This window comes from Sceloporus occidentalis, unplaced genomic scaffold (assembly GCF_023333645.1).
Source record: "Sceloporus occidentalis isolate IW3139 unplaced genomic scaffold, rSceOcc1.0.p SCAF_60, whole genome shotgun sequence".
Lineage (NCBI taxonomy): Eukaryota > Metazoa > Chordata > Lepidosauria > Squamata > Phrynosomatidae > Sceloporus > Sceloporus occidentalis.
The window spans coordinates 3,381,064-3,525,242 of NW_028317040.1; the positions used below are offsets into that span (position 1 = coordinate 3,381,064).

A 144,179-nucleotide genomic window follows, 5' to 3' on the forward strand; every position below is an offset into this window, starting at 1 on the left:
GCTGAACCAATAACCTATTTGCAGAGCAGGATTACCTCTTGGGCCACATAGCAAAGTGTGATGGGTGCCATGTGACAAATTAACATAAAATTATGCCCCTCAGTTTGAAGGAACTCGTTAAAGTCTCGGGACTCAGGATGTAGTCAACGAAACTTTACAGGTGTTATGGTGCTATATATTATAGAAGCTAGATGACACTGTGAACTCTAGGGTACTCTAGATACTGAAGAACATAGTCCTCCTACGTTAGCATATATTGTTGATTTACTGAAGACCAAAATGAGGTAATGTCCTTTTAAAGTGAGTAATAACCCCAATGGCTTTGAAAGAATCGAGTCTAGATATAAACATTTTATACTCTTGGGAGTGACCTGAAGAATCTTGTGGGTGGTAGTTTTGCCAATGACCAGGGAGAGAGATCTCTGCAGATGCTAATATGACATAAAACATAAAAATCATGATTTGTTTAAAGGGATACTCCCTCTAGATTGCAACCTTGGTTGAGCAGGTCCCTAATCTCCTGTTGTTTTGTAAGTCACTGTCAGAAGGTAGGGGAACGGAGCACAGCGCAGTGAGACGCTAAACACAGGTGATGCCAAAGTGGTGCAAGCAGGTATTTATGTCACAAAAGACAGGCATATACCGGAAGCGAAGTCTTAACACAAGCCGTAGTCAGGGAGTACAGAAATACACGAGAGTCCTTTTAAACGTAGCCGAGTTCCAGGGTAATAGATAAGCACAGAGTCCAGTAAACAAGCCGAGGTCAAAAATAGCCGGGAAACTTACGTAGTCCAGTAAACAAGCCGAGGTCAAATTAGCCAGGAAATCCACAAACAAGATAAGGGTAAGGAAGGGTAAGATTCAGGTAATCAGCATACAGGAATGGAGCACCGCTTAGTTAACAAGCCAGCACTGACTGAACAGTGCTGGGGGTTTATATAGCCCTGCCAGATCCTGACTCCTCCCCTCTAATTATCCACCATCAGTGTAGAGCTGTCAATCCTCCCTATTCCCCGCCCTCTGCTTACCTCCTGCACTAGCTTCAATGGAACTGGGAAGTTAGACACGCCCCCCCGCCATGGACAACGTGTTCGCGGCCATCTTCCGCGAGATGCCTCTCAATCGAGGCCGGTGATGCGGCCCACGCCGCAACCGCGTGGTTCTCGTACGGCGTCTTGGCTGTCCGGACATGGAGGCAGTTCGTGGTGGGACCCTGCACGGCCGCCGAGGTAGGTTGGATGCCTGACAGTCACTTTGTTATGTTATATACTACTTGTTATGTCCTGTCTACCCATTGTACAGTGCTACGGAATCTGATGGTGCTATATAAACCAGTAAATAATAATAAGGGAAGAGTTAACTCAAACTATTGCTGATAAGTAATGGAAGAACCACCTGTAGAAAAAAAAAGATATAAATAATGCATACTTTCATGTATGCGGAAGTTATAAAAAAAAGGTATGAAGGTCGTTTTTTTAGACTTCACATTTCAACACGCTACAAACATCTTGAAAATGTTATTTTTGGATTGTGGTCAATTATAAATTCCCAAGAAGTAAATCATAAAGGGAGAGAATTATACTATTCTGTCTACTGTAAAGAGAGAGCTTTGTAAAACAAGACACGGGAGCTACACCTGCAATAGTTATTGAACGGATGCCTAAAGACAAGTTTACATCAATCCACACAGCTTACAAAAATTCTGTCAAGATTTTGGCTTCATTTTCAAACTGTTCAAAAGATTTCATATTCTTCAGCTTTCCAACCTATATGTCTCAGAGCACATTTTGGAAGTGGAATTGGTATACCCTAAATGTCCTCTACTCTAAATGTCCCTTTAACCTGCTCCATATAGGTATAGGACAAGTTAGCATATTTTATGGATTAACTATTTAAACTAATTTTATCAACTTTTTTAGCCATAACATTATGACCAGTGACAGGTGAAGTGAATAACACTGATAATCTTGTTATCATGGCACCAGTCAGTGGGTGGGATATATTAGGCAGCGAGTGAACATTTCGTCCTCAAAGTTAATGTGTTAGAAGCAGGAAAAATGGGCAAAGGTAAGGATCTGATCGACTTTGACAAGAGCCAAATTGTGGCTAGAAGACTGGGTCGGAGCGGCTCCAGAACTGTAGCTCTTGTGGGATGTTCGCGGTCTGCAGTGGTCAGTACCTATGAAAAGTGGTCCAAGGAAGAAAAAGTGGTGAACCTGCGACAGAGTCATGAGCGGCCAAGGCTGATTGATGTATGTGGGGGGAGCAGGCTGGCCTGTGTGATCAAATCCAACAGACAAGCTACAGTAGTTCAAATTGCTGCAAAAGTTAATGCTGGTTCAGTTGGTTGTGTATGGGGCTGCGTAGCTGCAGACCAGTCAGGGTGCCCACGCTGACCCCCGTCCACTGCGAAAGAGCCTACAATGGTCATGTGAGCATAAGAACTGGACCAAGGAGCAATGGAAGAAGGTGGCCTGGTCTGATGAATCACGTTGTGGTGCCAGATACCACAGCACACCTTCAGAGGTCTAATGAACTTAATGCCTCAACTGGTCAGGCTGTTTTGGCTGCAAAAGGAGGACCTACACAATATTAGGCAGTTGATCCTAATTTTATGGCGGATTAGTGTATACAGAAGTAAAACAATGATGACAAAGTTAGTGCACCTTTTTGAGGCAACCTACACCTATAGAAGGTTTTTGTTCTTGTGACCAGGCAATGCATTAACTCATTAGGGTGACAATGTACATGATTGATGTGCAGGGTTTTTTTTATTCCTTGAGTTCCTTCCCGTTTGAGGTAATGATGAAAGTTTGTGGATCCAGAAAACATTTATATGGTTTACAGCTGTTGATGACAAAAACCTAGAGAGAGCACATACAGGCTGTCAGAAATTATACATGTGCTGACTATATATGAAAATGTGAAGCATGGGTTTTGTTTTATTTGTTGTTAACAACCTTTAGTTTTGCTTTTAATAAAAGAAAGTTGAGACTTAGATGAGGAAACCTAATTTACAATGTAATCATCCATTTTCTTGCTAAAAAAATAAACCTTAGTGTGATCTGCAGTGGCTTAATTAGACTGCAGCCTCTTGAAGGGTTAACATGATGTGATCTTCATCCTCAATGCAGCAATGACAGACATGTTGCCTGAGGGAACATCTGGCATCTGAGACAACTTCTTACGTGGACCAAAGCTTAAGCAAGGACCCCAAGTGTGCCAATGGAGCGTGCGACCCTGTGAAACACTAGTAGAAAAACACTGAATATACTTTACTTAGGTAGCCAATTTTAAAATTGGAGGAACTGCATGCACTCCAGTTTACACTTGGAAAACCTGTGTGTGTTTTTAATATATTGAACGTATGTTTATATTTGAAACATATTTCATCTAGATACATGATCTTAGTAAATAAGTCTGCCCTCCTCACCGTAAAGCAGCATACCTGGTCTAATCTCAGCCCTTGATTCTCTGTCTCCAGCATAAATTTCACTTGCAGAGATGCACAAACCTGCTTCCAATATCTAAATGATTAACGTCCAAGAACTGATTATGTATTCCCAGGGGAGAAGAAGAAGAATTCACCAAATGTTTTAGCCATGGTGTCATTCTCTGACGTGCTGGCTGGGAGCTCCAAAGAAATACTTGTTACTGAATAGGGCAAACCACGCTACAAACGCCTGGTTATAGATAATTTTACCCATTTTAATTCTCAAAGTGCCAGAGGGATAGACAGTGCATTGCAACAGTGATACAATCTTTGGCGCTAACAGATTTAACACATTGAAAGTGCATTTTTACCTACGTTTAAACAGTTTGTCCTGTTCTTATTACTATCACCATTTATGTAGAAGCATAGCCTTGTGTAACTAGCTGTGATAGCGTTCTATTTGTGAGTAGTTTGCTGAATTGACACAATTACATTGTGTTTTGTTTTCCTGCCATCAGTCTACAGCTATAAACAAAAATGTTTGTTAAATAAAAAAGTATGGTTGTTGGGAAAAGTTGCATAGACACGCATGTCTGTGTTTACATATTTTTATGTGCCTTTACATTGTTCAGGTCACAACTGTGTTTGAAAGTCCACATTGTACAGCACTGCAGAATATGACGGTGCTATCTAAATCAATAAATAATAATAATGACTGCAGAATATTGTCAAAAAACAAAAAGTCTCCAACCACAAAAAATGAGGTCAAAGATAAACTGAGGAGCCTGAGAAAGAGAACTGGCATATTGTGTGAAAAAGAATCCTCCTAGTCGCAGGACCGGGGTTCTGACACACCACGCTCTAAGACCATTTCCCCTTAAATAGGTGTCCAGCGGCGTCAGTGGAACGGTCCACCAACATCAGTGGGACCACCCGCTAATGTAAGTGGGACCACCCGCTGATATAAGTGGGACCACCCGCTGATGTAAGTGGGACCACCTGTGACGTCAGCGGGTAATCCTGGTTTTACTGTTCTAAATATATACTATGGATTTTGGTTCTAGTTTATTTCTGAATTTGCATTTTGCTTTACTGCATAGAATCTATAGTTCATGATACACAGTGTACTCTCACAACATTAGTACATCACTATGGCATATGATGGTGCTATATAAAACAATAAATGTAAAGGCTGTTTTCATCCTGTATTTGTGGAAGGGGTCTCAGGCAGTATTTATACTCCCTTCAGGACCCTCTCCTTCAGAGCATTTCATTATAACTGTCGGGGCATTTCGTTAGGACATTTTGTTGGCAGTTGCAGGGTATTACGTTTGTTGTTTGTGCATTTTGCTTCACCTCGTCTAGTATTGTCTAGTCTCTTACCTCCCTGGGCGTTCCTCTCTGTGCCACCATCTCCTTCTTAGGCCTGGGTAAGCACTTTCAATTCCTTTCATTTGCTCTTCTCGGCACACGGGCAGGGTAAAGGGGGGAACTTGTTAGGGGATTATATCAACTGCTGCTGCAGCTCTACTCGTTTCATGGGCAGGAAAGAGGGTCTCGATTAGGGGAGAAGGGGAAGGTATCCAGAGCTGCTCTGCTCGTTTCATGTGCAGGGAGAGGGGTGCTTGTTTAGGGAAATCTATCCAGGGCTGCTCAGCAGCTCTACTCATTTCATGAGCAGGTTGAGGAGGATGGGTGGTGGGTTTAAGAGCGCTTAAGAAAGAAAAAAAAAAGGTTCTCCCTAAATTTGGTTCTAACGTTTGACACCTTCTGCCACACTAATCTCAAACTTTCTCCCAACACATAGTGAGCATACAACATAAGGTTTCCCTACTACCCCCAGATAGGCCCTACATTTGTTCATATTTTACCTTTACCTCAAATGTAAGGGCTGTATTTGTGAGAGGGGTCTCAGGGAGAATTTTTACCCCTTCAGGACCCTCTCCTTCAGGGTGTTTTGTTAGCGATTTACACCCACCCCCCCATTTCACTCTTTCTGCCTCCCTTAGTCTCTATTCTCTATACTCTCTATCTCTTTCCTATCCCTCATCCTTCTCCTTCACATTTGTCTTTTTCTTATTTGTGAAATTGTATTTTTTATTATTACTCCAGTTCCTCAGGCTGTTGATGGGTATTATGCTGTACAGAAAGTATATCCTCCCTTCTTTAGCATGCAAGAAAACAATGTGAAATTATCTCTGCACCAAGATTCCCAAGAATAGCTGCAGGCTCAGTATCAGGGAGGAGTTGCTTTATCTTGGTGAGGAGCAAATGGTTTGTTTAAGACTAAGTGGCAAGAAAAAAAATCATTAAATGAAAAGTGCTCCTTAACCCTGTGTTTCCCAGAAGTATAATACACAGCAAAAATGTAACAAAACAACAACAACATGTTATCCAGCTGTTTAGAACAAAGCAGTACTAATGGATTACTGTTTAATTTTTACAAACAAAACAACCTGTTTCAAATAGGAATTATTCTTTACATACCTAATGATCTCATTGTAATGTTAGCTTTTTTGAGCTTTACATAATCAGTTTTCTAAGAAAATAGTCCAAAGAAAAAGTTGCAGCAGCATACAAACATAGAGTTAAATGGCATGTAACCCATTGGCCCTTCCAACATATACTACTTGCTATGAAGCCTAAAACCTTACCTGGTCTCGTGCTTTCTTTTGTTCAATGTATCTATGTATGTTGCATTTATCAGAGGCAGATTGCAATGACCAGACATCCCTGGCACTTTAAGGTGGCGGCCGTCTGATGACATCAATGCATCCGGCAGCTGGATATGCGCGGCTTCATGCTAGTTTTTCTTCTGCTCACATATTGTGTGGCCACGCATATCCAATCATTAGCCACACGCTGCAGCATCAAACATGCCGCTGGAGCTGCAGTATGTGGTATTATCGGCCAGCAGCCCACCGGACATTTGCCCAGTGTGCCAGATGGCCAGTCCAGGTCTGCCATGTATGTTTAAACTCCCTCGCTGTATTCAACTATATGGAAAGAGGTAATGCTAACATAATTATGTAAATCGATTTTTTATTGAAACATTCTCTTTCAATACAAAAATACTATATCAAATGAAAGATCATACATTACAAAGACAGCACAGGGAAATCCGAGTACAGTATAAATCCCAATTGTATAGTAATGACAGATAAAATAGAAATACTGAATTTGATGGCAGATAAGAACCATTCAGCCCCTCTAATGTGCCTGTTTTTTCCTGCTATAAAGACTCAAACTGTATCCAGTCTTTGGTCTCATCTTAAAGTCTGGATAACAATATGCCTGTCCCATGTATGTGTTTAACTTCCCTTATTAAATTAAACTCTACCATGTCTGATGGGAGGCTGTTCGAGTTATCGACCACCCTCTCAGTAAAATACATAACAGAATATAACAATGCCATTTTGGGGTATTGTCTTAGAGTGGGGTGGGGTAAACAAGACTGTTAAAAAATGTGAGTGGGTCAGAAGGGGAGTGGGACTAGTCCTCAACCTCTATACTGTCCGTAAGAGAGTAGTCCCTTAACAGGGTTTTGGTTTACTGGTCTGGCCTAGTGAACATAATGGTAAAGAATTTGGGTGACCATTTAACGGAAATTCTAAAGGTAACTTAATTAAAGAAATATTTTCGTTTGATACGTCACAAACAGCCAAATATATTCTTTTGGAACAAATCGTAAAAATTTATGTCTGACCAAAAAAAATGTAAATATAATTGTTTTCTATTGTGGCTAGCATTTAGCATAAGCAAATATTAATGTTTTTCTAAGTAAATATAAAAAGGAATTAGCATTTTAGCTGCTCAAGCAAAAACAGTATTATGATTATTCAACTCTGTGGGACTAAATACACAAAATGTCCAAGTGCTGAAATGATAATGTTTTGGCAAGAACCCATTTTAAATAAATACAATTATGTGAAAGGTGGCAAGAACTTTGCCAACAGAACTCAGGGTAAACGGTAAGCTTGAGGTATATGCAGCTTATTTTTAGTGCCAGGTATTAATCGGTCCAGTAAATATGTCATTCATAATAACATGATCATATACACGTTTAGGAAAAGATAATGTGTCTGTGTTAGAATCATTATTGGCAGTGAAATGGACATCATAAAAAAGTACAGTTTTTCTGTAGTCTGAGTCTGGAAGTACATTTTGTTTCATTTTTGATGATGCTGTTTCACTAACTTGGTAAAGCTTCCATCTCTAAATTGCTTTGTCTTCATGTTAAAAAGTATATTGTACCGCAGTTTGGATCGCATGGTAGGGAGCTCTTGGAATATCTCAAGTCAAACACTCAGAACCTGGGTCTTTACATGAGCCAAAGCTAAAGCTCATTAAGGTCAGATGTTTTACAGCAGGTAGGAAATGGGCAAAACACATTCTTATCAGCAATCAAATCAAATCATTTCTAGAAGTATACTTGCCAAAGGTCCCAAATGCTGGCGGTTATGGATGTCATGGTTCTCAATGAGCTTACTGTGTCATGACATCATGACACACGTGCATGTAGCATATATAAGGGGAAATAGTAAAAAAAGTCGCATATTGGCCTACCATTGAAATAGCATGCCATGGTCTGCTTTTCTAAGATTCCAATAGCTTTCTCTTTAATGCATAGAGCCTCAGCTGACGTGACCATTTATCAAACCCTATTCTCCATTCTTGAAGGTTACTTAGCTTTTCCTGTCAAGCTTATGAAGTATACTTGACAAAAGTGTTTATAAATTACCTGATTTCTTTTGGAGGCCTTTATTTCGGATTAGAATACTTAATTTGGCAAGAACTAAAAAGAGATCTTGTCACTGTATGGACCTCTTAAGCACTCAGGAACACCATGCAGGTTTCTCTCTTTCCCACAGGCTTCATTCTTTCAGATTTCAGTCCAGAAACACTGAGTCATTAAGGAAAAGCACAAATGCTCATGACAAACAGTTGACGTGCGTGCCCAGGGTGACAGAGAGCTGATAAAAGGGATCGCCAGTTCAAACAGTAATAGCCTTTATATGGCTGCATTTCCACTGCATGATTCCATCTTCATCAGTTCTTGCCTAATACCCGATATCAGATGGTTAAATGAATTGAAGGTGTTATTCCTAATTTTCAACTATGATGAGACCATATACTTCCAATGTATAAAGAATTGTATATTATGTAAACAGTGTGTGTCTATCTACAAGTTAGTAGTCTGAGGGAAATATTCTGATGAGACTGTTCCTATTTCTATGCTGGGTTCGATTACATATGAAAAGAATGTATCTCTCTTTAGATGTGTTTTTCTTATATGATATATTTTTTGTGTATGTTTTATTGACTAATTCTATTGAGTTGGAGGAAATACATGTGTATTTCTATATCTATATTTCCATCTATATTGAAATAGGGGCCTTAAGTATATAGCAATCATGTAGAAAATTACTAAAATCTTCTCACCGCACAAATATTTTTCTAAAATACAGGTTTTTAAGCCCTCTGATTTTGTTACACTTCGTTAGAAATACATTAAAGGAATATATTTTTCTTGGTAAAACTAAACCTGATTATTTTTTACAAATGTCTGTGTTGTGTCATTTTTTATAAGTCTTGTGTTTCTTCATCTTGAGGGGCATGCTCTTCTATATCTGTCCATTATATGCTGAGTGTTATAATTACAGGATTGATTGATTAATGGAGCCAACACAGTGCAGGATGGGGTCAGCGTGGTAGTGCATTAAATCTTTTGAAGATGACTGAGAAAGTCTTCTGGAACAGATCTTAAATGTAGATTTTAAAGAATGTATTTGCATTGTAATTTAGAATATTTGCTTTTAAAAACATTACTTTGAAATAATGCTCCTGGGATAGATAATTGGTTGTTTCCTCGCCTTCAATCTTCTGACTGACAACCCTAACATTGCTTTAATGTATATATAGGGGGGAAGTGGTTTTATTTTGCATCTGTACCTCTGATTATCGATTAGTTGTTACCTTATAAATCAGAGTTATCATAGAGCAAACACAATGTTTTCATCAATATTCTTCTCCGTGCGTTGATATTGTGCAGAAGAAAAATCCAGTTCACATGCGACTTGTCTTCGTTATATGTCGCTGTGTCTGTCTATGTTATAAACTGCTTCTTATGTGTTGCGTTATATACAGTGCCAGGATGTTTGTTGCCTTAAAGTAATTTTTTATAGTTTATTCTTGATGTCAACGGAATGGTCAAATAAAATGACAGTGGATATTGAACATGTGTTTTTAAATACATCTCAATAAAATGGAGGCTTGGTCGCACGTTTAAGGAGCCACCTATCGATATGACACCCCCTAAAATAAAATATATTTGTAATACAGAAGTTAATGGAATTATCAAAATAAATAAGAGACTATGTATACATCTTTACTTAACAATGGGTCTCCTTTTATATGCCACTCTGACCTTTTTTATATTCTAAAAAAAAATATTTCTATGTAAGAGGATGAGCCTCAGTCAGGGCTGGACTGGCGATCACATGGTGGCCCTGGCATTTTAAGTCCATTATTTGACGCCTATGGCATGTTGTACCTGCTGTTGCCAATGATTCAGTTGCTTATTGTTTTTCGATGGGTTGTAAACACTCCTGAATATTGTGATTCCATTCACGATAGTACTCTCCCAGAAGAGGGAGAGCTCCATGTAGCCTGCCCTGGGAAGTTCCTAGGTATGGATGAGTAAAGAAGCTGTCACTTAGTGCCTACGTAGAAGCTAAAATGAATGAGTGCAGCACATGTTGGAGAAAGCTCTGTACCAAGTGATAGATACAGAGTTAATGCGCATCAATGCTTATTACGTGGAAGAAGAAGGCTGGATGAATATTACATTTACACCCATCAGATGTGAAAAAAATGTCATATCAAGGCATTGACTGCTTACAATGTTGTAACTGGATAACTGTTTGATACTGGAGATCTTTGTATCTTGTAATGTAGCCATTTAAATCAGCATTGTCATGCCCGAAGTAGGGAAAGTGTGACTGACATGAATGCAGAAGTGATGGGTTTTGTTTCGCTGTAATAAGTGACTCATAAGTGACCTCAACAATTTCAAAAATAATTAAAAACGTTCCCCTCTCAATCAGTTCAACCCTGCTGCATCGAATGGATTTGTCAGCTGGCTTAGTTGATATAAAGTGTAGCAAAAGAACTGTTGTTTTTAAGTAATACAGCTAAGAGGATTAAAAATAAATTCTACTATGGTGGTCCTCAAACCTATTTATGTTGCATTGGCTCCCCATCTTGGCACCTACACACAACATTGCAAAACTGTTATGCCATACATTGTTATAAAATACACCACCTTATTCTAACGCAAGCAATGTTCACCGCCACCACAAAAAATAGAAATCCTCTAGGTCCAGCCATGGTGCCCCATCAATGCAATCTGTAAACTTGAGCTATCACATTGAGTATGTTTACATTTCTATGTTTTGTTGTATTCCACAGAAGGACCCCCACATAGCCAGGGACCATTCCTAGGAACTTGCTTGATTTTCCCCAGAGTCTCTGGGTGAAGTGCTGCTTTCCCGGGCCCTAGGCTGCCTTATAGATGATCCTCTGATGTTAGCCACAGCAACCACCACATACATTATATTAATGGACCAAGCTATGTTTTTAAATTCCTATATCTTTATAAAAGCATTATAGATTAAAACCACAACTATTAAAATAGGAGAGTGCATTTTTATAGCTCTCCAGTTGACAGGGTGTGTAAATCAATTTGGACTCCCATATTTAGAGATGGAACTGTGTAAATGTGGCGCAACCACGAAATTAACAGGTTGCCCATATGGCACTAAACATACTACATTTTCCGACATGCCTAATACATTCTTAGAGATTGATAGCCAAGTTGTTTTTAAAGAAATTTCTTCCTCCTAAGGCCAAGTATCATCCTTTTGCCTGTTCCAAATGGTGAAGCTTTACACATTTTTCAAGCCTGTTGAGCTTCTCCAAATCACTTAATACTCTCCAGCTGATAAACGATGTTATATGGTTTTACAAAAACATCAGCTGTTCATTTGTTTTATGTGTGTGGTACAGGAACATAAGTTATGATATGAGGAGCAGGAACTCCACAGCTCTTCATTAATCAGTAGGTTAACTGACATATCTTAGCTTTGATTTAACTGCTACTCTGCCACAAAATTAGACGAAGTAATGGTATATTTCTAAATTCCCTTAAATATGGACCATCCCTCAAAGGATCAAGTTATATTGATATTATATCACTATAATATATATATATACACATTTATATACATACATGCTGGAGCTCATGGTGTATAGTGAGTGGAAACACACATTCCCAAGCATCGGATTTATTGTTAACCATTTGTTGGGTTCAGTACTCAACCAACCATGCCATCACATTATGAGGGGAAATGCCAAGCAGCTCTAATACTGGGAGTAGGGGGCCAGGGCTTAAATGTATTTACATTGCTAACAGTCACAAAAAAACATCTTAATTGTTCCTTTAAACCATCTCTTCCCCGAGATACACTCTTCACTCAGCGAATGTTTCCATTCATCATCTGGCTATTCTCTTAACAATTTCTTTTGTTAAAGTTCCCCTGAAGCTATTAAAAAAATAACATATCAGTTACATTGTCCCTTAAAGCAGAAAGATTAAATGATTAAATGATCTGAAATCTCTTCAGATGACTACCATTCTAAATGAATGACAGTTCTCATGTAGCTGATACTTTAACTAGATTGCTTTGTCAATTGTTTAATGACGCTTTACTTGACCTGCCTTGTAGATGAGTTACACTTCTGCAGTATGTATAATTCAATTACATTTTCTTTTCATGGCTTACAAAGTAAATTACTTCCCATTATAAATAAGCTTGTAAAAAAAACAGTCTTTTTTGTAAATTTCCAAAGATGCCACTTATTCATTTTTACCCTATGAACTACAGTAAATATTATTGCTAGAAAAAAAATTGCTTTATTGGTAGTTAATTTTAAGCCACCAGCCATCAGCCTTCTCCTTCCTTGCCTAAGCCCCATCATTTATGGTTTTTGAATGATCAGAGGCACCTCTGCCTCTGGTCTTTTCTTACAATCAGGATAGTGATATCACAATCCTATGTAAATTTAAACACCCTTGCTATATTAACCCCTATAACTTTCCACTTATCCATTACCCTTTCGTTAGAGTGAAACACTATATCTAAGCTTCTGACTTTCTAGTTGTGGACTATGACCTCTTTTCCTCCCTCTTGTATAGAAATGTTCTCCAGACTGCGAAGAGTCAAACAAATTCAGTAGCTGCTGCCCCTGGGAACTACATTTTTTGACAATGCAGAGCTCCAAATGTGGGTTACTTTACTCTATTGTAACCCATACTCTTTCCTGTGCCTGCTACCTTAGAAAACAATTAGATCCCAGCTGGGGACTGAGAACAGCTCCTCTATAGCATCACTGGAGTGACATGAGCCAGGAGGGAATGGCTGTGCTGGAATGTTTATATCAGCCGCACAATAAAAGTTCTTTAATTGTATTTCCAGAATACATATTTACATTAGATTCAACCCAGTTTGTTGTCTTTTCCTCAGAACTGAGACTAATGTTTTCTCTGAGTGTGAACTGATATGAGCTGACATCAGTGTTGTACATTTTAGATACCATGTTCAAAGGTAAGGCTTATATGCAGACCCAAAAAGAATATACAAGAAGAACAGTGCTTGAGTGTATTTGATTGCTTTAACAGAGAGGAAAAAGTACAATGAGTTATTTATGCATATTTAATGTACACATAGGTTTTTTACTGTGTATGGGCCGTGTGTTTTGTATATAATGTATGAGTGGTTGGTGAATGCTATTTATGTGGGGTAGGAATAAGGTCCATGTTTTGTGGTAAGAGTCTGAGCCCAGCCATGTCCTTGGTATTTGCAGAAGGACCAATATGTCACTGTGCTGAGTTGAGAAAATATTCTACAGAATAATAATAAAACTGTAGATTTTTTGTAGAGCACTCCATTTGTGGCATTTTTTATTGTATTTATTTTTACTATGGTGTTATTCACCTCAAAAGCCTTTTGCTGTAGCTAGTATTTCTGTTTTCTTTTCATCAAACATCCTTCTTCTTGTTCTTGCACAAAAAATAATATAATAATAATTTATGACATTTTACAGTTGAGGGTCTTCTCCATACTGTTTGCTGCTGTTTATGTGGGCTATATGGTCAGGGAAGGTACAATCGCATAAGCATAACAAGCAGTTGCTAAGGACCCCAGTGGCCCAAGGGGCTCCTTACAGGTGAATTGGAAGTCATTCCTGCTATGCATTTTCAGTAGAAAGACTTTGTAGTCATGACTAGATTGTAATCTCCCAAGAGCAGAACCTGCTTCTCCTTTTGTACCACTTTTGTTATTGTGTGGCATTTTAAATCATTTTACCGACTCTTAACAGCACTACTGAATCTGCTGATGCTATAAATAAATGTAATATAATAGATACTAAGTTCCATAGTACTTGTGCGATTATGGTTTTTTTTTTAACCTGTGTTAAAGATGGGGCTCAGATAAATCATTTGGCTTAGCGCCCTTTAAAACTTTGTACTCGGTGTATCATTAACAAACTAGGTACAACTATTTACCAGGCCCAATAAATTCAAATGCCCCACATCAAACTGTAGACAATACAAATTCATGTACTAGGCCTCAAAAGTATCCTACTAAGTGTCCCCTATGGTTTACAGCACAATCTGTATGTGTAACGCATAAGGAATAAAAATATAAGTATAGTACACCACATTTTAAGTTTATAATTGAAGACTACACACTGAGGGGTTGCTCAGCCATGTAGTGATGAATTGTTTAAAATGTGTGCATATCTGTAGAATCCAACCATATGTATTATCATTGTAGACATGCACATGTGCATGCAATGAATAAGATAGAGAAAGACAATAGAAAAATGTCTTGGTAGCCAATCAAATACATATCATCAACAACTTTAGATTTCTGCAGGTCATGGCTATCACTGCTTTGTGCCAACCATAACTGTAGACAGAAAGATAGAAGTCAACGGCAAATAAGAATTCAGCCTGTCTAGTCTAGATTGAAGGCCAAATGATTTCACTGAATTCAATTCTTACTTCATTATTCATTGTGAATGGCTAACACTGGCAGGAACTCACCCTGCATAATTTAATCGATGAGGAGACTCCAGTAATCTCTCACATTTGACTCTACATTCTAGAGGACCAAATAAGCTATCCTTACAGCAGAAGCTCAATGGAGTTTGTTCTTCAAAAATTATAGTCTACAACCTAAACCATAGCCTAAAAACTTTCCTGTAAGCTTTATCTTTAGTGTTTGGTGCAGGATTCACTAAATCTGCCATTGTACTATAAAAATATTTCCTTATACAATGTATCAGCAGTCTGACCATCTGGCAAGCTTTCAGATCAGCAAACATATAGTCACCTGCATCACCGAATGTCAGGGAAAATGCTGGTGCCAAAAATCTTCAGAAGTCCCCTCCAACCGGACCAAACAACACCCAGAAAATCTCACACACAGAAATAGGATACGCAAAGGAGTTCTTTATTAAAGTGACAGAGAACATGTGGATAGTTGTAGAGTTGTACTCTAATGGTCACAGTAGAGTAGTAGCTACTATTTAAAAACAGTTTGTGAGTCTCTTTGTAAAAAAATTAACTAACATAAATTATTTGTAGAACACTTTCCTTGGGTGTGCGAGGGTGATCTTTGCACTTAATTTGGGCGTGTGAGTTAACATGTCAGGCACACCAAAGACTATTGGCGTACTAAACAAACATACCAAAGAAAAGGTTCTTCAACTGGAAAAACATATGTAAGAACTTGACAAATGTCTTTCTCTAGCCAGAACAATAGATCTTGCTTTATCAGGAAATGGCTGAATAGTGTTGCTGTATATGATATCCTAAGAACTGTGTAGGTACAGGGAATTTACAAAGACAAAAATTTTATTACTTCGTTAAATCTTTTCAAAACAAAAAGTATGTTTCTTAAGTTTACAAGGCTGAATAAAGGTGCTTATCTGAGACGAAAATTCAGAATACAACTAGTTCATTGGAATGGTATAACAGCACATAGTTGATGCCAACTGGATTGTAGAGTATCCAGAAGTAATGTATTTAATGTAGTCCTACAATATACACTTTTCATAAGCGTGCCACATTAAAGCACTCATTCGGTCAGTCTCCTCTAAGAACATTAGCATCGCAGGTCTTAAGAAGGGATATCACATTTATGGGAAGGTATTTCTATTATAACCTCTTGCTACTCTCTGTATATGTTACTGCTCTTATATCCCGAACACTTGAAACCTAAAATAAAGCAGAACCTTATGGAAAGATATTGTCTACTATACCCACTTTCATCCTCAAAACCCTTTTCAGACATTTATGCCATTGTAATTGTGGATGTGAACTGTTCACAGATTAGGAAAGTAGATATCATATATGAAGGTTAGAATTTGGGAAATTGGAAGAATAGACATTATTATTAACCAACTTTTTTTTTTTAATTTTCAGGTCATCGTAGGGATCGTGAGACTTTGCACAAACCTCAACTAAACCCACCAGGAAACCATTTTCAAATCAAAGCAGGGGATTCCTACACTATATCCTGCAAGTAAGTTCTTGGTTAAACTTTGGAGTTACTTAATTTACACCTAGTTAAATATAATTATTTAGACAATTGTAGGTATAATTGACGATTTCAGTAGAATGTCATTATAGTTCAATAATCAATCCTGGATATATCTAATAACACACCTAGGAGACTATTTGTTCCACGGAATATTGATATTGTGAAATATTAATTGCCAACTAGGGCATCGCAAGCGATAAGCAAAATGTAGGAGCACTTGTATCTTTGTGAAGCTATTTATTAACAGTTGTTGCGTAACATATTGCTCAAAATTAAAAGAAGAACTTGAAATTCAGTCATATTAAGTGTTCTTTGTTCTGTTAAACATGGAAAATATGGGCCAAAACTCATCTATAATATTTGGGGTAACCAAGGCAATGGCGTTGATTGGTTACTTCTATTTGTTGGTGTATGGACGGGTTGTATTGTTATACATTTTCTTGGAAAGGGCATGCTGATTGGCCTTTTATTTAGATTGAAATAACCATACTTCTTGTCAGGAAATCAATTTAATTAAACTCAGTATTTGGAGGAAAGAGATTTAAAAAGCGGAATTGGAAGCAGCTGAGCTTCACCTTGCACTTGGGGTTAGCTGGCTTTGTTGGACTGACTGGGTCATGGAAAATGTGTGAGTTGTTTCTGAATGTCAGAACTTAGCGCAGCCAGTGACTGCATCACTCAGTGGCTGGAAGTGTTTTAAGATGATCATCTCCGCAGTGGCATCAGCTTCAGGAAGGCGGCAGGCGGATAGTCTGTGTTAAGAGCCAAAAAATACCTTTTTGGGAAGGAACAGGGAGGGAACAAGACCTTCTGTTTATTGCACATAACCCTACAGACTTTAAACCATAATCCATTTATTTAATATGCCTAAGTAAAACAGTTTCCTGCATCACTATTGTCTCAGACCCCATGCTTTGGAATGTTCTACTTCCATATTTACTATATAATTTTTTATTTGATTTTAAGATTTACCTTGCATTGCCTAATGTGCCATTTAATTTAACTTAAGGTTGAAGTTGTCTTATTGGGCAATATTGTTAATATTAGCTATTATATAAACATTAATGATGATTATATTATATAATGATTCTATTATTTTTTTAACTTTAAAAGTTTTTATTTAAAGTTATTTCAAGTGTTGTTTTTTTTTTAAACAATAATAGTAATAAAAAAAGCACAAAAGTGACAGAATAATTGTTTGTGGTTAGGGCATGATATTATGATATGACATCATGGCAAAGTTAGGATGGCTTAAGGATACAGCATATGACATGTGAAATAAAGAAAGATTGTACAAGGTATCTCTTCACAAATATAAGTTGTATTTCATGCATATATACTTGACTACCAATTTCACTTGTAAAGCAGAAGTGAAGACAAAATCAAACACAGAAATATAACAGTAAGATCATATGCATTTATCCCAAATAAAATAAAGAAAAAATAAATGTAAAAAAAAATCCAGTATTTGCCATTCTCAATTTCAGGGTTATATCCTCAAAAATGACATAGTCATACATGAACATAGATACATACACACATATATTCATCCTATTATTTTTGTTTTACAGAGGATCTGCCCCACTCACTTGGCTATGGCAACAGAAACCCTTCTCATCCAACAGCAGGCTGCACGTGTGGGAGCAGCAGTGCCGAGGGCCTGATGAAGGGCATCTCACATGCAGTCAATTAACAATCACAGATGCCCAAGCTGTGGACACTGGCTTCATAACCTGTGCAAACAGCAAGCCCAACAGTAATATAAAATACAATGCCAAGATCTATATGTATGTCAAAGGTCGGTATCTACAGTCCACAGGTGCTATCATTGTGAGCCAAGAGAATCCAGAATACATAATATAATATGATTGATTTCTGATTTTTTACAGCACAGGTGCTTTTGCTGTATGTATTAGAGGTATACATTATTATTTACTGTTTTATTAAAACAAGGTTGCTTTCTCTTAGTAACAATGTATTCCTATGTTTTATTTACCATTTTTGGGACTCTTCTTACAAAGCAATATAATTGTGAGCAAAGCTGTTTGAGGTGGGGCCATATATATTTTTTCAAGGTGTTTGCATAAATATCTTACCATTTTAACAGTGCGGTCCAACACATTACTTCTTCGGCCCTTGACCAGGCGTGGGTGAAGTAGAATTTAACACTGAAGTTATATACAATTTCTATTCAGGCACTGGCATATTCTGGCTAGGCCAATAAGGCCTACGGTAGCAGGGTGTCGCTATGACTCAATACCAGGGGGTAAGTTGCCATGTTGCGTGGTTAGGTTCCCTGGCGTCCGATTAGAAATTGCTCTTATAACTGGCCCTTTACGCAATGGAAGACTGTTGCAAGCTTCCACAACAACTCTTGCCCTGAGCTTTTAAGATGTGATTATGTCATGTCCTGCTGCTCATCACATAGGTTACCAAATTACCAACAACGTGTTGTTGTTTTTTTTTGTTTTTGTTTTTAAAACAGTGTAATACACACGTAGATCATATGAAAAGAGACAGCAGTGTTATTGAAGGATAATCCTCCCGCATCTCCATTTCCAATGGCTGTTTGTGTTTCAGTGCAGTTGAATTTGTGCTAAGGAAAAACAGTTACTATTTTCCTAGTGATGTGTGACCTCTGCACACAGTTCATGCACCCACGTTTAAAAGAATGTCAGTGGTCTCAGATTCCGCGTCAGCCCATAAGCATCTTATAAAAGGAGTTCGCAATTCACTGTCAGGCCCCTGCAGTTGGGTACAGATGATGGTTGGAGTGTCCTTTTAAACAGATAACTAGCACCTCTTTCAGTGCCATTCTTATATTATGCCAAGATATTGTGCTGTATGCAAAAGAGTCTCTTTGCCCTTTAAATACACTGCTAAATAAGTGAAAGACACGTATTTAATGAACCACAAGAATAGAACTGTAGGCAATGTTGTTATTAAGCCTTAGTAGATCCACAAAATGAGAACAATTTACAGAGCATGTAAAGTACAAAATAACATATCAACAACATAATGTTCCTGCCACGTGGATCATGGTTATTATGTTGATAGAACCACCGAATTTTGCAACTGAATTACTTTTTATACATAAACAGAAAAGTTCCTATGTATCCTCTAACATCAGTCCTCGTGAATGCAGTGCCCTAGGAAGAAGCTGGCCTTTTGATGTTGCAGACATATCAAATGAGGAAGGACACAACACTCACATACTTCTTCTAAGTTGCTTGTTTTTTTCATCAAGTAGCAGCTGTCATACCTTCCCTACACTATAATATAATGATACACTGAGAATTAGGGCCTAGTCTAGGGAAACATCAGAGGGGGTAACATCAACATAGCGAAGAGCACTTGAATTCTGTTTATTTCCCTTCATGGTTTCCTTCCAAGTCGTTTGCACAATAGAACGCACGTATGATTTATATAACCCTTTCATGCTTCAGAAGGCTACTGTGATTAAGGAATTCAAAATAATGTATTCACTATTCAATTTTTGTTATAGTTAGTTACCAGATCTCACATCTCTGGGAAATTAATTCAGTTGCACTGAATGCAAAAGCAATTTGATTTCTGTAACAACTTCCAACAGTTGCTTGACAGCATGTCAGAAGGGAAATGGTACTCTGGATCTTTTACAGCTTTAATGCAATTAGTAGACTTCTTACAGGACTTGATATTGTTATGTTATCCATGAAATGCCCTACAAGAAATACTACAGTGTATTAATGAAAATTACTATTAGCCAAGGCAAGAAACAGCAATTCCACATGGACCACCAACCAGCAGGAGGTTAAAGTGGACCAGTCTGCTGTTAAATCTACTTCCAAATGATGAAATAATGATCTATGTTTTTTGCTGGTTAAATCTGATCATTATTGTGTATTTTAAAAGTAAACAGATCAACTCACACATTTCATTATACAATATGAAGAACCTTCCTTGCTTCACCAGTACAGAAAAAGTTAAAATCATGATGTCATAACCCAGATTTAACATGCAAATTTTTGGGAATTTAAATCACTAAGACTATATTTGTTCTGTAGATGACAAGCAGCCCTTTCTGGAAATGAATATACTCTATCCTGGTCAAGCACTGATAATTGAAGAGAAAGATGAGTTGGTCATCCCCTGTCGTGTCAGCTCTCCTGACTACAAGGTCGTCTTAAAGAAAGTAAGTAGAAGAACAAATAGAACATCAACAGGTCACTAACCTGCAAGTATATTCAGATGTTGGAGACGTAACCTTGTTTTAAATAAAAGTCATTTGGTGGGATGCATCAATGCTTGGTATTCATTGACAATACCACAATAGGAAGGATCCCTTTTATAGAAATATATCTAAAATAAAGGCTATTATAGAATGGAAGAATTGTAGGTCTAGCTTTTGGCTTCAGGACAAAGTCTAACATCTAAATGTATAGGACTAATATGCCCTGGACTTGCATACCAATTAAAATCTCAGAGCACCATGTAATGGCATCAAATCTCAGAGCAACATTAGGATTAGAGAACTGAGAATGAGGTCTGTAATTCACCTTTAATATCTGAAAAAGAGTATAGATCAAGAGTACATTATTTCTCAGAATGTATTACCCTTTCTTCTAGAAACAATAAATTATTTTCTCTAAAAACATCAGGAAATAGCACCAGATTTCCTCCCATTGCTTAAAAAATCTCAGAATTTTACCGCAGTTTTGTCAAACAATGAGCTCAATACAATCTGTTGTAATGTTGTTTTAAAAAAAAGTCAATTAACAATAATTTAACTGTAAAAAGTTTTCTTAACTTTCAAAAATATGTGTATAAGAAATAATTATATTTCTATTTTAATAGCTTAATAGTAATCATATTAAGGCAAACATGATGAAGGGCTTCCCGACTGTGTCCTTTACTGCCTAATCTGCATAGCCCAAATATGAAGCTAAATCAGGGAAGTGGAGGGGCAGCCCCCACTGGCAGAAAAGGGCACGGAGAGTGGGCAGAATTGATGTAGAACATGTTAAACAGCATCCCACATCCAGAGAGACAACCCTACAACATTCCCAGATGTTGTAGCATTCAATTAGTTCTTTTCCCAAGCGTTGATAGTTTTGTCTAATTTTCTAGAAATCCAGGAAGGCAGTGATGCTGAGGAATATACTCCAAAGACAATTGTAGGTCTTTGCAGAATAATAAATAGTATTTATTAATGTTAATATCTTAAATAAGTGTTGGCCAACTCACAGATCATGTAGGAGAAATCCAGGAACAATATTTATTTATTTATTTATTTAAATAAGAGGCTTTACAGAAGTAGCATGGTGAAGTGCTTTAACAGATGGTTTAATAGACAATGTCATATTACATTTTCCTCGGGCTGATGGATAAAATACTTATACACTCCTTCTACAATTTTAATGTCCTCTCTTACATAAAAAAATTGTCAGCATAAGAATAGTTTTTCATGAAGTAATTAAAGCCCTGATCAATTTTAATTCAGTGTGCTTTTTAGTATAAATTCAACAGTAGGTGGATCTGGAGATATTATAGCCTTGCCTTATAGATGAGTCAGAGACAACCTTTAACATGAGAGTTAATCCAAAGAGTCTGTTTAACTGAGAATGTGGTCTTTAATCAGGAATCGTTCTAAAATCAGCAGAGGATTTTTATGCACAAACTAAGGGTCACAATACATATGTTCATCTTTTCCAATACATCTCAGCTCTCTGTTCATAGCCTCCCCTCCTCTGCTTTACGATACGGTAGCCATGTCTTTGAACTTGACCAGATTGCTCCAGAGGTTACAGGTATGGCAGCTGGTTCCATGCCACTTTTCCCAACCATTCACCTACTCACGCCCACCTATCTCTCATGACCTGGCTCTGCTCGACATATTTGTCCCTATGACAGCTTCCAGTTTAGGGTCTATATTTATTTGAAGATTCATTTTTCAAACATTTTAAAAGACTGCCAAGGATACAGCTTGGAATGTGAGAATATTGAAATGGGCAACGAGTTAAAGCTTCCATAAAAATATATGTGTTTTATGAGTGTGAGAAAGTTGTGTTCCATACAGGTTAGTGATTACACAGAATGTTGTTTTAGTAATACATTTTTGTTTTTGTATTATCTGAAGTAATTTAAAAAAAAGTTACAATGTGTAAAAAATACAATAACTTTGTACTGGTATTTATGTATTTCTGATCATAGTTACTCTCTGAAAATTCGAAAGAATCTTTAATATCATCCAAAAGTAGAGACTGTGTAATGATAGTGGGCTAAAAGTGGATCTGTGTAATGATCACCCTGAAACCTTATATCAGATGGATCTATAGTAGACATTTCCCTCCTTGAGATCGCCTATATACTATAGGTGCTATATCTATTATAGTTTATCTTTTTTTTTTTTTTTTTTTACCTTGTTTTGACGGCATTTCCAGCCATAAATTGACTCTCATGTTTCATTACATTTTGGGCATGTTTCTATGTTTGTGCTTGTAAAATATGTTGAAATTGGCAGGACATTCCAAGAGGAATTTTCAGCTGAACGATTACAATTTTCATGTTCTGTTGTTTTGTTAGTAGTGAGAATTGACTTAGACACATTAACTTAACTACATGTTTAACGATGAAACAACTCTCTGTTTTGTGGAGGTTAGGCTATTTCTGCATTCCAGCTCCAATATTCTTCCGTTTGGTATGTGTTTCCCATTTCAGTGATATTAAATGCACAATGAAACATATACAGCCTTGTTTAATTTAATATACTGTTTTAACCTTTATTAAATTAAAACTTTTACTTGTTGACAATAGCCCAATAAAAGTTAGATATAGGTTATAATAATATTTATTTTCAGCAGATTTAATAATAATAATAATTTCACTTACCCCTAAGTTTTGTTAAAATGTGTTCATGTAATAGAGGTTAAACAGCCAGTCAAAATGTAGTGAGTTGTTGGAGGCACTTATTATGATCTAAGCATAGTGTAAACCTCAGTGGTTGAAGACCAGTTATTTTTAGTTACATAGTTACATAGTAAATAAGGTTGAAAAAGACCTAAGTCCATCACGTTCAACCCTTCTACCTAACCTTTCTACTCTTGAAGAAGAAGAAGGCCAAAAACCCTAATTAAGCTACTTCGAATTGTGCCATCAGGGGAAGAAAATTCCTTCTTGACTCCAAAAGGCAATCGGATTTCAAATTGGATCAAGAAGCTCTAAAATATTAATGTTATTCTATTTATAGCCCTGTATGTCATGCCTTTCTAAACAAATATCCAGACCCCTTTTGAAGGCAACTGTAAAGAATCCCTTCCTTTGTCGTCCATGAAATCTCCGCTCTTCCATTCTCGGAGGGTGACTTCTTGTTTTTTGTACATTTCCGTTGATGAACAGGTCACTGAAGAACTCTTTATATATATCTTATCATATCCCCTCTAAGTTGCCGTTTTTCTAGTTTATATAATTTTAACTTTTTTAGTCTCTCTTCATAACTAATATCTTCCAATCCCCTTGTTAATTTTGTAGCCCTCCTTTGCACTTTTTCTAGTTCCATAATGTCCTTTTTAAGGACCAGTGCCCAGAATTGTACCGCATATTCAAAGTGAGGTCTTACCATTGACCTTTAAAGAGGCAAAATGATATCCTCCCGTGAATCAATACCCTGTTTTATGCATGCCAAAACCTTATTGGCCCTTGCAGCTGCTTGCTGGCATTGTGCACTATTGCCAAGTCTGTTGTCTACCATTATTCCCAAGTCCTTCTTATTGGTAGTTTTCACCAGGGATATTCAATTCATAGTGTAGATTGCATTGTTATTATTTTTACCATAATGCATAACTTTGCATTTATCTATGTTGAACCTCATCTGCCCACTCAGTCCTCAACTATGTCTAAATCCTCCTACAAAGAAGAAACATCAAGATTAGTCTGAATTACCTTGCCTAATTTTGTGTCATCAGCAAAAACTGTGACATGGCTCTCAAGTTATCATTGCCTTTCCATTACGACAGAGCCTGTCCACTTTGCTCTTGAGATAACAGCTCATACAATGTTGTTTAACAACCTATTTTGACTTGGATTTTTTCTTGCACAAAATCAAAACTGGTAAATGATATTTCAAATATCTTAAACATTTACTGCAAAATAGCAATACACAATTACATGAACACGTTAAAACTTACTGGTAAAAAGGAGAAGACAGACGTGCTCAAGCAAGCTTACAACCCATTTGGAGTTTGAGGTGGAATTATATAAATGTTAACATTCAACAGTTGACAGTCACCTAATTTAGCAATCCTACATTAATAACAGAATGTAAACTGAGTAATTTACACATTTACACATTTGTAATAGTCAATCTACTAAAAAGATGTACATCCTTTTACTTACACAATAATAATAATTTTGTAATAAGCAAGTCAGACTCTATGGCTGATATTTGACATGGTCTGTTCTGGAAGTATAATGAGGTATAGTGTGCGGCCTTGTTTATCTTGGCAGTCGAAGTACATAGGGTGTGACATTGGGCATCGGACATGTTTGCACGGGGTGTCCTATGGCCAGTCTAGGCCTGACATAACATGCAAAAATATAATAACATAAATTAAAAGAAAGTAAATAAAAAGGCAATAGATAATGTACATTGTACACAAGTATGGATAATTAAATGTAAAGAAGGAGGTTAAACAAGAGTAATTAATATCAACATACGCAATGCAGTGTTGCCTTCTGTTACCTTATAGGATCTACTTGTTTGGTAAAAGGGTTTTATTATTTCTTAGCATATCTGCAGAAAAACACATTCAAGCGCCTTCATATTATATATTATATTATACTATATATATTCATAATATGATATATTTTAGAAAGTCTTACAATAACTTCCAAATCTTAAAATTTGTGATTAACTTAATAAGTAATGTAGTCCAAAAATCACGAAAACCTTCAGCCGTTGCTCTCTTGCACCTCTGTTTCCTCGTATGGATTTCCCTCCTTGACATTTCAGGTATAAAGGCCCATTGGAGATGTTTTTTCTTCTACCTCAGGAAGTGATACTGGGTCGTGTGGAGACATTCAGTCGGCTTCCTGTGTATAGAGGAAACTCAGGAAGGGGAGTAATCAGGGATGGGTAAATTTAGAACATCCGATTTCAAAAGTAATTTGACAAACATTACCAGACAAAAAAGGAATCGCATTATTGTACGTTTATATTGTAGTAAACAGGACAGAATACTACAAAGCACTACGTGTATGATAATAAATACAGTTTTAACTTTTAAACCATGGGTAGTCATTCATGGACGTGGCATTCCATTCTGTACTTCAGTTTCTAAAGGATCTGTCTCGTGATTGCACCAGAAGTAGAAAATTCCCATTTAACCGTTATAAATATCACCATATAAGCCATATTTATAAAGAGTACAGCCTTAGTGAAATAAGCAGTATATTTACATACATATTGGATGTAAATATTGGTTGATAATACAAGCTACACATTTTCGGTAACATGGCATAGATGTTTCAGGCCACCTTTTGATACAATTTTTCTAAGAATAATGTTGAAGGGTGCTTCAGGACTCACTGACACATGTTTTGTAGGTTTTTGCTCAATGCATGATGCCCTGTCCCTTAAATGGACTCACGCAGACAAGATAGCTTAATAAGCTTATAATGGAAAGAGTATGTAGATTTCCTAAATAGTTGAATATAACATTGCAATCACAACATGAACGAAATATTTTCCAGTTTTGAAGAGGCATGTTTTCAGAGAGGATGTTAAGAGACTCTGGACAATATGTTGGCACCTTAAGGTGGATTCCACGCATAGTGTATGACTCAGGAGAAATCTTACTGACGTTACTAATAGGAGGTTAAAGAGTGTTGGGGATCAGTTTTTAGAATTTTGTTTTTCATTTGTAAATTGTGAAATGTGTATATTTTTAGCCGTGTCAGATAGACCATAACGCAAGTACCGCACAAAAAGTAAATTCCCCAGTCATGCCTATTAGAGAATGGTAGATGTGTTGTGTCCAGACACTGGCTTCGGTTGTTGTAGCTGTATCACAAGTACCCTACAGCTCAGAATGAAATTGATGAGAACTGTCGTGCTGACAGCTTTTGCTGAGTGACAGCTCCTTAGGGAGGAACAGGGTATTAGTTTTGGACGAAAACCTGGATTAGTAGTGTAAGGCTGCAGAGAGCCTCCCTATTTTCCCAATACACTAGTGCAAGCATAAATAAGGGAGGAAGTATGGAATCAATTAAAGTGAGGGAGGTTAATGAGAGTGCTATGTGCTGTCACTTATAGACCTTTGCTTGTGTGTTTGGGATAGAAGTGGAGGGAATTTCTCTCTCTTTATTTTAATAATGATACTTTGATCAAAAATAATTTTTCACACATATCCTACATTATATACTAGAGATTGTTTTGATGTTATTTGATTAGGCATCAAATAACATCAAAACAATATCTAGTATATAATGTAGGTTATGTGTGAAATTTTTTTTTTGATCAAAGTATTATGCGGTGTCTTATCACCATAGCAACCCATGCAATAGCTAGACTACAAGAACACAACATTGGTTACTATGGTGATAATGTCACTTTTCAAACACCAGAATCACTTTTTACACATACTGGTAAATCCGATTAAATGAAAACACAGGCTGTTCATCTTTTTTTTTTGAACAGGACACAAGTTGTTCTGGCCTGTGCAATTCATAAGGGGTAATTTATGAAAAACAGTCAAAAGCCTTCTACAAGAAGAATTACTTTTTATATCAACTGTTAATATGACTTTATTATTGGGGGATGGCTTATGAAGGGGTAAGGTGGTTATTGCTTCTGAAGTCTTATCAATAAACTTCACAGCATACTGCATAATTATACTGTAAAGATATAAATATGTATAGTATGGTTCCTTGCTATAGGAAGTAGGAGAATGATGAAAGGGTGCCGGTGTAGGCTGCCTACTCTCCCAAACCTCTTCTTTTGACCTCACACAACATTCTAACTCCCCTACCCACAATGGTAGTCACACCCTGGGCCTTATTTTTTCTACCATGTGCTCTCTCACTAACTTCCCTTATTCCCCTTTCTGATCACTACTTCATATCCTGCTCTCTAACATTGCCCCTTACTTATTCCCTTTCCTCCCAACAACATTGCCTAACCAGAGACCTTAGCTAAAACACGCCATGTCCTAACCTTGCTACCTCTCTCTAAAACTTCACCTTCACCTCTGCTCTTGAGGATGGTAGCCTTAACTACTGTTCTCTCTTTACGTCTCTCATGTTTCCAACCCTGAGACACGTCACTAAACTGACACTTTCAACATTGTTCCCGCATTCCTGAATGTAGTTTGCAGAAGTCTCATTCTAAGTCTGATTTCTTGCAATATAAATTCATGCTATGTTCCTAATACGCTGGTCTCACCCTTGCTAAGGAAACCTACTACACCTCCCTTATCTCTTCCCTGTCTCATAACCCTAAACTTGTCTTTAGTATTTTAAATTTTTTGCCTAATCACAACTAACCCTTCCACTAACCATACTGCCTCTGACTTTGCCACTTTGCTGCTAGTATAATTAATAAAATTGAATTTATCAGATGTGAAATATCTTCACTCCCCCTGCTGCCCTTGCCCTCCCTCTGACTCTGTACTTTCCCATACACTGAACTCTTCTTCCTCTTGTACATTAAACCAATTCTCTCTTGTCACTGAAGACGAGGTTCATGCTATTCTTTCCTCTTGTCCAAGCACATGTCCCCTCGATCCAATCCCATCTTACCCAGTTTCTTTTTTCTATTCTTGTCTCTACATTATCTCATATCTTCGACCTCTCCATCTCTACTGGATCTGCCCCATCCTCCTCCCCTGTACCCAACTGCTCTGTCCAACGACTCTGTCGCATCTCTCTGCTTCTCTCTACTTCTTGTTTACCTGGGATTGAACCCTAGATCAGGCCTGAAAGCAAGTCAGAATGAAGGACTTGAGTCCTCAAAAAAGTATACTATTTGCTGCATAGATATGACACATTATCTGCATATATGACTTGTACTAGCACTTACCTTGTCAAGCAGAACCTACAATTATAACTGTCTTTTGTAATCTTGGTATAATGAGTTTTCTGTTTCCTTCTTGCACAGTTTAGTGGAGCAGAAGTACAAGAATCAGGAATGACATGGAACCCCAAAAGAGGCTTCATCATATCTCAACCCTCATATGGACTAAGTGAATTGCTAAAATGTGTTACAGTGGTGAATGAAAAGGATTTTTTCTCCATATACATGCGAAATTGGGGTAAGCAACAATAACTTTATTATTTATTTTGTAGACAAAGCATTGAATATGATTTTATTTCTTGCAGATTGCTAGATCCCATAACAAACAGAAAAAAACATATACCTATATACTTAGGGACTGTCTGGTGTTTTCCCCGCAATCTCCAGGTGAAGCGCCACTTCTCTTGGTCATGGTAGCAGCGTTAAGGCATGCCCACTCCATGCCCTTTCCTCTCCCACCCCCATACAAATTTAAGCTACCTTAGACAATGAGCCCCACCAATCTCTTGGTTAGCCCTGCCCATCACTGAGAGACTCCCGCTGAAAAGTGAGGACTCTTGGTAGCCTTTTTATTAAGTTAGTTAATTAAAGTATTATTAATATTAACATTTTAATTAAATGTTTCAAGTTGTAGATGGGACATGCGAGTTGTCGATCATTTCTCATGTCCATGATGCTATGTAATCGAATTCTATGTAATCGAAAACTTGTATATTAGTACATTTATTAATGTAAGGGTATGCAATCTTAGTCAAGTCTTAACTTGTTAGTGAATAGACCCATATGGAAAATTATCTAAACTAATTGGACATTTGCCACAGATTCCTGTGAATTATTCTGTAACATGATAACCAGAGATAATTATCGGGAAAAAAAGCTTATAATGTGCTTGATAATGTGGTGCATTAACTAATATGTATTTAATATTCTCCCTACAAGCAATTCGCATTCTTAAAACATTTTGCTTTCTTTGAAACTGGTAATTTCAAATGAGTTAATGGCATCTATTTATACAAAATATTTAAGAGACAGCAAGCAGTGAAATGGGACTAAAAAGTTTCTAGCCTGTTATTATACAAAATGTTATTGCCAAAAGCAATGATTGACATTCTGATTCCCAGCTGCTGTGTAGTACAACCCCTATCATTCTGAGTTAAATATAAATTTGAACACAATGTGAGTTGTGGTCCCCCATAACTGGTGTGTCCTTCTGACTTGAGAAACATGAGTTTAGGCAGAACAGTGATTATTCCATGAAGTGGTCTTATTATTATTATTATTATTATTTTTATTTTTTATGCGCCAACAATTTATGCAGCTCTTACATTTCTATAACTAGCACTAGCCAGAAAAGGTTGAACACTCAAACTGCTGAATTATCACATAATCTTAATTCACAGGATTTTAGTCCAGGACTACTGTCTATCCCTTTCATTAGGGAGGTCAGTGAAAGTGTCTTTAGGAAATACCCAAGTCGAATAATTAGAAATGACAGCATTAAGTCATCAATGTGAATTATGAATCAAGTAATCTCAACACAATTAGCTGTCCAGCCATGATATATAGCCTGTCTATTTCTAAAGCCTGATATTCATGTCACACATGTTGCTTCCTTAACATTGCAGTCCGAACGAATACAGTGATTGAGGATGTGACAGCAAGTAATGTTAAAGTGTTGGTTGGGGACCCATTGACACTGAACTGCTATGGAAAGAGCACCTTCAATAATAGGGTGAACTTGGAATGGGTACACAAAGGGAAGGTGAGTAAAGACACATTATAGAAAATCAAAACAAAAGTCCTTAACATGCAGAAAATGTGATACATGTGGAGGCATTGAGTTGGTTTTGAAAGTGTACATTAGATTCACAATTTTATTCTTCAAGCTTCTCTTTCGATTTTCTTGGTTCTCTAATTAGGACGCCTGAAAAACTGATTGATCTGCTTGCTATTTTCATACCTTGCAACTCTCTGTGTTTGTCCAGGATGCTCCAAGATTTAGTGGTTATTTTTAGGCCTCCAGAGAGCCCTTAAAGTCTGGTTGGGTCTGGCTGTGGCAACTTCCTTCCCAACTCCTACCTACCTTTCTAGTCCAGCCCCACCCCAGTTCATGGCTAGACTCACCTGTTATTCACAGGTCATTTTTTACATATATATTTGATCCTTTGGTTCCATACAACAGAAACTATTATTTGAAGCATATAATAAAAATAATAAAATTAGATTTTACACACAGTAAGAGACTTGGCTACTCCATAGACTTTACTGTCAAAGCCAGAAGCTGAGAACTTTGTTAACATTATGGATTTTTTAAGAGATTGACTAGAGCAGCAGGTCAACTGAGTGCAGATCACACACATATGGTGCAAGTTTGTTGTGGTCCTTCTGCTCAAGTAACTATACCTTTATTCCAGTTAAAATGTTTAGATGATAGTTTGAACCATTACTTCAGAGTTTATGAAACATGGTTTCTAGGTTTTCCCAATTATAGAATGAATGTTATGGAAATGGTGTATACTCACAAGGTGCGAATGAAGTACTGTGGTTACTGAAAAAATGAAAATCAGTTAAGCATTCTAGTTGAAAAAGATGAAAACCAGACACTTCCTGTATCTATTATTGCTTGGCTGCTCTACACTTTGTTATGATCTGTGTATCCAGAATATCAACTTATTTTTATATAACATTCTGAGATTCCTCTGTGATGTGGACATTATAAACTAATCTGCAGGGCAGAGACATCAAGCACCATATGAGATAATATTACGCAGTGGAAACAGACCTACTGAATAATACAATATATACTCGATATTAAATTTTATTTTGTCAACCCAGTGCTATATTTATGGGGGCCCTTGCCATTAGTTCTCATGGAAATTATAAAATGGAGGTGTGGACATACAGCATTTGTACAACTCCCCTGTTTTCAGGTGAGATCTGAGCCCACTGACAGCTCTGGTGGATCAGGACACAAATAGCAGATTAACATGTTCAAGTTTTTAGTATCAACCGTGTGCAGGTTTGTTTGACAATACAGCTGTATTGGCTATACCCCATGATGGCAGCCCTGAGTTTCATTATGCCACAATATATTCAATTTACTCTCATCTGACAAAACAGTGTTATTTGAATGTTTATTGGAACTTCCCTTTTAAACCTTCTACGTCAATAAAAATTAATGTATTTAAAAAGCTATCGAACATATCTAACTGTGCAGTCAGAGAAGCTCCATGGTGCTATTTGTAATAGGATGGGTTCTTTTTTTGTTTACGTTCCTTAGGGTGTACTTTCTAAACTAATACCGGATGAGACTGATCCTAAGTACAAGGCAAACCAAAAGCTTTATATTAAGCATGTTAAGATGGAAAACCAGGGTGTGTACACTTGCAGAGATTCTTTCGACCATACTGTGTCTAAGGATATTACCATAACAGTTTTTGGTGAGTACCTGAGTCCCTCAACATTTTGATCAATGCACTTTAGCCTTCAGAAAAGTTACAGTTCTTAACTCTATATATTTTAAATACTTTGGTACCACGGGTTTACTAAAGGCAGTGGTTTCAATCTATGTACACAGAGGAAAAAGACATTGACCAGAAGTCCCCATTTTCTTGGGACATTTCCCAGACAGCTGATGTTTGGACTGGCCATTAAACATGAGGCAAAAAGCCCAGGGCCCAGCTACACTAATGGTCAAATGCATGATGTCAAACATATTTGCACAGTTATGTCATATTGTCAATGCCCTGGCTGTTGGCTTAAACAATGATGAAAATGCTATCAGCTCAGATGGTTTGATGGGTATGAGTGCATTAAAATGTTTTATAACCCTAAGAGTCACAATAACATTGAGGTAAACAGCAAAGCAAATAAAAATGTAAAAACAATTTGCTATTTAAAATGATCTCCAAATAGTATTTTTGCTTACAATGTAATTTGGTGGCCATGTCTTGTCTAAGTCATTATCGTCTGTATCACATTTGTCAAATCAAATTAAAAAACCTTACAAATGTATCATCTTTACCAGATTTTTTTTATTTCCAAATCTTTCCAAATTTTACGGTAAGGCCTGTAAATGGGTTTGCACTAAATGTTGGCCTCCTACTAAAATAGCATTTTTGAACTTGCAGCATTTGTTGTGAAGGAAATGGGATAAACTAGATTTCAATGTCTCCTGTTAACAACTGAACGGCCTATTCCTGTTTTTCTTCATTTTTCCAGCGGCTCAAATAACCACCTAGACTACATGACATTCTATCAGAATGAATGGCGCCCTCCATTTTTACACATCCTAGAAAATAAAATAAATACGTTTGGAATTTTCTGTCTGGAAGATAAGAATCACATTAAAAGCATAAGAGTGGTTTCCTAACAGGTCACATCACCAAAATGTTTATTTTACAATGATGTAGGGAGACTGTAACTTTAAAAACAACAGTCCCTCAATTTTTTGTGGCAATTTGTTTCTATCCATTTTCTGATTTTATTTTATCACTTCCTTTCCCATTCCCTCCATATTTTACACAATTGTGGGTTGGCAGGAGAAAAGTATATAACCTTCATTAATGTCCGTAGGTAGCAGACCAGTAAGCACTGAAGAAATACAGCCTTCTCTTATGAAAACAGGAGTATTATCCAGCGGAAAGCAGATGAAAGCGATTGCCTGAGAAATCAGGTTCTAGTTTCACTGATTTATTTTAGCAAGCAACAGCATCTGCTCACATTATTATCAAAAATGAATGTGTGCTTTTGCCCTCTTCATGCTCAGCACCCTAGGCTGTCACCACACATGGCTTTAAAAAAACAGAACACTTATTTATTTTTGATTTTGTAATTAGAAAATGCAGAAATATAGATAAGTCATGTGTGATCATAATAATATTTAACTAATACCGTCTGGAAGTTCCAGACACTTGAATCTTTGTACGGTTAGGAGTTGCAGTATTTTCTATAGGGCTGTTGGTTCTGAACTTAATGTTTTGCTGCACTTGTGGCTTCCAATTACATATCTGCTCAAAGAGTTATTTAAAAAAAAATTAAATTAGATTTTTATGATTTTCTTAGAAAAGCCTTTCATAAACATTATACCTCCAAAGAGGCATGTGCATGACGTTACTGAAGGACGCAAAGAATTCAAACTGTCTGCTCGAGTCCACGCATTCCCACTGCCTACAGCTTCCTGGTAAGTCAGTTTTCTATACTGAAATTGTAAAATCAGTGATTTAAGAATGGGGGGGGAAGAAGGTATCATTGAATGTTACGAATACATCTTTTCCATGCCCCTCTTCTATCTTGAACAGGTTCAAAGATGAGGAGCTAATAGGAATGAACCATACATGTTACAAACCTGACCCAGATAGGTTCAGTCTCACCATTAAGAACCCAAGAGAAAAGGATTCTGGAATTTATACCATGGTCTTAACCAATGATCGACATGGAATAACAACTAGCTTTAACTTCACAGTGGTTGTGAATGGTAAATGGTGATTTTATATATATTTTTAAAAATTGTATTGCCACGTAATAGTAGTAGAAAAAAATAACAAAGAAAACTCCACACTTGCTTTTCTTCTGATATTTAATAAAGCAGAATCGTGCTTACAAGAACAATAAGGATACTAGTTGAAGAATGCTTAATGCATTTTGCGTCCGTGCTGGCACTTACTTATCAGCTCATGAGTGAGCGCCAGCACTGGTGTAAAATGCGTCAGCCAGTCTCCTTGTTCCTGTAAGCACGATTCTACTTCATGAACTATCTGACCAAAAGCTAGTGCAGAGTCTTCTGCTTTTTTAAGTTGACTTTCGGTTGGTGCTACCTTGGAGGATCAAAAAGGCTTCTGAATCCAATTGCATTTAATTGTCACCTTAATGTTTGTTAACCAGCAACGATCCAAGATGACACAGAACACAGAAACTTATTATATGTTGTAGCTATTTGCTCTATATGTATTTAATATCGCTAAAAAGCAGGTAGATTGTGATCAGAGTACATTAGCCATTAGAACAGTGTATTCACTACACATAACACTACACTCAGAGCAGATGATTCTACATAATGAAAGGATGTTTCAAAATAAGGGGCTAGAGTGTTCCTTTAACTATACAAAACATAACCTATTGGCATAGCTCTACCCACTAACAATGTCAATATTTAAAAAGATCTCTGCAGGGTTAAAAGAATATAGGTTTACGTCCAAATTACTACTCTGAATGTTTTTATTCAGGCTTGACCTCTTGCTGCCTTTGAGGATATTCTTCTTTGAAGTTAGCCCTAGACATACTCTTTGCATATTCTTCCTGTCTATCTTTAGCGTACCCTCAGTACTAACTCTTAAAATGCAACATATGGTTATATTAAGTCACTGGAACATAAAATAACAAACACTAAATGTGTATGTATACGATAAGTTAAAATATTTATGAGGAGTGCAGTACTCCTGAATTTCTGTGCAGGGAATTGTGTATTCAGAAAACAATCATCTTTTTTTTCCTAAGTGGGTGATCCAGTGCTGATCGCTATATATACGGTATATATTGGTGACGTTACAGATAAGTCTGAGAATCTACAGTACCTGTTCTCTTTTAACTGCCACAGATGGGAAAGAGGGGAAAACAGGCTGTGGCTTAAACTGCCAAGTTCCTGACTCCCAAAAGCATTATAAAAACCTGCAAATTAACCTGTTTTGTATTATGCCTGGACCTCATCATGCTTTTCAGTTCCAGCAAATGTCTTCAGCATTTTACCCTTTGAGTGCCTGAGCTGGATGTTTTCTAACACAAAGCAAGTTCAAACATATGAGTCAAAAATGGCTCTCAATATGTTGTTACTCAATTTCCTCCCTCAATGGCCCCATGGCTTCATGGAAATCATGAAATAAGATGAGGTCAAGTAAGAAAGGAAGGAAAACATTCTTAACCTTTTTTGAAAGTGTTTTGAATAGATTATGTGAAATCTTAGAGGGATATAGTGTCGTAAATACAGTGGGTGCAGCCAGTTCCACCCTCTCTGCGTGTCCCGTGACCCTTGTATGTGGTGATGTGCTAAGGAGCAAAGAATTCTGTGCCTTCAGCATAGGTCTCTCTCCTTCTCATAGTCTTTGTGCTTGTATAGGAATGTCATTACCCAGTAGGGGTTGTTCAGCCCCCCATTCAGCATTGGTATCTTTATGGAGTGCATATCTGTGAAGATACAAATTAATTTCATATTTTACATCTATGTAAATTAAATAGCTGTGTTTTAGAGGACACCCTAAAAGCTTGTACTGTTTAGGAGTAGTTGTCAGGGAATACTTATCAGGTTCTCGTGAAAGCTTTTTTTTTGTATTTAGCTAAACTGGGTGTTATTATGTATTTATATTTTAGAAAGGTTGTACGACCTAGGATACATTTTCCAGAAAGATTCCAGAAAATTTAGAGGAACAGCCATGTTAGCCAGGAAATATAAAGCATGATGTAGTACGTGGTATTGTTTCTTTTTGGTACAAAAAATTTGTAATGTGATCATGAAAATATATTCACCTTAAACACAGGGGCTCCACCTAAAACTGTATAACCTTCCACCCTGAAAGGATGTTTCATTATTACAGGAGGATGTTTGTAAAGGAATCATTTTGTGATGATAAGAAAGTTTGCCAGCTTAGTCTGTTTGTGCGAACAAGACAGGACTATCTGCCTCTTCTATTTACTTCACATCTCCCTACGGGAGTCAAACCCTAGCTGTACTTGGAAAAGGAAACTGTTTACTTTCCACTTTGGAATATCTGTTTTTAGAAACAGACAAGTGGATGCATTTTATCAGTGAGGGATCATTGCAAAGGTTTCATTCACTTGACTGATGTGTCAGTTCAACTTGTCTACCTGCTGTTCCAGTATAATTTGGGATATTGTTCTCGTTTTGGCTCTCCAGCCAGTCATTCCTTGGATGGGTGGATTTGTTCCATGTGTTTGTCCATTTTCAAATATAACCAAAAGAACAAGTGGGTCTAAAAAATATGTTCAGATATATAAAAAGTAAAATATATAAAAAGATGAATGATAATTTAGATGATTAAAGGAATAAGATAAATAGAGGAGCAGAAGATATAACCTCACAACTAGTATGTCTTTGCTCATCTTCCTCTAACAATAGCAAAGACATGTAATTAACTTAATTGTTATGGGAGGTATAGTAAATAGAGTATGCTCTAGCAAGATTGGACAGTTTGTTAGCCCAAAAGAGAATTCATGGCTAAGTAATCAATTTAAACCTTGATTAATGAATCCAGTTGTGTGGCGATAAGAGCATAAGATATCTCCTGGTACCGTTGCACCATGACCTTAAACTTTGAATATAATTTTGATTAATAATTGGTGGGGCTGTATACAATCTTGATAGTGATAATATATTGTCAACTGTAAAACAGAACATTAGTTTTTTTAATTGTTTTTTCACTCCGATGAAAGGCTGGGATGGAAAAACTAGCACACGTTTTGCTGTTTTCTTGGTGGTGGAGTGCCAAAGAACAGGCGGTGAGCCTGAAGACACATAGCAATACTTTATGCCTGGTAATGGATACTCCCAATCCAAGTTTAAGGACAAATAATTGCAATCCATCTAGCTTCAATGGGTCTCAGATTCACAGTGCATACCCCATGCCTTGGAAAATATTAAATACATGATTTTAAAATCATCCAAAGCCTGCTGCTGCAGAGCTCCAATTAGCACTAAGGAATGCATAAGTTGTACTAACCAAAAGCAGAAGAGTCAAAATATGTGTGGTAACGCTTAACTGTTACCATGTTGATAAAACTAAGCACTTTGCAAAATGATAATCCTTTAATAATTCATTACAAAGATCCTATGGAATAATTATCCTCTTGGAAACAAATTAATTAAGCCCAATGTTTTATAATGAAATCCCTTACCAAGCAGTGGGCTGTTCTATAGAGGACTATGGAAGAAATCACCAGTCCACGAAGACTCTAACCTGTTATTGCTATTTGCTAAGGGTTTCGTTAGTTATATTAACATTACAAAACTAATATTGTTATTATTGTCTCAGTGATTTTACAGTAAATATTAGAAGATTGGAGAGTTTGGTTTTTCTGTCAGTATACCCATCCATTGGCCACGTCTGTAATTTTTTAAATAATATTTCAGTAGCTAAGAGTATACAGAAAACTTAGAGTAAAATTTTTCACCGTAGAGTGTGGGATTTTTGTTCTTGTCAATGAACAGGCACCATACAAGTGTGTAGGGATCAGATCTCAAAACCAGTAGCTCTATAATTTACCTAAAAACCTCTTGGGACTAGGAAGATGTCTCTTATTGCGTCAAACATGACACAGCGTGCAATCTCATAAATGTTTATGCTTGAAGTGGAGTCAAATGGTCTTGTCCAAGCCACAAAATGCCGCAAAAATAGCAAAACGCAGCTTGATTTGTGACACAGCATTTTGGACATATCCAAGTTCTGTGAAACACAAGTTATCACTGAATGTACCGCATGGAAATGACACATGGAAAAATAAAAACTAAGGGACAATCAAGCAGAACTTTATGTAAGATTTTCTTCTGGTTTTTGTCAAGTAACAAAAACCTACTTCATATACATTGCTAGGTATCCTTGTCTCAATATAATTATACCACAGAGAAGAATGGTGACAGTCGTCTTTTAAATTAGTTAGTAGCGTTGCAGCATCCAGACCTGTATTTTACACTTTGACGCCGAGAGCTTTCTGCAGACAGAGCTCTCAGCATTGAAAGGCAGATGTTCAAAATTCCTGGTGACACGCCTGTCCCGGCTGGCTTGTAACAACTTCAGCTTTTAACACATCTCACAAAGGGAACAAAAAAAATCAAAGAAACGTGCCATGTGCAGACACCTTCCAAAGTCCTAATTAACAAATAAATGGCAGCAATTTTCACTCTGGCCTCTCAAAACATGGGATGCCTAAAGGCAGATCTCTGAGCCCTGACCTCTCTCTGTCTCTCCCTTTGATGTACAGAGAGTTTGTATGGAAGAGAAAAAAAACATTATGGTTTCATTATTACAAACATATCTGTTCTTAAATTAAAACTATTCTTCACACAATACACACACAAAAATCCAAAGAATGCGACTGAGTTTATTTTTAAATTTCCTCCCTTTGGGATAATTGTCTGCCATAAGATAGAAAGCCACTAACTGACTATTATGCGACTACGTCTATTAGAGGGTCGTAAATGGTTATAACTTGATTGAATACAAAGTTGCACACTAGCAGAGGTTCAAAAATATGGTGGCAAAGTTATTAACCATAAGAGATTAGTTTTTAATCATAGACAGGGGGGATACTAAATTTGGACCAGAGCATAAACACAGATTTAGAATGTTTTCTAGTAATTATATATATATATATATATATATATATATATATATATATATATAATTACTAGTAGTAGGGAAAACATTCTAAATCTGTGTTGATGCTCTGGTCAATGATGTTGAGTTCCGGTGCGGGGAACTCTGATCTCTGACAGCCGGGGAAGGTATCCGCGACGGACGCAGACAAACCCCCGCTGCCAACTCCACCTCCTTCCGGCTGCAGCGGAAGGGGACGTCAACCCGCTGCCCCGGCAATACAGCAGGAAATTGGAAGCACCGGTAAGTGTGTGTGTGTGTGTGTGTGTGTTAAATGGGGACATAGGGCATTTCTGGAATGCCTTATACCCCTATATGCCACTCTGGCACTTAGGGAGTTAAAAGGCATATTATGGGGCAGAGTGGCATATAGGGAAGTATAAGGCATTTCAGGAGGCAGAGTGGCGTTAAGGGGGCATTTAATAGAGCACTCTGCCTCCTGAAATGCCTTATACCTCCCTATATGCCACTCTGCCCCATAATATGCATTTTAACCCCCTAAATGCCAGAATGGGATATAGGGGTATAAGGCATTTCTGGAGGCAGAGTGGCACATAGGGGGTCAAAAGGCATACCATGGGGCACAGTGGCATAGAGAGGGTTAAAATGCATATCATGGGCCACAGTGCCATATTGGTGTGGCAAGCCTGGGGGCAGATGTGCGTAACTGGGGGACAGGTTGGAAAATACAAGGAAATAAAAACAAAAAAAATATTTTTCTCAATCATAGCTTTTATTTAAAAAAATAGTTTACATGAATTAACATTTACTGGTAAAACTTTTTTCCTTTAGGGTCGTCTTATATTCAGGCTTTTCCTTTTTTTCCTAAGTTAATATTCAGATTTTGGGTGGTCGTCTTATAATCAGGGTTGTCTTATAATCGAGCAAATACGGTATATACATACATATATATACATACACTGTATATATACTTAAGCTATAAAAGCAGTATTTGATCTATGTGCGCACAGTCTGGTAGGTCATATACGTGTATCTGTCAGGTATATCTACAATCTCTCTACTTCTCAGTACGCTGACACAAAAGGGTTTATCTGACTTACAGATGCATTGCTTGGCCATCACTATTGAGTGGATAAACCATGCCGCAGGGCTGGTTTGAACTGTTGAACCTTTAATTGAAAGGTATTCTCCCTAAGGAAAACATGTAGTTATTAGGTTTTCAGCTGCATTTTGCTTTCAGTTGTCAGTAAGTTCTTATAGGGATAACTGAGGATCTTTTGGCTTAAGAACAGCTAATTTTGCTGATAATTTAAATAACATGTCTTGCATGGGATCTGTGGATTTAAAGTGATCATAGAGATATACTTTTTTGCTAAAATGGGCATTTCTGAAGGGCAATAGTTAAAATGTAGTTTATATATTCAGTGTAAGACAACTTTTGATAATTGTAGTGATAGCAAAGTTTCAAACCCATTGCTGAGGACTTTTCATCCCAGGAACACTTTAAGGCTGCCCATAAACATTGAAACTTGTTATTTTAGTAATGCAACTTTTTGTCTATTTACAAGAGTAAGTGGGTGTTTTTTGTCTCTTCCTTTTTCTCATGTTCTCTTGGTCTCCCAACTATTTGTTAGGTTTCTCCCATACAACGTGAGCAACTTTTTACCATAATTATTTGGAAAGAGAAGTAGCTTGCCCCCACGTTAAGACATCTAAAAAATATATTTTTCAGTTGAATAACATATTACATCCTGATTTTTGGCATATTTTGCTGAACTGGTTCCTTTTTCTTGTTTAGATGTTTTTTACTTACAATACCAAGGCTGACACTTTCTAATTCCAATCAAGATGTATATAATCTAGTATACAGGCTTTTTAACCCTTTCTAGCACCTTTTATACAATCCCTGTGACAGCATTAATCATTTGTGCCAGGGGACAAGATCATATCTCCTAAGTGCCCCCCTTTGCAGGGTAAGCCTGTCTTTGATGCCTAAATTCATGTCACACCTCGTGGCCATTTGAGTGCAAGAAAACTGTATGTATGTATGCATGTGTATGGTTGTTTTTATACCTATGCATCTACCTATATACAGGTATATTTTTATATAGATCTGTTTACTCTGTTATGGTGTATAGCCTAGAGAAACTAAAATAATAACAGTAATGCTACAGGATCCAAGTATGTATATAGGAGAGAAGGTCCCTACCCTGTAGAGCTTACAATCTATGTAGAAAATGGAAGGCTTCTCTACAAACAGATGGAGGACAAGAAAGACCAATCAATAACAATTTTGACAAGTTAAATCTGCAAAGTGTTCTCATCTTTAGTGTGTTTTAAATGCACTTTTTTTTTTAGAATGAAGCAACCAGTTTACCTTGGTGAATCACTTGATATGCCTCCAAAAGCATATTTTTAGTCCCATTAGAAATGTCTAGGCTATTGTACTCAGGGAGTTAATCAATTGCTGTCCAATCCTGATAGGGTTAAATGACAGTACAGGCGTGAGAGTGGAATGAAAACTGACGTAACGCAAACAAGCCATGTTTATTAAAGCATTCCACTGCAATACCATCTTCTATCCGCAGAATGGAATGAGGGATAAGAACAGCTTTCTCACTTTGCTTCTGCTTTTAGTTTCCAACTATTTGGAACAATCTCTAAAAAATGCTGGGGTCAAAATCAAGAGTCTCATTCCACCTAATATGCAATCCCAGATTTGGTCTTGTTTGCATCTCAGGGTCATTCTAGGGTCTGGGAAGAGGCACACTTTAGATTTTCGGTCATCTGCATGAGAAAGTGATTTTGGATTTAAAAGGCCCAGGTTTCTGTTGCTCAGTCCAAAATAAACTAGTTTCTCTGCTTCTTAGCCTACATATTTTTACATTGAGATCCAGAAATGCTTTTCTATTTTGGGTAAAGATAAAAAAAGAAGGAAATGAAAAACAAAAAAAATGCTATGAATGATTTCATATGTTTCTTTACCCGGAATACTGATTTTCAGCTCTAAAGTATTGCATTATAAATAGCAGATAATTTGCATGTTAAATCACATTGTCATCTTTCCCTACAATCCAGCTGGAGATTGATGGCATATGTCTTAGACTTTAGTAAGCATGAAACAGTGAGCAAAAAAGGGACCCAAACCTTATCATTGCTCTGTTATGGCCCAAAATAATGTGGTCTGTTGTTTTAAAAACTCAGCCCTGAATTAGGGGTTCAATGAGAAAAATTAAAACATTGTTTTAAAAAATGTAGTTGTTGGGAACTGCATAACCTATTATCCAGACAACCAGGATGCTGAAAGAGAATCATGACAAATATAGCAAGATTTTGTCAGCTGATGTATATATTTTAACATTTTTAAATATATGTATAAGCATAAAGCTATCCTGAATCTAAGACAATACCAAGGCATCCGAAGGGGGGGCAAGAGGGGTTAACACCTAGAAGTCAAGGAGGTGCAGCAGAAAAGCTTTTATTAAATTCTGCACAGCCCTGCTGTCAGGGTGATTTGGTCTGCTCCCTCTCTCCCTAGCTGGTTTCTCCCCTTCACTCTGGCAGCTGCTCCTTCACATGCACAGAGTACCTGCCTGGGCACAGACACAGTTTGTATGCTCCAGACGCAAGGTAGTTTCATTCAAACATGTATTGTGGCTAGAGTTAGTTAATATTCCTATTGTTGAGATTACATTTCCCATGACTCTCAGCTAGGATGACCCCACTATGTGTCACATACACATTTTTTTATAAAATGCATTTTATATTAATTATTAAGAAGCCTTGGGAACCATGTTGATTTCAGATTTAATAAAATATGTATATTATAATATACATACTATAATTACCAGATATGAGAAGTTTCAGATAGTTAATCTCTCTATTATCAGACATAGGTAGATTCAAAGAATTAACCCCTCTATTACAAGACATTACACACACAAACAAACAGAGCAACATATACACACACAGTCACACACACATACCTGGTGCTAGCTGCAGTTTACACTGAGCTCAGCGTGAAGAAGGGACTCAGGCTTCTGCAGAACATCTGATACTTTAGTAACTAGTTAAATATTGCAAACTGTATATTTAAATTTTAAGTCCCTCGTTTATACAATGTGCTGAAGGGGTATAATCTAGTCCTTGGATCACAACAATTAATTTTAATACAAATATGAAAAATAAATTGCATAGGCAAAAAGCTTTTGCTAGGTGAACTGGCTTTGCAAAATGAACAAGGCAGATTTAAGAGCTTTTTTTAAAATGATGTGTTTGTGCGATTGAGAAGACGTCTTGTTCACTCATTTGTTATGTAATCAGATCTATAGTGACTCATTATAGGAAGGGAATTTCTAAAGCCAAAAAGATTAAGAAAACAACATAGTATATAGGTCTGTATTTTTTTTGCCCAGATTATCTGTTTCCCTATTGAATTATTACTATGCGTCCATTCTTTCTAGACAATGAGTGAAATGGTAGCACTTCCTCTACATGGGTCTTCATTGAAGTGTGTTGTTTTTTTAATTACTGCAAGTAAGATGTTCATAGGAAACTGTTTCTCCCTTGACAACCATCAGATGGCTTGATATAACATTGCCAAAACGGCTGCTTATTCCTTGATGCCAAATGATTAATCCCAAATCTCCTGCTTCCTTCTCGGATCCCCATGTATGGTGCTAACTTTGATTATGATATATTATTACAGGATTTTCCATAAAAGCAATGGTCGGAAATTTCCTTCTTTACTAGAAGAGTCAGGAATAGATCTCTATCAAGAAAAGTGGATTACCTTGAGAGTGTTGAATTTGGATTGAATATTGAATTGTGTGGATAATATCATTCTGTTGGTTCAATTTCATGTTTCCATCTGTCCATATAGGATATAGTATATTTAGCATATGCCCTATAAGGTTTATTTCTCCATTTTTTACACTTGAGGATGTTGTTGTGATCTGTTTAAATTATGCAGGCAATATAGGCAAGAACAGACAGAATGAACAAATGTACAGTTTGGGCATTTTAATTGTGTAGAAGACAAGGAACAAAAATATCAGGACCAATTTCCAAACAAAATGAATATGATAATGACAACATTTAATACTTATGTGGTGAAAATATAAGACACCATTTGGTGAGGGTCCAAGCTACACGCTACGCCTCCACACCTGGAGATCAAAGAATATCCCTTGTGTCCAGCTCTCTTATGCAAAGCTTTGAGGGAGAACCTTGCAGAATTCCCAAGAATCATTATAATCCCTAATGCAAGCACCTGTTATACAATAAGATGCCCGTAACATGAAATTAACATCACCAAAATTCCCTCTGCTGTTTATTTACTAAAGAGGGCCACATCATTTTATCATATATTTTAATAATTTTTCTATGAAATGAGGTCTGCGTGTGAAAATAAATCCCAGTGCACAGGTATAATCATGGACCAATCTGAAAGAACATTCCACCACTTTTATCGCTTTGCACCATTATTGTTCTTTATACGCATGTGTAACTCGTGTGTTCCTTATGTCTTAATTTGTATTGTTTAGATAAACTAATCCAATAGCTTGATAGCATTCGCCATACCATTCTTCTCATTTCCTGTTTGAGCCTCTTTATTTTCTGCTGAAGACACCTGCTCGTCTAATAAACAGAGAGGATGAGTTCAAACATAGGAATGCTCTGAGATCATATTCTTTAGGGATGATCATTGAGAAACCCCAATGCTTATACTTTTTATGCAGAGGCTATAAGTTTGATGAGTTATCTTATAGTGACAGCCTAAGAAAATCATTGCCACATGTGTTGTGTTATTTTTCTGTTTTTCAAAAAGGTCAGATTACTGAATTGGATTATATGGTTGATAATGTAAATCCATGGTATTCTCCACTAATCTATATCACTTGTGTTATAACTAATTGGAAATGTTTTCTGTTAGAAACGGGCAGCCTATGGTACTAATTGCTTTACGCAGTATGAGGTATGACAAGCTTGGATCAATCTGACTGATAAAAAAAAAAGGGTCCTGATCTCAGTTCTACAGTTAATGTGTTTTAACACTGACTTCAGTGGATGCCTTCATTTTCTAGGACTAAGGTATCCTTAACTGATCCATGTTGAAGCAGGGTCTTCAACTGTAGCATGACATTGCTAACTGGAAGGATAGAGTATCATCAGATCAATGTAGAATGTTACTACTTTTTTTTCTTAAGCCCTAGAAGCAGGTGCTTCACTGGAAAGAATGTGTAGGGGTGCTCCATGTGCTCAAATGGAGACTAGAACCCAATATCTTCTGAGGAGGCACTCCCCATAGGAATATGCCTCTCCTTCCTTTCCTCCCAGATATTAGCCTGAAGGAGGACAGGATCTTCTTTGTCCTCCTCATAGTGCCACTATAACCTCCAGGAAGAGGCAGGAGCCACAAGGCATGTCTTCTTAGCAAAAATAACTGTGATTTCTCTTAATTTTATTCTAGTTAAGCCCAGCATTTTGGAGAAGGAAACTGACTTTAAATGGGTCGAACCTGTGGTTATGGGACAGAAGCAGAGCTTCCACTGTACGGCCTTTGGAAATCCTCATCCAACAATCCACTGGGAGTGGCAGCCATGTCTACATGTAAATACAACGTAAGTGAAAGACCCACTATACATTTCATAGCTTCCCGAATATACAGGAGGACCTTCAGAGAAAAAACAGACACTAAAATCAAGTTATAGTTTCTTTGTGTAAACATTTCCCTCATTTCCTTCTTCCTGCACCATGCAATCAAAAGGTCTATTGGGAAGAACATTCCCCTTTAACTCCAATTATTCTGAAAAAGCTTAAAACAACATCTATTAAACCAATAAGTATGTCATTATGACGACTATCATTAGCGTTTGTAAAACTGTGGATGGCTACACTCTATACAGTTCATGTAACATTATAACCAACATCTTTGTTATTTTTTGCTAATATGATATGAACTTAACTTTTATGCATTGACAGCAGCTGTGTATTAATCTATTTTTCTTACATATGAATAAGAGAACTTTGAGATTGTAACTCTAATATATATATATATATTTTTTTTTTCTTTCTCTATTTCTTTCCGAGTATGCCACAAAATATGATCCACTAAAAGTATGAAAACACATATTCAAAATCAGTCCATATTTTGTAGGCAAACATGTAGGCTGGGAATCATCTGAGTTGCTGTGTCATGCCTTAAGTTGTGTAGCACTTTGTACAAAAAGAACACTGTGATATCCTTGTACACACTGCCTTATGTTGGTACCAAAAGCTTAGAAACTTGCTAATATCTTAGGTGTCCTGATGTTTGGTAATGGCTCTGGACCGGCAGTATAGATGAGGACAAAACCCAGGAAGCCTCCAAGCATCTCACTGCATCTACCAAAACAGTCGTCTTCCACTGTGTTAAAATAGGATTAAAGGATTTTAGCTTCCTTGTACCCACTTGGAGTCCTGTTTTATAACCCATTAACCAAAAATAAATCACTACTATCATAATAAACATTCTAGGCTGTTTATGCTGGAATAACAAGTGTAAGCACTTTTTTCATTTATGTACTTCCATGTTGAAAAAAATAATCACCCATGTAATGAAATATAAAAGCAGAGATGAACTACTGACTGGTAGTTAGTAGTATTATTTACATATACAGACTGTTACATTGAGCAAAGAGTGGGCAGTAAAAGCTCACAGGGACAGATTCAGCTAACAGAAAACATATGAACAGTTTGGGAAGAAGCTGACTCGAATTTGACCGACCTACTTATACTTACTTCGGACTCTTTCTAAAAATCACAAAATACTGTTTAACCACTGGAACTCTCTCACCCTTTTCATTAAAGTCAGAAATACTGTTACACCAAAAACTACTCAAATGCCACTTGTTCTTATGGCTCTATTAGTAACAACTTCTTCTAGTGAGGTGGTAAAGGTAATGCAATATGCCCACCAAATTCTATGATTATACTAATGCTGTCTGTACAGTAGACTCAGTCTGCCAGCGTGTGGCTTGTGAGGACACCTCTGTTTTGTTTTATCCCACATCATCCCTTAGTCTCCAATCCCCCTTGCTGTCATCTGCAAAATAGTGTGGACTTCATGCATGCTGAGGTTAAAGATGGTGCCCAGGGAAAGGCAGCGATGTCCTCCCCTACCTGCCAACCTGACCATGAAACAAACTTGGTAGTTAACCTGGTTTGGCTTCGTAGAAAATCACCAGATCATAGCTCCTGAAGCAGAGCAGTGTCCCCGAAGGAGTTGCCATCACAAACCCTGTCTAGTTACTTCCTACACTGTTCCATATGACTGCAATCAAACCTCAATCAAAGACATTTGTCTTCTACCTTTCCTCCCATCCTGCTATTATCATAACTTATGTTTGACAGTCAATGAATTCACTAAACAGGGAGTCTGCAGGCTGCTGAGGTGTCTTGACTATTTAACTATGCATCAAGCATAATTCTACAAGTCTATACCATTTCCAAAGTTGGATATATGTGGAAAAACTAGGCAACAAAACTGCCATAAATGTAGTATTATAAATAATGAGATGTGTGTAGATAGAAGGTGGATCTTGGTTCTCGTAGGCTTGATTTGGAGGTTATACTCTTATCTTTTTCTCACAGAAGCTGCTCAAGGATTCCTGTGTGATATGACGCATGGCTTTATTTCCTGCCCTTGTCTGGTTTCCTCTCCTTCGTTCTGCCTCTTTTAAAAACCCAAAAGGAGATTTAGATTGTGCCTATTGTTCTCTGTCAACTTAACAGCAGTGTGCTTTGCTTCCTCTCAAATCCCTGACTTGCACTTAAACTCCTAAATATCAGAGCAGATCTTGCACTTTTTCCCCAAACCCTGAAGTACCGGGAAGTCATAGTAATCAAACCCTATATCCCCACATGAAATAATTAAATGCCCCTGATGAGAAACTATTTTTCTCCTATGTTGTTTTGAACTCCGGAAAGTGCAATCAAAGACAAGACATGATATACGTCTAGCTAAAGAAGTTTAAAAGTGGACGTGATGTCCAGTGATCATAAACCTACACACTGCACCAAGTGGGCCATTTCCTTTATTTAAACAATCAACTGGTCCTTGATGATTGTTGAAAGCATAGACATAGAATTGCTCCGAGACCTGAACATATTCTATTCTGAGCAGTGAATGAAAGACAAGTACTATTCAACTTGTGTATGGCAGCCCACTTGAGTTTAACCTTTTAACTTCCAAAAATACAGTTTTTTTTCCTCCCCACCTTTTGCAATTCACATAAGGTTTTATGGAAAACACTTTGGATAAGAAACATTTTCTTGTTATCTGTATATATACAGAGAGATTAGTAATGCTTAACCGACTTGCTCTTCAATAACCATACTTAATGTGTAGGTGAAGATTTTTCATGCATTTCTTTTTTCTGTTGTATCAGGTGCGAGGTGGATGACATGGCAGAAAGGATTCCTGTTTTGCCCAAAAACAAAACAGATGCGAACATTGATGAGATTAGTGACAACGCTAATACTGTTGTCGTGGATGGAAGGATTATACATGATGAAAAAAGTGTGAAGGTATGGGTTTACCTGTGAGTTGTGAATTTTTGGGACAAAAAAGGGACAAAGATAGTATTAAATAATTATCAACTTTAGCTATTAACCCAAATAACACATGAAAATGCCAAAATCAGATATTTTTTTTTCTGATGAATGATAACTCCATAGTGTACCCTACACACTGCAATGTTTATTAAAGTCCTGAAGATCGCCACTGGTGGCCAAGTTAATTACACACAATTACTGTAGCAAAGTTTATTTTGAGATAGCCTAGTGTTATTTTTCCCCTGAAATACAGATGAAAAGAATAATTTCTGCCCTGTCAACAAGATCATTTATTCATAATAATAAGCACTAGACAAGAGGTCTATTCTTTTCCCAAATTTAGAGTAGAAGGCAGGGAAGCCAAGACTGGATTTAATTTTCAGTGACTACAATATATTATATATAATTAAGTTGCTGAGTCTCTCTACTCATTGAATTAAGCATTATACAGGGCCAGCTTAGCCCTTCAATGGGAGCGTGCATATAATAAAGAATATGTGTGAATTAACTCTGATAGTAAAGTCACACTATAAAAGGTGAATTGAATGAAGCAACATACACAACAAATACTATGTACTATATACAAAAATAAAATACTTAAACATAAAATAAGTGTATACACCTAAGTACAGTCAGAGCCAAATAAATGTAAATAGATGCATGTAGGATGTCCTAGCAGTGCAAGCTGGAAGTAAGAGAATTTAAAAAACACGTCATTAGTTGTCATAAAAATAATCTATAGGTTTGGCTAGTAGAACGTATGGACCAAGTATGATAGTGTTTTTTGAAGGAGCTGCTGCTGCTTTTAGTTCAATAATAAAGACAAATACAGATAAATACACCAGCCTGGGGCAGCCGTGTCCAGGCAAGCAGCCCACCATGAATGAATGAGAAGAAAACACTGAATTATACATGTTATTTACTGTGTAAACATGCATTAAGTTTGAGGGTGCCCCCCATGAGTTGTGCCCTGTGAATAGGTCCAGGGCCAACCTGTTCTCAGTTGGTAGTTGTACATGGTGGGTGGCTGAACCATATAAAACCAATATAAAAGTAATATAACAAAGCTTATGAGGTTTCAGTAAAGCTGGATTCCATAAAACGTGCTCATAGCCACATTGATGCAACCAGGACTATAGACATCTGTCAGAATGTTAGATACAAAAAGTACTCTAGTGAATATGTAACACGATCTTTAATCAAGGGTAATGATGCTGTTACAAAATGTTGGTCAACAAAAGCACTTAATAAGAGATAAAACACAATAAATATAAAAATTATACAAGTTAAAGTCAGCTTTCACTTTTGCTGCCATGGGTTAACTCATAAAGTATAAAGCAGGCCTTTAAGATATCAAGTTGGCATGATAGATTTCAGAATGTATTTTTCCCAGAGCTCTACAAACTATAGCATCATCTATTGCACTTCATGCATCAGAAAACCTGCTCCAGATGATAACATATCTATTTCCATTTTTTCTTCATGTCATGCGAGCTAGAAAAAGAGAAAATATGATATAAGTATAATTCTACAAACCTTCTTAACAAAACAATCGCCTTTTCACCTTGCCATATTTTTATCATGTCAAATAAATTGATACAAGTCAATATATGTAAGCCTGAAAGTTTACAATGGTAAAAATGAAAGGTCAAAAACAATAGACGTTGCATGAAAATATCCATATTGGAATTTGTTTTGAAAATAATTTAAACATAATAGAAAATAAAAGAAAAGTTGCTTTCTAAATGCTAAATATTAAGAGAGCAAAGGAGGTGATCAATGCACATTCCCTTTGGCACTAAAAGTCCTTTATGCACAAGTCACATCTGACTAACATCTGGATAGACATCTGCATGTTTTATTGGCAAAAAATTTTTGGTTCTGGAATGCAAAGGGCATCCATGGTTCTGCCTTTGCAATTGATCCAGCAACTGAACGTAGCAGTCCTTGGTCTTATACTTGCCCTCTGTATGCACATTAGATTTGGAGGACTTACCCTGGAGATGATAGAGATCTGTGCATTTGAGGAATCTGCCCATTGTCTGTGTGGTTCTGGCTACCCATGGCTCCCACAGCCAGGTGTTCTCCCAACTGGCTTCCATATGGAGAAGGAGGAACATCACCTTGATAGCATTCCTAACCAGTTATCACATATGGACAGAGGAACTTTGTAGAAACCATGACTGGGTACATATAGTGCCAAAGTTAAAAACAAAAATCAGATGATCTTTCAAGATACCTTAAACCTATGTTTAGCTTCGACACAACATTATATCACACACAAAGATAGACATTTTCACAAAGTCCATTGCAAAGTGAAGACTAATAAGGACGAATGGTACCAGTTAAGCTAGGAATATTAATTATCGGTTCTTAGAATAAAACATTGCACTACTGGGTGACATAAAAAGAGAAAAGGCTGTGAAATTAGGTCATTTTGCAAAATCCTTGACACTTTTTATGTCATTATACTTACATTGGAATTACTGCAACAAATTAACCTAATTCAGGATTTACTACCTGAAAAAAAAAATGTAAAGAATTTACTTCCTCGGAGCAGGGTATTCACAAGATTTAATGCTTCTTATAAAGACTTTCACTGAACATAAAATATAAAACTCTATGAATATGCAGACAACCTATTGTTTATTTAGGATATTATAAATAAAACAGTAAACACATTTTATACTCATAATAATTATTACAGCTGCTATATTTTCATATTTAAGGTTCTGGTTCAGGCAACAATTCTTAAACTGCCAATGCTTCTGCTCATAGTCTTTAGTAGTGTTACATATAGTTAGTATGTGAATGAATGCAATTATTGAAATCTTAGCTTGATCTTGCGAGCTATATAGTTTTTTAACCATTCAACTATGTAACTATGTAATAATATTCCCTTAAAAAAACACACAAGAAGTGTGTGGGGATTGTAACCACTACAAAATAACGCAAAATTTAAAAAGTTAATAAATTACTAGACATGCACATAGTATTGTTCATTAGCTAATAAAGTAAGCCTAAATACATCGTGCCTTTGTAGCTCAGGATTGCACAGAACAGTTCTGCTCCTCTGGGGTATTGGCTTTTTCTCTAGAGAGGTCTATTCACTAATGAGGGAGTTATCAATAAAGGTGTGAAGCCAGACCCAGACAGTAGTACAGCATTACTCTTATTACTATATACTCAGCGCGACATTGACAGTGGGACAGCATAACTCCCATCACTATATACTGAGCCTGGCATGGACGGTGGTACAGCATAACTCCTATCACTTTAAAAGGGCCAGATACAGACAATGGTACGGCATAACTCTCTCACACTTTCTCACAATGTCTCCCTACCTTTCTTGTGTCCCTTTTCTTTTCCTGCAGCTCGTCTTCTTTCTCTTCTTCTTCTGTCTTCAACTTTTGAATAAAGGCGGTGGACGTGGCTTCAGTGCTGAGCACCGGGATAAGACATATCCCAGAGCTCAGCATCAGAAGCCGTTGTGCATCACAAAGGAGCACGATACAGAAGTCTGTATGAACAAATCTCCCAATCCCTTGATTTTGGGCCAGCTAAAGGGAGATCCATGACATCCTTGTCCTTCTTTGGTGGGTGCACATTCTGGGCCTCCTCTGGTGGCACCGCGGGGCAACCAATGATGGAAGGCAACTGAGTTGGGCCAATAATAACTCAGTGTTCTCAGATATGATTAAATTACTCATTACTCATTTATTTACTTGCTGTCATACTGAACCATGCTTAATCAGATATATTTTTTCTTTAGGTCGTAAGCACCTTGACTAGTTCTCCAAACAGCAATCAATCTGGTATTTTCTTCTGTGTGGCAACAAACAAGGCTGGTAAAGAAGAAAGAGCCATGCATTTCATACTTTCAGGTATTATTGTCAGTTCATGTTTAATGTATAGATTCTGTTATAAGGTATTATATAAGGACACTGTCTTGCTGGCATTACAGGGTCTCTTTATAAAGTGAACAGGTTATTGCATACTTTTATTGCCCTATATCCTGCCGTGTGACATTGTGAAGGCCATCACAAAATCACACATAAATCCTAGTTTTAGGATATTAGTAAAATAATTTAACATGGGTTCATATAATAGTAAGCAATGCACAACCCGAACCTGTCTTCAATGAACAACTCCTGTTGTGCTCCAACTTAATCCCTGTTTGAACCCTTGCTAAATTGCAAAATCATTGTATCCCAGCAAATGATTGTAGTTAAAAAAAATATTTTCTAAATTTCATAAACAGCTTTTCCAGCTGTGATTTACAATTCCTACACTGCAGATGGTTTTTTTTGGTTTTTTTCTAATAGTAAAGATTTTGAAATAATGTTTCTATTCAGAGATATGACACGCTGATATTTTGTTCTGCGCAAGAATGTGCTGTAATATGTATATTTTTATGCTGATTCTACAATACTGGCCTTAGTACATGCAGTGCAACCTTAAACAGCTGGGACGAATGATTCCTTTAAGTATTTTCAGTTCCAGCTAACCAATTATTTTACCGCAATGCATCTGTTATAATCTGAGGTCTGTGTTGTTTCAAAATGGCAGCTATACCATCTTTCATCATCAGGCCTGTCAGTGATCTGCAGAACCTTATAGAGAGACCATAAGAGACGTTTTACAGTGAACATGCGTTCTAAATTATAAATGTAATTTTTGCATCGCTTAGTAAACTGAGGATAACTAATTCCTTCTCACTCTTTCTATATATATATATGAGTTAACACAGATTCCTCTTTGACTTATCCTGACCTCTTTATTTCATGTGGTTAAGGAGGAATACTGGCTTATTTTATTAACTTTAACAGACATTCTGTGTATGTATTTGTAGTAATAGTATTGTTCTTTCGTGTCTTTACATGTGTGGTAGACATCTTTTTCCCCAACCACTTCCATCTTTCCTTCTTTGAAAGGTCTAAGATAGATGGGGTGAGCAAGTGTAACCAAATTGTGTAGTTAATTGAAATAAACCTCTCGTTCCTGTAGGGAATTATTCCTGTCTGCTTCCATAATCTATCCTGCACACGTTTTCTTTAAAGATAAATACATTTATTGTCACACTATGTGGATCATCTAAAGGACCACCTTATAGGCCCTGCATATCATGGATTATATTTTGAGGATAAATGCTAACAACGAGAATTACATGGCAGCTTGTGGATTCTACAGGAGATGGAGTGTTCACAAAATACACAGCTTGTCTGCTGCAGAATGTATATTGCACATCTCTTCGGGTTTACTGACTATCAATCTTACCCATCATCAAGTATTGAATGGGTTGTTGTCCTTAAAATTGTGTAGGGGCTTTTTACTTGCTAGGTATTCTCTCTTTGGTCAGACCTAGAACCGCATCCCCATTCAATACATCACTGGCACTACCTCTACCTGCTCTGGAACACATGGGTACTTTTGTTTAAGGGGGAGTAATTTTAGGCATGTGGGGATTTGTCAAGGGGGTGAAGCTTTACCAAGGCCTTTTATTTGACCATAATGCCATCAAGGTTGCTCAGATAGCTGACATACAAGTGTAGAATGCGGTGGCATGTATCCAAGAGGTGAATACACACCTGTGATTGGTGGGCTTCTGGTCTGAAACACTCACATCAAGCAATGAGTTCCTAAAAAGAGGGGAAAGAGGTATAGAGGATTTGGGTCCCAAGGAGGGTATATTATATTACATTACACAAGGCTAGTGCATAACAGATATAATGGGAAAATAGGAGCATATGAAAAATGTATAATAATTGTTTAACCCAAAGGGCAGCCCACAAATTCCTCAACTCTTCCTGTGCACATCTGGCCAGTTGTAGAGATGACTCTAACATAGTTTAACGAAGAGCCTAAGGGTTATGACTCAAGCTGACACTTCAATAACCATGAACAGTGTCATTGAAAATTGGTTCCAGCTTTCAGTATTTGCATGAATATAAAATAATAGGTGTAGACACTGGGCGGAGGTTTTAAAATGGCAAGACAGACACAATATCAGTATGTTGCATTCTAGGCATGTACATCAGCCCACTTGTACAAGGATCAAAGATCATGAAAAGGTTTGACGTAACACCCAGAATAAGCACATTAGCTGACTTATCAACATATACATGATGCACAAAAACACTTGTCCAATATGATATTTCTTGGTTTTGGTGCCTGTTTCCTTTTGAGGACAGTAAAATTACTACCTTCTGTGTGAGGATATCGTTATCATAGTAATAGGTTCCAGGCTACAGTAGCTCTGCCTGAGCTTCCTCCATATGGCTGAAGCATACAGAGGTATGTGATTTCCACGCATGCATCACAAACACATGCAGGGGGTGGTATTATACAATCAACATACAGCTGCAGACAGAATTGCTTAGTATGCCCCTGGCGTAGCTGGTGTTTTTATCCACTGTGTGTGGGTTACTGCTATACATAGAGTGCTGATAGATACAGGCATTCAATATATTGGGTATGGTTCTCAGAAAAGGTATTGTAAGATAAAATGATGTTGTCTCATTCTTAAATAAATTAACCTATATTCCTGAACTATGATCAGATACCAGTTTTCATATATAACACGCATACAATGACTCATATTATATATTACCAGCATAAACGATATGCAGTCCACTAAACACTGCAGTATACAGTCATCAAAGTTCAAAAACATACCGTTTTATAGTTACATTTTTTTGTTCCTTCAGTTCTTAGAAACATTGAAAGTATCACAAGAGACTAATAATTCCCACGTGCCAATAGAAGACCTTCTTTGACACTTGTAGCTTAAATTACTCTGTTTTTAGGAATATTCTATAGAGATAATTCTAAATGTAATAATAAAATACATTCTTCTTCTTCTAAACATCTAAATAGCTATTAAAGGGTCATAAAGTCAGATAATAAATCTTGTTAAAGCTCTTCCCTTGCCGGACTACCTTAAAAAAGTTTTTCCTTTGGCCATTTGAAATTAGATGTTGCCCAAACATGAGTTTATGCTATGCTCCTTCTTTGAAGTATGATCTTACAGTATGATTACAAGATGACTCCTACATTTTACCGTATCCATGACAACTGTACTCTATTAGTATTTTTTCGTTTGCGATGTCTTGAGTAAGATAATACTACTATTTGATTGAGAGGAACCTTTTAACATTTTGTTGGGTAGTTCCACTTATTTCCATAATTTATGACATCTTTCTAGTATATTACTGAATCCATATTGGAATCGATATGAAACAGCAAGTATATTTTTTCTGAGAATTTTACCATTTGAAATTTCCTTTTCACTTTTGGATAACACACATTTCCCGATTGCTTCTCTAAATGCCCTTTTTGGGCATGGAAACTACTGAAAAGATTTTCTGTTTTGCTTATTTGGAAAAAGTTGCGACAAGAAAAGTTTTTGTTTGAAAAAATAAGCCCAAATGATACTTATATAATGTGTATATATATATACTGCATGTAGTAGAAGGATTAATAGGCTTAAATGTACCTGCTCTGTTTCAGAGGTCAAAACTGGGGTATTTACAGAAGCTGAGACACCTGTTTTGGATGGTGGTGATGTAAACCTGCTCTGCAGGGCAGATAAATACATCTACACCAACCTAACTTGGACCTACCCTTCCGGAGAACAAGTCCCAGAATTTCTTACAGAGATCCTGTATGAGACACACATAGTCTATCTATCATTGACTTTGAAGAATGTCACACAGGAGCAGGCTGGAATATTCAACTGCTTGGCATGGAATCACTACAACAAGGAGGTGGTGCGACGCTTCAATCATCTTGTGGTTCTAGGTGAGTTGAGTGCATATGCATTATAAAGTATAAAGCAGGGTTCTCCTCAGGTAGTTCACAAGCTATTTAGTAGTTCCCTGGCTGTCACTGAATAGCTCCACACTCCACACTCCATGACTGGAGGAGGCTGTCCGTTGTATATGTATGTATATTTATATATATATACCGTATTGGCTCGGATATAGGCCGCACCCTAGAAGTTTGGTGCTTTTTTAAAGAAAAAGTTTTTTTCTTTAAAAAAGCACCAAAAAAACATGCTGTCACTCTGCCCCCCCCCGAGATATGCTGTCACTGTCCTCCCTCCCCGAGATATGCTGCCACTGTCCTCCTCTGCCCCCCGACTTACCGGAGCTGACTCCCAGGTGTCTTGCGAGGCCGGCGGGGGACATCTACGCAATACGCGTATACAACTTCCGGTGCCGGATGTGCCGTAGATGTCCCCCGCCGGCCCCGCAAGACACCCGGGAGTCTGCTCCGGTAAGTCAGGCGGGGGGCAGAGGAGGACAGTGGCAGCATATCTCGGGGAGGGAAGTGCTGGCAGGGGAGGCTGTCTGAGCGTATCGGGGAGTAGGATGCAGGTCCCCTGCACCGCTGCGGGGGATCTGTATCCTAACCCCGCTGCCTGCCCGGCGCCCGGGACTGCATGTCCCGGGTGTCGGGCGCTAGACCCCGAATATAGGCCGCACCCCCACTTTAAAGACTTAAAGTGGGGGGAAAAAGTGCGGCCTATATCCGAGCCAATACGGTATATATATATGTTCTGGCAACATTGAACCTGAGAAATAAGTACAGTTAAAATGAAACACAAGCTATAAAAATCATGTAAAAAAAACATTAATCAGATATATACAATGTATGCATAATCGTGGTCTAAATAACCAAAGTATCAAGATCGATAATATTGTAATATACCGCAGGGATGTATACCAACACATCTATTATTTCACACAAAAAGAAATAGCCAATTCAGAGCACATCCAATATGGGTCAGGTTTCTACATGTGACAGAAATATGCTCTTTGATCTCTGTTGTAAACATTTTTCAGCTGCACAACCCTGAAATATTTTCCTGTTTACTGGAAATAATAACATCCTAATTAATTTTTGTTTGAAAATAATATAGAAGCATTTCTATTTAGTTAAGACAAAAATTATAAAAATCAGATCTCTTCATGTTTCATTGATTCCCACCAGTCCTCATGTGTTACTCACCTGTTACTCGCCATTAGGACCATCTAGCCTACCTATCTCTGACCCTCTAGATTTAGACTATGACCTCTTGTTCTAACATTTCTCCTCATAATTATATAAAAAAGCCATATAGTCCATCGAGTTCATCCAAAGGCAAATGAAAAAAAAAATTGAGAAAGTAATGTCATCTCAAGGGGTCTTCCTTGACTCCAAGGCAACCGGACTCACCCTGGATAAAGATAATCTTATCTAGAAAAACATCCAAACATTTTTTTTATATATTGATCCTCCTTTGACATAAACTTCCCTTCTCTACTTTGTTTATTTAAATGTTTAATTTAAAATCCATTTGTGTATTTAAATGTTTTTATCACATCTCCCCTCTTCTTTCTTCCAAGCTATACATATTAAGGTCCCTTACTCTTTTCTGATCATTTGTATCCTTCTCCGAACTCTCTCCAAAATATATCCAAAATCTCAACATCCTTCTAATCCCATGTAATATTCCATCATTGATCTCTAAAATATCTAAGTTTGATTTGTAGCTGATAGCTGAGGCATTGAGAGGACTAAAATAACCATGCCAGAAAATGAGTCAATGCTTTCTGGAAAAATAGCGGTCAGAACGACGCATGCATGCAATATGCAACACATAGTTAATCGTCACAGACCTTCTCACAGCGAATGAATGAGCTGTTAGAGGAAAAACACATTGTAACTGCCATATCAGCCTATAAACATATCTAGCACACTGTACCAATAGTGACAGAGCAAAGCCAACATTTCAGGAAAATGCGTACTTAACCTCAAACCAAATAAAGCTACATATGCAGCATCAGAAATTATTTATATATTAAATTTATATTATATATCAATGTATATATATATTTTATATTATATATTAATTTATATATATTCTATATTATATATTAATGTATTATTTTTTATTTAATAATGGTGTTTACTTTTTTACTCACCATAGCATAGGCATGATATCAACAAGGTTCTTTCCACCTTGGGGAAATTTTGATGATAATCGGGATTAGACCTCTGTTGAGAAGCACTCAGCTTTAATTTGGCTGAATTTGTTAAATAAACGTGTTTGTGTTTTTTTTGTGAATTAGAATACCTTGTGGCCTTTTATGCACAAGTGGATTTATGACTACCTATGTTAATTTTACACACTGAGCCACATTTAGTTGGGGTTCAGAATATAAATGAGTAGATGGATGGGATAAAATGAGATGGCATATTGTGTCAATCGATTTTAATTAGGTTTAATTTCCAAACATAATTCAACATTGATCTCAAACTATAACAAGCAATATATAAATGAAAGCTAATGGTTTTTATAATTGTAGAATGGAGTGCCCTGCTTGCCTTTCTTTCTGTGGGACATGCATTTTATGTCTGCATTCTTAATTGGAGGTTATAATAGATTTAAAAAATATTTTGTGTTTTTAAAGTATAGAATTGTGTGGTTGCAGTTTGATTATTACCCAAACTGGATGGGTTCTGTAAAATGGGATTATAACTCCAGAAGTACAAGAATGTAAGATTTAAACATTTAAGAAAGTAATTTAATAGCTTTCGTCACAACTGAACTGAAATGCATAAAAAAATAATTTTGTTCGAAAAACTTAGTTTATCTGAAGATTTACATGTCCTCGTCTGAAAACAGTATAATATGCAAAATAGGAAAACCGCACAATACATTGAAAGTTTAATCAGTTGCTAGTATCTCTATCTCCTGGCTAATCACATACATTAACCGTACAGTATATGACAATTTCCTGGAATACTTCTCTTACTCTAAGGGCGCAGTGACAAGAAAGGTTCAGCGTGCCCTTTTTCAGTGATTATGTGACAATAAAACAGTCTAAGCCATCCATGCTCTTATCACGCTGTAGCAGAGGCAGTGATCAAGCACCACTCTTCAAAACCCACAAAGTTTTCTGGATAAAACATAACATGTTGCTTAACGATGCACTCTGTTAATTGTTTATTATATGATCATTTAAAAAAAAAACAAATTGCAGTAAACCAAACATAACCTAGAAGAACCCTTCAACCTTTCTAGTCTGTCCATTTTCCTGATGTAAACAATCAGACCTTAATCAGTTCTTGGTATTATATTTATGATGCATGTTTTAAAAATTCCACTGTTTTAACTGCTCAGAGGTTGTTCTATTTATCTGTTCCCCTTTAGGTAAAGTAAAACTTCCTTACATTGCATCAATGAGTGAGGAAGAATGCAAACACTAGATCAATGGATTTGTGCAGGTCAAAGGTTTTTGTCTACATGACACTTTTCTGTGAATTCTTACAGAGAAGAAGGCTCCACAGGTAGTACAAGAGCTCGAGGAACTTGTGGTGAACAGTAGTAGCACTTTGTTTCTTGAGTGTCATGTGAATGGAACTCCCACACCAAACGTCACCTGGTTAAGGAATGGCTATGCAATTAAACCTGCTTCAGGTAATGTCAGTTGAGTGCAACAGTCCCTCCCAGGAGGTACTCCACTAACAACCAATACTTTCCCATTAACAATTAACATAATTTTGTGTTCCCTCCAACTCAGTAATATACCACAATTGTAATTTGTGGTATATTTGTAACATGTTGACTTCACAACGATTGTCTGTTTAAACAGTTTAGTTTGTAAACACTATAGAACACTGTGACCCACTCATACCCAAAGAATGATCACAAGTGAGGAAAGAGGTACATGGATATGAGTCCCAATAGGACAATCTAGCCATAGTAAAGCAGCTCAGGTCTACCTCCACGTCTGACCTAGAGAGAAAACGGCACTGCCTAGTGCCCTCGGTGATTCAGGGGCCCCAGACAGTTACACTTACATATCGACAAGGAACTGCACAGGTTGTCCATTTAATCTGCATCATTCTATTTATCTTGTGATCAACTGAATCACTTAATCTGAATGAAAATCTAAACAGTAAAGTATTTATTTACCCGTTACACAGATGGCCTTGATTTGACTTTAAGGGTACTCAGATGCCTGGTTTAGAACATTGTCCTGTCTTACTAAAGCGCTGGATGCAACATATTTGTATAGATATTTTCTGTTAAAACCTTCCCACTATACAATGTAGGAGATGATAGAAGAGACATCAAAGACATAGCAGGTGGTTAAAGGCTGAGTATATAAAACAGCTCTGTGGAGTCTAATAATAATAATCTTTCCTGTCATAAAGCCATCGTCACTCTGAAAAGTGATTTTTTTTTTTTTACATAAATATGACATTTTCCAACTGCAGGAATTACTCTTCTTAACAATAACACCTTGATTATTGAGAGAATGAAGAAAGATGATGAGGGTTTGTATGAGTGTCAAGCGACCAATGAGATGGGGCAAGTTACAACATCTGCAGTCATCACTATTCATGGTAAGATTCTAGAGAATAACTGATATGGCATGCTTCTTCACATATGAGAAGTTCCTGTACCCAAAACTTAGTGTAACCATGTCACAGAGCAACACAATTAGGGATTAAACAAAGTGTTTTATACCTGTTAACTCTCGGGCTGTACTTCATCATCCTACGCAGGTGCTGAGGAGAAGTCTAACATAGAAGTCATCATTCTTGTCTGCACTGGCGTGGCAGCCACTTTGTTCTGGCTCCTTTTAACTTTATTCATACGAAAAATGAAAAAGGTGAGTTATTCCACAGCAGCTGCAACCTTAAGTTCTAAGTGTCCTGTCTAGTATATTAAGCATTAATAGAACACAGCTGGCTGTGGATAAATGTCATGCTTTGTTTTAAATGCTGGTGTGTGTGTGATGCTACATGGAATCCTTCCTTCTCTAGCACTAAATACTTTCATATATTTACATACATACATGGCCCCCTGGGATCCCTGCTTGTATTTCATTTTTAGATGTATTTGTAGATGTTCTAAAATAATCAAAAGTTTTAGTATCATATGTAGGATCTTACAATAAGATTGTTCTGTTATATTTGAGGGGCTGGTGATCTTGCTGCTGTCACTCATATACATTGACAATACTTTATCTTGTTTATAGCCACATGCATCAGAGCTCAAGACAGGTTATCTGTCTATAATCATGGACCCAGATGAGGTGCCCCTAGATGAGCAATGTGAAAGACTACCTTATGACAGCAGCAAGTGGGAATTTCCTCGAGATCGACTCAGTTTGGGTATGTGCAATTATTTTCTTGCAAAAATAGGAACTGGTCACACTGCGGTCCACTACTACTTCATCATTTGTCAAAGACCATAACTGTGCTGGAGACCAATTGCAATACTGCTGAAGCAACTGTAGCTTTACCACAAATGGGATAAACTGTTATAGTGATAATAAGCAAGAGAACAGTTTTGCCTAATCCTGCAGTTCGCAGACTCAGTTGATCTAGACACAAACTCTATAAGAGATTTATTTACTATGTATACTTGCATGATATTGTGGATTGTGACCCACAGTCTTAGTGCAAGACTAGAATTTTATACTATATATGTATTATTATTATTATTATAATTGTTTATTGATAGCCCCATCATATTCTCCAGTGCTGTACAAAACATAGATTTGTAACAGTTAAAATCACTTTGCATTTCACTTATTAGAGCTCGACCTCTCATATAAAGAAGAAATAAAGAAGAAGGGATCTACGCCCTTGAACTAGGGTTGTCTATCCCTGACCTGGAATCTTTAGCAGCACTTTAGTTTACATGAGACATGAAGTCCCCATACCATAACTGTTCTTCATTATACTTTCTAAGGATGAGATATTATACGTTTCCGAGATTGCTGTTTTTTTCCGTATAACATGTGTGTTAAATGTTTCCCTGTCTCTTACCGCATATTTGTCTTATATTCCAATCTCGTGGTGCATGTGAATCTCTGTGGGAGCTCTCCGCACACAATGAATGTCCTTATCTTTGTGTTTCCAAAACTTTCTGTCAGAAGGGAGTTTTTTTCCTTAGTGAACCCATCGCTGTGAATTCCATAAGGAACCCTACACATTCTTTTACTTCCAAGTAACTGAAAATGGTCCTTTTCATCTATATAACAAGACATAAATATTGCACTGATGCATCGATGATAGAAACGCCCGACCAAAATTCTTGTGGCAGGTTTATCTATGTTCCCAAGATAAGAAAGAATCCACGGACTTACAATCAAGCAATCTATACTGCCTGTTCAATGTCAAACTAGCCTTTATATTTCTTGATAAACTCAAGGAAAAAACATACTTTTAATTTTGTGGTTTATAAGGATGAATACATTATCCCGAGGGCTAGCATGTTAACATTGTTCATTACATTGGTCTGCATTGTAATGCAATTCTTTTTCAAATCCCCATATATATTTTGAACATTTCCCTTTAAGCTCATGCTTTCACAGTGTGGTTTTACTAAAAGAAAGTCTGACTGTTTCTCTGGTGTTCCTCTTAACCCTTGCATGATTTCTTTACTGTTTTACCTCCAGGTAAAACGCTGGGTCACGGTGCTTTCGGGAAGGTGGTGGAAGCCTCTGCTTTTGGCATTGATAAATATTCAACATGCAAAACAGTTGCTGTTAAGATGCTTAAAGGTATTATCTTCAACTGGATCTCCATTGTTGATGTACGCCTACAAGAAAAAGCCGCAGGCGTCTTAATAAATAGGCGATGGTTTTCTAGAGAAATCCACAAGTTTTTGTAGTCACTGCCAGAAGTCTACAAGCAGAGTAACCGATTACAATGAATTTATAACACTAATATTTATTTGTTTTAGTGTACTGGAAATATATCCATTAATTATGCTGGCATAGATATTTCTTACCCAGAATCCCTTATACTCATTGGGTCATAGACCTACCTTACAGCTTGACACTAGGTTAATTTGGTCTTCTTTGTCTTCTGATGAGGACGCATGCTCAAGTGTTCTCTCGGTAACTTAGACACCAGAATTACATTTTTATTTAATTTGCCCTTTTGGAACAGGCTATAAATGTATATCAATGTAAAACATAAAGCTCCCCTTTGCTCTTGCTTTAAAAATGTAACGTATTATGTTATCATTGTTGTTGACAGATAAGGTAAAGCCTGTTACATGACAAGATAAAAAGACACATGCCTTAAATATTTATTTCACTTTGATGGATCCAAGATGTTTGCTATATTGTAATGAAAATTATTAAAACCGGGTTAGAGCCTGGTTTCCATCTTAGTGGTAGTTTTTAGAAATTCTTACAACTGTGTTCTTAAGCGCTCATTAATCTTTTGGTGACAGTTACCATTTGTATCGTCCCATTCTTCTCAATAAGTCTGTGTGGGGTCCTACCTTGCCTTAGACTAGTGGACAGGTATCACTTACAAGCTTCAGTTTCTTCCGAGCACCGTTTCTCTTTTCAGGTATCACAGTAACAAGTTTTCCAAACAAAAAAGTTCAAAAATAGTTGGCGTGGAATGCCAAATATAATTGTCTAAAGATTTCCAAGCCCTTAATTCAGTAAAAAAGTAAACGCAAGCTATTTTTTTTACATTACAGCTTTGTATGCTACGTTAACATAAATGGAAATTGAAATTGCTTTCAAGGTGCTAACATTCTGTTTTCCATGGAGTCAGGACTTTAAGTGATTAAATAATAATTTAAAATAAATGCAAATTCCTAAGGTTCAACCAGTACTTTCAACATTATCAATGGTAGCGCTTAAAGCTCTAGCAGCTGTTAAATAAAACCAATACTAAACATATCACTACATCTGGTACAGCTCTCTCTAGTCTAGGGGAAATAATTTATTCTTCAACCAAAAATGTCCTTAATTCTGATAAACAAAGCAAAATATTCCAAATTCCGCAATTGGATATCTAATGTGTGTTTGTTAAGTGGAAAACGATTATCTAAAGTCACAAACGATCCATCTTGTCTCTTCCGTTAGCATAAGGCAAATTTCGGCTTGTGTAGGGTTTTTTTTGTATACTGTCACCAAATAAATTTCGTTGGTGGGGTCAGGAAGGAGAGGCTGACTGCAGAATGCATCTTGTGTTTGAGATTCCTTACAGGGGCCTTGGTTGTTTTCCTTTGTCTCTTGATGTTTCTTCACTAACCTAAACAGGATTTTGTGTGCCCTGTAAAAATATCCCATTGTGCCGAAATGACTATGTCCTGTTTATGTAATGCAGAGTGTGCAACAAACAACGAGTGCAAGGCTTTAATGTCCGAGCTGAAGATTCTTATCCACATTGGACATCATTTGAATGTGGTTAATTTACTGGGAGCTTGCACCAAGCCAGGAGGTGAGTCAGAAAGTGTCCAGTATTAACCGCTTGCACGCTGCAGAAACACCACCCCGTTAAGGCGACTGGGAGCAGTCGTGCGCGGAAGAGCATTTAGTGCTCAAGGAGCCGAAGATTAAAATTCCAAACAAATAACTTAAATAAAGGTCTGCATTAATTGTAGCCAATTACTGGATTCTTCAGTAAATGGTCTAAGGTCAACTGGAAAACAAACATTAGCTCATCAAAGTGCGTTCCTGTGTATGGCACGCACAACAGTATGTGGTGATCAATTTTGGACACTCCTGAAAGGTGAATTCTGACTTAAATAGAGAGTCCAGTTTTTTAAAGCCCAAGATGTGTGTGTGATCTACCCGCAGCACCTGCTTTGCTCTGCTCTGTTAATCTTTAATAGTAGAAATATGAAAAACAGACACATAAAACCAAAAGAACAAGGTGCGCTTTGCTCTTGATTGATAAAGGTCACATCACGCTGATTCATTTTCTCATTACTGATTTGACCAATAGGTGAAGCATGCGTAATCTTCTGTCCTAATCAACACGAGTGTGTGTTACAGTCAAAATTGGTGAGACAGACAGGGCCGGCCCAAGGCAAAATGCCGCCTGGGGCGAATTTTAAAATGCCACCCCCCCCTTATCTACCCTTCCTCTCCCTCCGTCCCTGCCGCCCCCCCCCATTATCTACCCTTCCTCTCCCTTTGTGCCCCCCCCCTTGTACTTACCTTTCAGCAGTCCTGCGGCGAGTCTCCCTGTTCGGTCTCGGTGCCGGCTTGTAATGCTGAGCACCGGAAATCTTCCGGCACTCAGCATTACAAGCCGGCACCGAGACCGAACAGGGAGACTCGCCGCAGAGGAGAGAGAGAGGGGCGCCGAGCGGGTACGGACAGCTTGGTAAGCGAAAACCACTCGGCGCCCCCTTTCTCTCTCTTTCGCTTTTTAAAAAAAAAAAAGGGCTTGGGGCGGCAAAGTGCCGCCCCTTCAAAAGTGCCGCCTGGAGCGGTTGCCCCACTTGGCTCCATTGTCGGGCCGGCCCTGGAGACAGAGAAGCCATAGATATTCAGAACTACTCAAAAAGTTATGTTGACCTATTGATGTGTGACCATTTAGTATATTGACCACAATGGATTTAGCAAAGTACAGGAGGGAGGTATAGTTCAGAGGAGAAATGCTAGGAACAGAGTCATAGTCTAATACTATGGGTCTGAGAGGGTTGCAGATAAGTGGAACAGACTGCCTGCAGAAGTGGTAGAGATTAAAACGGAGTAGGGATTTAAACATGCATAGGATAGTCATAAAGCTATCCTGAATCAAAGTCAAGACCGATTAAGGTTTGAGTCTTTTAAGCAGGAATAATAGGCAGACTAGATGGGTTAAATGGTTCTTATCTGCCATCAAGTTCTATGTTTCTAATGCACTCGTAGATGTTTCCTTGACATTCTGTAGCAGGAGATACATAATCGCTGAAATGTAATTTAGAGATACCTTTTCTAGCTTCAAGGACCTGCTGTTGTATAGACCAGTAGTACATAAGTAGAGCCTAATCCTCAAGACCCCACAGCCAAAGTTTGGAGATTAAGCATGACTTTGTGAATAATGCATTACGCCCAGTGACAGGTCCATTGCTATAAACCTGACGGACACGTGAAATGTCTTACTGAGCATTAATCAGCAGCTGGCATAGACCAGTGGCTGTTACACGCTACCAATCATGTAACCATTTAAGTTTTTGTTTGGCAAGAGACTTTATATCTATATTTAAGCTTTTCAGGGTAATCACAGCTGTGCTTTATGGCATTCAGAAAGTTATCGGTGTATCTCTGCAACACGTAGAGGTTAATGTTTCTAGGGGCCATTCTGAGTTGCTACATAGCTTGAAGGCTTATAAAAATGTTGTTGCCCATTGATAACCGCAGCAGTGACATTGCAACCCTACCAGCTATGCCTATGTCTCTTTATCTGTAGACATTATTGTTATGTATATCCGGGCTTTACTGCTCAAACCCTCTGTTGATTTATTAAGTTAATACGATAACAAGGAATTTAAGAGCCTGCGTCAGAACAGCAAGAGACGGATGAGGTGAAAACAAGATAAGACATAGTGTGGCAGCCAATTTGTGTGAACAGTTAAGTTGTATCTGCAGCACGCTTTCTGTCATCGTTGGAAAACATGAAGGGAGGGCTAAACTAGAGCACTGTATGCACTACGAGGATCAGGGGATAACAGAGGAATTACTAGGAAACCATTAACATCCTTCAAAGAATACATACAATTATTAGGGACATATGAGCTTTCCTTACCGCTCCCAAACAAGATTAGACAGACCTAAAGACAGAATATAAAGACCTGTAGATAGATAGATAGATCCTATTATTGTATAAACGGTGACCTATTTCGTACTGCACTCCTCCTACTTTGAGGGGTTTCAGATGGTTAATGCTATTGTTCCTTTAAATTCCCCATCCTATTCATCTGTTTTACTTCCTATTCTACAAAGACATACCAAACTGTTGATACAAGAGAATAAAGCATCGGTCAATAACTCCAGTAATCCTCTTGGATACAGCAAAGATGACTGTGAAGTTTGGGGTTAAAGGCTGCCAAATCCTTGGTATGGAGGAAATAATGCAATGGTCCAGCCACCATTAAATAAAGAAAAAACAGGATTATTCATATTTTAAAGTTAAAGTAATTAGTGATCAATCGTATCAACACTGTTAAATTAGTTTAGGATTATTCATATTTTAAAATGAAAGGCAATTTGCAGTGAATTCCTTATTAAATTATTATATTATTATTGCAAAAACTCCAAATCAATGTTGCTATAACATTTCACGTAGAGCCGCGAAGACCTTATCTCTCCAGATGGCACAAGTTTCGGCAAAATGACAATTCTGCAGCATTCAAAGCAGAAATCAGTGGAAAGTTTTGACTGGTTGTAGTAATTGTAGCATCTTGCCTTAGAACTGTCCCACTCACAAAGACAAATCATGCCTACTTGCGTAGAGGCGTGAAACTAGAAATATTAATTTTAGGTCAAGGCATCTTGTTATCATCTCATTCTACTCCCAGTATGGATTGCATTCATTAAACTCGCCTGGGCACTGTTGATGTTGTACTCATCTGTACTCATCATTTTCTCACCTATAGGTCCTTTGATGATCATCGTTGAATACTGCAAGTACGGAAACCTGTCCAATTACTTAAGAAGCAAACGAGGGGATTTTATATCACATAAGGTAAAGGATCCCACAATATAAGGTTATTCTTTTCAACATAGTACTTCTAAAAATGTTACTGCACTAGTATTCAAAAGCTGTGCCAACTGCATCTGATGACAGATAAGAAGCTTTTGCTTTTTTTAGAATGCAAAATGCTGGATGTTGTTTGGCTAAAACCACTGAACCAGCACATACTGTACAGTCATTAAATCAACTGCTTCCAAATCACTTCCATATCTCCCACATCAAATACAGCAGATCTCAAGAAACCTGACAGAAAAGCATATCAAATTATATAGCCTTTGATCTTCTATTAAAGGACTGTCTTTCTTGGGAATGGATTAAGAACTGAAATACCACAAGACACAATTAGGGAAAGATTTATGACCCAGGCCCCCCTGGAGCCAAAGGGTATTCTGTAGGCATATACTGACATATATCATTGCTAAAGGTGAAATGATCTCCCCCATTACCGATGTGACATTGGAGTCATTTGCTGTAAACGTATATAGCACCTGAATGTTTTGATTGTATACTAGGTGATCCTGAAAAGCTGAATGGTAACAGTTATGGTGGCATTTCTGAATTGAATTGTCTAATTTCCCTTTTATTGTATTAAAGCCCCATAAAGCATGTCAATCTAATGGCACACATTGACATTTATCCACGAAGGTAGCCAAGTTTTCCATAGAAAGTATTGGTTTTCCTCCAAACTCCTGCTGGGGCTCGCTGAGAATTTCCAGATGGCTGTGGATAAGATAGCTAAGGCTGCTATGACTTTGATTGGTACAACAATGTACAATTTGACAGCCTGCATTTAGAAATCAGGAAAACATTGTCTAATTTATGGAACACCCAGTCAGACAAGAGAAATCCCCACTGTTATATCATCAAAGCTCTGCTGCCCTCTATAGTAATTCAGGGATGGAGGCTAACATTCCAGAAATGGATGCTGCCATCTGAATCAGATTTAATGGTTATGTTGTCATTGATGACTATTGGTGGGAGTTGACCTCACTTCCTGTTTCTTGGAACCAGAGCAACAGAATATAATACACTGAATTGGAGAGCTTTGACACTATATTTCAACTCAGTAAGCAAGTGCTTATCAAATCTCCCCAGTCCAAGTAATCTTTCTTTTACACATTAAAACATTGAAACTGCATACATTGATAATCATGTTCATGGAACTTGTTTTGGAACCTTTCATTCTAACACCAGTCCCTACACACAGATTTCTTGTGGACAACCAAACCGTGATACATTGATCATTTCAATGTATTGGATTGGGAGTGTGACCCTGTTAAAATGGCTAGCCTGCAGAAATCTGTTTTAAATTTGGTTTTATTGGCCCATACGGTCCATTTTTACAGCTGTAAAAGCTCCAGAAATAAACACTAATTTCCAAATGTTTGGGGAACTCTCAAACAAAAGAAGCAACAATATTTTAATGAGATCAAAGATTCATACTCTTCACTGGAGCATGTCTGGTTTTATGTGGAAGGACATATTCTTCTTTCATCGGGTACTGTGGCATTAACCCTTTTAACTCCAAGATACAGATAATGACACTATGGAATTAACTTCCCCTGTGTGAGTGAAACGGATAAGCGCAAGGGAGCCTCATTCTGTCCAAACAACAACCCTAAATGTTATCTTTTGCATAATAGAAAGGCTTGTTTTTACATGTCACTTAATTTGCTTGTTTTTGAATGTGTTGCATGAAAGAAGGGGTCATTTAGGAGTAGGCAATACTTTTCTATATTTGTGTCTGCTGACTTAAAAAGCCTCTTCTAGTTCAGAAGTTGATGCACTAAAAAGCAGTGGTTGTCCTTTTTACGAAGTATTTTCAAAAAAAGAATTAACCCCTTGAGGACCTGTGGTATGTGATATGTGTTGATAAGCAGTGAAACGTGTTGATAAGCAGTGAAACATGTTGGGTTAAATATAAACAGCACTTTAAAAACTGGTAGCAATTAGTCTTGCTATCACTTTGAGAAAGGTATATTTTGCCAAAACATTGAGTAGAAGCAGCACATCGGAATAGGTATCTTACATTTAGTATCATCTTTTGGTAATATGTATTGAGATTGTGGCTCTTGTAAATTTCTGTGTAGCCTAAGATGACATTTATCATGTGTTCAGTCCCAGGAATCAGAAAAATCAGTAGACAGCACAAACAGTGACCTCTCCGAGCTGATCAAAAGACGACTGGAAAGCGTGGCCAGCACTGGCAGCTCAGCTAGCTCTGGATTCATAGAAGACAAAAGCTATAGTGACTCAGAAGAGGAGGAAGAAGGTAAACAACTCAACTGGTTACACATGTTTCATATAGCCATTGCGGGAAAACCTTTAAAAGTATTCTGGTGTTATTAGACTGAATCGGCAAAGCTCTGATGTGATAAAATATTACAACACATGGGTAATTCGCTCTGTTACCAACCACTGAAGGCTTGATAAAAGCTATGCAAAATAACAATTTCTGTTCGGTCAATGGGCATACAATCCTATATGGGCCTATGGCCGGTGTCAGGCACAAGACACAGATTTATTACATTGCTTATAGGCCTTCTTAGAGATTTGAAACTTCTGGTTGGTGGTGAAATGTGACATGGAAACCTACACACCTTGGTCCTTCCAGAGACATAATAAATGCTACTTTAGGTAGTGGAAGGGCTACGATAATAGTCTTGATCTTGACACTAAAATTAAATTAAGAAGACTCTTTGGCATATCAGCATTGTGGCTTTGTTATCAAATACTCCAACTTTATATTCATCAAAATGTAATTGCAGGAAGTAATTATTATTAAGAAAATATAAATCTCAGGACCTAGAAGTGGGAATACTATGGGGCTGGTTGAAAACTTTAAATGTGACCATGTACCCAGAATAGTTCTCAATTGTACAGTCCTAGAACAGTTGGGCGTTTTTAAGTTTTCAGTCTAATTTCTTATTGTTTTAGATCCTGAAGATGTGAGCAAGCGACAGTTAACAATGGAAGACCTGATTTGCTACAGTTTCCAGGTAGCAAAAGGCATGGAGTTCCTGGCCTCAAGAAAAGTAAGCCTTTCACAAATCTCAGTCAATGCTTTCTTTAAATTTGATAGGGCAGAGGTACTTACAATGTAAATCAAGAGGAATGTAGGAATTAGAAACTTGCTTTAGATATGTACTGGAGAAACATTAACTACTTATAATTAGCATGATAATTTCTGCAGATTTACACAGAAAAGAAAATGAAAAAGAGAACACAACGATTATTAGTAGACTGTATTCGTATTCAGGCGAACATGAAAACGAACATGAAGGATGCGTTTTCGTTGTTCAGCCCAAATACGGAACTGTCAGGCTCATTCTATCTCAGCCCTTAACTGGATGTTGGAGTCCAGAGCGCTGGAGTGTAAGAGCGCATACAGTGATAGGAACACTCTTCACAAATGACACAAGCGGAATGTTTGGTTATGGGTATATTAAACAAAGCAAAGCAGACGTCTCACCATAAGCAGCAGAGTAGGAGGCATATAATGTATACAGACTGCTGGGGAGTATGAAGGTAGAAAGGTCCAGGTAAGTAACCAAAAGGGTCTGGGACAGGTAGAAAGCAAAAAGGGGATATCCAGTAGGCAGTCCAGGTCAAACAGGTAACAGGCTGGCAAAAGGGTAAATCCAAAAGGCAGTCCAGGTCAAAAAGGTAACAGGCAGGCACGTAAATCCAATAGACAGATCCAGAGTCTGGCATGAACTGTGGCTCCAAGAACTCACTTTAATAAAGTCAGTAGCATATGTTCTAGGTTTGAGAACAAAAAGTAAATCACATGATGTGATGAAGGCTCTATACTTAGAGCGGTCTCCGGAGAAGCTTTCAGGTAAAGGTACTTGGGGTTCAGGAGCTTGTACGGCCATGGCTTCTACTACTGGAGGTGCGACGGCTGGTAAGGGTGCAGGTACTTCTGCTGGTGGTGCTGCTTGTAAGGCTTGCACTAGAGCCCTTAATGTCTGTTGGTTCTCTTGCATCCCTTGCACAGTATGAGCCAAGGCAGCTATCTGTTGTGTGAGGGCTAGTATAGTGTCAGCGACTCCTGCAGGCTCCATATTGACTTGATTGTTTTGTAGGGTATGTAGGGTTGGAGCGCATCGCAGTGAGACACCAGACGTGCAATAGAGGCAAAAGGCAATATAAGGAATATCAGCAAGGTTTTATTCCACTGAGTAGTAAAAGGCATAAACGGTACCGTACAGCAATCCCAGGTCTTAGGTAGGAGAAAAACATCAAAGTCCATAAACAAGCCGAGGTCAAAAGTCCAGTAAATCCAAAAGGGTATCAGCAAACAGGTATCAGCAAACAAATGTAGTGGGGGCGAGTACATTTGTGCATATGCCAGGTACTACTATTATCCATGGTAATTTAAAAGAAAACATTGATACTCTGTAAGACTGAATTAGAACTGGCCTAAAATGATGCAAATATTTATGGTATGGTTTAGCAGTCCCACACTTCAAGTGTTACAGGAAGCTGAGTTATTGATGTGAAAGGAGGCTATTCTCCAAAGGTTTATGGAATGAGACATTATTGTTTATACAGTATATTCTATAAATTCACAGTATTTTGTGTTTTGTCTTACAGTGTATTCATCGTGACTTGGCCGCCCGGAATATCCTTTTGTCTGAAAATAACGTTGTAAAGATCTGTGACTTTGGCCTGGCACGCGATATATACAAAGATCCAGACTATGTGCGCAAAGGAGATGTGAGTTTTATCAATCCGAAAATACTCTGATTTGAAGAGGTGTATACAGCTGTTGAATGGACTAGCCTTGGTTAGACTGTTCAGGATGCACCCTTTGAATGAGTTACAGTACCTCTTGGGTAAACTCTCGCAAATGCAGTTGCATCCTATATATTTAATGATCAAAAAGGGACATTTGGCTACTCTGCAACGGACAGATGTTACATTTATCATCAATTCATTATGAAGTCAGCAGAATAGGAAAACATATGTCATCTAGTGCTATGGTGTTAATACCATGGCATTTATATATATATTTGAAGCTAAAAACTAAAACAGGAGGATTTATAAACCTGGCTTGTAATGGGCAATATCCTTTATACTAAAACCCAACGTGTTAGCTGAGGCTCATGATTACTACAAACTCCTTTTGGCACAACTTCCAAGCTTTTAGAGAAATATGAAATAGTTTGCTAATATGAAAGTAATTTGGCTCCAAAAATAATCTATATGTGATAAATATTTTTTCATATTCTATCCTACTCATGAACTGCAACTTCTTCGGTGGCAAGAAGACATGAGAAGCTTGACAGCCTGAATTCAATTCATGCATGGATTACGGATATAAAATAATACCCTGTTTGCTAATCATAATAAAGAGTCAGTAGGGATCAAACTGTTTCTTCACTTACTGGCTGCCCTTACAGAAAACCCATGTGTGACAGGCGTGCCAAGGTTAATGAGAGGTGCTGGTGTTCTTAGCACAAACCACAAAATGGGCAACATTAGTCAGCATCAGGAAAGAGTATTTAAACACTGATAGAATCTGAAACCTCACAGCCAAGTGAAACTAAGCAAAAGTTGCCTCCTACAGAGATGTATTTCGGGTGTATCTGTGGAACATTATGATAATGATGATGTCACTGTGCTCCTAGTTTCACTTGAGTTTTTAACCACTTTCTGCATTGTGTATGTATCGATTTTTATTTATTGGAACAAATGTATTATTCATTTTAATGAACAGAACAATTATTTGAATTATAGCATATAAAACGTTTGCTTGCTTGTCATTTATACTGCAGTATCATTCCTTGGTCTTAACTGACAACTTTTTGTCGGTGTCATACCATCATGATTCTTCACCAGACAATGGGTCCCAAGAACTTAGTGAACTACAACATCGCCAGTAGCCTTACAATCCTACAATTATATGTATGTTGCTAAACTGTTTCTCCCATATTTCTGATATAACTCCCATGGCCATAGAATATAAGATTCCCAGATGGTGCTTTTCCTCTCAATATGTTATGGGTGATATTCCTGCTTGAAATGCAGGTGCATCAGTTACGTGTATCATTAAATAATGACAAGTGAAAGTTTCCATAAGGACTGTTATTAGAGCCATTTGAATAGCACATTTGGTAAGTCACTACATAAAAACACAATGGGCTTTTAAAGGGTTAATATTTCAAAGGTCTCAGGGTCACCTCATTTAGAGTATGCACATGGACTTTTTCATTGAGAGGTGCTCATGTTTTTTCAGTCATAGGTTACAAGGAGGTCTTTATTAGCTGAGGAACCCTAGATAGAATGCCTGTCTTCTAGGAAAGCAGTAATGAGAGTGCAAAATCAACCAACAATATGTATTTAGAAATTGTCTGGAACCCACAGATGAGAGCGGTCAGCTCTGAAATTTGTTCCTGATAGCGTAGCATGTTGTAAAGAAGACTTTTCTCTTGGCAAATCAAATAACGTTGAGTTCCAGGTGTGTCAGCAGATTGATCATATGTGTTTACTCTACTTACAGGCTCGGTTACCTCTTAAGTGGATGGCGCCTGAAGCTATTTTTGATAAAATCTACACAACGCAGAGTGATGTGTGGTCTTTCGGAGTTCTGCTGTGGGAGATATTTTCATTAGGTAAGTTACAGATCATAATTTACCATCCTCAGTATACTTTTTGAAATTGCAGAAACAATTTTCAATTAAATGTTCTGTTAACACAGCTGATGGGCTGATGGTTCTTTTGCTGACCATAAAACCGCTGTACTCAAAACTTCAGATACCTACAAGTGTATCTATCTGTGTCATGGCAACAAAAAAAGAACAACCTTTTACAATACTAGTAAACTAGCTGACATGGCCACCCATCACCATTTATTAAAACAACTTAAAATGAACTGATGTAATCATTAGTTGTGGATCATTGCCACGCGATGCACTCCGAGTAGTACTCTTTGGCCCCAATCATTTAGATCTTTCTCAAAGAGATATCAAACAAGAACACTATAAATAATGTGATAATATAACAATCATTTAAAGGGCATTCCAAAATCAAATACAAAAAAGAAATGCAACAACACATATTTATAAAGAGCTGTTCTGCAATTATCAGCAGGAACATTCACTTAATTTCCATAGTGATTGCTTCACTTGGCCTCAGAACTACTTCTTAATAATATGGCTTAATGTGTAAGTTATCACTACTCTCAAAAAGCAATAAAGTAAAATAAGCATTGCACATAACAGAAAATGGTTACACATGTATTTGAATGTATTATGAGCTGGTTATTAATGTGAAATCATCATGCCCACCATTTGGGGTTATATTGGTTGTGTTCATCTTTTATCATCTGTGTTTATCCAATTAGCCATAAAACTGATGGTCCATTATTCAAACTTTGCTTGTCAGGCTGTCCCTAACAATGACATAAATAAATAAAAAATCCTGTAAATTCACCCTCCAATTCTCTAGAACACCCTCAGGTCCATCAGGTATACCTGGTCTTCTTAGAGCTTTAATGCAAAAACACCTTCTTTACATTATGACAATAAATATAGCTGCGTCATTAACAGCATATAATAATATTTTATGTCGTAGTTATGTTTATATGCAATTTGTAGCCAACAGGGGTCTAAAATATTTTTTATGCAACATTTGAATGATGATTGGACGCTATCAGCTTTCTTTTTATGGAGTCCCTGTGGATTCCCCTCGGGTATATCTGATTGGACAGGGATGGATAGTGTACACGTTACTAGAAATAATTCGTACTACATTATTACCTGGTCTGATGTTGTCTTCTGTGGAGGAGTTCTGAATGTTCACATCGAACTCTCTGTTCACACATTGGCATTACTTGTTTTCAGAAATCATCTACAGCAAACAATAGTTCCTCTTTTATTTTTATTATGTTATATTTGCAATCCTGACACCCAAGACCCACGAAAGGCACTTACCACTGAATTCTCAATCTGTCGGTTAGGTATGTGCCGCACAATTATTCTAACCTAGCTACTTATTGGCATAACATGAAATGATGTGGTTGACGAGAGAATTTCCTTTTGGATACCACTAGCCAACTGTGGATTTACATTAGTTGTTCCAGCCCTGGTTGTATTGATTACATAGAAAAGGGCTTACTAAGTGCATGTAAATACCCACAATAAAATGTGTGGTCAGTTGGCCAGCCCATGATTTACCATTGAAGCCAAAAAAGGCCTATACAGATTATATAAAACATTATTGCAGTGGCCAAGCCATAGGTATGAAGAGACCATAGTGTCTGCGAGAAGAATAAAAAAGAGAGTCCAGGCCAACGGAAAGTTTTGATAATATTACATTATTGAGTTCTATTTCATAAACATCACGTGTATCACTGTGGTTTCTAGTGTATTGCTGTATACTTGGCTTTTTCTATACCAAACTCTGCCAAAGAGTGTTGGCAGGGTTTTGGTGTGTTATTTTGGTATTTGATCTTCTTAGAAATATAAAAAAGTTTATTAACCATTCATTGCTGTCACTTAGGTCTTCTTGTTAGAGTTGTTGATAAGCTTTGCTGTATATATATATATATATATATATATATATATATATATATATATATATATATATATATATAATATTAGATGTCCAGTACATAAGCTAAACACTGAAATTCCATACAGTATTGCTATATTTAATATGGGGTCAGGGCCAGCTCATTTAGAAGATGTATCAGTTGTGATGATGACCCCTGTGACAGGTGAGTTCTCTGTTCTCTATTCTGACAACCATTGTCTGTCAATTGCAAATGCTGTACTAGATGGTGATGTAATTAACAGTCAGATATCTAATTTAGGCTGAAGTCAAGCTGAAAAGAACACAAGACAACAGTTAATGAAACACATTCCATCCAATTTATTTTTCACAAATAAAAATATCTCCCCAAAATAAAATCTGATCGTTTGTTATGATCTATAAATTCCCAAAAATATAATTTACAGGACCCAAGTAGAAATAAATAACGTTTCAGAAAATTGTGATTAGGACTGAAACTATTCACTCCCGCTGATATATTTAGTTATAATATTCAGGACAGCAGATCTGAAATTTCATCTTGGTTGAGCTCTCGGTTCTAAGAAACGTTTGCCTGAAAGTATATAAAATTTACATATAAATGGAGTTTTGATAGGTTGACCAAAATAGTGTTTGCACTTATTCCTGTGAAGGTCAGAAACCACTGATGAAACTTTTTATATGCTAATGTGAGGCATAGGTTAAACCTGTGGCTTGAGATATAGTTTATCCACAGCATCATAAAGGTCTGTAATACAGGTAAATCCTGAAACGGTTGATACCGTGACCCATGCATTTACAGATTACGGAAATCTCTGTTTAGTAAAAGCTTTATAGTTTTTGTATTAATCTATGAATTCTATGCGAAGATCTTTGCAAAAAAGCAGGTTCACAGAAATTCATAGGGAATTGGAGGGCTTCTTCTCACTGAAGAAGAATGTCTCATTTTGGTGCAACTGAGTTTATATGTTCATGGTCTACAAAAGCAGGTTTTTGTGATAACACAGAACTCCATGGATTCTGATGCACAATAAAACTGCTGGATTTCAGGATAATTAGTGCTGTTATGAAAAGCATTGAGAAAAATCTTATTATTTTCTTGTTCAGATAATATAACTTGGTTTGTGAAATAATGAATAATGTGGCATTTCAAACTGGGTTTTTTTTGTTGTCGCATAATATAAGACTATGGGTTCGCCCCTGGATCAAATTATGATGAAACATATTAATAGCTTTCTTTTTTCTCCTTTAGGTGCTTCTCCTTATCCAGGGGTACAGATCGATGAGGACTTCTGCTGCCGACTTAAGGAAGGGACCAGAATGCGGCCTCCAGAATACTGCACGCCTGAAATGTAAGAGCTGCATTTTAATGAATTTAATGGTTAGGAACTTACTACAAGGGAAAAAAACGTATTGTTATATATGTTTTCATGAATGTTCTGACCTAATAAGATCACCTTAACTGCACCGCATTTGTTCTCTCCTAGTTACCAAACCATGCTGGACTGCTGGCAGGGTAACTCTACAGACAGACCTACTTTCACAGACCTAGTGGAGCGTTTGGGAGATCTTCTTCAGGCTAACGTTCAACAGGTTGGACATTAACATTATTTTACAGAGTTGGCATCTTAGCATCTGTTATAGGCATTGTTACACATTATTACCATTCATCCATGTTTTCTTTGTGTTATACTATTAGGAAGGGAAGGACTATATTCCACTAAACACAGCGTTGTGCCTTGATGGAGAAGCAAACATGAACCCTGGAAATGAAGAACAAAACTTACGAAATTCTGTCATACGATGGAGCACTTTGGAAGCTGGGTGAGAAATATGAGATACAGACGAACATAAATAAAAAAATTGGTTGTAAAAGCCATGGTCAAATCATTGACTGATCGATAATCATATGTTAAAGTGAAATTTATAAATGCCCACAGTCACATATGTATTGTAACAGAGAAGGAATAGCTGCTACTCCATGAGAAAAATCAACCCCAGAAATCATGTACACTATATGACCAAAAGTATGTGCACACCTGACCATCACACCTTTATGACCTTGTTGGACATTCCAAAACCATGGGCATTAATGTGGAGTTGCTACCCTCTTTGCAGCTATAACAGCCTCTACTCCCATGGGAAGGCTTCCCAAAAGAGAGTGGAGTGAGTCTGGGAGAAAAAAAGAGCATTTGTGAGGTCTGGCAATGATGTTGGATGAGAAGGCTGCCTTCCAATCCAATACATACAAAAGGTGTTGAGTGGGGTTAAGGTCAGGGCTTTGTGCAGGCCACTCGAGTGCTTGTGCCGATGTTTCTTCCAGAGGCAGTTTGGAACTTCGTAGTGAGTGATGCTACAGAGAACAGGCAATTTTTACGCACTACGCTCTTCAGCACTCTGTGAGTGGTCTATCACTTTGTTGCCAATCCGTTGTTATTCCTAGACGCTTCCACTTCACAATAATAGAACTTACAGTGGACTGGGGCAGATCTAGCAGGGCAGAAATTTAACAGGCTTGTGGAAAAGGGGGGGATCAAATGACTGTGAAACTTTAAAAGTCACTGAGCTCTTCATACAACCCATTCTACTGCTAATGTTTGTTTATGGAAATATCTGCCTATGTGCTTGATTTTATACATCTGTTAGCAATGGGTGTGATTGAAACACTTAATAGTTAGGAGGGCTACATACCTTGGGTCATATAATGTACGTCCATTTATGGATACATCTAATCCTCTTTAACCTAAGCAAAAATAAAATGAAATGAGGAAGAGACCAGCAACTTTCTTTAAATTAAACATGGAAAAGAAGCTTTCAATTGCATCAAAAATTAAATGCACTTGATAGAATCTAAATGTGACCAAGTAGTGTGAAAAGGCCAGAAGGATATCAACACAGACAGGATGAGATGTACAAATGCCAGTTTATAGATTTATCAAGAGATTAGAACAGTAAATCCAGCTGTGGAGGCCATGTATTCCATAAATAATCTAAAGAAAGAACTAACATAGTGATGGGCTCAAACAATGAAAGGAAAGACAGACCTTAATATTTAGACCTTGGAAGAGGGACAAGACATGTTATGGGATTAAATAAAGTTCAAGATGGAATATTTTTTAAAGGAACGGGACTACTACCTCCTGGCCAACATACAACCTACAGACAAGGAAAAAAATAATCTGGATCCATTTAGTGTCACCAGTCACCTTTCTTGTTTGTTTTGTTTTTAATAGTTGTTGACCATAAACTTGGGAAGGAGTAGAAAATATGCAAAAGTTGTACATTACACCAGGCATAGCAGGTATCTGGAAATGCCTTTCTGAAGATTTACTAAAGACTGGGACATAACTCTAGAATCCAGGGACAGCCATTGCGTTTCTTGTGCTAACACATCATATAGATGTTGGGCTATTGGTTTCACTGCGGTTGAAAAATAACTATGCAGAAAAAAAAGAAATAATAAATATTCAGTTGCAGATTCTATACTGCAACCTCTGTATAAGAAGCCAATAGAAAACACATTTTACTAAGCTATTCATTCCGGCGTTCAGTGTGTATGTTTGACTTTAAAAGGACACAGGCCATAAACTTTCTCTAGAATCAACAAGACATATCTAAAGAAGCATAATTCACCCCATAAATCGGAAATAAACACCTTGTACATGCCTACATATGCACTGTAGCATGTTATGCTACCCTATGTAATTTTTAAGTGTCCGAAAACATGGAGGGACCCCAACAAGAAACAGACCTCCAATATTGACACATAAATTTAATATTAATGCATATCTCTACCAGTTGGTAAATATTATTGAATATATAATATATATATATTGTGACAGAAAGGCTGGTTCAGTAGCCTACACATAAAATTGAAGCCACAGGGAAAGATAAGCACAATGAAAAATTTATAAGTGTGAGACTTATAAATAGTGTTATGGGTCCCTGGGGTGGGCTGGTGCTCCAACAGCCTTATAAAATCCAGACCAGGATTTACAGGTGACTAACTACAGCTCACCTGGTCTAATTAGGAGGGTTTAGAAAAGCCCAGCTTGGTGCAATTCACTCTCCTTCTTATCCAGGCCAAGAAAGCTGCTGGGCAAAAACCTTACTGGCTTTATTTTGTTTTGTTGGAAAGTGGGGAAGCCACCCCAACCTAGAGAGAAAAGGCCCTGTGTTTAGTTAGTGCTCAGCAAGGATTGATTTTGTTTATATTGTATTTTGGTTCTGCTGCTGATTTACAAAAAATAAATACTTCAGTCAACGAGGAATGCATATTAAAGTATTTTGTAAGCATATATAAGTAGTTTAATATGCAGTCATTACCTATAAATAAATAAGACTTACCCGGTGAAAATTCTCCAGCTCCAGAGCTCATGAATATCTATGCATTTGCATTTATGGAACCAAAGCAAACAAACATTAAAGGTGACACTCATTTCATGGCTGCTGCCGTGTCTCCTAAATTTAAGCAGACTTAAAAAAATAGCATACTACTATTCCACCGCTGGGTGCATCACAGTGCCTGTAATGAGCTTCAGCTGTGGCAATGATCTGCCCTAACATCAATAACAAGTTTTCCTTTGATGTTTTCCAGTGCACAGTGATTTAGACATGAAAACAATACACACTGAGATTATCAGATAGTACTCAAACTGTGTACGTGCATTTGATGATCTTTTTGGATTTGTGCCCTTAGAGTTCAGTTTCTGAATAATGATTTTAGTGAGCAATGTTCGTTTGCAATGACTAGACCCCCTTATGTTGCATATTAAGGTGTTTGGAAGGATATTATACTCATCTCTAAGGTTTTTTTTTACATATAGGTCAGGCCATTCTGACTATACAGCACCCATTGTGTTATTATACTCCAAATAATAGTGGTTATGAACTTAATTGAAAGAAGTTTGTCTATTAAAACCATGCTTTACAAAATTGTGCAATGTACTAGTCATTTAAATTGTATTAAATGCATTGAGCTATACAATTGTCTTTGATGGTCACAATATCAGCCAAATTTTTTCATGCTTTGTACATACATTGTAAATTGTACATTGTAAGTGGCTAGCATCTTAATTTATTACTTGATGTAAAGCACCCATGCTACCTTTCATGTATTCTGTAAGAGAAGCATCTGGTTTCTCTGGACTACCTTATGTTCAGAAAATTGCAACATCGCACATTATTATGGCTTGTTTCAAGACATGCAGCATTTCATAAAGATATTGCGAATATAGATTAAAGGGTAAAACGACCCATAGGTCTGTATAATTTTAGGGACCCGTATGCATTCCATATAAAACCGCTAATTACTGGTGTAGGCACCTGTAAGTATGATTGGGTACAACACCAATTTATGCAGAAATTCAACCCTCACGGCAATTGTAAAGGAGTTGTACAAGTAATAAAAAGCACAAACAATTCATTACGGGGGTTCATATGCATGGCAAAATTTGGAAGAGATTCAAGGCATTCTGGGTGTCAGGCTCACTCTGTGGACTTTCTTGTTTTCAGAAACAACAACAAGAACAGACCGCTGAGTGTGAAGACATTTGACGAGGTGCCAGTGGGAAAGGACAATGTGCTCAATGAGGTAAACAGGTTTTTTTCAAAAGAAAGGGCTAGAGTGAGCACATTCTCACTGTCCAGAGGGATTTAGGACATGTCAACACGCCACTCAGTGCAAAGGGATCTCCTTGAACTGATATAATTATGAGTAAGAGTTATGTTACAGTGGAAATCCCAAGGCCTTCTTAAAGAGACAGTATTTGTTGGGCTGCCACCTAGAAGGTATTCCATTTTTTTTGTTCTAGAAAATGTGGCAACCCTATTGGAACCTGAGAGATTACTCTGTAACAATGATGCCCAATGTGCTGACCACTATTCACGGGGCCATGAGCAGGGTCCTATTATATTAATTTATGTCTCGTAACTATTTACTATATCTCAACAGGTTAAATGTTTCTATTTAAAGGTGCTGTTCCCCTAAGACAAAACATGACTGTAAAGTTGCATTTAATTAAGGTGTTCATTGTTTCACAATGGGTAAAGGCAACAATTCACTGCTTCCAGGGTCTTTGATGTTTACCAAGGGAATACCCAATAAACAGCCATCCACCCATTACATATACAAATAAAGGGTTTTTTTCTAAAGAGGCAATTGCTAGCTTTTACCGTATGGCTGGGCCAAATATTATTTCAATGCACTCCATGAGACCCCAATTTTATTTTTGTGTGAGCAGCCATAATAGGTTGAACTTCATGTCTAAGTGTTTTCAAGTTTTGTTTCTATATTAAAATACTAAAAGGGGGTGATAATGCCAATTATTAAATATTGTTCTTTGTGAAAAATAGTGTTGATTAAAAAATCTAACCAATTAATGGTTGGCTAGCCAACAATACGGCATTTCATCCAGGAAACTGTGCTTCATTATTACAAGGGCTGGGAAAAATATCACTGATGTGCAGCATTCAGTGGCAAACCCACTATGGTGAAGAGAAAACATAATATAGACCACCCGTTGTTATCAAGTATTTTTATTTAATTTTTTTTTCTGCTGGGAGTTTTTTTAGGCACAGAATACTGGAATTTTGGAGTCTTGGTAGTAGCCTTCCAAGTACTCAGATTAAACCGCTATGTGGCTATTTGGTGTTATTTTCTTAATGCATACTGCAGATCTTGAGTATATTTCAAAGCAGTATTTTACTTAATAAACTTACCCTTCAAACATCAGGGAACGTGAAAAACACTCTTAAACACCCATAAACATTTCTTTGCCTTTTCCTATCACAGGAGAGTGAATCAGTGGACAGTGGGATGGTCCTGTCCTCTGTAGAGATGAAAAGCATCAAGCGACAAGAGACTCGATCATGGCCATTTGGAATGATTGCCCATGTTGCTCATGCGTAAGTCAGAGGCCAAAAGCATGCTTTACTAAAAAGATACCAAAGAGATACTTCCAAACAGTTGAGACTTTACTCTAGTACACTTTCAAACTCTTACTCTATGAAATAACCCAACTAAAATCCAATATCAACCTGTGCTCAATATCACGGTATTATACAGTGTGTGCGCTGGAGTCCGTTCATAAAAACACCAAAGTACCCTTCGAGTGTGGCAAGAGAATGCTGAAACAGCATAAAGCTATGTAAGGGACTCTGTTTTAACACTAAACGTCATATTGCAGCACTGTGGCATGTACCACAAGATGATGAAAGTGAAACCGCCTAGGGCCCTTGGTAATGCATAGACCCGGGCATACCTACTTCTCACATTAATTATCCTCTAATGGCTCTGCTCCCATACATGTAGTTGAAAGTTAGCATGTTTTTTCCCCTGCAACCAAGCCATAGTTAATCGTGTGCTCCTCAGCATGCCTTACTGGACATAGGTTACCAGTGATCAAGCAGGGAACTTAAACTCAGACAGCTCTGCGTCATGGCCCAAAGTTGGGTGAGCTGCAACCTGTTTTTTTTTAATGCCATAAAATCACTACATTGAGAACAATTATGTTGCTAACTGAAAAAAAAAATATTTCCCTTGAGGACAGGAGAACGTATTCTTAAATATATATTTGGTTTGCTGATTTGGTTTTCCTGGTATTCTGTATTTGAAAAAATAATAATAAAACAGTGGTTAAAATGGATAACAATAGCTATCACGTGTTGACTTTAATAACAGCCGTGAACTAATATAATTTTATTCACACTGTGTCCAAAATCTACAATTGAGAAGAGGGCGAGTTAAATTGGAGAGACAAAATAGCCCTCTGGAGTTTTGTGTGTTATAGGACGATCTGAAACATTTACACTGGATGCATTTCAGACATAATCTCTCTTTGACATAAAGGCATCTTGTGGTTCATTACATTGTGTTTTCAAATGTGGACTGTTGTGTTTGTCATTTCCAGCCAAATCCCACTGTTCCTTTGAATTTATTGGGGGGGTATTCACTTTCTAGGCCTGGCAATCTTATTAAACATCAAGTCACAAGGTCTTGGCCAAGAAAAAAAAGATCCCATAGCGCTAAACTGCATGTTAACCTTTTCTGTTTCAGAAAAACAGTAAATACTTAGTTGTATATTGCCCGGGTCTCAACACTGAAAGGCTTAACCACTGCATTCATGTGCAGCATGGATGATATTGGGGAGGTCAATGTGGTACCTATGAAAAGTTCACACATTCCTACTAAAAATAAAGACACAGTGTTATGCAGCACATTGACACCAGTTCTATATGTTCCTTTTCACTTTGCCATAGTTGATCACATGTATTTCTCTGTGAAATGCAGGGAGTAGTAGAAGTATTATTAAAACCTCATCTACAGACACCAGACAAGCCAGAAGGCTTGTTTTTCCCTCAGAATCTCATGGTGCTGCCACAACAATTCTGGGTAGGCGCATGCAAATAAGGTCAACAATAATCACCTTTTGTCTCTATATCCACTTTATACATGGAACCCTTGAAAGTAATTGCCCGCTGTACAAGACAGCCTTTAGACAAAACTCGGGACAAGGTGCGGTAGCCAGATCTCCACTCATGGACAGCTATTTCGTCCTTAATGGGTCTCGTCAGCATGAGGTTGTGATGCTGGCTTAATACTTGAGGCTTGGGGTAGCACAAGAAATACCATTACATAAGTTATGGTGGGTAAAGGTGATGGAAAACCCTTCAAGGGATCCATGTATAAAGTGGATATAGAGGCAAAAGGTGATTATTGTTGACCTTATTTGCATGCGCATACCCAGAATCCCTTGTGGTTGTGGCAGCCCCATGAGATTTCAGAGGGAAAAACAAGCCTTCTGGCTTGTCTGGTGCCAGTAGATGAGTGTTTAATAATGCTTCTACTACCCCATTTTAATTGATTAATTAATTTTAAGTGGAAGGGTTTTTCATCACCTTTACCCACCATAACTTATGTAATGGTATTTCTGTGAAATGCAGAAATCCAGCACTGCACTCCTATGGGGTCTGTTCACTAAATAATGAATGCAGCCAAGTTGAATATGCATAGCAAACTCATGCATGTTTGACTCAAATGTCCAACTTGTATATAAAGTGATGCCTACCTAACTTAATTACAGGTGTTAGTTCCTGTAATGTTTTTATGCGGGGCCCTGGGCAAGGAGGGTATGCTTAGGCTGAAACGAGCAGGATTCCCACTCTCCCTCAAGCTTGTGGTTTCTGTAGGCCTGAGAGAACCAAAGGCCGGTACATGGCATCATATTTCAGCCCCAGATCACTCAGCAATGCAGAGACCAGAAGCATGGTAGAAAGAGCAGTAAGCAGCGGCAATGTGGGGGACTGGCATGGGAGCCCCACATGTTCTTGCTTAAGGGCAGCCCTGTATCTATCTTATATGTATGCACATTTAAGTGATATGAAAGATTTTTCAGTGAATTCGCAGTGAATTCGCAATGAGTGATTGATTAGACCCGTGCAGTTGAGTGGAAGTTCTAACTATTTAGTTTAACTCTGCCAAACTGAGTTGAACCTTGCCAGGATTTACAGGTGCGGGTTGGGCATCTTCCTAGAAATTCTCTAAGCTATATTTCAGATGAAAGATCCAGTGGCATTCCAGAGTCAGCTCATGTGTATTGTGCCTCCCTGGCACTGAAAAGGTTAAAGCAAGACTTAGGGGCCGTGTCCTTATTTCTGAACTGTAATTTGACCTGATACTTAATTTGCTCCACACACCACATCTGGAAACCAGTAAATATGGCCTGTGTGTAATCTTTTACCTGGTGTATTGTGTGTAATACTGATCACATAAAGTAGATTTTACTTCCCACAGAATGAAAGCTGTCAGCAAGAGCAAGGAGTCTGTCTTAACAGAAACTGAAAAAAATCATGTGAAATACCAGCCAGCTGCCCAAATTGAAGAAGATCCCGTGGACTCTATGCTCGACGAGATTGTCCACATGAACAGTGTTCTGAACCTAGAATGCCACAGCCCACCACCACATTACAACTCTGTCTTCAACTATTCAACTCCACCAGTGTAACAAGTCCAGCGCTGCCTTACCTTTTTGCTGCTGCTCCAGCTAGCAGCCCCTGGTCGTCTAATACAGCTACATTAAAAAAATAATGACTGGTCAACCAAACCTTATGAAGAATGAATACCTGTTAGTGTCGTCTCTTGACCTGACCTTAAGAAGGATAGACTGTTGCGCAGGGTTTCCAGAAGACGGAGCCAGTTCCAGACTGACACGTGATCTTTTATCAAAGCACAATGCCAATGCAACATTTTAGAAGATTGCATTTACATTCATGTATGCCTTATATGTTGTTTGAATTAATCATTCTGTAAACTAATTTGATTTATTTTTAACATTTTATTTTGTCAGAATGCACTGCAAGGTTGGGGTAGTTTGTTTAGAATGTAGCAAAGGATGGTTACTGTGCAATGTACCAGTCCCACCACAGATTTAATGACAACGGCAAAATGTTCTTTGGGTGCCCCCCCCACACCATAACAATGCGTATGCGGCGCAGAAACTGGACAGAGCAGGAGAAAATATATGGGGTTTTGCTCAAAGTTGGGTTGAGCTAACATAGTCCTACCTATTTGCCTCCTATTTGCACCCCTAAAATGTGGTGCTCAGACCTTTCACCAGCTTGGAATTGAAGCTGGAATAATGTTTGACAGCTTTCACACTACAACGTTTTACCTCATAGATTTTGCTATATGAAAATATGAGCTTGGACACAAATGAAACTTTTGATGCATATGTATATATATATATATATATATATATATATATATATATATATATATATATATATAAAAATAACATAGTGATTCTGGTGGATTCAAAGTTTGAGACATGGTCCTATCACCATTGCTAGTGTAATGTCCCTGCTGACTAGACCATTCCACATATTGCTATAGTGATGGGACCCGTTTTTACTTTTTACACATAGCTCCATTGACAATTTGATGTAAGAAACATAAAAAATGCAGTAATGGTAAATGGCGATGAGACTTTCAGTGTTTTTGTATCAATGTCTGATATATCCTACAGTGTTATTCTGTTAATTCAGATATGCTACTACAGGGACATGCCTCTGTCCAGCTTTGCATTATGAGAGTTGTTGCCCAAAGCAAGTCAACAGCCAAAGAAAGTCTATTCCTCCCTTAATTTATTTAAGTCTTGATGAGCAGAGCAGCAGCAGTTCCGTAAAACACTTCTTCAGCCAGTAAAGGGTATGTTAAGACTAGTTTGTTCTTATGTTAATGTGATTATTTTAAAGGTCAGGAATAGGTTCATGGAAGGGGCTGCCATGTTTCCATTGTTCCTCTGAGTCTGAGCCAAACATACTTTTGTGGAAATTGCTGTGACGCAGGGAATGTTGAATGGTTTCTGTATATTCGTTTAAGGTTTAAAACAAAATTGTAAGATGATGGTAACCTAATACCAACAGTGCTTTACATCTGTAACACTTAAAGAACAGTTTCCTTATTGAATTGGTGCCTTAATTTATCAGAACTAAGTGCTAGCATGAAGACCACTGTAAGGCGCTAATGCATTCAGGGGTCTGCATCAGGAGCAACTGGAGCCAGATGTCTCTCTGATTAATTATACCGCCTACACAAATATACAAAGTGGTCTTGTTTTTACATTTGCAGCCAGTTTGCTTTTGTACCACAGTAATTCAATCAAAGTCTGTATGATAGTAAAATGGAGGTGTTTTTTTTCGGGAATAGTTGGTCAATTCTTGTCTTCTCTCTTCTTCTTGGACTAGTATCATATAATCACAAACATTCTCACCAATTATCCCCAAGTACCCATACCCATGGCCGTGAAGCTTCATTACAAGTGTCTCTAAAATTAGCAAACATTTTAAAGTCAGAGACCGATTGATCCACCTGACCTCAACCGAGCGAATCCTGAACCCTGCACTGTTGGGTGAGCTGTAAGGGCCGACACTGAGTAACTTCATATTAGCTTCCTCCTAGAACCATACACAATAGTTACGCATGATTTATTAGTGAGTATAAAGGCTGTCTGAAGAGTACATTTTATGAATGATGTTATTTTCTGTCACTGTTATTTAAAATGTGTGCATATCATTACTTTCTCCTACAAATGGGTCTACTCTGCTTTATAGGTATTTGCTGGGAACCCTGGCTGTGTGACTCCGTAGTACACCTGTAATCATTAGAAATGGGTGTTCCTGCCAGGGAAAGTAGATATTTCCTGTTGGTTATTGTGTGTTTGCCAGAATTTGGGAACAGCGGGGTGTTCTCACAATGCTGTCAGTTTTCCTGTAATTGGCTGCCAGCAGCAGCATTATCTGGGGAAAAGTAGTTTCTCTTTTTCTGTATGAAAACCGTATGCTTGGGTAACTATTTTTAGCACTGTATGGTGGCAAACTGCCAGTATTTGTAACCTGTGGTTCTTGGCTTTTATTTTGTAAGCCATTGTGTGGGGAGTTTAAAAAGAGAAATGCCTTGATAATGGATCCAAATTACATGCAAACGAGCATCTGTGTTCACGTTGCACCATTAATTATGCCAGATAAAGAACTCGATAGAATGGATAGGAAAAATTTACAATTCCAAAGAAGATGAGTAGGCAATAAGGTTGTTCCTTACAAATAGGCAGCTGTCGGGTTTGTTTTGCATATGTCCTTCACCTTTAGAACTCATATTGCCTGGCACGTGGACTGTAGTAGGAAATACACCCGAGATATCAGAGCTGCAACTTGGTGCACGGGGCAAGGTCAGAGGCAATGCCACTGGGTGATTCAAGCATGCCCCTTACCCTCTTCACCCATGGAAGTTACCACCCTGCCTGACATCCCGGTCAACCTAGGCTACCTATGAACTGTAACCAGTGGCCTATGTGGACTATTTATCTGACCGCCATTCCAGACCTGGTTGTCCCACATTTTCCTAGCAAATTGCACTTTAGTACTGGCCTGGAATTGTACATAGGGCATATACCACTAATTGTACTTCACTGTATACTAGCAGATGCAGTCTAGTCAGGAACTTTAGGATTTGAGTTAGCATCAAATTATCTATGCAAAGGAAAGTTTTAGCAGGATTTGTCTCAGTGCTGTATTGAGAAAGGATTTGTATACTCCAGTTCGGACACATTCCAGATTGCTTTGTTTTGGATGTATCTTATTTTCAGACCACCTTGGCAAGTTAGGTTTATCTGTTCTTCTCTGCTGTTAAAGATAATTAGACTTTTTTCTGTTTTATACAAAACAAAGAACAAAGAACTTTAAAGTGCCTCAAAGTATTATATGCATATTGATATATGTAGTTTTGTATTTTTACAAATGTGTTTGCTGTTTATTCTAATTTAATTATTGACTTCTCAATAGATGTATAAAGTTTATATGACAAATATATTTTACGTTATATATGGTATTTTGTTTATTTTGTGTTACATTTTAAATATCAGAATTTGTTACTCCCTTGTTTCTATAGTTTTTGTTTTAAATTATTTACATTACATTTCTTAGACATGATCAAACTAACTCAGAGCCAGTAAGCATTGAACAAAAGGTCTCCAGGTTTTTTTTCCCGGAAATTCTGCATTATCATTCTTAACCATTATGTGATGTCAACAAGCAGAACATTGCTAACAAAATCTTTGCATCAACATAGTAGTTTAACGAGTATTTTATCGAGTTTCAAAACTGGCAATTAGCCTAGTATTTTATGATTGATCTTACAGCTGATACTAAAAAAACTGTTCATTTTCTGCTCTATGCAAATGATCATGGTAGTTGTTAGGTCAAAGAGACAGTAAACCTATAAAAAGAAATGTGTTGAAGTGCTGCTATCCTCTTCTTACGGAGGAGTATTCCGTTCTTCTAATCACATAAGGTGGTTGCTGAAGCATAAGGTGGATAGGGCTGTCTCTATGTTAACAGGCTCGGAACGCACATACTGGTATAATCATCGTTATCACATCCTACTCTGAATCATCAGTGAGGTATAATCATTGATGTTATATCAGTTCTATCTGTATTATAGAGATAGAAGAAGTTGGTCTTATGTCCTGTGCAACCATAGTTTGGAGTATGCAACCACATACTCCATCCCGTTAATGACTTTAGAACAAACCAAGTTTTCCTGCGGCCTTTTAGCTGTTTTATGCTGTTTGGTGGATATCTTCAAAGTATAGCCTTATTCATCTTTTTTTTTTACCAGAACCTTCTCAGCCTTCAGTTAATTCTTTTTCTTCTAAGTGGACATGTATTTCTTACATTTCACTCTCTATTCTGTATTTAGCGGGGGTCCTGTATGGATAAGAACATTTAAGTTTTGGATAAGAAAAGTACAGACGGTTGATACTACTAAGTACAAATCATAGCATTGTGAATGACTGAGATTTAAGGACTTGATATTGCTCCTTTTGGTTTAAACCATTGTCGTTAAGCAATGCTTTAAGAGTCCATACCATATGCTATATGGCTTTGTAATATTGTATTGGGTCACTGCATTGCACTGTTGTTCATGGTGCACACATGTTTAAGGGGTCATTTGAATGTTTGATCTTGTGGCTTTTAGACAAACACACAGATGTTATCTGGTTTGAAAAGATGTTTCTGATATGTGTAATTTCTCAGGGATTCCTAGTTTATATGTGCTAAACATCATTAGCATTTAAGGAGAATGGGGGATCCAGTGACAAAGCTGACAACTCAAAAACACTATTAAAAGGGTATTCAGCCTCTTGAGTTGAATCCCAACATTTGTGTTTGGATGGAAAAAGGCTGGTATTTCTGAAAATAAAGATCTCCACAATAATCTAACCTTAAAGGTATACTGCATTTCATGGGATTAAGAAGCTCATAGGTTTCTCATTTATTTTGACAATATGCCAGTGAATAACTATCAATCTCCATCTACAGTTGTAGTATGATTAATTTATTTTAATGGGCTCTAATTGCTAACTGTTGCTTTAGTACCTAATTTTTTACACAAAATGATTACATTTTGTATCAATATTAAGATGCTGTAACGTGATTATACTTTCATTTTGTATATATATATGCTAATACAGAGCATTTTATTAAACAAAGATTATTTTATCAACAGGAAAAAAATCATCACATTATTATATTTGTCACTACCTATGTATTATTTTTTATTATTAGTAAATGATAACTAGGTTAACTAGGATATGCTAAACCTACAACTTTCATAATCTAAGCACAATACAATATTTTATTTCTATATTATTCATGCATTTTATTTCTGAATAGCTAGCCTGTGAGTTTGGTTCTAGACAAGCGAGAGAGTGACTTGTATGCTCACACATTTCTCCACTTGTCTTGTGTGTTTTTACACAGACCCCGTTAGGACATGAAGTATCATTCAGTAAGGCTATTGTAGTAAACCTCACCATTTTTATAATAATCTCTATGATGGCTACAATTCCTAAAACATTCTATAGCAGTTGCAATTGTGTCTGGCCTATGGGACCTATTTTTCCATTATTGCTATTCAATAAAAGTGTGACTTCTATTTATGTAGTAAAATATGAGATACTTTTATCTGCAGATCCACTGTTTTCCATTGATTTAGAGGCTAGCAGTCAGCCATTTTGTTGATGAACATGTTATATACCTTTTACACAGAGATTGAGGTTATAACTGTACAATAGTAGCTAAAGGGTTCATAGGATTTGCTTAGACATGGCTATTCATGGCTAAAAATTCAAGTGTTTCATAATGTCCCTACAGAGGCTTAAAAGAAAGGAGTAAAGGTCAAGAAATGAAACGTGTAAAATTGGAGATGCACCAGGGAAGGGGAGGTATTATATGAAAGAGAGAATGGAAGAACTTAGTGCAGAAGAAGGGAATGGGTCACTTTGATTTTATTTCCACCCCTACCTCTTCTAGACATCTCACATTTGAATGTATGCCCTCTAATATTCCGTTAAAAGATTGAACCTGCAATGCTACATTGGCTTACTTTGTGTATCTGGATCAAAATGTATGCACTGAAATTCAATGTTTTCAAATATATATATATATATTATTAACAGTGTACTTTTATAACCAAGAACTCAAAAAATAAAGATTATTTATTCAGTGTGGTTGTTCATTAACTTTGTCATTTTAGAATTTTTTTTATAAGTTGCCCACCGCTGATGAGTGAGAAGAAGGGTACAGTTTTATAGGTAGTTAAGGATTATGGCTTTACTGTGACTTGATAGGTGATACCCATTCAAGTGAATGTTGAAGCCTTATCTATTGGCGTTTTTCTTGACACCATTTTACCTGGTTAACAATAGTCATTGTGTCATGCTCAGTGCAAATTGAGTTGAAATTCTCCCCACGTTCATTAACTCACAACACAGTGAATATTTAGGCCAAATACCAACTTCGGCCACTTGGCAAGTAATTCTTCTGCAGAGGATTCCTATTAATATGTGACAGGTGGTTTCATTTAAGTTTGGTAGCTTTTAGACAAAGGACACCAATAACATATTTTGGGCTGATTTGCTCCCTTTATACATACATACATAATAACTCCATCCCTTGGGACCATCAGTATTGATAATTAATGCTCTTTGAAAGCTTGGGTCAATTTAGCAAACCTTTATACTCAGTTCATGGTTAGATGTATTTGTATTGTATCAGCAAGCAATGTACCGTATTGGCTCGAATATAGGCCGTACTTTTTCCCCCCACTTTAAGTCTTTAAAGTGGGGGTGCGGCCTATATTCGGGGTCTAGCGCCCGACGCCCAGGACATGCAGTCCCGGGCGCCGGGCAGGCAGCGGGGTTAGGATACAGATCCCCCGCAGCGGTGCAGGGGACCTGCATCCTACTCCCCGATACGCTCAGACAGCCTCCCCTGCCACGGGAGGTTGTCTAAGCGCATCGTGCGGATGGTCACCGGCTGCGGAAGTTGTTTACCCGCATCGCCGCAGCCGGTGACCGCCCGCACGATGCGTTTTACCTCTGCCTCCAAGACTTACCAGAGGAGTCTCCCGGGTGTCTTGCGGGGCCGGCGGGGGACATCTACGCAATACGCGTACACAACTTCCGGTGCTGGCACATCAGCTGAGTGCCGGCACCGGAAGTTGTGTACGCGTATTGCGTAGATGTCCCCCGCCAGCCCCGCAAGACACCCGGGAGTCTCCTCTGGTAAGTCGGGGGGGGGGCAGAGTGGCAGCATATCTCGGGGGGGGGAGGACAGTGGCAGCATATCTCGAGGGGGAGGAGGACAGTGGCAGCATATCTCGGGGGGGAGGAGGACAGTGGCAGCATATCTCGGGGGGGAGGACAGTGGCAGCATATCTCGGGGGGGGGGAGACAGAGTGGCAGCGTGTTTTTTTGGTGCTTTTTTAAAGAAAGCACCAAACTTTTAGGGTGCGGCCTATATACGGGGGCGGCCTATATCCGAGCCAATACGGTATGTGTTTACTTTTGCCATGTGGCACTTTGCAGAACCATTCATCAACATCTATGATTAATAAGTCCAGCTCTCAGCAGAGAAACAGTAGTACGCTCTATGCCAGGATAATACCCCGGCACATATCCATGTCAGCCTACAGACATCGCACACAGGATTTGAACCAAACATCATCTAATCTGTAGAGGTGCACCCTGATGGACTGGCAACATCACTTGATCACTTGATCTGTGATTTCCAATCACCTATGTGCTGTTATAACAATTAGTATTACCCGGCGAGCTCACCTCTGACTGCCCTCCAGTGCTCTGACATTGGATTTTGCCATGCTGTGGACATAATTTGTATGAAATATGATTGACCACCTGTTCTTACTCCCTGGCTTGTACTTTGTCCTGTATGGCTACCTTCTCCTGTGGATTCCCTGCTGTTGTCTTGTACTACAGATTATTGCTATATAAACTTGTATACAGGCATACTAGGTAGGGGTGACATCAGCCATGTTTTCCAGGACACACATCATTTTTGCTGACCATCTCAGATAAAATGCTGCCCTTTAGTATTTGTGATGTATAGACTCACGGAAGGGAACCAATTAGTCAATTATACATCCCAGTTATAAATTCGCCTGCAGGGCAGGATTTTATCTGGTCTGGTCAGCAATATGTAAAAATCATATGTGTCCTGGAAAACATGGCTGATGTGGTCACTGTAAGACTAGGCATAGCAAACTGTTTGCCCCATACCTGCAAAACATACATTCCTCTAGCTTTCGCTCTCTGCATGCTATACATCTTTCTCTGACAGTTACATGAAATAATATCCCTCATCACAAGGAGGCTCAGGGGTCATTTAAAATCTCAGAGATTCTACATTTCACCAGCGTAATTTTTGCCATATGCTGCTTATTTAAGGTAGCATAAATGTTTTTAAGAGTAGGCTAAAGAGCTGACTTTGCTTGTGATTTTTCAGTCGATCAATACCTACAATGCTGTGTTTCCATATGGTGCTAATTTGATCTATACATGAGCTACATGGGAGGGAGAGGTGTAGAACAGTGAATGAAAGGACAAAGGGTGTTAGATCAACGCAGGGATTGCAGGGAGGGCAGGTCATGTGTATGATGTGCTTGAGGCCAGGGATCAAAGGGGGCCAGGGCGCAAGGGTTGGAGCAATGGGCACGGCAAAACAAGGTTAGCCTAAGGTGGCAAAATTCCTTGCACCAGTCTTGCCCCCACTCTTCATCTGAGTAATTTCTGTGGGAAGCGCTGCTCAGTAATGTTCATGGGCGGTGCTGACGCTGGTGCTTCAAAGCCTGGAACTTGCCGTCACGTGGAGACCCCGAAGCACAGACTGTCTCACGTAGTTAGTGGGAACAAATGAGGAAGGGGTGGTGTTTACATAGATAATTGTGGATCATAAACAGGAAAAGGTGTGGCCTGAAGAGGACAGAGTGTGGCAGAGATTTGGGTCCGCGTGTTGAGTCAGGCCTAGACTAGCACTGGGAATAAAGTAATGCTGCCTTTGGTTACAAAAGTGTTTACCAGCAAAGTAGGTGTAACAGCATCTTTAAACCAGATAACCATTTAAGTGTTTTCGGTTTAGAGGCTGTGGACGATATAAGTACATGTAAATAACATAATCACATATGCTCTGCTGATCTAGGCTTTATTGCCTACAGTAAAGTGTTTTATAATCATTATTATAAAGGCTGGGTGAGAAAACAGAGAGCTCTATTTGGGGACAATATAAACAGCCACATTTTTCCATAGGGCTGACTACTTTTTTTTAACATCCATAACTGATTACAGAAAACAGATATACAAAACTGAGTAATATGTTAAAAATATACAATTTATTATTCTTTTATCTTATTTTCATTTACCTACCCCTTCATACTAAACTTTTGAAGCTATTTCACTGGTGAAGGTTTGCACAATAGTTTGCAGAGAAAAAATGCCAGCAATATTCTTCTCTGTCCTTGCTGTATTGATTCAGTGAAATTGACTTGCTGTGAAATGCAGCCATTCACTGAAAAGCCAATCATAAGTACAAGCAAAGAGAGGTCGACTGCAGGAAGAGTAATAATAAGAAATTGACAGCAGGGGCGCAGAGTTTGGAAACTGAAATATGATTAGGTCACGTGTTTTATGAAGTTAGGACACACAGACTTGCTGCTACAAAGAAAGAAAAATAGAAGAAAGAAATATTGATCAAAGGTTATGTTTTAAATTGTGACTCGAAACCTGAGCAGCCTTCCCCCAAGTTAACAGGCAAGGAGTGCAGGGCAACCATTAGGGTAAGGGGCAAGGAACTGCTGTAACAAACAATTGAACACCTTGCAAAAGATGCCAAGTACTTAAATACTCTAGGATACTACAAGGTCATTTGGTGCAGAGCCATTTAAAAATAACTTCCTTTCCTGTATTACTGGTGGTTATCTCTAGAGGCGCTGTTCCACAAAACCTGTTGCTAAAACATTCCACATGCCGGCAAATATGAATATTGCTGAGAATACACCACCAGATTGTATGATGCCCTACCTTTCATAATGAGCTGACTGTTCATTAACTCTTTAATAGGACATCACAGATATTATATTGTAGCGACCCACTGAGAGTTCTCATTACATTACATATTAGAAGGTGTCGCTATTTGAAATAGGTCACCTGTATTCAAGATGGGATCGGACCAGAAATACACCAATAATGAAACCACTAATTGGAATGCTCAGATACATTAAATAAGTGATATACATTACTTTGATTACCCATTTGTGGTCACACTGCTTTTTTGTACCTTTCTTGACAATGTTTTAGCATTTCGGCGGTGTTTGAATTCATTAGATATGACCAAATACATTCATTGGAAGTAATTCAGTTGTATCTAAAAAGTGTTGTTATTTCTTAAATTGATCATTCATTTAGGGTTTTCTGTGCATACTATCAAGGAACTAATAAATTATAACTATTTGATACAACGCCCTGGAATGCTTTTTGATGTTCGCACTTTGACACGCTTTTCTCTTTACCCACTACTTTAAAGTTATAATACTGAGGGACCATAGCACCTCCTTGTTAGAAGAAATGTATTTTAATAAGGAATGTGAGTATCACCAATTGGTAGGGAGCTCATGTCATTATTCTAATTTGTAGTCATTTCACACCCTTAATTTATTAAAGGTTAAACATTTTACTGTTAAAATGTTTTGCTAAATTTGCTGTATGTAGCTAACCACAGAAACTTGATAAAATGTCAGTATCCTGTTTCTATAACAAAAATGGGAAGTACCAAAATCATATGTCTAGCGACATATATCTTGTGATGTTTTACACTATAATGTTCAAGATTGTCCTGTACACACTTTTTGTGCTAAATAACCCTGCCTCAAATATACTATAAAAAAGGCTCGCTTACGCATAATAAACAAAGTAAGGTTTATTCACACACTGTGTCTGAGTCTTGCTTCCCGATTCATCAGAGCAGAAGGGTGTGGTCCCCAGATTGGTCAATTCTCCCCGGGTCAAGCATATAAGGAAATAAGCAGAACACTTAATTTATCATCTTCTGCCTATAGAAAATACAAAAAATAAAACATTAAAGATCTGTGATAAAAGATAAAGTCTATTAGTCCTGGTCAAGCAAAGTAAGGGTGCCAGTTGGGGCCACTGTTAAACAGTATATTTACATGGAGCCTATAGAAACATCAGCTGTTTTAGACTCCACTGCCTTTTGGAATAGTGAGAATAACACATTTTTGACATATTTTTGTTCAAGATTTTAATTTGTTTTTTGCACGGCCCTTTTCCTTAAACCAAAGATTCAAATACATCACTGATTGTTGAAGGATTGATCTCCCCTTTTAATGTAAAAATTCTTAATTCCAAGAGGTTGCTTCCTTTCAGTGCTAAGGGTACTTGGATGGGCCTACATGCCTTACATTAGGGAATTAGAGGTATGAGGTAAGTAGGGAATTTATTTGTAATCATGTAACCCCCTCCTTACTACAAGATATGGATGAAAGTAAGCTTCCGATACCTTACTAAACCTCCTTTACTATGGATTTACTATATCATAGTTTTGCAAAATTAATTATCGAAGCAGAAACATTGGTATTTTTTACAGAATCATATAGTTTATCTTACCCCCCAATGTATTGTATAACGGAAGTCTCCAGGCTAAAGACCTCCTTTCTTTGTATGTTGTTGCTAACTGCTTGTCCCTTAGAACGTTACCTAAGGGGCCGCAGAGGAGGATTTCAGCAACGATGGCCAGGGAACACTCTGTGTCTTTGGTTCCTGTTACACATAGCATGGAACTATTTATTCATTAAAGTTAAGACATTTTTGTTTCATTTTAAGTGTTATATAATTATTTTTATATTATATGTATTATGCATGTTTTTGACTTTTTAATAGTTTATTTTATTTTTTCTACACAATATAGGGCCTACCATATATACATGCCCCAACTGTCCCGATTTGGCCGGGACAGTCCCGATTTTGGGACTCTGTCCCTCTGTCCCGCATATCCCTACCTCTGTCCCGCTTTGCAGGGGCAGAGGAAGGGTGAGGCGAGAGAGTGTTACTCACTTCGGGCGCAGCTGCGAGGGGGTGCACAGCAGCCCGATCAGCAGCTGCAGGACTAGTTGGGAGATCACAAACCCCCTCTAACCGTCCCGACATTAGGGAGCGCAAAGTCTGTCACTTCAGACCTCACTTTACTGCTCCCTAATCACTACGCGACGGCAAATTATGCCTCACGGAGGGATACAATGTTTTACCCCTGCGCTCTGCATCAATAGCCGCCGTGTAGTGATGAGGGAGCAGTAATTACAGACCTCGCGCTCCCACAACAGTATGGAGGATGAAGAAAGAAGGATGGAGGATGAAGGAAGAAGGAAGAGGTAAGAGATGGGGAGAAAGGGGTGTTAGGGCAGTGTATGTGTATATATGTGTGTGTGTTTGTAAGCTTGTGTGTGTATGGGCAGGTGTGTGTAAGAGCAATATAGGTATTTGTAAGCTGGTGTATAAAGGCAGATGTGTGTAAGGGCAGTGTATGTGTACATGTGTGTGTGAGGGCAGTGTATGTGTATATGTGTGTGTTAGGGCAGTGTATGTGTATATGTATGTGTGTAAGGGCAGTGTATGTGTATATGTGTGTGTAAGGGCAGTGTATGTTTATATGTATGTGTGTAAGGGCAGTGTATGTGTATATGTGTGTGTAAGGGCAGTATATGTTTATATGTATGTGTGTAAGGGCAGTGTATGTGTACATGTGTGTGTAAGGACAGTGTATGTGTATATGTATGTGTGTAAGGGCAGTGTATGTGTACATGTGTGTGTAAGGACAGTGTATGTGTATATGTATGTGTGTAAGGGCAGTGTATGTGTATATGTGTGGGCCCTGTAGGCGACCAATAGAGTCGGTTTCATGGCCCATGCGGAACTTGGTCAGGGGAGACCATTCCAAGAGTTAAAGGTCAGTACGAGCGACTCTATTGGTCGCCGGCAGGGAGCTCCTCTTCCATTGGTTGATGGCAGACGAGCCCCCTACCAGCAATCAATAGAGTCGCTCCTACAGACTTTTAAAATCCTGGTGCCGCAACTTGGCCTGGTCTCCCCGCTCCAAGAGTTGAAGGTCTGTACGAATGACCAATAGAATCGCACGTACGGACCTTCAACTCTTGGAGCGGGTAGACCATGGTCTCCCCAGGCCAAGTTTCGCCGTCAGGAATTAAAGGGCTGTGCGAGTGAGTCTATTGGTCACCTGCAGGGGCCTCCTCTGGCATCAACCAACTGGTTGATGTAAGAGGAGGCCCCTGCAGGCAACCAATAAAGTCGCTTGCACGGCCTTTTCACTCCTGACAGGGAACTTGGCCTGTCTCTCCGCTCTAAGAGTTAAATGTCTTTAACTCCTGATAGCGAACCTACGGATTTCCGCTCCCGTTATCTACGAAGCATTGCAGGGGTTAACGGGAGTGGAAATCCGTAGGTTCACTGTCAGGAGTTAAAGGGCCATAAAAACGACATTATTGGTCGCCAGAAGGGGCCTACTCTAGCGTTAACCAATTGGTTGATGCCAGAGGAAGCCCCTGCAGTTGAGTCGTTTGCACAACTGCGTAGATAAGTTAGGCTAGATGGTGAATGGACCAGGGAGATTAGTAAACAAAGTGAGAGTGCCGGCACGGGAGGTTGTCTAAGCGCATCGCGCAGACGTTCTCCAGCAGCGGCGATGCGCGTAAACAACCTCCGCTGTCGGCACGTCTGCTCGGTGTCCTTTAACAATCTCCCTTGCCGGGAATTCCCACGGGGGGAGTTCCGGCAAGGGAGATTGTTAAAGCACATCGTGCAGACGTGCCGGCAGCGGAGGTTGTTTACGCTCACCGGTGAACATCTGTGCAGTAGCTTTAACAATCCTCCTTACCAGTGCAGACTCCCGGAGTCCCCGGTGTCTTGCGGGGCCGGCGGGGAACATCTATTCTACGCAGAACGGTATACAACTTCCGTTGCCGGCACTTCCAGCACCGGAAGTTGTATACCGTTCTGCGTCGAATAGATGTCCCCCGCAGGCCCCGCAAGACACCGGGGACTCCGGGAGTCTGCACTGGTAAGCCTAGGGGAGGGGGGGCATATCTCGGGGGGGGACACAGAGTGGCAGCATATCTCGAGGGGGACACACACAGAGTGGCAGCATGTCTCGTTGGGACACACAGAGTGGCAGCATGTCTCGGGGTGGGGGCAGAGTGGCAGCATATCTATTACACTTTAAAATACATACCACTTAGCAGGGGATTGGATAGTGAGGGTGTTATATTTATATTTAAATACTTTTATATATGTATTTACCCCCTCCCCATGCCACTTCTAATAATTAAATTAGTTATTAGTTCTTGTCATTAAGTATTTTGCTAAAGCAGATATGCTTCTTAAAATCATGAGTAAACAGGGTGAGCTTTGAGCTTAATAGTTACTTATTTCCAGTGAATATGCCTCTTGCACAAACATGTCAAAGCAACCTTGGCTTACAAATAAGTACTGCAGGTTGTTAAGTGAATAGTTCTATAAAGGCTTGCCTATCAACATCAAGCAAATGTGGAGTAAAAAAAGGTTGTATTCATTTGTAACATGATGCCACAATCCTGCAATAAATGTATTTGTGGTAAATGTCTCTGGTATTAAATATTTCAATGATCCAAAAAGTAAGGCATGGAGCCAAACGGTTTGTTAAGGAGATCTTGCAGGTAAGACAGGGAGTTAAAAATAAACCTGGTACCTTATGTATTAGGGAAAAGAAAAAAGCTAGTCACAGGCTCAAATAATACAAATGTATAATACGAGGCCTACCAAACAGGTGTAAGCATGCTGCAAAAACAGTGTATTGGCTGTACAATGTATACAAAAAACAAAAACTGTCTGCGCTTCTTACCCTAATAAAGTTGGCAACAAATATATAAACATAATATAAATGAGAGGCTTTGGTTATATGAATTGGCCAAAGCATAATTAAGCTCACCCGCCACGTCAAGGCACATTATGTATTAGAAAAGATCTGAAATGACATACTTAATTCTGGATATAGTGGAATAATAGTGATTTGCTGGCATTCCACACTGTATTTTTCTGAGGGGAGTCCAGTTTGAGATGGTTGAAACTTTATGACAAAAAGTATGGTGGCACCTATACCATGTTAGGAAAGGTTGCACCAGACTTTTTTGGTATTTTGGGGTATTTTAAAGAGTTCAGAGACATCAGCCTTGGACTCTTGGTAAGACACAAAGAGGTATAAAAATACAGGAACTGAAATTGACTGATTTGAGGTGATCATGTTGGAATGTTGACTACCTTTTAAAATGCTTTTGTTTATTTTGTTCTAGAGAACCAGTGCTATATCCAAGAACCTGTTTATCAACTAGCTAATTATATTACTTACTTAGCTTGAAATCAGTCAGCTATATCAGTCTGATATGGAAATTAAATTCAACAAAGGATCATCACAATATTTCAAAGGAGCAGAATCAATAATAAAAGTTGCGAAGACTGCAAAGAGATGTTTTATATAACATTATAATGGATGGCAAAAATAAACATATGGAATGTCAGTTTAATTATTATGACTTGTAGAGTCAGAGTGTTACGCTACTTTTACTTTTAGAAAGTGTGCCTCAGTAAATTACTTACTTTATTCACCAGGCATAAAAAAACACAGTAGTATATCAACAAAGTGGCTTTGATGTCTCGGATATGCAGAGACAGAGATTTCTAGCTTACTTAATAAGCCCATAGGTTTCCGGGTGGAGATGCTCCCTGGTCGGATGGAGAAGTGTTGAAGACACCGGCAGAATCACCTTTTTTAAAGTATTTTTTTTCCCAAGGGGTAAACAGCCCGAGGTTATTTTATTATGAGGTCACCAGTTCAAAATGTGATTAGAAATTGTTAAAAAATGAGAAGATTATTTTAATACAAACAAAATCGCACACAAAGCAAGGAGTCCCTTTTTGTAGTATAACCCTATGCCCGATTCCAGCGATATTTGCCCCAAGTGTGTCCTGGTTCTACAAATAGGGCCTGCAGTGTGTTGTAAATGTCTTTACATGCCCCTAGGCCAGAAGGTGCCTTACACACAAAGATTCTTGTGGGTTCCTTATTTTGACTGTTTAAATGTATGCTGAAGTTAGTTCAGAGTCAAATATCCTTAAAATAAACCCCTAATTTGAATTTCTTAAATTCCTCATTTTGTGTTCTGTTCTTTGGTAAAGGCTGAATTTGATGGAGGTATGTCTTTTTAAAGAAAAAAAAATCATATTTTCTCAGCTCAGTTAGGCGGTACTAGTATGTCATCTATGTGGTTTTATTTTCACAGCTAATATAATATACATAATTCACATGGGATAGTATTCAATTGTAATTGGTCTTGACATGTTTTTAAGCTTGTGTCATATCACGTTAAATGTGTTGCTCTGCCCCTATTCAGTTGGAGATCATTTATTTTGGCTTGTCAGAACAAGATTACACTAAAAAATTATCTTTTAACAATTTTGGAACTTTATTTAGTCTTAGAAAAACATAGATTGTAAATGTAATGTCATAAAGGACAGAATTCTAGATAAGTCTGCCACAGAAAAGAATACAGTGACACAGATAAAAGTACTTTGGCCATGGTTCTTACTTTTTATTCCAAGTGTTTGCCATGGCTGGGCCCTGAGTGGTAGAAGGATAAACAGCAATTCTGCCCAAGGAGCATATCTGGGAACTTACCAGGCTAGACTACCCAGAGATCTCTTTTTTGTGAGGCAGTGATTTCATTACGGGAGGAGCTAGCCCTGTATGTGGGAGGGACAGCGAGCTCTGTGGGCCGGGCTAGTGCCTGTCTTACGTAGAGGGGCATAAAAAAATAATACTCCACTGCGCAGAGATGGCAGAAAGTGACCAGGAGAATCGGGGAAGCAGAACTTAACCAAGAGAGCCTGGGTCATACCTGGAGGGTTTCTAGGTATACCAACAAGGTGTCAACTGGCAAATTATATTGTTTTGAAACAAACTTTTTCACTGTTAGAAATCTGTATGGGATAGTATATGTATACGAACAGGAGACATAAAGGTTTAAAGGGAGGTGTAGGGAAAAAAGGGAGAAATAAAGAGAAAAAGGAGAGATGACATAAAGAAAAAGAGGAGAGATAATGCAAAGGGGGAACCAATACATAAAAGTCTCTGTTGGTGTAATGGTCAAGTGCCCTAATACTTTTGTCCATATAGTGTGATATATTAATGAATGGATACTTACCAAAATCATAATAATTAGGATTATTCATTTGGTTTAATAGTTTACCAATTTATGAAAGTGACTACCCTACAGAATGGTACATATCCTACATTATACAGTCTACTTAATGTTTACTCATTGAAGGTATGTAACAGAGAAGATAGACTAGTTACCTATTTAAAACAAGATATATGAAGTGACGTTCAATAATAAATGTAAAGAAATATATATAGTATATAGTTGTATGAGAAAATAGGGCTGTGCCCTTTGCAGACAACCTGAAATCAGGATAAAAAAAAATATGTATAAAGAAATATATATTTAACTGAATAAAATACTATATAAATGGTTATTATTTATTATTATTTGACAATAACGCCAGGTTCTTTAACATTGGCCTTCACAAGTGGACCTACTGGCTCAGGAGCATGGAGGGCAAGTCTGGGGATGCAGTGGTAAATCTGGGGAGGGGGGCACAGTGGCATATAGGGGGGTATAAAACATATCTGGGGGGGCAGAGTGGCAAGCCTGGAGGCAGATGTGCATAACTGGGGGGCAGGTTGGCAAATCAAAGGAAATAAAAACAAGAAATGCATTTTTCTCAATCATAGTTTTTATTAAATCTGAAAAAAATAGTTTACATGTGAATTAATATACCGTATTTGCTCGATTATAAGACGACCCTGATTATAAGACGACCCCCCAAAATCTGAATATTAACTTAGGAAAAAAAGAAAAAGCCTGAATATAAGACGACCCTAAAGGAAAAAAGTTTTACCAGTAAATGTTAATTCATGTAAACTATTTTTTTTAATAAAAGCTATGATTGAGAAAAATATTTTTTTTGTTTTTATTTCTTGTATTTTCCAACCTGTCCCCCAGTTACGCACATCTGCCCCCAGGCTTGCCACTCCAATATGGCACTGTGGCCCATGATATGCCTTTTTGGCATATAGGGAGGTATAAGGCATTTCAGGAGGCAGAGTGGCATTAAGGGAGTTAAAAGGCATTGTATAGAGCACTCTGCCTCCAGAAATGCCTTATACCCCTATATGCCACTCTGGCATTTAGGGGGTTAAAATGCATATTATGGGGCAGAGTGGCATATAGGTGTATAAGGCATTTCAGGAGGCAGAGTGCTCTATTAAATGCCCCCTTAACGCCACTCCAGAAATGCCCTATGCCCCCATTTAACACACACACACACACACACACACCCTATACCCCCATTTAACTAACACACACACACACACACTCTCCCCTCCCCTCCCCTCTCAGCCCTCTCTTACCGGTGCTTCCAGCCGGGGCAGCGGGTTGACGTCGCCTTCTGCTGCAGCCGGAAGGAGGTGGAGTTGGCAGCGGGGGTTTGTATCCGTCCGTCGCGTATACTTTCCCCGGCTGTCAGAGATCAGAGTTCCCCGCACCGGTGCGGGGAACTCTGATCTCTGACAGTCGGGGAAGGTTTGCGCGACGGACGCAGACAACCCCCGCTGCTAGCCACACCTCCTTCCGGCTGCAGCGGACGTTGTCTACGTGGATCGCGTAGACGTCAACCCGCTGCCCCGGCAATACAGCAGGAAGCACCGGTAAGTGTGTGTATGATGGGGGGGGGTGAGACAGGAGGATCCAGGTCCCCTGCAGCGGTGCGGGGGATCTGGATCTTAGTCTCCTAATCAGACTCTATTTGAGGTCTGATTAGAAGACGACCCCGATTAGAAGACGAGGGGTATTTTTCAGAGCATTTGCTCTGAAAAAAACCTCGTCTTATAATCGAGCAAATACGGTATATTGGTAAAAGTTTTTTCCTATAGGGTAGTCTTATATTCAGGCTTTTTTCCTAAATTAATATTCAAATATTGGGGGGTTGTCTTATAATCAGGGTTTTCTTATAATCGAGCAGATATGGTATGTCCTCTCAACAGCCAAGGATTTTAGCAAAGTGTGCCCCTATATTATAGTATATTATAGAGCTAAACCTGAACTTATTAATGTTATTATACCAATCTCAGCTTGATTAACAGGCTTATAAATTGCTCCACTACGTAAAATAACTTATTTTGTTTTGTTCTTAATGTACAAGTTTCAAGTTGGTTTGTCCATTAAGGTTGTGTTAACTGAAAAAACTTAAATTTCCCTTTAAGTAACTCTATAACCATAAAGTAAATGTGGGTGCCTCTAGTGGTGATGACTGTAATGACACAAACACCTGCTGTCTTAACTTTGCTGTAGGTGACATCACGCAGTGAGACGTGCAAAACGGCAGGGAGCTCTTCTTTTGCCAACCAGGAAGTAAAAACTTAATCCATGTAATTTATACACTCCTACAGACAGAATACGCCACACTTACAGTAAACCTCTGGCACTAAAACTCATACCAACCCGGTTCACTAGAACTATTAACATTACAGGTATATTTACTGTTGTGAATCATCATAGATTTATGAGAAAGAATAGAAGCTACATTTTGCAGGCTCATGTAGCACAATAAACAACCAGGGGCAGTTACTTTGACAGGACAAAAAAAGACTATAAAGTTGTACTGGTCATGAACAGAAGCACATGAAGCACAGGTACATGGCGAAATGGACAGCTCAACAAGCCTGGAAGAAGGAAGAGGATAAATATCTCAGTTGATGGGACATATGGAGATGCAAAATGCAAAGCTTAAAAGAACAAAGGCTTATTATATAGGTGCGGTGTAAATATATATTCAGGAAGTAAAAATGATAAAGACTAGATCAGAGATGCCTCTAGGCAGTCTAACTCATGTGTTAACCACAGGAATGCTGAGGCATAGTAGGAAGCAGGTCAAAAGGCATCACAAGAGAGCATGGGTGACCTAGATGAGGATTTGTACGCAGAGAAAGAAAATAAAAAGGAAGGGTTCAGGATAAAGTGTTGAAATGGAGAATAACCAGTCTAAGATAATTACACAAGATTAAAAATGTCTTTAGGTAAAATTATAAAAATACCAAATATTGTGCACTACTTTTTATTACTTATTATGCCTATGTAAAAGAAAAGATACAACATAGAAACATTTTCTCTACCAGCAATACAAGTTGTGAAAGTGACATGTATTGGATGCGTGTAATAGCCTTCTAGCAGGATAAAGCTCACAATGAAAAAGCAAAGCATATGAACATGTATAGCAGTGATGGTGAACCTATGCACGTGTACCACAACGGGCACGCCAAAGGCTCTGTTGTAGCGAGGTTGCTGTTTTTTTTAATTGTCCTAAAATTTATTTTGGGCTGATTTAAAAAAATGAACTTGTCACTGCACTAGCTATTCATGCTAAAACCTGAGATATGGTTCATATCGCATCTCCTTCAGTGACGTCCTCTCTCTTCGGATTGGGGGGGTCACTGAAGTCTCCACCATTTTGGCAGAAGTTTGTACAAGGCTATGTCTGTAGCGATACGGACAAAGATAGAAGATAAGCGATAAAGGAGAGAAGATGAAAGACAAAAAGTAGAAGAGAGAAGATGAATGTATTCAAAAATTGGGTAGACTAGAGGGGCTGAATGGTTCTTATCTACTGACACGCTCTATGTTTTTATGATCTATTCTTAATATCTTTAATACCATACTTTTATATTTTGAAGTGGTCCTACCTTAAGTGTGTGTAATTTGTGTGTGTTTAAATATGTTGTATGTTGGAAGGGGGGTCAAGGGGCAAAGAAGGCACAGGCCAGTTGTGTGGGTGCAGTGAGGGCACAGACAAGCTGTTGAAGTTGGGGGGTAATTTTTCGCACCAGGGCCCTGTGGTTTCTAGTTATGCCCTTGGGAACAGGGGATATAAATCTGGTTATGTACACTATTTCAGCTCTATTCACAGCCATTGCATGTGAGTTGGCAGAAAATGCGAGTTTGCAGCAGCAAACCAAAGTGACCAAAATTCACTGTTGCACACCTTTACACTTACCATATATCCACACAAAAAACGACCCTCACAATTTTAAAACTGTATAACCAGCGGATAAGACAATTGGGAAAATGAAAGTATACACACACCGAGAAATTCATATATGCACCTAGACACTCACACTAACATAACCAGACACTCACATTAACACACATGGAACCAGACACTCATACTAACACACAGTAGACTTGTGTATTCAGATTTGTACAAACTTTTTTAACGAAAATTGCCTGTTTTCTGCATTTGAATGAATCCCACGAAAACCAGGGCAACCCCCAGCAAAACTGCCAAAAAACGAATTGCAAAATAATTTGGCACCCCTTGATGAAAGTGGGAAGGGACTGTGTGCGGTAGGATACAAAAAAGGAGAGGTGGTCTCACTAATGGGTCCAACAACCTGTAGGGTTTTTCCTTACCTTTTTCATTCTGGCCAATTAGCATTTATGAGGGACAAGCATTAGAGATATAAGCGTGCTGACACCATTTTAACTTGTCAGCAGCAGTAGTTACAAACTAATGAGAGTTGGAGTCTGAGACAGTGACAGCCTAGCAGAGGCTGAGATTGATGCTCACGTGTGTTCCTGAATTCCCGAAAAATGCCCTTGAATTTCATCCCAGCTGAACAGCCGGGAAAAAAAATTTGCTGCCTGAAAACCAATATGGTGAAAATGAAATGCAGTTACATGAGCCTGGTCGACCCTTCTTATTAGTCTGTCGTGTTAGATGTGGACAGTATTTTTTATCGTCATCCCTCCTGATGCATAAGTAAGGACATTTTTATATGTTTTTGTACCCTTCCCTATTTAACTGTGGCATGGGATAAATAAAGTTGGATAGGAATTGCATTGACTCCGTGCCCTTTCAAAGGGTACATTGACAATGTAATCCCTCATTAGTGTATATATGAGTTAACTTTTTGGAGGGAGCCAGTTAGTGGTTTAATATGTATTGTGGTAGGGTGTATAGCATATCAATATGAAGGTGACTCACATTTTACTTTAAGGGAGTGAATTATAATGAGAGGGGATGGTGTGATGCAGCTCTTTAATTTATCTATCCTTGAATGCTCCTCCTTAAAGGTTGAGTGGCGTAATGTAGATGTTGGTTTCATTGTTTAATTCTACTATGATTGTTTTTGTAGATATGTAGAATATTTTACCAAACATTTTTGGTGATTATCTGCCTCCGAGTATACTGTAGTTTTTACCTATAAGATTTATAAGGCTTGGCAGGTTTTACAAATGTATGTCAACAAAAAAATACCCGCTATGAATTTTAATTGGAACTTATGCAGTCACAGCTGTCATATAATATGCCTGTAGCATGTGTTGTAGTTTGTAATTTTTGTTTGTAAGGAAATTTAGTTTAAAACATTACCCTAGGGAGTTGAGGGCACTAACAGCTTCTAATTTTTTGTCTTGAAGTTTTTGTCTTTCTCTTCCCCACATCCTTACGCATGCTGCATAAACTAATAGCATTCATCAGTTTCACAAAGGATAAGGGATACTCATCAGTAAGGGAAAAGTAACCTAATATGAATTATGCATATCCTAACAAGATTGATTATAAATCTCTATATATTGCCTTTTTTAATCTTGGAAAAAATATAACATGCTTTATTAAGTGTGTGTATATATATATATATATATATATATATATATACATTGTACTTTTTGAAAAAAAATACATAATGTTCTGGTTGTCTGTTTTAGTATAAATTATTTCTGTCCTTGCACTCCATTCAGCAACCAGCTTTATTAAAATTATATATTTATTTAGGACAAACTACAACAAAAAACAAAGTTAAAGAATGGGTTGATGATTTTAGGAACATATAGTACAGGCACCAAAGATCACATAAACCAAGGCAGACTTTAGCCAGCTGAATCAATTTCATTAGCCATATGCCAGTTTTCAAATATTATCCTGAAATACATCATTACATTTCCTCCTAGACCAAAAATAGTCTGGAATAAACGATTGAATTGCATTTAATATTTGGTACATATAATATTAACAGATACAGTTATTTGGTGTTAGTAACAGAAAAACATCTTTGACTGAACAAAATTAGCTTCTCTAGTGGCTTAGTTAAAGATAATATAAGAATAATTTTCCTAAAATGGTACAGCACACCATGAAAATTCACTCATGCATTATATTCCATTCACTGTAGGAGTACGGATATAATAACAAATTCAAGGCAAAGCTCCAAGGTTAATTGAACTCACTGGCAAGAAGTAATGCAACTAATTGTCCAAGTAGGTAATCTGAACTCCATCAGGTTCAGCAATTTTGCTACTAAATATAATTATGTGGGTTTAGTGGAAAACATTATTTTGAGGCAAGTAACTCAAAATACAAAATAATCTATCTATCTATCTATCTATCTATCCATCTATCCATCTATCTATCTACCTTCTGTTCTGCTTCTCCATTTATTCTGAACAAAGCAAGTGAGTCCGGAGTTGTGGTGAATCCAAATGTAAAACTCCTAATTGAAAGCTCCTAAGTGAAAGAGTTAGGCTAGGTTTCCACTTGGGTTTTTGTCCTGCGTTATTTTCTGGATGAAAAACGCCAGGAAAAACGCCAAGAAAACTGCCACTGCATTTTCCTGCGTTTTGGCGTTTTTTCTGGAGTTTTTTCTGGCGATTTAGCCTTTCTGTGGAAATAGCTTTTTTGACCTTAGGCAGTTTTTCCAGCCTTTACACGTTGGAATTGTCACCCAGCTAAAAGGGATTAGGATAAATGGCAAATATCTGCCCCCTCCTGATGTCATTTCCTTGGTAGAGTTCTACTTAAACACACCCCGGCGGACCCTTTTGTCTCTTTTCTGTGGTTTGTAAGGCATGCTTTATTCCGAATGTCTGCTCCTCTAGGAAGATTGGCCCCAAATGATGGTGCAAATTGTTTGCTGTTGCTTTTGGCAGGCAGGATCCAGTTGATGCGTCGGGTATGTTTGTTTGTAATGGCATGTTTGTTCCAAATGGTGTAAAATTCAATATGAACTTTGTTTTGTGTGAAACTGTTTGTTTCCAGCCTATTTCTCGTAGGACACACAGATACTGGGTCCATCCTCTGCACTGTAACTGTGGAAAAAAACGCCATAAAAAACGCCAAGGCATAAAACCCACATGGCTTTTTCATGGCGTTTTTTCTCTCCCATAGACTTCTATTGGAGAAAAACGCCAAGATTTCCTTGCAAAAAAACACCAGAGAGTCAACATGCTGCGATTTTGAAAAACTGCCACAGAGTCCAAAAAAGCAGAAAAACGCCAAAGAGGACTGAAAAAACGCTAAACAGAAAAACGCCAAGTGGATATGGCATTGTGCGATTTCCTATTGAAGAACAGCTAACATCTGGCCGCAGCGTTTTTTCACTAAAAAAACACTGTGTGGCTGAATTGGTGTTTTTATGGGCGTTTTTAGCAAAAAAAAAAACAAGTGGAAACCTAGCCTTACAAGCAAAGAAGTGGCATTTTTATTTTTATTACAAGGGGAATATTGTGTTTGTGGACTGTGTAAAGTTTTGTGGTAAAAAGGGAATGGACTTGCAGGTGGGTTTCATTAGCAAATTAATCTTCTCTGTGAGTTCTGCTTGGCTTTTGAAGGCACTGGTACATTTATTCTGATCAAAGCAAGCAAATCCTGAGCTGGACGGATCCAATTGACAACTCCTAAGTGAAAACTCTTAAGTGAAGGAGTTACAAGCACAGATGTTGTTAAAAGGCAAAAGGAAGGTAAAGTGTGTGTATATATATATATATATATATATAGTGGGATTTACATAAGCCAGCTTGTTGGATAATGGTACCAGATAAAGTGCTGCCCTGCAGTGTGGTGTATGTACAGTATATCTACTAATCGGTTCCCTTCCTTGAGTCTATAGAGCCAGCATACTGCAGGGCAGAACTTCACCTGTCAGGGCTAACGTCATTACCATAAGCTCCCAATGCCTATGACAGCCCTTACAAAAAAAATACTGCAGTTTTTCTGAAGTAATACTGCAGTTTTTTTGACATGAAAAAACTGCAATACTGCACTTTTACTGCAGTATTACTGCACATTTACTGCATTTGTACTTCACTGTACCGCAGTTGTACTGCAGTTATTTTTGTACGGAAGTACAAATGCAATAAAGCTACAGCACATTGAAGTAAAACTGTAGGTTTGCAATATAAAAAAAAAAGTGCAGTAAAACTGCAGTACAGTGAAGTACAAATGCAGTAAAATTGCAGTAAATGTGTAGTAATACTGCAGTAAAAGTGCAGTATTGTAGTTTTTTCATGTCCAAAAAACTGCAGTATTACTTCAGAAAAAACTGCAGTAATTTTTCGTAAGGGAGGTAGCCATGTCTATCTAGCAACACTTTTAAACCCGCAAAAAATTGTGACATGACCTGCAAGGACCCTTCCGGCTGCCTCTACGATTTTCTGGCAGACACCCTCTAAAGTCTGTATAGTAACCTGTAATACCTTTAGTATTTAGTGTAACAACATTGTTATAATGCAAGCATTTGGTGACATCTGACGTGCCCGTAGAAAGCAATCCACAAAAACCCCCTGAGCTCCCCTGCAAGTACCACTTCTTGTACTGCAGCCAATCATGCAGGTCAATACAGCCAAGCTCACAAATCAGTAAAATAAAATGTAAAAAAATAATTAAAAAAATTATAACGTTTAAAAACAGTTTAAAAAATAAAGATGTAATAAAATGTTAAAATACCGTATTTGCTCGATTATAAGACGACCCCCCAAAATCTAAATATTAATTTAGGAAAAAAACAAAAAGCCTGAATGTAAGACTACCCTATAGGAATAAAAGCTATGATTGAGAAAAATATGTATATTTTATTTCCTTTTATTTGCCAACCTTCCCCCCCCGTTATGCACATCTGCCCCCAGGCTTGCCACTCTGCCCCCAGAAATGCCTTATACCCCCCCTATTTGCCACTCTGCCCCATGATGTGCCTTTTAACCCTCTATATGGCACTCTGCCTCCAGAAATGTCTTATACCCTCCTATATGCCACTGTGCCCAATGATATGCCTTTTAACCCCTATATGCCCCTCTGCCCCATGATATGCCTTTTATATATATATATATATATATATATATATATATATATATGGGGTTAAAAGGCATATCATGGGGCTGAGTGGCATATAGGAGGTTAAAATGCATTTCTGGAGGTATATATATATATATATATATATATATATATATATATATATATATAACTGCTAACAGCAATCACACTCCTATCAAGCCAAGGCAGCCAGTACATGCTATAACCTGGGGATGATAGTAGTGTGATTACAGCCTCCCTATGCCATGCTACCACCACCACCACCCTTACCCTCACACACACACACTCATTCCCTTACACATTCCATTAATCACACATACTTGCTCAAAAACTCTCCCCCACCCCCTTACCTGAACTGCAGATCTCTCACTTGCAGACTTCTGCAGGGGCCCGGCTGTGCGAGCAACTTCTCTGGCCCCGCCCCCAGAGGAAGGAGGGGGGAGGTAGAGTTATGTGAGGACTGTGCTAGCTTCCTGTTCTCCTGCTGCTAGTAGCAGAGACGCTGCTCGCGACCAAAGCCCGGTAAGCAGCATGGCCCCAGCAGACATTTTTTTGAGGTCTGATTATAAGACGACCTCGATTATAAGACGAGAGGTATTTTTCAGAGCATTTGCTCTGGAAAAAACCTTGTCTTATAATCGAGCAAATACGGTAAAAAGACCCTAGCGATGTCTCCATCACATCATAAGAGGAACCATCCAGTTCGAAAAAAATATGTACAAAAAATGAAATGTTTATTTTTTATGAGCAAGTCTTAAAGTTGGCACTGTATCTTCCCAAAAATCCTTGTATGGAAAGAGTTAAAATACCAGCATTTGAAATACAATTGAGTGTCTAGTTTTTAAAAATGTATCATTTGATACATTGGCAAGGTTGAAAGATGTGATGTCCCAAACATGGGCGCAGACTGACCAGATGTCAAAGTTAAAATAAAAATGTGCACCTCCCAAATGTGCACCTCCTTTAGCTACCCAACAAACCTATGCATGGGTAGTATCCGATGCTGAACACATATTGGAGTATTGTTTGGAAGTGACATATAACAGGAGCTGTAAATTTACACTTTTAGTTTAAACATTGTATTTTTTAAAAACTCAAGAGACAGGGCTTAATATGAGACAGAATCTACAAGTTTAATAAATAATGTCAATAAAAAATATATATATAGCCAATATATATAAAATATGCAAAAATACAGACAATATCAGAAACAATACAAACAAAAATAAAATAGCAAAAAAATTAATGAAACAAACTATTCAGATAAAAAAGATATATCTCAGAATATGCTGATATGATAGAGGAAGTAAAATATAGGAGTTGAAAACTCAAACATGAACTATAATACTGCTGTAAAAAGGGGCTCCTTACCAAAAAGTAAATTGTGCCTGGCAAGGCGAACGCCAACAGGATGCGTTTCAAGGAAACTCTTCATCAGCTGTATATAGGCATACTGATTTTTAGAAAATATATGATCTGATGGCGTTAAATAAATTGTCCGGCTTCAAAGATGGCCCAAAAAGGACATGTGGACAGGATGACCAGAAGTCAAAGCTGAAAAATGTGCACCCCCCAAATCTGGCATTTAGCCCCCACACTACCCGATAAACCTATGCATGGGTGATATCACTGTACTCAGGAGATATTAGTGGAACACATATTGGGGTGTTGTTTTTCAGTGACGCAAACCAAGAGCTGTAGATTCATACCTAAAATACAATGCATGTGAAGAAAACGCAAAAAAATTGCTACCACAAAGTTTGACAAAGGCTGATAGCAGAATCAGTGCATGACTAGCAATCACACTTGAAAACACACTGTATATGATTTGAACTGACCGGCTTCAAAGATGTCAAAAGTAGGACATGGGCACAGTATGCCAGATTGGAAAAAAAATGGTTTTAAAATAGTGTCAGGATTCCACCCATGTCATATCAGAAGCAGCCCCTAGAGGCCTCCTGTGTGTACACAGTACCCTGTAGGCTAACAAGCAGACCAGCTGCCTCTGCTTACCTGGGTATAACCCTTCTCACTCTGGAGCACCCCGACTTAATCAGTGCAACCAGCTGAGCCTCGTTGACTGGACTTAGCCTGCATATTTCATCCTGCTCTGCCCTTCAGTCAGGGCCTTTGCATTGAAGTTATAGGACCGTTTTGCTCTGGCCCTGTACCTGATCTTGACTTGTTCCTGGCTTTCTGTGTACCTGATCCTGTAGTGTTCCTGCTTCAGCCCTGCCAGTGGGCTTCCTACCTTCAGCCCTTTCAAGTGGGCTTCCTGCCTTATGCCCTGTCGAATGGTCTTCCTGCCTTGTGCCCTGTTGAGTGGGCTTCCGTCCTTGTGCCCTTCCATGTGGGCTTTCTACCTTGTGCCCTTTCAAGTGGGCTTCCTACCTTGTGCCCTTCCAAGTGGGCTTTCTGCCTTCAGCCCTGTCCAGTGGGCTTCCTGCCTTCAGCCCTGTCCCGTGGGCTTCCTGCCTTCAGCCCTGTCCAGCTTTTAACAATACATAGCATTACCTGGAATTCTGCCTGTGGTGTATTCCTTTGTGCCTGTCTGTCTTATTCTTCGGTTAACATGCTTCGCCGTGTGCAGACAAAACCCCAAGTATACCCTGCAATGAGGCTCCTACCTTACCCGGGCCCTGACAAATAGCAATATGCTACTTGTACTTATTGCCCACTAATAAATAAAAACATTGGGTATTTCTAAACTTAGGACAAATACTAGAATCTATTTAGCAGGTTTTTTTCATTAGCTTTTGTTGATGAGTAGAAGATTTTTCAAATAACTTACAATTGTTATACTCAATTAGATTATGTAATCAAAATAATGGTATCTAAAGAAAACCCCTGTCTGAGAAAATTGTGTATGAAACCAGATACTTTACTTTGCCTGGACTATTGCTTGGTTTTACACATTGGCTTTTTATTGCAGATATTATATTATATTTGCTTAAGCATAGGGAAAAGATGCCATGAAAACACTGCTTTTCTGCAATCTGGGGCTCATACAGAACAAAGAATGAAAACATTTTGCTCATTCAACAAAAATGTTTTGCATCAGAGTCACTTTAAAACTATTCCACATAACACAAAACTACAAGGGATACATCGCAAAAACAAATGATGTAATCAGCATGTGAAAAGGGACTAAATAATGATTTGAGTCAGAAAGTTGCAATGCACCTTTAATGTCAAGGCTCTTCCTTGTCTCAGAAGAAAGCTTTAACTAATTGATTGTGATGCCTATCTATTCACGGTAGAGATTTTATTATAACCAGTAATGCAGTTAGATAATTACATAGTAGAAGCAAATACCAACTATATGATGCATGTCTTGATTTGATGTGATGGGTACATCTCATGTAGCTCAAGCTCCATCTAGTTCTTTCTATGCTGACAATTATCTTTCTAAAAGTTTTTTTTTACAGATTATTAGAAGAGGTCCATTCAATCGTGTTTTACAATGTAACTAAAATGTGGAGGTGAGAGTGGGTTTCAACATCTATTTTGTGACAGCAATGTGATTCTGTAGCCTTCATGAAATAAATGTGTTATTTTCCAAAGAAATGCCTCCACTCATCATTAAGCTCTCTCTCCTTTGTTTCAGTCTGGCTCTCCCTGTCTCCACAGCTTTCTTTAATGTAGGCTTCTCTGCAGAGCCTCTGTTTTTAGGAAAACATTAATTTCTCATATCTTACAATGTTTAGAGGAGGGGTAAAACGTTATCATGCAATGTGGTATCAAAGTAACATGGTGGCACCTGGGTTATGATCAGGAAAGAAAAAAGGCAATGTTTTCATATTAAAAACCATTAATGAGAGGCAGATATTAAGACAACTAGATACTTAACTTGTAACTATTTTATGGCACTGCTTGCCAAGATCTGACCATTGTTTCACTACACAAAGAATGTCCTATGGATTAATCTCTTGCCCTTTCCCTGGTATAGGACTCTCTCTCAATATCATACTAGGTACACCATCACACAGCTCACAAAATCCCATTTACAGCCACTGTTCATGCTAATACTGTATCAGTGAAATTGCCTTATGTTTCTTTCTGTGATCCTCTCTGACTGTCCAGTTTTGCTGTACAGTTTAATTTTCTACATTATTATTTTTCCTAAGTATGATATCATACAATGGCAAGGTATGTGACAGAAATGACCAGTTTCTGCCAAGAATATGTTACATCTAGAAAATGTTTTACCAATATTGAGAAATCATTGCTTAATTTTGTATCTTAATGTTAAATATTTAGCACTGTACGCAAAACACAAGAAAAATTACAGGTTGGAAATCGAGTAAATACATGTCTCAAAAACTGCAAAAGTGTTACTTTGCAAAACAAGTAAAATTCATAAAGAGTATGAAATGTTTGCGTTTCGTGTGTAATTTTTGCTACATATTTTGATACTGTGCAGCCCCAGGGAGATGTATCTTGTGGATTCTGTGTAGGGAATAAGAAAATAACAATGGGACCTAGAAAAGGTAATGTGAACTGTAGACTAATTTAGAGAGTAACATGGTGGATATATGAGATGAATACTCTAATGGTCTTTATAAGTAGATATTCTAGGCAGTTTTCTTGATTTTAACATCTATAACATTTGAGGCATATGCTTTTATAAGTACGAATTTTATGTATTCTCTGGATAGGTATCAAAATAATATTATTATAGCGATTTCAATTAATCACAATATGACTTTAATAGTATTGTCATTATAGGTGGATTGAAAAAATACTATTACAATAACTATTTCATCCAGTGTATGTGTCTTTCTATATGGGTTTAATACGATCATGCATTGCTGTTGTTTCGCTTTTCATTTGCAGGAAGTGTCTGTTGTGTTGATCTTCTATGGGTAACTAGGGGGCTTGTCCCCCGAATAACCAGATTCGGGAGGCTTGAATTCCATCTAATCAATCAGTAACATCCTTGACTTAAGAAGGGAAAGCAAAGCTTTAATGCTGTTTTTGGGACTTTTTATGCCTAAAGCTTGTATGCATAACCTGCCTGTTATGCCAACTTATTTGTAAGTTTTCCTGATTTTACATATTAAATATATAGGAAGATACTGCACCATTGGTGGTTTTTCATCTGTATTTCAGATCTTCAGAGGAATAAAAGTATTTTACTCTGATGAGCCACTTTTTCATGTTTTTCCCACATGTTTATGCGCCCCACTTCCCCCCCCCCAAAATCGGAATATTAATTTAGGGAAAAAAGAAAAAGCCTGAATATAAGACGACCCTATAGGAAAAAAGTTTTACTAGAAAAGATTCATTCATGTAAACAATTTTTTCATATTTAATAAAAGCTATGATTGAGAAAAATATTTTTGTTGTTTTTATTTCCTTTTATTTGCCAACCTGCCCCCCAGGTATGCACATCTGCCCCCAGGCTTGCCACTCTGCCTCCCTGATGTGCCTTATACCCCCCCTATAAGCCACTCTGCCTCCCTGATATGCCTTTAACCCCCTATATGCCACTCTGCCTCCAGAAATGCCTTTTACCCCCTTTATGCCACTCTGCCTCCAGAAATGCCTTTTAACCCCCTATATGCCACTCTGCCTCTAGAAATGCCTTATACCCTATATTTGAGTTACTGTTGCCTTTCTATCGAACCAGTCTGCCCATTCTCCTCTGTCCTCTGACATCAACAAGGCATTTCATCCACACAACTGCCGCTCACTGGATATTTCAATTTTTTCCACCATTTTCTGTAGAGTTGCGTAAAAATCCCAGTAGATCAGCAGTTTCTGAAATACTCAGACCAGCCCGTCTGGCACCAACAACCATGCCATGTTCAAAGTCACTTAAATCCCCTTTCTTCCCCATTCTGATGCTCGGTTTGAACTTCAGCAAGTTGTCTTGGCCATGTCTACATGCCTAAATGCATTGAGCTGCTGTCATGTGTTAACAAACAATTGAACAGGTGTACCTGTGGCCAGTGTGTATATGTATGCTTGTTTTTATTTTGGCTGTCATTTTTCTAATATATACCAAGTATGTATGTATATATAAATGTGTATATATATATATATATAATTTTTTTATTATTTATTTATTTTTTTAATTAGGATATATGTGCCATCTGGATATAACAAATAGCTTTCACGTCTGAGCTGCTCATGAGAAGGGATTGTTATGGAGAAAATAGTGTAAGCCGGACAGAAAGTGAGTCTTACACAAGCTAAATGATGTAAGTGGGTGCCAGTTTTGTAGCCATCTGTTTGTGCTTTCACACAGAAAATACCAAATTTAGGAATCTGCACACACTCCCCACAGGAACTCAGGTGCTTAGCTGTGCCAGGAAGGGCCAACTCCCCAGTAAATCAAAATAGAAAAAGGCTCCAGGCACTCAAGGGTTCCATCAGGCAGATTTATTGAAGGAGAAGGACAACAACGTTTCGACCTCACTATGAGGTCTTTATCAAGTACCTCATCGTGAGGTCGAAACGTTGTTGTCCTTCTCCTTCAATAAATCTGCCTGATGGAACCCTTGAGTGCCTGGAGCCTTTTTCTATTTTGATTCACACAGAAGATAGTCATGCTTTATGAAGGGGACCGCTCTGGACACACACAGAACCAAACGATTTGTTGAATATTAGGCTGGAGGAAAATAATGTCTAAGGTTATTTAAAAAAGTGAAGTACTTCAAGTGCTTGTATTGACAAGGATATTTCAATGCAAAATGACAACTTGGGAGACAATAAGGTGCAAAAGCTATGTATATTTTCTCACAGAGAAGGAGAGTAGAAAAAAATAGAATCATTTTAATCCATTTCTTCATAACTTATCCCTAACTGAAATATCATCTGTATATTTCTTAATCTTTGCTGAAAAAATACACTTCATTTTAGTTAAACATTGCCATATCTCTACCATTGACAACACAGGTAGAATCTTTATAAATGTGCATTACATTTTAGTGGCAAGTATTACATTCTTATTGCATTTGAAAATGCCACTTGGTAGACTCTAAAGAATAGACTCCAATAGTGTAAAATGTGATCTTTTGCATCACCATGAGATCAGAGGTTGGAGATATTGTGTCCATATGGACACATGTATTTGGATACATATAAGATACACAGATTAAAATAAGGATAGCTTTATAGCTTTATATAGTGTTATATTTTTCAACAAATTAACAGTACTGTTGTTTTAAGGCAAACTCACAAATAAACCAACAAAAGAGTAATGCATGCTACATTTTGGAGACTAAACAAAGATTTACTCTCACTAGTACTACTGGCCATCAAGCGAAACTTCCATTATCAATGGATAGATGCCTTGGGTTCTCAATGAAGGCTAGAATCCATTCATGGATAGTGGCTGCTCCTGATTGGTCGGAGACTAAGAGAGAAGCCTCAATAAAGTAAAAAAAAGAAAAGTTATCCAGCAGTAAGCTGGATCGCTGTTAATGGAGGTTCCCAGTGCAGTTCCCTGCAACTAACATTAATATTTTGTGGTATTTTTTAGTTTAATTTGTAATTTTAATGTATTATTCATACTAAATGTTGGACTTTACATCTAAAAATGGTATTAAAAGAAAGCTCTATATGTGCTTGAAAAAAACAATAAATAATTCCTGTGGGTGTAGGGAGATACATGTGCAAGAGAGATACCATGTACAACATTTTTACAACGGCGGAAGTGCCAGCACCAGAAGTTGAATACGCGTACTGCGTAGCTGTCCCCCGCCGGCCCTGCAAGACCCCGGGGAGTCTGCACTGGTAAGTTTAGGGGGGGCCTCTTGGGGGCAGAGTGGCAGCATATCTCGGGGGGGCACATCTCAGGGGGGCAGAGTGCAAGCATATCTGGGGAGGGCAGAGTGGCAGCATGTCTGAGGAGGGCAGAGTGCCAGCATATCTCGCGGGGGCAGAGTGGCAGCATATCTGTTCCACTAAGTGTTTTGGTTTTTTTTACTAGGAATTTTTTTTCTTTAAAAAAGCACCTAACTTTTAGGGTGCGGCCTATATTCGGGTGCGGCCTATATCCAAACCAATACAGTATATGTATTTACACACACAAATACGTTTATATTTGCATAGTAAATTTTGTGGCACTTATTGCAGTTAGAATGTTTAACCTATAGATGGCACTAACAAATCATTTAATATTTGTCTTACATTCCATGATGTTTTCCATTCAAGTTTGCAACACATATGCCCAAATTAGTTTAGTAAGTATAAAGCATCTATAGCCTATGAGAACTCTCGTGTAAATGTCAAGTTCCCAACTACAAGAAGCTAATTCTTGCATAAGAATGATCACTTTGGTTAATACATAATATTTTGGCTTTCTCTTGAAGATTGACCATCTGAGGTAGGTGGTGCTGAGCACATGTGTGTAAGATTCTGCTGTCTGCTGCAAAGCTGCTTTGCATTTAGGTGCTAAAGTCAACACATCTTTGAACAATCAAGAAAAATAGGAAACCTACAATTTGCCTATTGGCAATGTTGCACAATACTCCATCTTCTGGTGTACATAACAAGCTTACCCTGTAGTGTTATCCTAGAAACAGAACAATAAATGTTTCAATTTTACAGAAATAGAAAAATGTGAACAAACCTTTTTAATTGTAAACTTAACCCCAGGCAGATATTTTAATTTAATTTCAAGCTGAGTAAATATTGTCTTATTTTGGTGTTTTCATATAAGTAATAGACAGGGCCGGACTGGGAATGAAAAGCAGCCCTGGAAACATTTGGACACCAGCCCCATATATTTTATCTTGTGGTTGAGCTCTTGTACTCACACGCAGCCCTCAGTCACACTATTTGCCATCCAAATAACTATAATTCCTTTTTTTTATAACATTATTTGTGTTAAAATCCCAGAAACCAAAAATGTTAAAAGGTCCAAATTAGTTACAGAGATTAGACATAATGGAATCAAAACATTTGCTACTGCAAAAACTTTTTGATAAGAAGTTCCAGTTCTGCCAATGCGTATGTAAAAGGTTCTCCCTTAAGGGGGAAGGACAAGGAATTGTCCCCTGTAGAGCAGAATAAAATCATGCCTTACAATTAAATTGGGTTTCACAGACTCTGAAAATCCCAACCACCATCCAAGTTCCTGCAACTATACCTTTGTGATAAGATATGCTTATTGAAATAGAGTAAATAACACAATAACTTTACTTTTCCTCTCACTGAGGCAGCCAAACACACACATGCCAGGACAGGCTCTGCCATACCGACACCCAAACACACACCAGGACAGGCTCTGCCACACTGACACCCAAACACACACACCAGGACAGGTGCTGCCACACTGACACCTAAACACACACACCAGGACAGGCTTTGCCACACCAACACACCAAACATACACCCCAGGACAGGCTCTGCCACACCGACACCCAAAAACAGACCAGGACAGGCTCTGCCACACCGACACCCAAACACACACCAGGACAGGCTCTGCCACACTGACACACAAAACATACACACCAGGACAGACCCTGCCACACCGACACCCAAAAACAGACCAGGATAGGCCATGCCACACCAACACCCAAACACACACCAGGACAGGATCTGTCACACTGACACACCAGGACAGGCTCTGCCACACCAACACCCAAACACACAGACCAGGACAGGCTCTGCCACACCGATACCCTAACACACACACACACCAGGACAGGTTCTGCCACACCAACAACCAAACACACATGTCACAATCCACAATTAAGCATAAAAAAATATTTTCTACACTTCTCTGTCATTAACTCTTTTATATTTTTTCCTCTTGTGTATTAATGCCCCAGCCAGGCACCCCTTTTGTATTGATTAATGTCTCCCCCCCACAACTTTGTGTATCGCCCCCTTTTTGCATTTATGCCTTCTCACTCTTGTGTATTGATTTATATGATGCCTCCCCATCTAGACCCCTCTTAGTATTGATTTATGTGATGCCTACCAGCCAACCCCCTCCCTTGTGTATTGATGTCCCCACCCCTTTGGTATTGGTTAATGTGATGTATATTACCCCCAGCCACCCACCCCCCTGTTTATATTGATTTTGTAATGCCAAGACCCAGCTACCCTTAGTATTATTTAATTTTTAATGATGTCCCAAGGCAATCCCCCTAACTTGAATATAGGTCCCCTTTACTCTAACACCTATTTTTTTTTGGAAATACTTACTTTTTGCTTTTCTTTTTTTTCCACTCTCCTCCGACATAGCGATACTCTCCTTGACACGAGGAACTCTTCTGTAAACCCGCCTCCTTGAGCGTCATGTCTTCAAAGGGGCGGGACGAAGAGCTATACTGCGGTACTGCCACTGGGCGGCACAGTGTGTATGTGTGTGTGTGCACGTCAGCCGGTTTAATTTTATTAGGTGGTCGGCGGAGGTGGTCGCGGCCGCGCAACGGCCACTCTAAACCTCGCCGCCGCTCTGAGCCTCGGCTCTAAATGTTGGTGTGCCGGCCCACGGACCGGCTGGCCCACAGGGCCAGTCCGGCCCTGGTTATAGGTGTGATTTTAATCCTTACGTGCATTCACATTTTCTGATGGTTGCCAACACTCTTATTCCATATAACAGAAAGGGTCTTCTTATTTACTTCGGCCTTAAACAAAGGTGGAGGTTTCACTGTCCTTGGTAGACTGCACTACATACTTGGTAGACAATATTTTGTCAATCTGTGACTAATCTGATTCAGTCAAAAATTATAATTAGGATAGCCATATGCCTATTCCATATTAACCACCTGCTGGAAGCCTGTTCCACTTAAATACATCCTCTAACTGAAGTAAATCTTCCTTGCATTGTATCTACTGTAAGTCTCTGACTCAATAGTTTTAAATTGACGTCTTATTCTAACACTTCTCCTTTGGAAAAAACTTCCCTCCTTTCAAGTATTTAAATGTTTCCACAACACACCCTCTTTGTCTCTACTCCAAGTAACACATGTTGAGCTTTTTAAGTCTTTCCTGATATTTTCTGCAAGCTACTCCCCATTTGAGCCCTCCTCTAAAGCAAATTCACTATCCATTCTGCCCAAAGGTTGAGTGCAAGATTATGCCAGCGTGACACAGGCTGTCTGTTGCTACAATGTCCGCTAGGGGGCAGCAAATGCCTGTTTAATAAATGTGAGACCATATACTGCATTAACAATTCACACTACTAATGTCTGTATGTTTTTTGTTTGTTTTGTTTAAAATATATGCCTTACTTTTATGAGACAATTGCCTTAACAATAAACGCTTCTAATTTGGATTGTCAATAACGCTGTGTTTTAAGTATGGGCTCAAACTATTTATCTCTGTAGCCCTCATTAAACTTTAGTACAATCCATGCTGGAATACACACGCTTATGGTGGTAAATGTGTATTTAAGAGTGGTTTTACTTGAACTGTATATCAAAGCTTTGTATTGACATACGGTTAAACCAGAAATTTAGGAGTAATAAAAAAAGTTAGAATATAATCTAACCAATAAAAGTTGTATATTTTGCAAAATAATATAAAGCTGTTGTCCCACTTATACAAAATATTTATTGCTTTATTATTTCAGTTTGAAGGCTTAATCACATGCAAGTAACACAGAAAAGATATACACCTTTTCTGTGTCTATGGTGAACCTATCAATGTATGCTTTCAGTCATGAAAATGTTCTGGCAAAAATTATGAATCATTAACTTTACCTGATTAAATCATTATTTCTGGGAGGGATTTGGACATTGAACACCACTAGGAATGATGCTTCCACTGCTGTTTTTAGCTACAAACAGAGTAGGTTGAACGTACATCAACCTTAAGGGACCGACCATTATTATTAACTGTGACACATAACTAGAATGCACAACCCCAATAAACTGTGTCACATGTACGTAACAAATCGATTAAATGAGTTTGCTTCCAGTCTTTGATGGTCTCTTTTATAAGCAAAATTTGACAAGTTTACATTTATTTACTTAAGTTTGTGAATGTATATTACTAATTATATGCTCCTGTTCTTTGGGTGACCTGTTTTTAATATAATACTGTGTGTGTGTTTGCGTGTATATATATATATATATATATATATATATATATATATATATAATAATTTAGCTGTAAACACGTTCCAGAAGCAGCTAAATATGGCACACATTGGGAAATCAAGATTTCTTATAATAATATATATGTATGGTGTTTTTTGTACAGAACGAGTCCAGTTATTTTGATAGCAATTTCTTAAAAACCATATGGGAACAAATATGAGCTGCTTTTCCACATTTCTGTAAATCATAAAAAAAAGTTGAGTGAGAATAAGTTTTCCAAACTAAAGGCTACAGACTGTATTCAGGAAAAAGTTATATTTAAACCAATATGTGTTGAGTTTTTGTTTTCAGCTACAAACTTAGTATATTGTATCGATCACAGATCAATCTATCTTTAATGACTCTTAAATGAAAATAGTTATTTTGAATGAATAACCAGAATAAATGATTGTGTTTATATAAATGTATTTTATTCCTGCAATATTTTAAAAATAGTTACCAGTAAAAAAAAAAGAAGTAAATTTTATGCCATAATATGTACTCGTCACTAAGAACCATGTCTTCGAGTCACAAATGAACCCAAATATATGAATCATTTCTCCGTGGTGAAGGGACTAGTTTATTAAAAAGCAGTAGTAATAAATTCACCCATCATTCTTATTATACCCACCAATAAAAGACAAATTGCACTATGAATAAATCTTTCACTTTTAGCCAACAATCATTTGACCTTATTATCTATCTCTTTACCAATTGTCCTTTTTATCAATGAAATAGTCAGTAAATTTATGAAATATTGACACAGAAATGTGTTTAACAACTGAAAAATGTTGTAATACTCAGTAATTGTATTGACATTTCTACCACTTGACATAATTATATCATCATTAAGTATTAGAAGATGGAAGTTAGCTTGCAGTAACGTGAAATTGCAGAACAAAAGAGACAGCAATGGTTTCCTTTCAGCCTAGATGACCATTATTTAAACACACGCTTTCACAAGGGAAATAGTTTTGCCATATTCTGCACTTCCAAAACAAATTGATATTTATTAGACTTGTGCATTCGGATTTGTATGAATTAAAATTTTAACTAAGTTTACCAATTTCAGTAATCGTACAAGCGTCTGAAAATGAGGAGGGACTCCCAAAGCAACAAATGAAAACAAAGCTTAGAGCTCCCAACTTTTCCTTAATATTTATAATTATATTTAATGTCTCAAATTCAGTGACAGATTTGGTCAAGTTGTTTCTATTTAGAAATTTACTAATTTAATAACTTAAAACTTAAAACTGCAACAAATAGATTGCTCGCACAATCTTACTCACTCTCTCTCTCACGCTCTCTCACACTTTCTCTCAATGTCTCCTTACCTTTTCCGCCGACCACTTCCATGTCCCTGTCTCCTTTTCTCCAGCTCTTCTCCTTCCTCTTCTTGTCTTTCTTGTTTCTGCACCTCTCTTTCTCCGTGAATCTGTCTACATTATTCTGGATTGTTGCAGTACTTCCGCAAAAGGGAAGAAGCCACAGCGCGCACCAAGGTGACAGCTACTCCCCAGTTTCACCAATCGAGGGAAAGGGTAGGAGCAGAGCTTCCACTCTTTTGTGGAAGCGCTTCGGCAGGCCTGGTTAACGGAGTAGATGGTTGAACTATAAAATATGTTCAAATAGTTTTTTGGTCCATCTGCACAAGTCTAATATTTATGTATTTCTCACATAAATGTTACCAATACATACAGAGACACATATTTATTTATTATTTAAAGCGCCATCATATTCCACAGCACTGTACAATGGGTCAACAGGACATAAGAAAGTGAGGTCACTATATGAAACAAACGGTGAGGACTGCACTGCTCAAACAAGCTTACAATCTAGGAGGTGGGTATATTACGCAATGTTTTAAAACAAACAAAAAAATGCACACAAAATGTGGGAATGTGTTGAGTATTTGAACACACAAGCACATAGTAAGGCACTTTCAGGATTATACAACCCAAAAGATTATCTTTTATTGAATACAATTTAGGTCCAACAAAACAGAACAGCTCTTTGGTAAGGTCACAGAGAGTCAAATACAGAGAGATTCAGGTCAGAGAAAGCGTGAACTACACAGGGTTTAGTGAATAAAGCACTGACCCGGGTGAAAAACACAGTTAATGTCTGCACATATAAGACCATATTACCCCATTAAATACACCCTGTTGTATTGTACAATGACTCATTAAAAATGCATAGAGTGACAAAGTCTTTTGCCAAGACAATGTTCTACATATGTGATGGCTTTTTTATAATTGTTTATCTATAAATTATGAACATTATACACAGAGCAACATGACACAAAATAGTACAATTCCAATAACTGATAACATCTGCTGGAAAATGATCTAAGACCATGCTGCCTCTGATTCCTTTATTACTTAAAAGCTGAGGAATAGATCTTGATAAATAATAAAGCTTATAACATATTACGCAGCACCATGCAGTTTATAACATGGGGTGGTTAACAAGTACGTAACATGTGCTTGGTCTAAAACTGAAACATCTTATAATATAAGTTTATATATCTTGTAAATTCCATACTATATGGAAATCTCTTCAGCCACCACCAAATCAAGAATTCTAATCAGATTATTTACAAATCATTGCTTAGTAATATTTGCACACAGGACAAAATCACTCTACTAGGTCATAATTTGTGCGGATTTTGAATAAGGATGTTAAAAATGTTAAGACAGTGTTTAATAAAAAGTGTCTGTGGTTGGTTCTCAGTTTTTTGTTATTAGATTACCGGCCCGTGTATACTATAAGAAGCTTAGCCACATCTATTGATGTCAAATTAAGGTTTATTCAGGTTAATGGTAATGAAGACCTTATGTTTTTTGGGGGAGAATAATTTTGTTGCAGACGCAACATAAAGAAATTGGTCTGGTTTTGCTCAGGATACAGTAAAACAGTAGTCTAATGTAAGATGTGGGAAAGTTTACATTTAGGCTCTGGACAAAAAGGAAGCACTGAAAGTAGCAACAAGGTGATGATACTGGGATGTCCAGCCTTTCATTTGAATGCAAATGTATTTGGGGGGCAGGCAGTTATCTCTGACATCATACAGGGCCTTAGTAAACTGTTACTGCCAGCACCTTGTCACACCATTGTTAGTAATGTGAAGCAAAGAGACACCAAGGCTAGCAGGGGTCATTTATATGCCCAGTCTCAGATAGGGTGAAAGAAGGAGAGGTTGTCTTCACTAAGAAGAAGATGTTCGCTGAACGACTGGCTCCATAATGAATATCTCATGTGGCCGCTACACTGCACATAAAGAAGCTAGCATGTATCCACTTTCTGTGAGATCCAACAACAACCATACTGGACAGAATTATGCACCAAGTCAATCATATTTCAATTATGTGGCTTATCACCATGTGCCGAACATGGAAAACCAAGGACAGTCTTGTGGAGTTTGGGGGTCTCAGTATGGATCACCTCGAGAGGAGTGGAATTCTTACTCTGCTCCACCATCCAACCCATGTGCTGTACAATCCTCTGATTTATCACCTACCCAATATGCTTATAGCTCTCCTGGCTACAATTCTCCACATCCTGCTGGATCTGGGATTTTACATTCCGTGGATTCAAATCACACCACTGCCATATCACCTATTAGTCAAAGCCAAAATTCCTTTGACTGGATGAGGAAAACTGTTCAATCTACCTCTACAGGTATGTGAAATGAGTGCCACAACATTATTTCCGGATGCATACCTGACTATGAATTTCTTAAAAATATATATTTTGTATGTTAATTACTATGTCCATCATTATACCCTACAGACCAAAACTGTCAAACATTTTTCTTCTCAGTGAGAAACACAAAAACATTTAATTCTAAATGTTTTTCAGACTTGTGTTAAATGACCTATCATTCATATTGAACATGTACATTTACAGATATTAACCGTGACATAAACTAAAATACAATGCAACCTCTTCTGCAATGCTTGCTTCTTCTTTATATTAGAGGTGCTTAGTTTATTAATCCTATGCTTCTTTTACCTCCATTTCAAGAGATATTTAACTACCTAGAACCTTCCCTTGTTAAAGGCTCCTGTTTTAAGTTTTCATACTTTTACTGCTTTCCCTTTCAAAATGTATTATGTTTCATATCATTGAAGAGTTCCGCCGCATATCTCTTCTCTCTGCCCTTAGATTTGTATTTTGTTTAAAGTTTTTTTTTACATCTATAATCATAGAAATAGCCCAAAACTGGTTTCTCTTTTAATTCTGAGAACTTTATTATTATATATCTAGACCCAGAAGTCATAAATAAATCATGAAAATTATACATTCACCGTTAGCTTTTATTTAGTTATTCAAGTAAAATTTCTAGTATCAACATGAGTGTGGAGTTATAATTAATAATGTAGAAGCTAAAAATATTTTATAAATGAAAATAAAACAAACCCTCTATATTGAATGAAACAAATCGAAAATTAAAAAGAATTTTGATTTATTATTCATAGATTCCACAGTAATATATTTCTGTAAGAAACCTCAGATAGCAAAAGCATACAGAAAATAATAGCATTATATAAATTAAAAAATAATAATAGATCCCATCACTGTGATGTTGACACCCAAAGTCTTTTAAATGGGCTGTCACGCTGCATAAATGGGAAATATACCGTTTTTAAATAAGAGAAATGGAGAAATGCTCATAATTGGTACAATGTGAGATATACTTTGCCAAAATGATCCATCATGATATATATATATATATATATATATATAATATTTTAATGAAAAGTCTTAATGCTAATGTGCCTTATTTATCATGTGATTTAGCTAAATGAAAATAACCCATTGAGAAATACTCTGGTTTCTTTCCGCCATTACGTCTGCCACTGCACCGGGTTTACCAATAATCCCACTGGGTGCATGAATCCATATTTTACCGTGTGGCTTGCGTGTTGAATAGTTAAAAGCAGTGGATACAGTCAAACACCACTTCTTCTTTTAATGCAAATGCCGGTGTCTTTGTAAACCAGTTGTGAGGTCTCCGTTTTTTCCCCCGCTGGCCGCATTGTCTGTGGTTTTAAGGCCTATCTGTCATATTGAGGTAGCAGGCTTTTTCACACCTCTTTCCTTTTGCTTTGATATGCAGCTTTTGTCTTTCCATATCCCTCTATTCTCCTGAGGTTATACTGCAGGAACAGAGTGCCGATTTTCACAGCAAATAAAAAAGACTTTACCCTTTTATTGCCTTTGAACACTTGCCCTGTCTTTTATGACCAACATATACAATAATGCCTCACCTTTCGTTCCTGTGGAGGGACTAAGTTGTGTGGCAGTCTCTTGTCCTATTGGTACCTTTTTATAATCTTTATGTAATAATACAATTTAAGTTATTTCATTTGATTTGGGATTTATTTCACGCCCTTTCTTCCAATAATCTACCTTTTATAGACAAAAGTCATAAAGTTGGGGGTTGTGCATGGGAAGAATTGCTACATTGGCTCTACCTTACAATGGGCATAGAGAGAGGGACACAAAGGGCCTACAGGTTTTTGGAAATGATACAAAAGGACCCTTGAGTCTAACAGTACTGACAACGTGGGGAATGTGTCATAAATAAACACTAAGCAATTGACCCTTCTGGAAGGATATTTCCCACAGGATGGAAGTTGTTTTTGGTTAAAAAAAAAAAACAACAGGAAACATAAAATGTTGGTTGATACATCTAACTTTAATTACAATTCAAACCACTGCTCGATATCTCTCTCTGCTAAATGACTTTTTTTTTCTTATTACATGTTTCTTGTACCGAAATTATTACTGGTTACAAATGCTACTCATTGTGTGAGCTTGGGAATGGTTGGTGGATGTTTTTGTTTGTTTTAATCATCACTGAAAACCAACATAGGGCATAAAAGGTAATATCTCATTAAAGGGATTACGCCGTAAACTAGGAAAAAGACCAATTAACAAATGAATCGCACAGAAATAACACCTTTTTATGGTGTTTCTGATACTCTACATTAGCTCCTCAGGGTTTCCTTAGTTGGATTAACTGTAACTGAGCCAACCCCACTCAATGTCATCAGCCGTGGGCTGCAAGTTCTATCATCCTTAGCCAGCCACTTTAGCCATGAACATGTTGAGATTAGTAGTACATGACATCTTAAACTTCCGGGTACCAAGGGTACAAGTGAACATTTATAGTATGTATTGTGCCACGTGGCCCTGTCTGTGGTGGGCACTAAATTCCATTCCGTTCCAAAAGCATCAGTAGCAGCATGGAAGTGTACCCACTTGCCGCAAAACCGGCAGAGGATATAATAATATTTCTTCAAAAACACTGTTAACGTAACCATTAAGTGTACGTTATTATTAATTTATTCTTTATTATTCATTTTTTTATTAAGATAAGTGAAGCCAATACAGTGGAAGTACGCCTTTCACCTTATTATATGGACTAGAACTATGCAACTTGAAAAACAAGCTTTACAGAATCGCATATAAACATAAGAGACTTCCATTACCTAAATGCATGTTATACCCACCATTAGGTGTCTGCAGTGACATTATTTAGCAGTTTTGCTACAAACACATCACGAATGGTCTCTAAAGCCCAAACATGTAAATATGGCTTCAAACAAATCACGGTGTAAATAGAATTCATATAAAGTATGTCTGATTCAGTCCCTGCTGTCTCTCCTTATACTGGTATTTCTGGAACTGTTACCTTACTTTTTTCTACAAATAGGTCTCACTGTACTTTCTCTGACATGAAAGGGGATGTGAGCAATACTTTACGGCTCTTGCTCGTCCAAGTCGTTCATTGATAAGATCACCTTGTAGCTCCTTGTCTTCTTTTAGCTTTACATTAGCACCTCAATAGAATTTAGAGAACCAATTTAGTGATCTTTGTTCTTCTGTATGATTCCGACCTCACATCAAAGAGAATTAGGAAGGATCAAAGGCAATAGAAACCTTGTGGTAAAGTACCACAAGTGGGAACTGTTTGTTTGTTATCTTCACAGTTTTGTTTAGGTTTGTTTCTTGGTTTTTTATTTTTTTTTTGGGGGGGGGTCTTTTTTTCAGTCTACAATTCAAGAGTGGCACCTCCCACAAGCAGATCCATTTTATACATATTTATTTAACATTAAATATGTTTACAGTACTGAAAAAAGACTAAAATCATAGTATCACATGTAAAACAAATGAAACGCTTCAATATGTTAAATATCTTCAGTTCCGCTAAACTGTAGAAATGCTAAAATATGTACTAGTAAATGTGTTTAAATGGATTACATGCATGTTTTCATATCCAATGCTCAGTAATGCCACCAACATAATGGTGCCGCCATCACTCTGTTAACCCTAACATAGCACATCCGACTTAAATAGTAGGGTTTAACATAAATGGTTGATTTCAGTATTTATTAATATCGCCGTCGCTCAATGTTGCAACACCTGTCAGCTGAGATGTAATGCTTCAATAACTATTTTTGCAGGTAAAACAAGAACAAAGGAAAAATACCGTGTGGTTTATACTGATCATCAGAGGCTGGAGCTGGAGAAAGAATTTCATTACAGCAGATACATCACAATCAGAAGAAAAACTGAACTGGCTGCTAGCTTAAGACTTTCCGAGAGACAGGTATAATTAATATAATATTTCAAAATATCTTAACTCTATAAGCATTTCAAATCATATTTTTGAAAAGTAGTGGAACTTGGGCTTTAGAAGTTGCACGTTATGTAAGCTGGATCTGTTCCACTAAAGGACCTTCCTAATATATAATTTAGGAAGATCTCCGCAAATACTATTTGATAAGGATCAGCTACTTCATGACTCTGGTTTCCTTTTCTAGGTAAAAATCTGGTTCCAGAATCGCAGAGCAAAAGAAAGGAAGCTCTTCAAAAAGAAGATGAATCAGTTTGATGGCGCAGGTTCTGGGCAAAGTGATTCCGGTTCGGCCAGTCCAAATCCAATCTGTGACTCTGTGGTACATACAGACATGCCAAGCTCTTTGTATCAACCACCACCTCTTGCACTCAATGGTCTGCAGCCAAATGGCATCTTACATCAGGTCACTATTGAAATAGACTAAAATCCTCAATAAACCATAACAAGCGGTACGATCTGCAGCTGATGCTGATGGAAATGAGATGCATCCCATGGAAAGACTTGTCTGATGCATTACCAACAGTGGAATGGGAGGAATACGGCACAAAGCAAATATATGCAACTTATGGCATGATCTGATTCCATGATGTAACAGAAATGCATTTCTGTTTTTAACGTTTTTGGCTAACTGTCCTGTTTGTGTGTGTGTGTGAGACCACAGACAATTTATACTTGAATGAACTCAGAAGAAGCTCTAATTGTGTACATCTTCCCCTTCACATGCAAATTGCTCTTTTGTGTTTAAGGTAAAATCAAATGTTATGTATTGGTATTATGTCCGTTTTGTGTTTTTCTAGGATATATGTAGAAATTATAGTTGCTTCAAAGAAAATGGTAGTTACTTAAAAGAATGAAATACATTTATAGGACTAAAGTCAAAGTCAGTTTACTTAAACTCTTTGGATGCCAAGGATGTGCACCATATTTTTAAAGCTGCATGTTTTACACAGACCTTAAAGTTCAGCTTTGAGGAATTTTGGCAGTTTATAATTAATTAAATTATTAATGACAGAGATATGTACAGCAGCCCATACTTTCTCAAATTGCTTTATCTAATAAAACTATTTTTTATTTGTATAAATGATATAAAATGGTCCCTCCTTGTCTAGCACTCAGCACACTCTTTTCACTAATCCAGACCAAAAGGGTAAGTATCACACACCCTGCTGACTACAGACAGGTCAATGGGTCATCCATTGATCAGTGGAAACTTTGGTTATATCATTCATCTAATACGTTCATTTCAGATTAGTTGTATGAAAAGAAGAGGGACGTGCAGGTAGAGGGAAGCAAAGTGAAAGTTCTACTGCTTTCTTTTGAATTTGCCAATATAGAAAGAACAGAAAGTGGTTTTATGAAATTATAAGAATTTTCACAAATAAAAGGTAAATGAATGAAGTGGACTAACGGTAACTTAAATGTTGAGCAGTTCATTCTGAAAGTAACAATGATGTAAGGACAAAGACGCTTGATCATTTTAATGGATGAAAAAGACTATCCATTTTGACAAAAGGAGGTAGCAAACTATGATATATGAAGACTTGTTAGAAATGAAAAGCAAGTCAGGATACATTATGATACCAATTAAAGTAATATAAAAATGAGTGTGTTTCAGGCTGATATTACTGATCTAGCTCCAAGAGAAGACATCTGATAACCTGGTAAAAGTTGAGTTAGTATAAATAGCAGTAGCTCACAGAAGGGTGTGTATCCTGAAAAAGAAGTTGTAACCTTTGTTTTGGAGAACTTTACACACACCGTGTTGATGTAATATGTATTTATTATCACCAAAAATTTTACTTTTTACTTAAATTAATTAAAAACAAACCACAGACTATAGAATAAAAGGTTACCGCCACACGTAATAATGGTCTGTGGCCAAATGAATGTGCATAAGTCTGCAGAGTCTATGTTAGTCTATGGCAGTTTTTCTATAAATCAAGATATAGCTGACGCAGAATGACATGGGTATCCGCAGTTATTCTCTTTTGTGTTACATTTTATAATACAAGACATCTGTAGCAGCCAGGGTCAGTTCTAAATAGTTGTTATCACTAAGCCACTTATGCAATATGAAAGAACCTAAAAGTGGGAAAAAATATTTAACCTTTCCATGGAACTCTAGCTATTGAAAGTGAATGTGTAACGAGGTATACATTTAATCAGTTCCAAGCCTGTTATTTTATGAAAGTAAAGTAAGAGTTTACCTTGGTTCTCCAACAGTGGCAGTGCACAAAACCAACTATGTGGTCAGGTACATGCATGTGACATAAGGAGTCATGTGCAAAAAGGGACTAGGAAGAGATTTAGGATCGGTTGTTGATACAGTTAAGCAATATATTTTCTATTGTGCCAGGAAAACACACAAAGAGTTAAATTGAATATTGTACATCATACTTTATTTTTTTCTAAATATAAACAATAAGAAAATGTTAATATGCCGTGGATTGCTCTGACAAAAGCAGAAATAAGGTTTTCCTATTTTATAAAGAAAAAAATAACTTATATAAAAAGTGTTATTGAATCTTATTTTACAAGACTACAAACGTGGGTTAGCCTAGGTGGATATTTAATAAATATCTAATGAATATATATCATCTATTAGGATACAGCTCTTGGTACACTATACAACTAGAGGTATGCGGACACCCCTCACAATTATTTGAGTTGAGGTGTTTCAGCCAAACCCATTGCTAAAAGGTATATAAAATCAAGCATATAGGCAGCTAGATCTGCCCCGGTCCACTGTAATCTAGGAGCCACAACAGCTCAACCACATCATGGTAGACCATGCACACTCATTGAGTGCCTGTCCTGTGCAGCATCACTTACTACAGAGTTTGAAACAGCCTCTGGAAGCAACATCAGCACAAACACTGTGCATCGGGAGCTTCATGAAATGGTTTCCATGGGCGAGCGGCTGCACACTACCCGAAGACCACTATGCCCAAAGCCAAGCATCGACTGGAGTGGTGTAAAGCACATCGGCACTGGAATCTGGAGCAGATGGAAGTGTTCACTGGCGTGACAAATCACGCTTTACTATAAAGAAATCTGATGAACAAATCTGGTTTTGATGGATGCCAGTAGGACACTTACCAATTATATTTGTATATCAGTTTCTCTCTTATGGTTTAAGAAACATATGAAAATATCCTACTACCCTTTTAATACAATGCCCTGCATAATAATGTTTGTTAGAGCCTTACTCTGGTAAATATCCCTCAAGCTATTTGTAAGTTCAGGTAAATCACTTTTAAGTTGGGTACCCCATAGTGGGCTCAGTACTGTGTAAATGTATACTGGAAATTGTGTTGAATTTTAGCATTTAGCATTCTTTCAGTGAAAGGAAGCATTCTGATTCTGGAGCCAGGAATGACCAATGAGGCTTTGTTGGTATCCACTGTGAACCTGATCTTCATGTGATGACACAGCATGAGCTTCCTGTAGCTTGCTGACATCAATTGCCTAAATAATTTGTCAGTTGTGTTTGTATTGCCAATGTTGGTGAGTCCTATTATGTACTAAGCCTTGGGTGCTGTTGCATCACATGACATAGTTTGCAACCAGACACAGACTGGTCTTGGGACAAACCGGCCAAATGCCCTCCACATATCTTTGTTGCTGCTCGTGTGGCAGATCCCATCAAAAGGTGTTTTGTAGTATGCGGCTGTGTGTATCCAGCCTGCCGCCAAAGCGTAAGCACAAAGCAAAGCATGTCTTAGAAACCCACCTTACACGTCTACCAAGACAGCGGCAATACTGACTTCCCGTACTGCTTTGCAGTATTATTTGTAGCCTATGAAGGTGTTACTTAGGTCAGAAAATTGATTAGATATACAAATGTTTCCAGACTCCAACTCCCCGGAAGTAAAATAGTCCACTACTTCTAAACTGAAAACAAAAAGGATACGCTACAGGTATTTTGATAAATTCATTTGGCGATGTTGTGAAGGTGTCCGTTAGGTGGGGCACAAAAGCGCTATAGAAATACAACCAGAGGTTTGAGAGCTCATCTATTCTGATGAAAGGTTCCATGCTAAATCTGCTCAGTCCCCCCCGATTATAACACTGCACCTCCCTCTATCTGGGTTCAAGTATGTTCTACACCTAACAGACCCTCAGTAAAGGGAATGGTAATATATAACTACATAAGGAAGATAGAGGTGTCAATTAAATATAAATTAAACATTTACTTTGCTCCTTTGATCCGAACAATGGATGCATATCAACCAATTGCAGCATTATTATTATTATTAACTAAAGGCAACTCCCCAAGCAAGCATTTAAACCAAGTCACTTGCTAGATCTATAAACTTTTTCTTTTGGTTCAAGATAGTCATCGATAGCCACTAGTTGCTAGAACCACCTAGTCCTGTTGCCTTTAACTAAAGCAATGAATAAAAAATGTCTTAATAAATAAAAGGGACAGAGGTGGAACTTCAAAGTGGGACTGTTTGATGTGCTAATGTGTAAGATAAGCAGGTAGATACTGTCAATAACTCTTATCTTGCCATGATATCTATATCTTCAGATGGTTACAAAGTGTAGTAACCAAAGAGATACCCATTGCTCTTTCTACGACTCTACACTATTTTAAAGATACCTATTCAGTGGGTGACACAGTTAAAAAAAAAAAAAGACGACACGATGTTATAATGCTTAAAATGGCTCTAAACGCAGTAAAGGGCGAATGTAAAACTTATTACGCAGTGAAAAATACTGGAAATTACTTTGCTTTGTGATTTATTTGGTAATATGAACACCTCTTCCTTTAGATATAAAAGGGTTCTGATTCTATACTTTGTTATTACTTTAAAATTGGAACTCGGTACAGGCAAGAACTTTAGTCACTTCGCCCGGCACTGCGTCAGAGTACCCCAATTTTGGCGAGTCCTATCTTATCCTGAAATGGAGCTGAATACGTGGGTTTGCACTGCTTTTTAACCTACCGAGTCTCTCCTACAATTTAAAGCCCTCTCTGGATAACATTAATGAGGCAGCTATGTGGTAGGTGGTGTATGTAACCCTAATGTCTGGTCGGAACTTGTAAATATACTCACAAATACCAAAAAGGATGCACAAAGTAAAAAGCATATTAATTCAGGGTGCTGATGAAATTCTGTACATATTGGTCATTTCAGCAGCACCCCAGAATCTGAGTTTATGTGCTTTTTAGGGTATTCTTTACATTTTGGATCTAAATATACAGTGCTTCTGATGTATGAAGAAATACAGGCAATGAAAACCTTGCACCTAAACAATGTATGCATGTAAACAATGTAATTAAATCAGACCGATATCTTATCTGCAAATGTAAAACTGTACAAGTATTTCCAGGGAGGTTCCAGAAAGACAAACCACGTAATTGAAGTGAAAAGGGGTTAAACTCAACCGTTTCCTTAGTGTCATAAGCGTTTGGACTATGGAATTTAGCCTAAGGTTAAAAAAGAGAGACTAGGCATAACATTTATGACTTTTAAGATCAATTTGATGATAACAGTGGTGTTAGTTATTATTTCTAATGAATACTTTTGCCATCGCAGTGCAGCGAAAGTTCTTTTATTAAATTCATTGATGTAATAATAACGAACCAATCATATATAAATGGAAATAAAACAATTTTATTTATTGTGTATAGTGTAAACATCTAAACATGTTCATATGCTCCGATTTCCGAGTGAGTTCAACAGTGTTGAACTTTGGTTACGTTAGTGATATTGGGAAAGGTTACAATTTTCTTCTCTGGTAGAGCCAGCACAACAAAACAAAGCATTAACCCCTTAAGGACAATGGGCGGCCCCTAAACCCATTGAAAACAATGCATTTTGAGCCCGTACATGTACAGGCTTTGCCATTAAGGGGTTAAGAACACCCAACCTTATTTTCTTAGTAGGGATGCACATAGGCTTCAGTATATAAAACATACATGTTACAAGTTAAGAAGCTGAGTACGAGTACGGTTACATTTTAGATGCAATGTAACTGTACTATCTAATCTATCTAATCATATCCCTAGGATGCTTGTATAGGAACAGGCATATTATTTGTTTTATGCCTACCACAGTTCTCGAGAAAGTTTTTGTGTTTCTATTAGCATATGTGAAATGAAATTTATTTCACTGATACCTGCAGAAAAATATCTGAGGATAGCTGCCTCTTTAATAAAATGTCAACTATTCTGATCGCGTCCGGGGCAAAGTCAGCTTTACAACATAGACTACAGCAGGTTTACCACTCTATATTTCATGAGCCGTGTGTATTCATGCTCTTGATATGGCACTTTATATAGACAAGGAGACATAAAGAACACAGCGTATATAAATAAGTGGCCCCATGCAATCCTTTTAAATAACTCAGCAATAAGTTCTGTTTAGGAGATATTTCCACAAAGGTTCCTTGTTAGTGCAATAAACAGAAGTATGCATGAATTAGCCATCAGGGAAGATGGCTTTTAACCACTTAGCCCCATTCAGACTTGTTAATTGCCAGTTTTTGTCTTTTTGTGCTCTAGCAGGTGCAACAAGTTTAAACAAATGATTTTAGGAAGAAGAGAAGAGAGCAGAGGAAATACTCATCTGCATTTTATTACTAAGATTTGAATACGTCTCTCATCAAATGCACAGTGTTAACCGAATACTGCTGGATTGTAAATGTAATAAAGATGTGCATTTAATACAAATGTTACAGTAGATATTGGTGTTATGATGTATTTTATAGGACAAACGAGTCCCCATATCCTCATCTATACTGTACAGAAATACAGAAAACAACGCCATGAGGTATCCAACAGCTTAACTCCTCTGACAAAACTGAATTGCAATAAAAGAAGCTACAAACTGGACTTTATCCAACTGGACAGTCACCAGCATATTTGGTCTTTTACTTGATCCAACTGCTTATCATGATGCCAGGGAGAACCTAAAGGCTAAAAATACATCAGTTAAATGAAAGATATATTGTGTAGCAAGATCTACTAAAACAAATATAGTTTTGAGAATAAAAAGGGAGTAGATTCATGCAACTAGAACAATGCTCATATCCAACTGTTTTACTAGCTCTTTAAAAAATGGCACTTTCTAAGCAGATGGTATCTATATTATGTGTATTCAGACAAGGACAAGAGCCTCGTAGTAAACTGACCCATTCTTTCCTTTGGTGTATTCATTTTGTCAATGACCCTTGTGCAGTGTCATGTTGATAACATCTTTGTATTCATGGGATAGGGCTCATTTTTTCATGGGTCACGCAAAGAATATCATGATTTTACATGTACTGAACAATGTAGCGTACACCTATTCAACCAAACATGGAAATGTAGCCATTGAGAGCAGATACCGTGGACCATGCTGAGCGCCTCGTCGGCCTTTATTTTCTAAAAGAGAATATTTGCCCGTTTTCTGATTGCCCACCACGTGCAAGTTATCAACAAATGTCAAAGTAGGCGTACGCATAGGTTCTGCTTCCAAGCACTTGCTTACCAAATTGACTCATAAATTGCTATTTATAATATCAGGAAATACCGTTTACCCAAAATAAATAAATAAAATGTGTTATGTTTCCCCCCGTTTTAAGAATTGGTTCCAGATTCCCACTTCTTCCTCACACTGTAATATTCTTAATAGCGTACAATCCAGGTGATTTCATGAGGTCCCCGAGAAGGCCATTCAAATGCACAAGCACCTTCATGGCTTGAGCCGCAGGGAACATAGGAGTGTGTCAACATGGACAGAGCTCAGCATGGGAATATATACGTAAGACTTGTAGACATCATTATCATTTACACCTATTTTACAGTGTTGCTTTACAAATAATTGGCAAGTACTTAATTCATTGATGTAACAACACTCATCCCCATTAAGAGGGTCACAAATTTTCTCTTAATGCTAAACAATTACATTGATAAAACTAACAGTTTGCTAGTGAAACGGGCATAGGATGGCATTTTTCGTTAGCGGGTATAAACATCAATTCCCTTTTATTCAGTCTCTCCCCCACCCTGCTACAACATCGATCTTTTTTATTTGGTCCGATAGCTTTATGTTTTACTTACCGTTTCTGTTTGTGGATTCGCTGTGACATAGTATGGTTATTTTCTTATAATCACCATATAGGATATATATATATAAATATGATTAACCATTGTCAGTGATTAGGTGAAATGGAGACCTGTATATTTTAACTCTTCAATTGCCACATATTGTTGGTCTGTTTTGTTTTGTCTCTTTAGCAGTTAGTTATTTAAAACAAAGACCACAACAACAAACTTGGTGGCTTATAGTATAGTATTTTGATGTTCACATAAATGAAGTTATTACATAAGTAAGGGGTTGTCATGGTAGCCTTATTGTTTGTTTTTTTGGTATTGGTATAGTCGTGTTTGTCACTGGCACACTTATTTCAGTAAAAACAGCAGGGTTTTACTTAAATACCTGACCCGTTTACATTCAGCGGCTTGCCTTTCCTCGTCTATTGCATCCCCCAGCCACAAGGTTCAGGATTTAAGGTCACGAGGGCAGGGCCCCCTTCTTCACCTGTACCAGTATATGCACGTTAATCTTACTGGCCATTTTGTATATTGTGGATGTTTGTCTTCGCTTCTCTTTTTGTAATAGCTCTACAGAATCTGCTGGTGCTCCTTAAATAAAATGTAATATTAATTGCCTTGGCCTATTAGTCCCAACGTTGATGTAGGGGAACAAAAAGAAGTAACCAGGCAGCTCAGCAGAGTGTTTCACGCTAACAATGGTAACAATGTTTATTATAAAAGAACAGTTATCTTAGTAAGCTGGCACGACCCTTTCTATAAATATAAACAGTAAAGCAGGGATAAAGGGAGTCTAAATGTGTTGGGTTGCATCAAATATGTATGTGTTTCTATTGTAATTTATGAAAAAGCACTTATAATCAATAAAATGCTACTCAAATTTAAAGGTTTTTCTACTAACACAAATTAAATGTTTTTATTGGATGTACAATAGAAAAGAAACACCTATATTTGTTACAAAGGTATTTAGTTTTGTAGGCCAACAGCATACATTTTTGCTTCAAAATATTCAAGGATTCATATCGAAAGTGGTGTTTAACCCTACCCTGTCGTAAATTAAATTGCTTTCAGGGAGGGGACTTGAGACTAGGATGTCTAAACAGCTGTGGAAAAGGAAGCACTAGAAGCAAAAGCAAGGTGGAGTAGACTGCATACTTAACTTCCATTCCTATGCAAATGTCGCTTGGAGCCAAGCTTCACAAGACCTTTCATTGGAAAAGACAGCAGGTCAACAGTGTTTGAAATTTCATATTTTACAAAAGTCAGGTTAGACTTACTAGACGACTAAACCGAAGAAAAGATCTATCCTGGTATCGTTTGCTATAAAATGATGTCTTAACAAGCCATATGTTCTGAGGCTATCCCGACAATGTACGTAAGTTACTTTGAGGATCAAGAAAACAACATGTATACGGGATCTAGGAAGTACCCTAACAGCAGTCTGCCAATGCAGGATTTCCCACCCGGTGCAGCCTACTCGGACTACATGGGATACCACGGCGCACAGACTATGGATAATCCGGGGCATTGTTCAGGGGTTTGGGGAGCGCCTTATGGGTATCCAAGAGAAGAAATGAATGGTTATGGCCCTGGACCCTCTACCACATGTTCACCAGCAGTATCTGGAATCTGTAATGGGCAGATGATGTATGAATCTCCGGACTATAGTACCATGCGGCACCCCGGACAAGGTGCCATGCCTCAAGATTCAATAAATATCGTTCAAACACCTTCTAACAATCAAAGACACCAGTCCTATGACTGGATGAAGAAAACGGCTCTCGCAAACCCGACGGGTAAGCGTATTAATTTATTTTTTAAGCTAACCATATATTCCCTATTTACACCTTAAAGTTACACAGTATGCATGCTTTTAAAAAAATGTTATTAAATATTCAAAATGATACCATAAAGGGTTTTTAAATGTTTGGGGAAACGTACAACCGCCTGTCGCACTGAATATGTATGAATTCCTTGTATTTAATGTATGTGACCCTCATCGGTTACCTGTACATTGTTTACATATTATCTAAATTATACTTATGCTAACGCTCAAACACAAGGAACTAAGAACACGTTAAGTTTTAAACTTTTTACCCATCGTTTTACAGTGATTGATGCAGATATATATATATATATATATATACACACACACACACATCTGCATCAATCTGCATGGCATAGTTATTTCATTGGCTCAGAATATAGAAAAAAAGATTATAACAAGTATAATTATATTTAAGTAAAGTATTTGGAGCAAGCTAGTGAACTGTGTTTGAGTGTTCTACATGTACCAAACTACAGAATGTTTGTAGCTCTTATACTTACTGTGAATTTGCTTTTTGAGTTTAAGTGTATATTTAGGGTTCTTGTTTCATAGACTGCCCAGAATTACATAAAAAATCAAAGATCATCAGCATAAAGACATTTAGTTACACCTAATATACATTTTATAGGGAGCAACAGGTGAGTTCAGATTACAATTTGCGCTTATATTTAAACAATCCAAATATACAAACTAATGAAACCTTCTATACGCGTCCACTGCACCACTTATTGAAAACAAGAGTTACCATTGCAATCCTGTTTAAATATTTGGTGTATGATAAACTTCATTCTATACTGTAAATTCTATGGACTGTTCATCCATTCAGTTTGGGCTTTGGCTTTAACTTCTTTTATTACACCATAGTCTGTACGTTACCCACTTAATCCTGAACGTTAAAAAATGCTGCTTACACTGTTGGCGCTGGATAAATTACATTTTATATACATTTATCAGCAACGTTCTCATGAAAATCTGCATCATAGCGTTTCAAATTTCCCTGGCCTATTAAAACTCCCGACCATTAAAATGATCAATACTTCCGTGCAAACAAGGAGCACTTAATAAGCAGTTGTTACGCCATCCAATTGACCCGTCGTAAATGGCCTAGTAGTTTTTTGTCCAGCAGGCAAAACAATGTGAATATATTTGTGCAGATCATATTATGTGACATCTCATTACATTTATTAATAGAGTGCCAGCAGATGCCACAGCGCACATCTCCCATGCCACTGTTCATTCTGAGTTTTTGTTAGGGAAGATCACAATTCTCATGATATAATAGATTAGCAGCTCTTGAGAATAACATGCCGTCAATTACAGATAAAAAAATACCAATACAAATAAGAACAGAAAAGAATGGATGCGTGTACAGAAATGATTAGGTTTGGTATTGTGGTTGCACTCTTTGTGTTTTTTTTTATATTTTCATGCAGTTAAAAGTCATTTTTTTCCCACTATTTTAACTTCTTTGACTTTCACGTGTTTGATTGTCCCCTACTATTTCCCAAATGAGTGGCAATCTCCGCACCAAATAAAAGGCTTTGTGCTCAGCTTACTGTTTTCAGAAACCACACTCTCGTTTTCATGGTCATGTTATTTCTGACGACTTTGGGCAATCCACCCCATCTTTTTAATGTTTTGTTTAACCCTTTAAGTGTCAGAGAGGTGTGAGCACCGAATCTGTCTGTGATGTATGGTATTCTCATTGAAAACAATGACACAGCCCTATACGGCTTGAATTACTGCAAACAGTAAGGAGTCTCGGCATTTTTAAATGTGAAAGCTACCGACTTCTACAATAGAAACCTGCCCATCCACCAGGGGTCATAAAATATTTGAATTGATGTCTTGAGATTTTTACCAATTATCATTGCCAAGCCTGTTGAGCAAGTTGCCAAGCATCTGTCCAGCTAGCTTTAAAATAATACCATATTAAAGACTGGTCGATCAGCTGTTTGTGTAATACAACTTTACTAGAAGCTGAAGCCAATAAACGTCTTATTTAACAGCTTGTAAATATGTCAATGAAAATGAATTACGCAGTCACAAATTGACTGCTTTGCCGTGTTATCGCTGAATATATTGGCGTTAGTTTTCACACTCTGTGTTAGCTTTAAACTTTACCCATACATGAAATGACATCATTGTTTTGAATGAACATTGATCAATTCACATATGTGGTCTATGACGCTTATTAAATCGGCCATGTGTTAAAATATCAGAATGTGACAATTTCCAGAGAAACACACATACAGGTAACACGTAGTTTAATGTATATAGGATCACATGGCATGATGGCTTCTTT

The 144,179-nt window shown here is 37.7% G+C and overlaps 3 protein-coding genes across 3 annotated transcripts in view; all 3 read left to right on the forward strand.

Annotated features, from left to right (window-relative positions):
- The first annotated feature begins 1,189 nt into the window (after positions 1-1,189).
- On the forward strand, positions 1,190-86,138 carry LOC149287489 (vascular endothelial growth factor receptor kdr-like). Its single transcript, XM_089492831.1, has 30 exons — positions 1,190-1,229; positions 15,987-16,086; positions 18,300-18,370; positions 20,151-20,278; positions 28,238-28,391; positions 29,779-29,915; positions 31,434-31,593; positions 33,218-33,335; positions 33,454-33,629; positions 44,969-45,119; positions 47,928-48,066; positions 51,866-51,977; positions 55,603-55,893; positions 59,414-59,560; positions 60,364-60,492; positions 60,655-60,761; positions 61,131-61,266; positions 62,559-62,663; positions 64,237-64,350; positions 67,499-67,587; positions 69,715-69,868; positions 70,534-70,631; positions 72,196-72,318; positions 74,105-74,216; positions 77,387-77,486; positions 77,622-77,727; positions 77,834-77,958; positions 81,649-81,727; positions 82,928-83,040; positions 85,928-86,138. Exons 1-30 carry the CDS (start codon positions 1,190-1,192, stop codon positions 86,136-86,138), a joined length of 3,825 nt encoding a protein of 1,274 aa, XP_089348957.1.
- A 41,455-nt stretch (positions 86,139-127,593) lies between these two features.
- On the forward strand, positions 127,594-132,423 carry LOC149287490 (homeobox protein CHOX-CAD-like). Its single transcript, XM_089492832.1, has 3 exons — positions 127,594-128,029; positions 131,824-131,969; positions 132,184-132,423. Exons 1-3 carry the CDS (start codon positions 127,594-127,596, stop codon positions 132,421-132,423), a joined length of 822 nt encoding a protein of 273 aa, XP_089348958.1.
- An 8,992-nt stretch (positions 132,424-141,415) lies between these two features.
- LOC149287491 (homeobox protein CDX-4-like) overlaps positions 141,416-144,179 on the forward strand; it is a 4,612-nt gene continuing 1,848 nt past the window's right edge. Inside the window, exon 1 of the mRNA XM_089492833.1 lies at positions 141,416-141,842. Within this exon, the coding sequence (XP_089348959.1) occupies positions 141,416-141,842 (427 nt within the window). The remainder of the gene's footprint in view (positions 141,843-144,179) is intronic.

Excerpts from the sequence above, each read along its gene's own strand:
- LOC149287489 (XM_089492831.1), top strand. The coding sequence starts at position 1,190 with ATGGAGGCAGTTCGTGGTGGGACCCTGCACGGCCGCCGAG. Across the intron at positions 33,630-44,968 it reads CTTCACAGTGGTTGTGAATG|TTAAGCCCAGCATTTTGGAG; the intron begins GTAAATGGTGAT and ends ATTTTATTCTAG. Across the intron at positions 62,664-64,236 it reads TGCTGTTAAGATGCTTAAAG|AGTGTGCAACAAACAACGAG; the intron begins GTATTATCTTCA and ends TATGTAATGCAG.
- LOC149287490 (XM_089492832.1), top strand. The coding sequence starts at position 127,594 with ATGAATATCTCATGTGGCCGCTACACTGCACATAAAGAAGCTAGCATG. Across the intron at positions 128,030-131,823 it reads TGTTCAATCTACCTCTACAG|GTAAAACAAGAACAAAGGAA; the intron begins GTATGTGAAATG and ends CTATTTTTGCAG. Across the intron at positions 131,970-132,183 it reads TAAGACTTTCCGAGAGACAG|GTAAAAATCTGGTTCCAGAA; the intron begins GTATAATTAATA and ends TTCCTTTTCTAG.